The 144,179-nt window shown below is 39.8% G+C and overlaps 6 protein-coding genes and 1 non-coding gene across 7 annotated transcripts in view; 4 read left to right on the top strand and 3 right to left on the bottom strand.

The window, feature by feature from the left end:
- Positions 1-6,694: 6,694 nt before the first annotated feature.
- Positions 6,695-93,766, top strand: LOC144662456 (uncharacterized). Its single transcript, XM_078523264.1, is given in 85 exon segments — positions 6,695-7,084; positions 7,197-7,317; positions 7,620-7,707; positions 9,304-9,495; positions 12,138-12,298; positions 13,034-13,327; positions 16,552-16,845; positions 17,177-17,470; positions 18,340-18,633; positions 19,178-19,471; positions 20,256-20,552; positions 24,051-24,347; positions 25,284-25,580; positions 29,020-29,210; positions 29,989-30,077; positions 30,280-30,393; positions 31,002-31,088; positions 31,565-31,792; positions 32,299-32,583; positions 33,034-33,222; positions 33,762-34,012; positions 34,158-34,254; positions 34,494-34,617; positions 35,087-35,283; positions 35,663-35,788; positions 36,213-36,410; positions 38,530-38,960; positions 39,073-39,338; positions 40,911-41,282; positions 41,666-41,848; positions 42,599-42,771; positions 43,220-43,312; positions 43,945-44,142; positions 44,759-44,881; positions 45,588-45,770; positions 46,272-46,466; positions 46,695-46,846; positions 47,783-47,951; positions 48,238-48,372; positions 48,686-48,838; positions 49,219-49,565; positions 50,065-50,230; positions 50,816-51,149; positions 51,988-53,187; positions 53,759-54,144; positions 54,493-54,688; positions 54,989-55,613; positions 56,147-56,400; positions 56,836-57,414; positions 57,968-58,154; positions 58,716-58,930; positions 59,369-59,530; positions 59,622-62,585; positions 63,146-63,265; positions 64,146-64,634; positions 65,274-65,513; positions 66,060-66,236; positions 66,684-67,037; positions 67,701-68,306; positions 68,966-69,448; positions 70,076-70,323; positions 71,058-71,454; positions 72,083-72,550; positions 72,970-73,413; positions 74,155-74,303; positions 74,305-74,751; positions 75,506-76,351; positions 76,920-77,106; positions 77,753-78,048; positions 78,549-78,699; positions 79,330-79,604; positions 81,121-81,357; positions 81,956-82,153; positions 82,636-82,839; positions 82,999-83,175; positions 83,947-84,069; positions 84,269-84,448; positions 84,999-85,226; positions 86,297-86,500; positions 87,029-87,109; positions 87,584-87,937; positions 88,618-88,780; positions 89,385-90,062; positions 90,688-91,655; positions 92,800-93,766. Coding segments are annotated over 85 exon segments (26,217 nt in total). The 5' UTR covers positions 6,695-6,993; the 3' UTR covers positions 93,214-93,766.
- Positions 93,767-94,040: 274 nt separating this feature from the next.
- LOC144662980 (uncharacterized) lies at positions 94,041-98,231 on the bottom strand. Its single transcript, XM_078523906.1, has 3 exons — positions 97,851-98,231; positions 95,197-95,366; positions 94,041-94,607 (listed from the first exon to the last, which is right to left on the bottom strand). The coding sequence occupies exons 1-3, from the start codon at positions 98,083-98,085 to the stop codon at positions 94,296-94,298; spliced, it is 717 nt and encodes a 238-aa protein (XP_078380032.1). The 5' UTR covers positions 98,086-98,231; the 3' UTR covers positions 94,041-94,295.
- Positions 98,232-101,029: 2,798 nt separating this feature from the next.
- Trnak-cuu (transfer RNA lysine (anticodon CUU)) lies at positions 101,030-101,102 on the top strand. The gene has a single exon. It is a non-coding gene; the product is annotated as a tRNA-Lys (tRNA).
- A 21,800-nt stretch (positions 101,103-122,902) lies between these two features.
- On the top strand, positions 122,903-123,766 carry LOC144664294 (neuropeptides capa receptor-like). The gene has a single exon (XM_078525397.1). It carries the CDS (start codon positions 122,903-122,905, stop codon positions 123,764-123,766), a length of 864 nt encoding a protein of 287 aa, XP_078381523.1.
- Positions 123,767-124,356: 590 nt separating this feature from the next.
- Positions 124,357-133,918, bottom strand: LOC144662019 (intraflagellar transport protein 57 homolog). Its single transcript, XM_078522751.1, has 14 exons — positions 133,660-133,918; positions 132,568-132,676; positions 131,920-131,973; positions 131,718-131,771; positions 131,336-131,400; positions 131,126-131,216; positions 130,475-130,552; positions 129,114-129,236; positions 128,052-128,123; positions 127,499-127,579; positions 127,310-127,360; positions 126,412-126,474; positions 126,173-126,316; positions 124,357-125,421 (listed from the first exon to the last, which is right to left on the bottom strand). Exons 1-14 carry the CDS (start codon positions 133,818-133,820, stop codon positions 125,311-125,313), a joined length of 1,257 nt encoding a protein of 418 aa, XP_078378877.1. The 5' UTR covers positions 133,821-133,918; the 3' UTR covers positions 124,357-125,310.
- Positions 133,919-133,984: 66 nt separating this feature from the next.
- LOC144662486 (26S proteasome non-ATPase regulatory subunit 9-like) lies at positions 133,985-137,641 on the top strand. The gene is made up of 7 exons (XM_078523298.1): positions 133,985-134,094; positions 134,165-134,267; positions 134,410-134,532; positions 135,130-135,200; positions 136,002-136,103; positions 136,197-136,288; positions 136,773-137,641. The coding sequence occupies exons 1-7, from the start codon at positions 133,999-134,001 to the stop codon at positions 136,795-136,797; spliced, it is 612 nt and encodes a 203-aa protein (XP_078379424.1). The 5' UTR covers positions 133,985-133,998; the 3' UTR covers positions 136,798-137,641.
- Positions 137,642-137,730: 89 nt separating this feature from the next.
- The window catches only part of LOC144662266 (tetratricopeptide repeat protein 12-like), an 18,021-nt gene continuing 11,572 nt past the window's right edge, over positions 137,731-144,179 (bottom strand). Inside the window, exons 19-22 of the mRNA XM_078523039.1 lie at positions 141,000-141,138; positions 140,776-140,865; positions 139,526-139,664; positions 137,731-139,006 (exon numbers count right to left, since the gene is read on the bottom strand). Coding sequence (XP_078379165.1) covers positions 138,931-139,006; positions 139,526-139,664; positions 140,776-140,865; positions 141,000-141,138 — 444 coding nt within the window. The 3' untranslated portion in view covers positions 137,731-138,930. The remainder of the gene's footprint in view (positions 139,007-139,525; positions 139,665-140,775; positions 140,866-140,999; positions 141,139-144,179) is intronic.

Genomic DNA, 144,179 nt, shown 5'->3' on the forward strand with positions numbered 1-144,179 from the left:
TGTCAAGAAACGGAAAGAATTCTTAAATAAATTAAATAGATAACAAATAAACCAAGATCACAAAAAGGTCACGACAATAGAGTGAATAAAGCACGCCACCTTAGATAAATAATCTTCTTTTTTTCTTAAGTAAAGTTACTTCCTACAGCATTTAAAGTAACACTCGAATAAAAGACGGTGTCAGTCTAAAGCATTGAGCGCAAGTCTCTTGCTTTCTCGTTTAGTTTTAAAAGACTGAGACATTCAGTTCTTTCGACATTTCCTCGACTGTTTTTTTGTTTTGACGGTGTCGCTTTTTCTAAGATTTTCTGAATTTTTGGGCGAAACTTCCTCGAATCTCGAAATTATTTTCGTCCGCTAACGAGGAAATATATTTTCTGCGTCCACAAAAAATCCTAATACAGAAATCGTCACCATTTCTCCATATTTGTTAACTTAAGGATAATGGCTCAGATTCAGAACGGAGGGAACCAATCAGAAAGCTAGAAAATCGTTTTCCAGAGGTAAAAATTACTAAATTGAGTTATGGTGAACAATTGAAACAGCGAAGCTTATGAACCCGAACAAGAAAACACTTCCCGTTATAAATACGATTAAAAGTCAAAATCCTTTAAATGATTTTTTTGTATGTTTTCAACTTATAATGCTGCCGCTGTAGTTGTTTTACTAGCTTCTGTCACACTTTTACTTCCTAAAAAATATTTTCTTCCCCATGTCTGATCTTTTCCAGGCCCGATGTTTCGTTGCAAGAGAGGTCTTTTCATTCTCTTTTCGTTGCTAAAATTTTAGACATGTTAAAAAGAACGAAACTTTTTATCTTCACTTTCATTTATTTATTTATTCACTTAGAATTTTACATTATTTTACAATACCGGAACGCATGAACTGTTCTTTCATGCCAAAAAATGTCAGAGTTTTCAAAAGTTGTTTCTGGAGCAACGCCGCAATGTAATGTTGCGCAGAATCTTACAATAAAGACAATACTAACGTCGACGTGTTGAAATTAAGACAGAATCCGTCAGGAAATCGAGTAATACTTCTTAAATTGGACAAAAATCGAGTACCAGAATATTTTAAACCCCATTCCGTTTTTTTTTTTTACCCTTTTTAAAAGCTAAAGATGTAATAGTTATCCGTGATAACATCAACAATAATTTCTTATCAGAGCCTGAGAAAATGAAGTTCAATGAAGTTTACAAGAACCAAGGCATGTAAACTATAGGAAGTAAAATCGTCTTTTAAGCGATTAAGTGTAATTTAGTGGAACATCGATTTTTTTTCATTTTTGTGTTGTTAGAAATGATTTTTTTGATAAGATATTTGAAACAGTAACACAAGATAAATAATTTATTAAAAATAATAGTAAATAATATTAGTAAATAATTTTGTACATATTTTTTTCCGATTTATACTCGAAGTCCTGGCGGATTCCGGACTGAAGATTTTTCCCCAAGTAATTAAATTAGGAATTGCTTGCCTGAAAAACTCAATTCACTGCTTGCTATTCTTTTTTTTTTTTTCATTCTCTTTTTTCCTTTTGCCCTCAATGCGTTTTTAATCATGTTTTCAAATGAAATATTTTTATTTTAATGAGTTATATTTTATCAGCAAATATCCCCGCCATTACAGTCGGAAATTAACTCTCTTTTTTTCGAATCTCGGATTATTACCGCTACTCTTGCTGAAAGGTAATGTTGCGTGATTAAGTTCCCATTGTAACACCTGCCAATCTGCCATCAATTGTACTTCCTTTTAATTTCAGTGCTCCATTTAAACGCTATTTGAAGAACTGTACACGACCCCTCAAGGGAAGAAAAAATCTTGTAGCTGAAAAGAATAAAAGATCTTGGTACCAAACAGATTGAAATTTTCATTAAAGACATGTTCGGCAGTACACTCGACCCTACACGCATTTATTTTTGATTCGTTTAAATAAAGATAAAAAAATAATCAGCTACAAATAACCGTTAGATAAAAATTACAGTGACTAGAACGTTTATAAATCTTGGCTACTTCCACAAAAATACTACACTTTAATGTCAGCTTTTACATTTCATTTTTTAATGTTTACAGCTGCTAAATTTGCTGATAACAAATACATCCCTGATAAAAAAAAAGTTTCTTAATAATGTATAGGAAAAAGACATGACAGCATAAAAAAACCACTCATCTGAAGGTAAAGAAAATATTTTTTATTATTTTGTCAAGTAGGTAAAAACTTGCTCATATTATTCTTTACTCTTTGAGTTCAGGGTGGTCAAAAAAATTACGCAGACGCAATTAGCTTCTGAAGAATAAATGATCCTTTTAAGTTTTTTTTTTATTTGTGAGTGAGGTTCTTTTGCTTGCTTGCAATTGTTGATTCTCTGTTCTCAATGGCATTTTTTTTCTTTTCTAGAATATGGTTGTCTTTCAATCGTAAATAAGAACTCGCATCAATTCCAGACTTAACTGAACCTCATTGACAGCTCTCTAATTGACTCCGGATTCTTTCTGACAAAGCGGAATCTTACCGCAATTGTTTGTTCCTTGTTTCGCTAGATTTTATCTGATTTTTGTTGCTTTTGTTCGGTACAAGAAAGCCACTTTATATGTATACAGCGTTATATATAATGCATTCAGTCACCGCTTGAACCATTACATTTACATCTAAATGACCCTAAATGTTGTTCCCACAAAGTCATCACTTGCCATGACGTGAGAACTGGAAAAAATTTAAAAGTAAAAGAAATTAGCAAAACTATATTCAAAAATGCAGAATAAACACAAGACTGACTCTGTGGTTTGTTTAGGACTCGTTAAATGCGAGATTTTCTCCCGTCCTATTTACTCTGATCTCTCTTAGAGCGATTTCATTTTGTTCGCCGGTAGCCACGTCATTTGTTGTTAAACTACTGTTCCAACACGATTTGAAGATTTCTTTTAAACCACGACGATAGCTTTGAACAAATGTGATACAAATTATGGGATTTATTGCAGACGATAAGAAAAGCATCACGGAAGCAACATTCAGTAATACATTTGAAAACGAACAAGAAATTTTAACTCCATATTCCCAAAATATAGCGAATAAAAGCATTGGAAGGCCACAGATGTAGAATGCAGCCATAATACAGACGCTCATGTTAATCGCTCGACGTTTTCTTTGATTTTTCTGATGCACTGCTCTGCATTGAAGAGCTTTGTCTTGTCTTCGTAGAGTGATTGCAATGATAAGATATAAAATCGTCACGACCAATAATGGTGTTATCTGGAAAAGGGCGGTATACACTCTTGTATAGGTAACATTTGAAGTATTGTAGAAATTTTGCAAATTATTTCCCCATTTTCATCTGTCGACTCGAACGCATACAAAAAGAAATAATTTAATACTATCGCAACGACCCAAGTGGAAGCGATTGCAAAACGGCGAAATCTTGCCGAGATGAGATGAACTTTCATCGGTAACACCACCGCTACAAAGCGATCTAAAGCGATCCAAACCAGACTTTCTGTTGAAACAGTAATCGAAACAGCCTCCAGAAAGCTTTTCAGCCTGCAAAGGATTGATCCTGCCGTTCCAGGAAAAGGCCATTGATTTGCTTCCATAACTAGCATCACCAAACTAACGGGGATGACTGTTAATGGAAACACGAAATCGGAAATAGCCATATTCACGATAAAGTAGTTTATCGTCTTTCTCAGTTCCTCGCGCTTGTACACAATGATGATTATAAGAGCATTTCCAACCAAACTGCACAGCAAAATAATGGAATACACAAGAATTTTAGTGATTTTAACTGACAAGGAGTTATCGAAAACTTCACAAGTCTCCTTCTTCAAGCTGGATGATACATTGCTAAAATTTGTAGATATGTCGAAAGAACTCATGATTGTCGTAATTCACTCCGCGGTATGCCTTGGAAGTCTGTAAATACTGAAATTTGTTTGATCTGTCAGTCGAGTACGCGTATTATAATTATGGATAGCTTCTTCCGCTTTGATATCACCCTAAACGAATGAAAAAAATATTATCTAATTGAAACTGAAGGAAAGCATATCTTGAAAAAACACCAGATGTTTTACCAACAATTAAAGTGGAACTTTGTTGCCCCCCAAAACTACGAACCTTTTTGTTTTGTTTTTTGTTGTTGATGTTGGCGTTGCTGCACAGCTTAACTTTATTAAGTTCTTAGAATTAAAGTAACTTTAATTTTCTGTCCTCATTCTGTTGATCTTAACTAATTAAAATCAACAATTTTTTAATTTCTATTTAATTAAAATTCTATTTTATAACTGCAAATTTAAACTGCGACAATCTTGCTATAATTCAGTTTCTTTTTTTCTCTTACTGTGGCTAGAATTTTCGGACGTCTTCCTAGGTTGAAATTTTGTTACTTTCTACTAATATTTCATAATTATTACATTTTTCTTGCACGTCAAGGTGACTTAGAGTCTATTACAAACTGATAAAATAAAATATTCCCTGCTAAGAAATGCAAATTTAATATAATTTCTCTCTTTTACCCGAAACAGGTAGCGTAACCCCGAATCTTGATATAAATCAGTTGTGAAGAAGTTTTTATTTATTTATTGAAGAAGTCGATCTGTACCGCTAAAAGAACCCGAGTTTCTGACGAGTTATTAACAAAGACATCGTGAAAAGCCTACGGCCAATTGAGCCAGTATTTTAAATTTTAGTGCAGCTCTCAAGCTTGGGAAATACCATGAAGTGTTTAATAGCATTTAGACAAACATCAATTCCTTCACCTGTAACAGCAAGTGCCGAAATGTAGACTGTCCACAGCCCTCTATTTTTCCGTGTTTTTCGATCGATGAGCGCGCGGTGAGAAGGGCGAGAGAACTGGATGCCAGCGCAAAACGGAAGAAGCAAGAGGGTGGTGGGTGGGGAGCGAAAAAATAGATACTATGAACACCGTATTTGAAAAACAAGTTAGCAGTGTAAGCACATGATAAAATTGCCAAATATTGCGAAATAGATATCTATCAAAATAAAAGAAAAATAAACACCCTTCAACACAACTTTGTGAAAGATGTCCAGGCTTCACATGTTCTCACTCTTGATAATTCAGTTTATAAAAGCTAAAGTGCTTTTCGCACGCGCTGATTGGTTAACTCGGAAGTGATAGCAAAGTACTATTCACCTCCGAGCAGCTAAGGGACCGTTCATTTTTTATGGGGTAGGGGGGGGGGGCGGTGGGATTTGATAGATAGTCACTGTTATATATAATGGCCCCCCCTTCTTCATCGAAAATTTTTGCCTGGCCCCCCCTCGAAATCAAAATTTTTTTCGATGACCCCCCCCCCAAAAAAAAAAAAAAAAACAATAATCAAGTGAAATTAAAATATATCGAGCCTTGTGAATAAAGAATTTATCAGTGTACAAAAAAGACTTGTAACCAATAAGCTATTTGGTTGAGTTAATGGCATTTGGTACATAGCAAAGTAGGGGGGTTCGGGGGCATGCTCCCCTGGGAAAAATTAATTTTGAGAACCTCAGGAATGTTATTTTGGGCATTCTTTTACTCTTACAGAAGCCTCTTTACAACACTTAAAAGTACAATTATATTTAGTGACCCCCCCCCCCCTACAGACCATATTTTTTTGGCTGGCCCCCCTTTAAAGCCAAATTTTTTCGGATGGCCCACCCTCAAATCCCACCAGCCCCCCCTATCTCATAAAAAATGAGCCGTCCCTAAAGAGAAACAAACTGCCTTCGCGCGTCGCTTTGTTTACCGAAAGTAATGTTTCAATCTGCTAGTTATCCAACTTGCGTGGTATATACTAAAAACAATTATTCACCTCAGTGTCGGTGAATGTGGTGGATATCTACCTCGCCGCTTTACGGCTCGGTAAATATCCATCAATTTTCACTGCTGCGACTGGGTCTGAGCAAATAATGGCTGGGAAATTGGATTTAGGAAAATTTTGGCTGGAGAAAGTTCAGCCAGTTTTAATAACGACAAAACCGTTGGACATTTGCATTTTACGTCTCTCTTGCTTTATCTTGCCTTGTAAGTCTTTCTATCGCAGCCTTTATTGACCCAAATAACGGCTGGCAGAAAACTAGGCCTTTATAGATTTCTACACAGAAAAAGATCCATTTTGTAGCCATTTTTCATCCCAACTTTCAAATAAACCTGCTAAAGACCGGTTCTTAGCCAGACAAAACTAGTACAGCGCTAGATTTTACGTGGGAGGTCAGCTTTGCCGTAGTCATGCGACAGCGTAGTCCATTTGGTTTCGTTTTAATTTACGCTGATCAGGCTATTTTTCTTTCCTCGATCCAACGTGACAAGCTTGCTCGGTACAATGTGAACCGGGCTTTTCATCTGCTTTGAAACTTTTCACAGCCGTTTAAGTTTATTTCGAGTTGCCACTTTCGCGCTTCCCATCTTCCGGCAGTCGATGTATTAAGAAATTCCAAAATCTCCGAGAAACAGAAAAGATTGTTTCTTAATGATCACAAAGTTCTTTGACTTACTTTGTTCGACGGACAATGAAGTCAATTATTGGAACGACCTTTTAACGATGCCTTTTCTATTCTCCGCCAATCCAAAGTTTCCACTGCGAAACTTGCGGAAAGTTTGTCACAAACAAATCCCTTGCTGTCATGCCAACGGCTTAGACGTGACGTCACGGCGGTGAAATCAACGTGATCTCGCGCAAAGAACAAATTTTCATTACAAAACATCGTAGAACTTATTCTTCCAATTGTGGAATACTTTATCACATAATCAAGGAAGTCGCTTCATAAGTAATTGTTAAGTTTGATAAGGTGGATTGTGTGGAAATCTGTGACTTTTACTGGTGTGTTTTGAACGCCGACTACGTTGTTGGGAGCATTTCTTCGTTCAACATGACAATTTATTTACGTTCAGCTAAGTGCAGCTGGAATTTCTGCAGATAGCGATTGCAGCGATCGCCAACATTACTACGGTTTCTTTGAAGGCTTCGCCATCGCTCAAGGATCGAACGAAAAAAGCCTTAAATATGTGGATTTTAAAGATGTTTAACTGTAATAGCGGGAAACTGCGGGCCAGTTTTCTCGTAATGTTTGGTTTAGTTCTTCTGAGCTACGCCGGTAAGATGGAAACCACTCAATGTTATAAAGTTTCGCCCCGTCTTTTGTGCTCATTGTAATAAGGCGTTTTGTGACTCTCATGGATGACAATATTTTATCTTTTCTATCCTAGATTTAGCTGGAGCGGCTTGTGATTGCGAAGCGGAATGTTCTTGTAGTAAAAGCAATTGTACCGCGGGGAGATATTGGCTTTCTGAAGCTGCGGGATGTGTTCAATGTCCTGCCGGGCACTTGTAAGTATTAAACAATTCTTTCTACGAATATTCATATATTTAAGATTACAGTATAATCTCTAAGATCCAAATAATAAAATTAAAGAATGAAAAGTATTCGCGTCTGGAAATACGAACTTATGCGGTTCAATTGCATTCGATTTGAACAGGAATTCTTCGTTGTCAAAGCGCTAAATCGCGCACAAACTTGTATACCTTGATCTTATGTTGTATTATCAGCTAAAAGTGGTTGCATAATATATTGTTTTTATTTCAATTGGACTGGAGGTTTCACTAACTTTTGATATTATGTCTGTTGTTAGCTGCCTGGGAAACGACACAGCCCCAGAACCGTGTCCGGCGGGAACCGAGAACTCGAACACGGGTTCAGTAAATTCGTCAGCTTGCACGGTAAGACCATTTATTTATTCACACAAAATTGTTTTCATTAGAGCATCAGAGGCAAAATTATATCTTAACTCCTGCCTGGCAACGCCGGCTAGATGTTAATGTACCTCGATGTTCAGTGAATTCAATTTATGGACCTTTGCGAGCTTCACTGATGCACTTATTCAGAAGTCACAATAATTATAAACTCAATTTGTGATTTTTGAAATTCATGCAGGTCTTGTATGTTTCCCTGGAGAATAAACACCCTTCTCAGTCAGGGTACTGTGTCTAAAAGTATTGCCTGTGTTTGCAATTTTCAGAAGACATGTTACTTTATAACATGACTTGGGGCCCTGCCAGGGGGGATCCCCTGTCGCTTGTCTACATTTAAAAATTTCCTATGTCGCTTTTTTATCGCACTTCACGTCGCTGTCGGTAGTAAAATTAAAGGAAAAATGCTTGTCGTTGTTGGAATTTAAGTTTTCCCAAAAGGGTTGTCGTTTGTCGCAATTTTATTTTATCTGCTGTCGCTACTTTTTGGGCCATGTCGCTTGTCGGAATTTACCTTGTCAGGGCTTCTGACTTACTAAAGTGCAATCTTGATTTGTTGAACCTCCAAGGAAAATTAAAATTGGTTCAAAAAATCAGGGAGTTTGAGAAACTGGGGGTAAAATTGCAGTTCTCAACTATCCAAGGGAAAGGACTTTTGTTCAAGTTATCAGGAGGTTCGAGAAATGATAGAAGTCAACGGTTGATGCAATCAGCATTGACAACTGTGTAACTAAATTCATATTAAGCCAATCGTAAGCCTTGTCCAGATACTGACCTGATATTGCCACATTTCTGGTCGAGTTTGGGTTCGGTGTTATTACCCTTTGGGGGCATATATATCAGGATTGTTTGTCCTTGCCATGTGTATAATTCGAGCTCAACTGCATCTTGCCAAAGTATGAACCTAATGCATGACTTGACCAAACTAACCTAAATGTCGCTGAATCATACCAAAAGGTACCACTAGGCATACAGTCAACTCTCTCTTAATTAACGGACACCCCAACAAGACGGACACCTCTGTGATATGGACACCTGTTGTTGGTCCCATCACTTCCGTTTTTTAGTCATTTTACTGTAACTAAGCTCCCTATAAGATGGACATCTCTCTAAGATGGAACCGTTCCTGACGGTGTCCGTCATAGAGAGAGTTGACTGTAAATATTCTGACAGCAATTTACAGACAAGAGCTGACGTGACAAATTTGTAGCTCTGACTACAACTCCTGGGCAGTGGATAGAATGGACTAATTCAAAGTATAAAAGAAATAGACAGATTATATTTGATGAATGGTATTAGATTTAGTGAACAGAAATTTCTACTTCTTTTAATACAAAGTGCTGAAGTGAATATTACAAGACTGCTTGACCTTTTTCTATCACATATCATATATCAGATGTATCATTCAACACAGCTTAGAAGTGATTAGCTACTTTAATTTCTGTTAATTTTTCAATATAAATATTTTATATTTCTTTTTCCGTTAATTTTTTTCCTTGACCCCCTTGTGAAACGTCATCGCATCTGCATGCATTGTGTCATTTATTTGATCTGTTTGTGTCACAGGCTTGTGAGTCAGGATCTAACAGCACAGCAGGGTCAATATCATGCTCTAATTGCCCTGCTGGTTATGATTGTACCTCATCACCTGGAAATGTCACGCTGTGTCCAGCAGGAACTTATTCTAATTATGGAGAAGGAATATGTCACTCATGTCCCAGCGGCAAAGTGTGCTCAGATCCATCGCAGCAGCCTCAGGTATATTTCAGTCACTCTGATTGAGTTGGTTCAGGGCATCATAACGCCCGGTTACGTACATAGCAGCTTTCTATCGACATCCATCTTTGACCTGCTAAATAAACAAGACAGATCGAGATCCACCAATCACAGCCCACTAGATTGACCTTCTAAACTTGTGGGCTCATTTGCATGAAACCAACACCAGTATTACATCAGTTTTGATTGGCTCATTTCAAACAGCACATCGAAAGACAATGTCGAAAGATCAATGAAGAAAGATGGCTATGCACGTAACACTGAAAATGGGTGTAAGGGCTGTAACCTGTAACACCTGTTATGACTGATTTGACACTTGATGTTATGGGTGAAGATGTTGATTGGTGTTACATTACACTTGCAGACAGAGCAAAATGATAACTTCAGTGAAACGGCTGTTTAAAAAGTTAATAACAGTCCTGCCAGGTTTTATTTCTTTCCATCACCATCAATATCTGTTGGTCACTGTTAACAGTACATTAATTTCCATCACCACATCAAGTTATGTCCTATGTTGTTTGGTATTCAGTCAGTAAGAAAAGTATTCAATGTCCATCTGTCAACAAGTGCTTATTTGTTAGGCATATCTGAACTAAGGTAGTGTATAAGCAGGGTGCAAAGAAAATGGATTTTACAGCTTGCCCTGAAGTTCGAGCTAGTTGGAACCATTGTGTGCTAGCCCAAAGGCATTTTTCAGTGTCCTTACTTCATCAGCCAACTTGCCCATTAGGCAAGTGATGAATGAAATGGACTAGTCTGACAGAAAAATCCACTAGCCCCGGGCTATTGGACCGGTCTTTCTCTGCACCCTGTATAAGCTGAAATACCAAATTACCAGTTACCGTAAACACCCGCGCATAAGCCGCACCTGCAGATAAGCTGCACCCTGAGTTTAACAACTCAAATGTTGGAAAAAAAGTTTTTTGAAAGTAAATCAAAGAAAATCCAAAGTCAAGTCAAAAATCCAAAGTTGAGTCTTTAGGAAGTCTTCTTCATCGAATGTTAACTCAATGAACATTAAAACGAAAATAAACCAGTCTTACCCACAATTTGAGCTCTTTAATATTATAAGAATGAAAACCAACTTTGACATATTATGGGTGATCTTATTCTGGCATTTGTTAACAGGTATTTCTTCATTCAACGCAGTTTTTCCATAGATTTTTGTGTCACAACAACAAGAACTTGCATTTGCCGAACGTTCCTAGCTTAAGATTAAAAATTATTAGATAAAAGTTGACACTGGCTTAAAATATGTACAGGACGTTTCAGCTACTGCTGTAGCCTTCTTCAGCAATATGTAAATTTAAAACGGCGTCCCTGGTGTTATAGGAATAAAAACTAAAAAATGCAGAAAAAGGTGACAAGGAATGTACTGAATAAAATTGGGGGTGGAATTCTAAAAATGCGACTAAAAAGGATAGAATAGGGGGTGGTATGCAATTCAAAATTGTTAAGTTTCTTATAAATGTTTGGGAATGCTACGTGTTCATTAATAGCGTTTCCATCTCGGACTGAGTGCCACGCTTCGAGGAAAAGTCTTTGTCTCCAAACTGACGACCGGTCGATAATGTCAACATTTTCCAGATCAATTTCATGATCGTTGAGCAAATGGTGTTCGGCCAATAGGGAATTTCTGTCCATTGTTGTTATCGCTTTAGCATGTTCTTTGATGCGTGTTTTGAGTGCGCGCGAGGTCTGGCCAATGTAAACACACGCACAGTCTTTGCATTTGATTTGATATACAACACCTTTCGACGACTCTTCGCTGATTTTATCTTTGGGTTTTTTCAAAATATTGGCGATGGAACGGATGGGCTTGTGAGCCACTTTGACGTTAAAACCTTTGAGAACTCTTGAGATTCTTTCAGAAAAACCCTTGGCGTCTTAGTTTGGAGACAAAGACTTTTCCTCGAAGCGTGGCACTCAGTCCAAGATGGAAACGCTATTATTGAACACGTAGCATTCCCAAACATTTATAAGAAACTTAACAATTTTTAATTGCATACCACCCCCTATTCTATCCTTTTTTAGTCGCATTTTTAGAATTCCACCCCCAATTTTATTCAGTACATTCCTTGTCACCTTTTTCTGCATTTTTTAGTTTTTATTCCTATAACACCAGGGACGCCATTTTAAATTTACATATTGCTGAAGAAGGCTACAGCAGTAGCCGAAACGTCCTGTACATATTTTAAGCCAGTGTCAACTTTTATCAAATAATTTTTAATCTTATCATGCCTGGCTACAAACCAGATATTTTTGTTCCTAGCTTAGTAACCAGGCACTTGATCGGATGCAAAATATGGGACTGGGGCGAGAACGTAAAGCAAAACAAGATGGCGACGGAGGCGTTCGGGTTTTGTGGCTATCATGTCGACAAATTAAAGAGATTTGGGAGCCATCTATTGGAGATGAACTCGTTGCATGAAGAGAGTCTCATATTAATCAGTTCGACAAATTTTCCACCAAAGTGCAAAATGAGAAAAAAAAAATCACCATCTTACTTGTGAATATTTGTGGTATTTTCTCGCTCGTAAAGTATCAATAGTGCTGTAAGAAGCCCCTGCCAGTGTATTTAACTCTGTGGATCCTGACAGTGGTATATCAATACTTTTTTATAGTACTGTCCTGGAGGTTATGAACCAGATGTCTCACAGACAAAGTGTTCACCGTGTGAGGCAGGAACATTCTCATTTAATGGGACATCATGCCAAGCATGTGCTAATGGAAGCTACAGTCTTGAAGGGAAGGCAGAATGTACTGTCTGTCCACGTGGACATCAGTAAGTGTGCAATAATGTTCAATAATGCAGAAAGCTTTGGTTTCTCCAACAAATTGCCAGTACAGTTGGTGCTGTTCACATGGCCCCAGAGAAACTAGAACTCATATAATCTTTATGTTAATAATATGGTCACCTATGTAGTATGGATGCTCAGGTCTGTCCCATTGGTGTCCGAATTTATGAGGTTTGACGGGGGGGGGGGGGGGGGTGGGGGTGAATAGGTTCACAGATTGACAGATTTGGCTTTAAATTGTGTTTGGATTGTGGAGTTTTTGCGATGCATTGAGAAGATTTGCACCTTGTGGATAAGGTGAGAATTTTGGCGTGGATTCCGGACTCTTCATGTCAAAAAGCTGTGATCGTGGATGTTGGAAGAAATTGTCACAAAAATAAGCAATGCAATTAAAACTCTAAAAAAAGTTGGCATTGAAATGTCAGTAATGAGCATCTACTGTCTGTATCAGTGAAACTATCCACACAAAGTTTTCAAGTAATGCAGATTCGGATGTCATCAAGAGTATTTGCAGAGTAACAGATTTAACCAAAAAAATAGCATGGATCAGCAGATTTGTGTACCCCCCCCCCCCCCCCCTTTGACTATACCCATTTATTGACCTGATTAGAGCCAAATTATTTTAAGCTACCTGTATTGCATGTTAGGACAAGGGGTATTATCTTTTTTAGGTGCTGTGGATGATCAAATATACATTTTTTTCATTTTCATTTTGCCAACAGATGTTTAAACAAAACCATTGAGCCAGTGAGATGTAATCCTGGCGAGTATGCAGCTGCTGGACAAACTTCTTGTTTACAATGCGACAAAGGATTCTATTGTCCTGATGTACCATTAGCAAGTCCTTTGCCATGTTTTAATGGCACTTATACAAACACTGTGGGTCAAACAGAATGCCAGCTGTGTACTGCAGGAAATTACTGTCCGTTTGCTTCTCAAGGAGAACAGCCCTGTGAGAATGGGACATACAGTAAGAATGGGTCAACTGTTTGTACTGAGTGTCCGGGTGGACATAGGTGAGTTGTGGTCATGCAAGTACTTATTAATAAGTTACCAAATATATTCAACATCTCTTTAAAAATGCTAAGAACTAATATATAACAGTTAAAAGGGTTCAAAATGTTTTCAAACTCGGAGCGCAAATAAAATTTAAAAGCGTGAAATATTTCGTCTGATTTCATCCAGACTTCATCAGTCACTGAGGTGGTGTTTTTTAAGATGAATGTTAAGAAGACATTTCACTGCCTCGGGGGAGTTAAAATTCTGTCATAAATTGGAGCTAATTCAAAACCATTGTCTCTATTTAACAAAGGTTTTCTGAGTTTTATCTCAATGGCCTCTTTCACCCGGCGTTTAAAGGTGTTGATTTCGGTGGCTAACACTTTTGTCTTGCTTGTGTCTACCGAGTGGCCCTCCAGTCGACAATGTTCATGAATGGCTGACGAGTTCCTCGACTGATGTTCTTTCATTCTGGTTTCCAGTAAACGGGACGTTTCGCCAACGTACTCCTTGTTGCACTGTTCACATTGAACCTGGTACACAGTTCCGCATTTCTTTAGATTGGACGTTTTGTCCTTGACATGTACCAATTGCGACCTCAGGGAATTTACGGGTTTATGAATAAGTGTGACCTCGTGTGACTTAAACGCTCTTTGAAGGCGTTCAGAAATTCCTTTGATGTATGGCGCTGAAGCGTAGATTTTCTTCTCGTTTTCGGGCTCTTTCGTTCCAGACTTGGAATGCGGTATTGTTAGCATCCAATCTGGGTAGTTGTTTACTTTCAAAGCTTGTTTCACGTGTTGGGCTTCTCTTGTTTTGTCCTCGTCCTCGGTAACCAAGGTCTGGGCTCGCAGCATCAGGGTGTTAACTACAGCTCTTTTGTGTTGAAGATGATGATTTGAGTGGAAGTTCAGGTACTGATCCGTGTGCGTAGGTTTACGGTACACGGAGATCTTGGTAGAACCATCTTGGTTTACGTGTACACAGGTGTCAATGAACGGGATTTTACCCTCCTTTTCTTGTTCCGAAGTGAACTGGATGTGCTGATCAATCGAGTTCAAGTGATCAGAGAAAGAATCGACAGCATGTTCGTGAATCTTGGCCATCGTGTCGTCAACATATCGGTACCACATAGTTGGCGGGGTCGGGGCGGTGTCCAGTGCTCTACTCTCAAACTGTTCCATGTAGAGATTAGCCACTATGGGAGAAATTGGGGACCCCATCGCAGCTCCTTGTTTCTGTTTGTAGAATTCATGCTGGTATGTGAAGTAGGTACTCGAAAGGCACATCTCAAGTAATGTGGATAATTGTGTGATATCCAGAGGGCATCTATCCGGCAGGCTACTGTCACCTTCCAGTTTCGCTTTGGTAACTGAGATGGCTTCATTAATCGGGATGCTAGTAAACAGTGCAGAAACATCGTATGAAACGAGTTTCTGTCCAGGAGGTACCTCAAGCTCTGCAATCTTGTTGACAAAGTCTTCACTGTTGACGATGTGATGACCGTTGAGGCCAACAAGAGGTTTCATAATCTTAGCAAGGAACTTGGCAGTGTCGTACATCACGCTACCAATGCTGGAGACTATTGGTCGTAACGGGGCGTCCTTCTTGTGAATCTTGGGCAGGCCGTAGAACTTTGGAACATTTTCCGCTGTGGGGTAGAGCTGGTTATACAGATAGCCAGGGATTTTTTCTTCTTTGCGCCAATTTCTCAAGGTTTGAATGAGCTTGTTTTTGATGGAACCAGTTGGGTCGGATGTCAGTTTCTCATACGTGTTGGTGTCGTCTAGTAAAGCCTTCACCTTGGTGTGGTAATCTTGTTTGTTAAGAATGACCGTAGTGCGCCCTTTGTCTGCTGGCAGGATGACAATTGAATCGTCCTTCGTCAAATATTTGATAGCTTCCCTTTCGGCTTTGCTGATGTTCGATCTTGGAGGTTTACTCTTGCTTATAATTTTAACTACTTCATTTCTCAGGCTCTCGGCTTGGCTCTTATCCTTCAGTTGGGTGCAAGCCAGTTCTGTGGCTGCTACGATATCTTCAACTGGAATCTTTGACGGGGTGACGCTAAAGTTCAAACCTTTCATAAGAACCGATTGTTCACTGTCGGTGAGAGAGCGGTCTGAAAGATTTATTACCCACTTTCTCTGATCAATTTTAGTGTCTTCGGTGTTCAACGTCGGCAGTTCAGTTTTTTGTTTACTTTGAAGGCGATCGAACTTATGCCTTTGGCGGCTCTTTGCCTCCTCAAAGTGCGACGAGTGTGTGTTCGCGAAGAGAGTAAGAATTCGGTTGTTTATCTCTGTTGACACCTTGGATTGTAATTTTAACTCCCCCGAGGCAGTGAAATGTCTTCTTAACATTCATCTTAAAAAACACCACCTCAGTGACTGATGAAGTCTGGATGAAATCAGACGAAATATTTCACGCTTTTAAATTTTATTTGCGCTCCGAGTTTGAAAACATTTTGAACCCTTTTAACTATGTATCCGGAGCAGGAAACCAATATTTTCAATTGTAATATATAACAGTAATATACGTGAGGCCATATGTACACCCATGCACGGAGAGGAGTAAGTAATATACTTACAGGAAGTGGTGTTCAATTAAAAAGCAGGAGTGATTCATCAAGTCTAAAACATGAGGCGCAACCTTGAAAGCATGCAAGTTTATTGAGTGGCTTCAAAAACTTCTGATGTAGATTTTTTCATTCTTGTACTATAATAAAACATTATTTAGTTTTTTTTTTCTTAAATGAATGACATGACAACAACAGATTTGTGGGCTACGAAGTTCAATATAGTTTCCAAATGAGCCTGAAAAGTTTTCAGGTACTTTGAGTGATCAACAGTTTGTTTTACCTTTTAAAATGAACAGTCTGATTCTTTAGGTGCAAATAAATTTATTGAATTTTCAAGTTTGCCCAAAGGGCAAGCTGTAGCAAGGATGTACTAGCCCAATTTAAGTCATTTTTTCTAGCCCCCCCCCCCAAAAAAAAAAAAAAACCTCAGAACTACAGTGCTTATGATGCTTCACTCGCCCATTACACATGTGAAACACATGTGAATGAATTAGTCCACCAGCCTGACTGCAAAATCCGCTAGACCAGGAAGGAAGGTAAAGGGAAAAATATTACTCAGTACTAAGGGTAACTTGCTGGAATCAAACCCAAACTAAAAAACCTTATCTAAAATTGGAATTTAGTTTTTAACTCACCCATTAATAATTTGATGTTTTTCAGCTGTGCTGATCCAAGTGCAGATCCATCTCAATGTCCAAGTGGCAATTATGCGCCATCAGGAAGCCTGCAGTGTCTGTCTTGTCCAAAGGGATCTCACTGTCCATCTGCAGGGCTAGCAGAGTACATTCCTTGTGTTAACGGCACTTACACAGACAGTGTCAATCGAACTAGCTGTAAGATCTGTCCAGCTGGTCAAAAGTGTCCAAATCCAGCCCAGACACCAGTCAACTGTCCCAGTGGGACATACAGTAAGGGTGGGGCTGCGGAATGTATTGTGTGTCCTGAAGGCCATAGGTGAGTATAATTGATTATTGTAGCAGCATTGTGCTTACTGCATTCACTAGTGTATTGGCAAAAAAGGGTTGAACAGGGTCGTCACAAAGTGCAAGGCATGCTGTCCATTTCTGCTGGCCTAAATGGCACTCGGTATAGCCTAAATAGAGCCCTGGTTAGCCCACAGCTAGCTAAGGTAGCTTGCAGTTAGCCTTTTTATTAGGAGTAGGATTTTTGCCTTGCATGCCTCGCTGCCTTGCCTTGCACACCTTGCATGCCTCGCTGCCTGGTACATTGTAAGACTGTTAAACAGTGATGACATGACTAATACTGCTCTTGAATTTTTTCCCAGTTGCCCTGTGAACTCCCAAGACCCTGTTCCATGCGGCAATGGCAGCTTTGCTCCAGCAATGAGCACCTACTGCCATTCTTGTCCTATTGGTTCACAATGTCCATCTGAAAAGCTTTCTTACCACCTTCCATGTGCAAATGGTTCTTTTTCACTTGCTGAGAATGCCACCAGCTGTTCTGAGTGTCCTGCTGGGTCAAAGTGTCCCAATCCTGCTGTGAGACCAGTTGAGTGCGAGAATGGGACGTACAGTAAGGCTGGAGCCACCCACTGTATAGAATGTCCAAGTGGACACAGGTGAGATGCCATTTTAAATTTGTCACCAAGGAAAGTTTATTAATGAGCCATGGTTGGGTGACCCTATTCCGTGGAATGGCAGAAAATTATAATGCTAAATTGCTTGCGATAGTTTCACCCCAGTTGTTTTCAGTTAGCTTCACACCAGTTTGCTTGCGGTTAGCGTTTACTCTTGTTTGCAAGTGGTTAGCTTTCACTAGTGGTTTGCCTGCTGTTAGCTTTTATTTGTTCGTTAGGGCAATATTACATTTGAGCAGTACTGTACTATTGCCATTCTGCCATTCTGCCAAATAGGGTCACCCACCACAGTTAGCCTTGAGCACAATGCTAGCCTTGACTCAGATTCCATAGCAGTGTCTGGGATAGGACGTTTTATTGAACAGGTGTTGTTCAATTGGTTTCTCTGTTACATTTAGGTCATAAATTGAGATTATAGATGTCCAGAAAAAAGAAAATCTTTGGTCCCAATTGTCACAAATGTTTTACATACATGTACATGTACTTTAAAAAAATGTAATTTAATAATATTAATAATAATAATAATAATAATAGCTTTTATTTATACACGATAAATGTATAAATTTCAAGTTGATGATAATTCAGTAGTATTACGCAATTTAATAAACAGCTAGGACTTAAGTAGAGAAGACACTATGAGAGAATTTACGAGATAATTATTAAATGTGGCTTAGACCAAGCTTCATGTCTATAAACCAAAAATTAAAATAAGGATTTTGTATGTGACTTAAAGGCAATGATGCTGGAGTCATGAACTCAAGCATACATTAAATTCTTGCAAAAATGGTTTTCATCCTAGCAAGTAATATGTAAAAAGAGGACTAACTTGGTAAAATTTTGCCCTTCCTTAGATGCACAGACAAATCAGCTGATCCAGTTGCATGCTTGCAAGGAACCTTTGCACCATCAGGAAGCATGGAATGTCAAGAATGTCCTCTTGGCTCTCACTGCCCATCCAACAGCTCCGACAGACACGTACCATGTTCTCCTGGTTCTTATGCCAATGAGACATCCCTAACCAAGTGTTTGGAATGTCCAGCTGGTTACATTTGTCAAAATCCAGCAGAATCCCCAGTTCCTTGTGAAAATGGAACATACAGTAAAGGGAGTGCTACCAATTGCACAGTGTGCCCTCCAGGATTCAGGTATAAATGCTTGATAATTACATTCCTTGCAGTGGTTTCCTCCAAAAGTTCTTTTGACTCTATTGCTAACATTACCCTGGGTAATAGCCCTATAGTGGCAATTGCAGTAACCTAATGGTGCTCTCTTAGTTCCTTGCCCCCTGGTGGGGGATAGGGCGGAACATCAATGCTTGCCATCTGTCCCTATCCTTGGCCACAGCTGCTGCTGCAGCCCACGATGTTAGTCCCAGCTCAGCGCGTTCCTTCTCTACTGTCCTCTACCATGTTTCCCTTGGCCGTCCTCTACTTCTTTTCCTGCTTGGTGCCCAGGATAATGTGGGTAACCTAATGGTGCACTTACATGTAAAGCAAAACCCCACATAGACTTAGTTATCTAGGCTAAGTATGCCACCTGCAAGTCAAATATGTTTTAAACTGGTAGTCAATTGTTTCATCTTGATCAGAAGCATCAAGCTTTTCAAATATACAGGTACTGTTTATTGATGAAATCAAATTGGTTTGGAGTAAACCTCTCCTTGAAAGGTGCATCTCTGTTATACCACAGGTGTCCCAACAAGGATTCAGACCCTGTGCCATGCCAGGCTGGAACATATGGACCAGGAGGAAGTTTGGATTGCCGTCAATGTCCAGCTGGATCACACTGCCCCTCAGCTGAGCTCCCCACTCATGTTCCTTGTCTCAATGGAACATACACAGACTCAGAGGGACAAGACACTTGTACCCAGTGTCCAGAAGGATTCAAGTGCCCAAATCCTGCTGGCTCTCCAGAGACCTGTGAAAATGGGACCTTTAGCCTCCCTGGCTCCACACAGTGCACACTTTGCCCTGCGGGGTACAGGTAAGACTTCTGAATGCATGTTTCTTGAATTTTTTCAGAGCTGTTTAAAATCAAGGGTCTCTAGTAACAGTTCTCTACTGAGCACTCTAAAGAAATTATTCTTAATGCACCCTAGGCAACATGTGTGTTAAGCCCACCCTAGGCAACATGTGTGTTAAGCCCCATCTTAACACTCAAACATTTGGTACGACATTTATCATGTTTGTGACACACAAAATAGGGTGGTTAAGCGATCAAACATTTGCCCATGAAGCAAAATGCTGGATGAAAATGTTTGATCTAGATCAATCATAGGAAGCCATTTAAATGCAATGTTGCGAGAGGCGGCTAAACATTCAAAGATGCTCTCCCAATTCGATGTTGGACAAAATTGTTTGATGGTTTAGCCGGGGCTTTACATACTAGTAAACTTGTGTTAGTCAGTCTTAAATTGTAACATTAAAGATGTCTTATTGTAACTGAATTCAAAGAACTGTCTGTTATTCAGTTGTAAGCTAAATTGCACCATAAACGGTAACCTAACAATAAACAGAGAGTTTTCAAGCGTAATGCCCAAATTACAGTCTACTGGAAGAGAATGAAAGCACTTGCACAGAATAGACAGCCTCTGTAACTGCACGACAGCCTTGATGCCTTCACTGTGAAATGCTGATGTTGAAAACCTTGCACTTAAGCACTGTTAACTGAGTCTGCACCTGCACTGATCAAGCACCGTCTTTGTCGAAGACTTGGAGATTGGTATTGTATTGTGTTTGTTCTGAACATTCCTGCCTGGCAATTGCAGTTGTCCAAATAAAACACGACCTGTGGAATGCTTAGCTGGCTCGTATGCTGCAGCAGGGAGTATTGAATGTCAGATTTGTCCAAAAGGAGCTTTGTGTCCAACCAGCGGACTTCCAACATTCCAACTTTGTGCTAATGGAACCTATTCAGACGTGGAAGGCCTGAGTGATTGTAAACTCTGTGATCCAGGATTCCAATGTCCAAGTGTTGGAATGGAAGCACCAGAAGAGTGTCCTAATGGAAAATACAGCAACGCAACTGGTGCTCGATATTGTATTTTGTGTCCAGAAGGTCATAGGTGAGCTTTTGCACCCTATTAATCAGCACTCCTTGTTTCTCCAATGCACCAGTAATGGCAACCTGATAATGACAGCCAGTTCTCAAAGCAATTCCAAATAGTTACATTTCTTTATACATTGTTTTCCAAAACATCTTGAGCAAGTTAAGCACAGAGAGGTACTGTAGATAATATAATTGTTATTGATAACAGTTACAGAGCTGTGCTCTAGCAGAGCCCGGCTGCCACAGGCGACTTACTTTTGCCTTTGGGCAACTTGACTAAGTTTGCTATCCTGAAAGCTTTTAAGAGCTGGGTACCCAAGATTTCTTAGCCTTTGGGCACCCTGCAGTTATTCTAAAATTACAGCTTTGAGCTAAATTTACATTGATTTCATTCAAAACAATCTTTACCACATGTACATTGTACAGTGTAATTTTTTTAAATATATAAATACCCAAATACATGTAACAGTTTATTGTAAGTGAATGAAAGCACTCTGGCACAAAGTAGACAGCATTTGTACACAGTCATGTTACTGCACTACAGCCTTGACACCATCCGTCTGACCCTGTGACATGATGATGTTGAGGACCCCGCACTTCGCACTGTTGAGTCTGCAACTGCACCAATAAAGCACCATGTACATCTGTATGTCGAAGACAGGGAGATGACTGTAAGTGAATGAAAGCATCCTGGCACAAAGTAGACAGAATTTGCACACAGTCATGTTACTGTACTACAGCCTTGACACCATCCGTCTGACCCTGTGATATGATGATGTTGAGGACACTGCACTTCGCACTGTTGAGTCTACTACTGCACCAATAAAGCACTGTGTACATCTGTATGTCGAAGACGGGGAGATTACTGTAAGTGAATGAAAGCACTCTGGCGCAAAGTAGACAGCATTTGTACACAGTCATGTTACTGTACTACAGCCTTGACACCATCCGTCTGACCCTGTGATATGATAATGTTGAGGACACTGCACTACACACTGTTGAGTCTGCAACTGCACCAATAAAGCACCATGTACATCTGTATGTCGAAGACAGGGAGATTACTGTAAGTGAATAAAAGCATTCTGGCGCAAAGTAGACAGCATTTGCACACAGTCACATTACTGTACCACAGCCTTGACACCATCCGTCTGACCCTGTGATATGATGATGTTGAGGACACTGCACTTCGCACTGTTGAGTCTTCAACTGCACCAATAAAGCACCATGTACATCTGTATGTCGAAGACAGGGAGATTACTGTAAGTGAATGAAAGCATTCTGGCGCAAAGTAGACAGCATTTGCACACAGTCATGTTACTGCACTACAGCCTTGACACCATCCGTCTGACCCTGTGATATGCTAGTGTTGAGGACCCCGCACTTCGCACTGTTGAGTCTGCAACTGCACTGATCAAGCACTGTGTACATCTGTATGTCGAAGACAGGGAGATTACTGTTAGTGAATGAAAGCACTCTGGCGCAAAGTAGACAGCATTTGCACACAGTCACATTACTGTACCACAGCCTTGACACCATCCATCTGACCCTGTGATATGATGATGTTGAGGACCCTGCACTACGCACTGTTGAGTCTACAACTGCACCAATAAAGCACCATGTACATCTGTGTGTCGAAGACAGGGAGATTACTGTAAGTGAATGAAAGCATTCTGGCACAAAGTAGACAGCATTTGTACACAGTCATGTTACTGCACTACAGCCTTGACACCATCCGTCTGACCCTGTGACATGATGATGTTGAGGACACTACTCTATGCACTGTTGAGTCTGCAACTGCACCTATCAAGCACCGTGTACATCTGTATGTTGAAGACGGGGAGATTGCTATTGTATTGTATCTTTTCTGAACACTCCTGCCTGGCAATTTCAGTTGCCCAAACAAAACACAACCTGTGGAATGCTTAGCTGGCTCATATGCTGCAGCAGGGAGTACTCAATGTCAACCTTGTCCAGTCACAGTCAGTTACTAAATAGTTACTGACCTTGCTATTATCGCAAAGATTGATGTAGAAGGTTAATTTTAAATTATAAATAATGTAAAATGTTGTTGTCCACATTTCAAAAATATTTTAATGTGCATTTTGAGCTAGATCATTTACTGTGGTTTACTTTTTGTAATGTTTGTACACATGGCGTTTTTGTTATTCATATTCATGGACGACTGCCATTGATTTATGGACAGCCCAACTAAAATCAAAACGTTTTACACACTATGACTTTTGTGGCGTTCAGTCTGCAAATGCACCACTAAACCACTGCAAGTCAAGAATCATGATCAGGTTCACCACTCATCAGCAACGGCGTCACGACAGCTGTCTGTAGTCTTGGTGTCAACATCATCATCTTCATCTTATCTTGGAAAGTGGAGCCTGCATCGTATTCAGTTTGAAGAGTCTGCCAAGAAAAAATGAGTCTGTTCATATAAAGACAATTTGGCACGTAATAACACAAGTTATTGAAGTGGAGAGCATTTGTTTTACTTATCGCTTCACTCACTCAGTTTGCTGTTAGATAACCAATGTACAGTTTTAGGAAATATTCATAGAGGGGTATTTTGGGGTTTTCGGTTTCTCGGTTTTGGCCATTTTTTAGATTTTCGCAACAAAAAAACGCGGTTTTTCGGTTTTGGTGTCTTCTTCGGTTTTCGGGTTTTCCTTCTATTAGCATATGGTTTTCGGTTTCCGGCAAAAATACTAACGGTTTCAGTTCGGATTTGGTGTTTGCTCTGGTTTCCGGTTTTTCCAATTTGGTTTACATGCAGTTTCTCTGAGATCATGCTGGTAGAAAGAAAACCTGCTTTTATGTTTAAAATGTAAGTTAGAGCAGTGTAATTTAGCATGTTAATGAACAAAAATGTCAAGACTCTTTAAAAAATTCCTTTCTTCTTTCTTTCAAAATCTCGAGGTACCAATTAAGGTTAAAGCTTCGGAATTTGGAATCTTATGTTCGGTTTTGATCGAAATTCACTTCAGTTTTTCGGTTTTGCATGATTTTTTGTGCGGTTTTTTCGGTTTCTTACAAGCCCCAATGCCCCCCTCTTCATACCATCCCAAGGAGATTCACTGAACAACTTGTTATCATGAAGTTAGAGCAAATCACAATTACTATAGTAAATGTTATGCGAGAATGAAGGCTTGCAACAGTTAAATATTATCATCTTGTACTCTTTTTGTTACATAGTTAGAAGAAATCAGTCAATTTTATAAAGTCATATGATAACTCTTACTGTTGAAGCCTTGTGGTGCAAATAATTAAGTAAAATAAAGTGCATGACTGTGAACAGTATTTCACAAATGTTGGACTTCAGCTTTTGTATATGGTATTGATGTATTTAAAACAAAAATTTATTAATCTTCAGAGTAGCAGGGGTAGGCACAAGCATCATGCGATCTGTGCGCAAACATTCCAACTTGTAATTTTTGATTGTACATTATCATACCTTGACCAATCTTGTATTGTGTTTACTCTGAACATTCCTGCCTGGAATTTGCAGTTGTCCAAATAAAACACAACCTGTGGAATGCTTAGCTGGCTCGTATGCTGCAGCAGGGAGCATTGAATGTCAGATTTGTCCAAAAGGAGCTTTGTGCCCAACAAGAGGACTTCCAACATTCCAACTTTGTACTAATGGAACGTATTCAGACGTGGAAGGCCTGAGTGATTGTAAACTCTGTGATCCAGGATTCCAATGTCCAAGCGTTGGAATGGAAGCACCAGAAGAATGCCCTAATGGAACATATAGCAACACCAGTGGTTCTCGATATTGTACTTTGTGCCCAGAAGGTCAAAGGTGAGGTTATAACCTGGATATCCAGTGGATATCAGGTCATTTTGTTCAGACAGAGACACAGACAAGCGACTGATATCTCCTGGTTATCCAACAGTCCATCCATATTGTGCTTCATTCATTCATACATATTGGCTGGTTGTTACACATACAGGCTGCAGATATCACTTGCTTATCCAACAGTCCATTGATATCATGTTTCATTCGCTCATACATATTGGCTGGTTGTTACACAGACGGGCTGCAGGTATCACCTGGTTATCCAACGTCCATCCATATCGAACTGTATTTCATTCATTCATTCGTATTGGCTGGTTGTTACACAGACAGACTTCTGATATCATCTGATTATTCAACAGTCCATCCATATCGTGTTTCATTCATTCATACGTATTGGCTGGTTGTTACACAGACAGGCTGCAGATATCACCTGATTATCCCACGGTCCATCCATATCATTTATCAACCATTCAATACATACATATTGGTTTGTTACACAGACAGGCTGCAGATGTCATCTGGTTATCCAAACGTTCATCCATATCATGTTGTATTTATTCATACGTATTAGTGGGTTGTTACACAGACAGCCTGCATTCATCATCTGATTATCCAATTGTTGATCCATAATTATGGTGTTTCCTTCTTTTTGTACATATGGTCCATACATATCGTGCTTCATTCATTCATACGCATTGGCTTGTTACACAGACAGGCTGCAGATGTCATCAGGTTTATATCCAATGGTTCATCAATATCGTGTTTCATTTTTTCATACTTGTACATATTGTCTGGTTGTTACACAGACAGGCTGCAGATATCACTTGGTTATCCAATCGTTGATCCCTAATTATTGTGTTACCTTTTTTTATATATTGGCATGTTGTTACAATTCTTGTATTGTGTTTTTTTCTGAACATTCCTGCCTGGCATTTGCAGTTGTCCAAATAAAACACAACCTGTGGAATGCTTAGCTGGCTCGTATGCTGCAGCAGGGAGTATTGAATGTCAGCCATGTCCAAAAGGAGCTTTGTGCCCAACCAGAGGACTTTCAACATACCAACTTTGTGCTAATGGAACGTATTCAGACGTGGAAGGCCTGAGTAATTGTAAACTCTGTGATTCAGGCTTCAAGTGTCCAAGTGTTGGAATGGAAGCACCAGAAGAATGTCCTAATGGAACATATAGCAACACAAATGGTTCTCGGTTTTGTATTTTGTGTCCAGAAGGTCACAGGTGATTATCCAACAGTCCATCCATATCATGTATCATCCATCCATACGTATTGGCTCGTTACACAGACAGGCTGCAGATATTGTGTTTCATTCATTCATACGTATTGGCTGGTTGTTACACAGACAGACTACTGATATCACCTGCTTATCCAACAGTCCATTCATATCATGTTTCATTCATTCATACATATTGGCTGGTTATTACACAGACAGACTACTGATATCACCTGGTTATCCAATGGTCCATCCATATCGTGTTTCATTCACTCATACATATTGGCTTGTTGTTACCCAGAGAGGCTGCATATATCCACCGGTCCATCCATGTCATGTTTCATTCCTTCATACGTATTGGCTGATTATTACACAGACTGATATCTCCTGGTTATCCAACAGTTTATCCATATCGTGTTTCTTTCATCCATACGTATTGGCTGATTATTACACAGACAAGCTGAAGATATTACCTGGTTATCCAATAGTTCATCCATATTGTGTTTCATTCATTCATACGTATTGGCTGGTTGTTACACAGACAGACTACTGATATCTCCTTGTTATCCAACAGTCCATCCATATTGTGTTTCATTCATTCATACGTATTGGCTGGTTGTTACACAGACAGACTACTGATATCTCCTGGTTATCCAACAGTCCATCCATATTGTGTTTCATTCATTCATACGTATTGGCTGGTTGTTACACAGACAGACTACTGATATCTCCTGGCTATCCAACAGTCCATCCATATTGTGTTTCATTCATTCATACGTATTGGCTGGTTGTTACACAGACAGACTACTGATATCTCCTGGTTATCCAACAGTTCATCCATATTGTGTTTCATTCATTCATACGTATTGGCTGGTTGTTACATTGATAGGCTGCAGATATCATCTGCTTATCCAACAGTCCATCCATATCGTGTTTCATTCATTCATACGTATTGGCTGGTTGTTACATTGATAGGCTGCAGATATCATCTGCTTATCCAACAGTCCATCCTTATTGTGTTTCATTCATTCATACGTATTGGCTGGTTGTTACACAGACAGACTACTGATATCTCCTGGTTATCCAACAGTCCATCCATATTGTGTTTCATTCATTCATACGTATTGGCTGGTTGTTACACAGACAGACTACTGATATCTCCTGGCTATCCAACAGTCCATCCATATTGTGTTTCATTCATTCATACGTATTGGCTGGTTGTTACACAGACAGACTACTGATATCTCCTGGTTATCTAACAGTCCATCCATATTGTGTTTCATTCATTCATACGTATTGGCTGGTTGTTACATTGATAGGCTGCAGATATCATCTGCTTATCCAACAGTCCATCCATATTGTGTTTCATTCATTCATACGTATTGGCTGGTTGTTACACAGACAGACTACTGATATCTCCTGGTTATCCAACAGTCCATACATATCGTGTTTCATTCATTCATACGTATTGGCTGGTTGTTACATTGATAGGCTGCAGATATCATCTGCTTATCCAACAGTCCATCCTTATTGTGTTTCATTCATTCATACGTATTGGCTGGTTGTTACACAGACAGACTACTGATATCTCCTTGTTATCCAACAGTCCATCCATATTGTGTTTCATTCATTCATACGTATTGGCTGGTTGTTACACAGACAGACTACTGATATCTCCTGGTTATCCAACAGTCCATCCATATTGTGTTTCATTCATTCATACGTATTGGCTGGTTGTTACACAGACAGACTACTGATATCTCCTGGCTATCCAACAGTCCATCCATATTGTGTTTCATTCATTCATACGTATTGGCTGGTTGTTACACAGACAGACTACTGATATCTCCTGGTTATCCAACAGTCCATCCATATTGTGTTTCATTCATTCATACGTATTGGCTGGTTGTTACATTGATAGGCTGCAGATATCATCTGCTTATCCAACAGTCCATCCATATTGTGTTTCATTCATTCATACGTATTGGCTGGTTGTTACACAGACAGACTACTGATATCTCCTGGTTATCCAACAGTCCATACATATCGAGTTTCATTCATTCATACGTATTGGCTGGTTGTTACACAGACAGACTACTGATATCTCCTGGTTATCCAACAGTCCATCCATATTGTGTTTCATTCATTCATACGTATTGGCTGGTTGTTACACAGACAGACTACTGATATCTCCTGGCTATCCAACAGTCCATCCATATTGTGTTTCATTCATTCATACGTATTGGCTGGTTGTTACACAGACAGACTACTGATATCTCCTGGTTATCTAACAGTCCATCCATATTGTGTTTCATTCATTCATACGTATTGGCTGGTTGTTACATTGATAGGCTGCAGATATCATCTGCTTATCCAACAGTCCATCCATATTGTGTTTCATTCATTCATACGTATTGGCTGGTTGTTACACAGACAGACTACTGATATCTCCTGGTTATCCAACAGTCCATACATATCGTGTTTCATTCATTCATACGTATTGGCTGGATAACACCTGGTTGTCCAACAGTTCATCAGTATCATGTTTCATTCATACATGTACGTATTGGCTGGTTGTTACACATACAAGCTGAAGATATCTGATCCAACAGTCCATCCACATCATGTTTCATTCATTCATACTTTTGCGTTTTTGTTTATCCAACAGTCCATCCACATCATGTTTCATTCATTCATACTTATTGGCCAGTTGTTATACAGACAGGCTGCAGATATCATCTGCTTATCCAACAGTCCATACATATCGTGTTTCATTCATTCATACGTATTGGCTGGATAACACCTGGTTGTCCAACAGTTCATCAGTATCATGTTTCATTCATACATGTACGTATTGGCTGGTTGTTACACATACAAGCTGAAGATATCTGATTATCCAACAGTCCATCCACATCATGTTTCATTCATTCATACTTATTGGCCAGTTGTTATACAGACAGGCTGCAGATATCATCTGATTAACCTAACATTCATCCAAGTGTTTTTCATGCATATCACACAACAGTACTTTTGCACTGTTTTGCTCACTTCTGCTATTACCGGTAACAAATCACCTGATTTACAGTTTCCTTGGAAATTTCATTTGTTTGACTGAAATGTAGATGCATCTTGTATTATAAAAAAGAGAATAAAATACAACTATATTTCTATTAGACAGCAGATTGAACATCAATACAACAATATCTAAATTTCTTAATTGTTTTCAAATTTTTCTAGCATTGATAGTAGCATTTACAAATTGTGTGATGTTATCTAATAAGAAATTAGCTGTAACATGGACGGTAAAAACTGATTATCTTGTCAAGTCTTGCAGATGGCAGTGTGGGTAACAATAAATCTATCATTTCCATGCAAGGTTCCTTTATCTTGCATGGCAACATGCCATAGAAACTCATTTAATGTGATTCCCATCATGTCCTCTCTAGGTGTACTGTAAAGAGTGAGGCTCCAGTGCCATGTGGCAGAGGATTTTATTCCTCTGAAGGAAGCATGTCCTGTGATGACTGCCCTGTAGGGTATTACTGTCCACTACTCATCACTGCTAGTCCACAGCCTTGTCCTTCTGGGTTTTATGCAAATGAAACACAATCTGTTAGTTGTATTGAATGCGATAGAGGTAAGGTGTTGGTCTCACCCTTGGTTGTCAGTTGACTTTTTCTTACACTGTCTTTAAAGGATCCTAGTCAGCCTCCGCCATTTTCTCTGCCATCTAAATTTAAACATTTTGCATGTTTGAAAGAATTCCTTGTCCATCCTTGTGTGTTTGCTTTACTGAGGTCTTAAACTGCCACAAATGCTTTTTAAAATTATCGATTATTTGACTAGTTATTTTATCATTCTTTGTTTGGAGTGAAATTTATCAGTGGAACTTAAAGGATACTAGTCTGCCACTTTCGATGCCATCGCAATTACAAAAACTGTATGGCAAAGCAAAATCATATCACACTCTTAGCAGTCTCACAGTGATCTGTTTCCTTTAGGCACCCTCCACAAAAAATATAATACCAACATTCTCGTGTGTAAACAAAAATAAAAGCGTGGCTGATCAGGGTCCTTAAAGATATGTCATAACATTTTTGGCAGTTGTCTAATAATTGCCAGCAAAGGGCTTTTTTGTAAACATGACGCTAAAAATTAAGGTAATTTAGGATGCTGTTACTAACTTAGGGACCATGTTATGAAATCAACATTGCTTTCCATCATTTGTTGGCAGCAAAAGCAGCTGTAATGCTTTACTTTGCAGGGATTTCCAACGTTTCATTATATGTGGTATCAAGACGTTTCATTTTTAGTATTTAAGTTGGAAATCAACTCTGTCTGTGAGCTGAAATGCCAGATCTCTAGGCATGGTTTTGTTTTAGTTTTTTATTAAATGTTTTGTTACATGATAACAGGACACAGGTGTCCAGATCCCACACAACCTCCAGATGAATGCCCCGCGGGTTATTTCAGTTCAGTGAAGGGACAAACTGCCTGTACTCAGGTAAGTTATTTCTATAAATAGATAAGCATGCAGTTACATTTTATCGAGTTAATATAATTAAGAGTAGTGTTAAGTTGTAGCTTGGCTATTGCCTTCTTGTAAAATTGATCATCTCAGCCTTCATGACCCTTTCTTTTTTGGCCAACTGGTGTCTGAACCAGAGTTATTAATTGTGGTGATCATTGACACTTTTGTTTTTTAGTGTGCACCTGGATACTACTCTGAAACCACAGGGCGGTCATCCTGCCAGGCATGTCCTGCTGGAAGCCGGTGCCCTCTAAGAGACAGTGCACCTGCGCTGTGTGTCTTTGGTCAGGTAAAATCATAACATTTAACTTTCACATTAACAAGTCATCCATTGACATGTTGTGGTGGTCATCATGGTTATCATTAGCTCCTTGCCAATTTTCATTACCATTGTGTCACTGTGGTTTTCATAACTCATTAGTTGTTATTGTTGTAATCCTCTTTGTCATTATCGCACCATCTTGTCATAATTGTCATCATCATCATGATATTCATCCTAATCTTCATTGTCATCATCATTATTGTCGTTATCACCATCATCAGTAGTAGTAGCAGCTGCAGCAGCAGCAGCAGCAGCAGTAGTAGCAGATCATCCTAATCACTACAATGCAATAATACAATACAATACAATTTTATTGTCCATACGTGGGACGAGGTCTCCCTCAATGTCCGAGCCAGAGGCTCATGTATAAAACGTAGGACTAAAATTAAAATACACTTAAGTATATGCTATTAAAAATATAAAAAATTTATCCCACCCATTAAAAATAGAATGAAAAACAAGAACAAAACTAATACCACCCCGCTCTCCTTACCCCATACTGTACCATCAACATATGGTCATTTGGGAACACTTGACTAAACTTTCTCTAAAAAGATTGACTGTTCTTGTTACAGTTTTCACCAGAGGCTTCAACAGAGTGTTTTTCATGTCCAGCTGGAAAGATCTGTTCTGATCCTGCACTTCCACCTGTGACATGTGCTGTGAGTATATTTAACATTGTTTTAAAGCCTATAAAACTTTTTAGATTAAATTTTTCCTCAGAGTCATTGTTTTCCCAGCTGAGTTTTAACTAACAGGGTTAAGTGACTGACTTTTTTGTGACCAATGATCAGCTGTTTTGGTTTTGTTTTGTTGTAAATAGATTAGTGTTTTATGGGGAGCTCATGTGCTTTATATAATGTACTGAAGTAATCCCTTTGTCTGGTTCTTAATGTTGATTGTAAAAACATATCTTTTTAAATTAGCTTTTTTTAACTTTTAGATCTAGTCAACAATGTGTATAGAGTTAGTATATTTTAATATTTTTATGTTTTAATATTGTAATGTATATAGTTAGTATATTTTAATATTTTTAAGTTTTAATATTGTAATGCGCTTTTGCTCATTTATATGTTAAAAGCGCAATATAAATTAATAAATTATTATTATTATTATTAAATGGCATTTGTTTCCTCAGGTTGGAACATACAGCAATGGCTCTCAATGTATTCCATGCGACCTTGGTCACTACTGTCCTTCTCCTGCAAATGCGCCTCAGCCCTGCCCTGATGGATCTTATTCCAATGAAACTGGGGCAGTTACCTGCAAGGCCTGTGATGCAGGACATTCCTGTTTAAATCCATCCAGTACACCTGTTCCTTGTGCTGCAGGAGAATACAGTATATCAGGACAAACAAGATGTACTGTAAGTATACCAAACTGGTTTGTACCAGTATATCTGGTAAAACTTCGTAGAAGGGGAAACCTGCACATCATGCCTTTGTGTCTTGTAACTAGAGTATGACACAGCGATTCCTAATGTGAATTGAGTGTGTGCGACCAGGATTGTTCCCCAGGGTCTTTTTCTGGTAGTTTCCATAAAGCAGAAAGTTGACAGAAGGCAAACTGCTATCTTGTAAACATGGTAGCAAGAGACATGAGAAGTGTGCAAAGATAATCACCAATTTAGGCTGAAAGTACATCAAAGATGTAACAATTAAACTAATTTAACTACGTATGTCATGATTAGTTTTCTTTGTACAAGTTACAAAGTTTCTTTGTGAATTTACAAAAATCCACACAATAAACAGAACCATTTTTGATAATCTGAATCAAATGTCTGTTTCAGTCGGGACTCTGGTAAGTACCTGATGAAGTAATACCATTTAATTTGATTGAAATCACATTACGCATAATGCTTTCTGCCAACAGAAATGCCCAGATGGTAGATACAGCCTTGGTGGCGCATCAGCTTGTCAGGTCTGCCCTGCAGGGCGCTCGTGCATGAATGGTTCTGTACCGATATCACCAACAGAGTGTTCTCCAGGAGCATACAGTCCACCTGGAGTTGGCATTTGCCATGCATGTCCTTTGGGGACACATTCTAGTACGGGGGCATCATTTTGCTCACCTTGTCCAGCAGGGCACTCATGTGATGATCCTAGCCAGTCCCCACAACCATGTTCCTCTAGAGAATATTGGAATAATGGTGGAGAGGTATGATTATTAGCTTAATTATTACAGAAAGAAATTGAAGTCAACTCATTAGGTTAATGTCAAAACCTGATAACTGAAGAGTTTTTATTATACCCTCAAGAAAAGAAAGCAGAACCAAGAGAAATGGTATAAATTTCATGCAATACACATAAAATCAACCTTCAGAACCCAAAGTGTACTGGTTCCAGTCTACAGTTCTGTCACTAACAATTGGGGTTTCCCTGCATCAGGAGATACGTATCCATGTCTGCACATCTCTTCCCCCACCCCTGTAGAAAATACAACACCTTCTATCACAGGTTGTCATCAGCATTAAAGGAGTTGAGAGTGGTGTCCCAACAATTGTGCCACACCTTGCTAGCTGTTTGGCACCATGTAAACAGACATGCCATTTTTAATGTGCAAATGGAATACCCTATAGCCTTTATCATCCGTTTCTTTATTTAACAGATCCCACGATGTGCTCCCTGTCCTGCTGGCTACAGTTGTGCAAATGTCACCCAACCTCCTGTTCCTTGTTTAGCTGGGTATTTTTCACTTCAAGGAAATGCATCTTGTACAGAATGTGAAGCTGGACAAGCTTGTACTGATCCGGCTCAGGCACCAAAACACTGTGCTATTGGCACTTACAGTGAGAAGGTTTGTATGTTACATTCTATATATGGTGGCATACTCTAATCTAAAGATTCTGCCTTCTCGTCCCCATAGCCCTTTTGTTTCTCTTAGCCGGCTTTACACAAGAAAACAAAGGGCTCTGGGGACATAGGATTTTTGAATAAATTTGATTTTTTTTGACTGGCTGTTTGGAACAAAGAATTCCTAAACGGAAGTCGAAAACGTAACGACTCTGTTATACATTTTTTTAACGTCATGACTGCATACATAAAGACTGGAAGTCCTAGAATCTAGGACTGGAAATCCTGTGTCCCCAGAGCCCTTTGTTTTCTCGTGCCAAGGCCCAGCCGGCTAAGAAAGGGCTATGGGAATGAGAATGAGGATTCTGTTTAAACCACTCCAGCCAAAAGTGTGTTCCTAATTGCATTATATGTTCTGCAAACATTTGGCCACATTTCCCGCTCATTGATTGAACAAATGTTTGGAAAGCTGCAAAAGTTGAAAATTGGTATGCTTTTAAAGTTAAACTTGTGATAGTAAATAATGAGACAAATCTCCAACAGGGTGCAACATCTTGCAAAGATTGTCCTGCTGGCTACAGCTGCCCATCTCCTAGCTCCGTCATTACACCTTGTGCTGCAGGGAGTGTCTCCTTAAGAGGACAAGCAAACTGCACAGTCTGTCCAATTGGATACATGTGCCCATCACCCAAGCAAAGGGCTATACGCTGTTCACTTGGCAGCACGACATTTGGTGAGACAGGGAAAGAGAATTGTACTTCATGTCCTGCAGGCTTCAAGTGTCCCAATCCAGAGTAAGTGTTAGTTGTGATACTTGACGAACTTATTATTTCTGCTTAGGGAGTGAGAACTTTGTCAAGCAAACAGACAAGCGACTTATTTATAAATTTAATGATGTACAGCCACACTGTCAGAACTGATGTCCAATTCTTTTCTCAGGTCAAACCCAACAGCTTGTTCGAATGGAACTTATAGTGTTGGCAAATCAGTGCGATGCTTAGATTGTCCTGCTGGGCATAAGTGTCCAACCACTGATGTAAGTATTCATTAACTGAGGTCTCGGCATCTTGCAGTGATGAAACAACTAAATGCACCAACCAAGATATGTTATTTCCCCAAAGGTTTACCTTCCACTGATACTATATATATTAAGTATAATGAAAACAAGCAGCTATTCATGAGCTGTACATTATTCAATAGCATACTGATGTTCCCTTTAATACTTTATTTAATGTGAGGCAAAAAAAGGTGCTCAGTGTTCCATGCTTTCCACAGAAATACCCAGACCCATGTAACCCGGGTCAATACAGTGTTGCTCTCAGCCAGATCTGTATTGACTGTCCAGCAGGCATGGAGTGCCCATCAACTGCACTGGCACCCACAAGGCAGTGCCAGCCAGGTACCTTCACAACTTCTTTGTCATTTATTGCTTAAAATAAGAAAGCCTTTTTCAACACTTATGGCTTTTATAGTGGGTGGGGACAAGGGGGTCTGAGGCTTCCACCTCCATACCTTTTACTCCCACTTCTCCCACCTATAATTACTCATGCTTTCTGTCCCTTTTCTTAGTGGTTCCCTCCTCTTTGTCCCGTATCTATTGCAAAATATAATAAAATGTTGCAAAATTTTACTTGTTTTCTCCAGGTTCTTGCACCCGTAGAAATCCCGCTTCCTGTCCTCTCTTCTTCCACCTCTTGCACATTTTCTCCTGGTCTCCTGCCCCACTGTACTGGTGCTGCTTCTATCTAGTTTCTGTGACATGCAGCAACTTTAAATATTTGTACTATCCCTGGGAGAGATGCTCATCCATAACAGTGGGTAGATATCTTAGCTAAAATATTAGAATGTGTTTTTATCTTTCTCTTTAGGAACATATTCTGATGGCAATGACCAGTCTTGTACCGTCTGTCCAGAAGGAAAGTACTGTCCATCCACTAATGCCACGACAGAATTAGACTGTGAAGATGGAACTTATTCGTGGGGCGCCCAGGAGCGGTGTACTCCATGCCCAAGTGGATGGATGTGTCCATTCAAGGATGGAATTGACAATGTCAAATGCTTGCCTGTATGTGTGTCATTTTTTGTAATATTCAGGAAATGAAGGGAACAAAAAGTAGAGTAGATGTGTCTTGTAAAGCATCCCATGGATTACTCAGATCTGTAAGGGCTGGTTCCCACTAACGATGTAATCAGAAGCAGAGTTGGAGTTGGAACCGTAAGGGGCCTTACGTTCTAGTGGAAATTAAAGTTGCAATCGCAATCGGAAGCACAAGGGAATCAGAAAGTTTCCTGTTTCTTCTGATTCTGATTCTGCTTCCATTGCTAGATTTACACTACTTTGTAAGGTTCTTAAGCTTCCGATTCAGCTTACGTCACTAGTGGGAACCAGATCTGTCCTATCCTTGTTGACATTTGTCTCATTTTCTGTTTTTCTCTCTCTTTAGGGCACCTATTCAGTTGGAAGACAGATAGCCTGTACCCCTTGTCCAGCAGGCCATGCTTGTCCATACACAAACACTAATCAAACTGTGACTTGTCTACCAGGAACATACTCAGTTGGATCACAAACAGTATGTCATCACCTTACTACCCATGCAAACTATCGCAAAGTGACAATGGCTGTTTTAATACTAGAGACATATTACCCGTCTGGAAGAGCTACTTTTCAAAATGCATCTTTAGAGACGAATAACAAAAGGTTGCTAATTCAAGACGGGTTATCCGTCTTGTGCCCGTCGTTATACTAGAGATACCTTACCAGAGGAACAACAATCTGTTTGCTTAAGCTCGTCCAGACGTAACACGTCTCTAGTATAAAAACCACCAATGTTTAAAAACATTTGTGTTGTCTTAAGAACCAAAAACGATCACTTGATGTGTCACCTTAGCTCCTTGTAGGATCTTACAGTAGAATGGTATAAATTCAAAATGCATCTACTCTCAACGTTATTTTCTTAGAGTTACAGATTTACTGTAATTTTTATTACTTTGTAGTCCTGCACTTGGTGTCCACCAGGATATCATTGTCCTAGTACATCATCTAGTCAAGAAATTGAATGTCCAGATGGAACATACAGCAAAGGAGGACAGCAGAACTGTACTGATTGCCCAGCAGGATATGCATGTCCCTCCAAAACAGACGACTTCAAAGTACAATGCTCAGCCGGTTACTACACTCTTGGCCTTGCCCAGGTTTGTCTTGCTATTAGGTTGCTCTGAATCCTTCCGCCCCCCCCCCCCCCCCAAAAAAAAAAAAAAAAAAACATGAGATAGGACAGGGATAGCGCAGTGGTGAGGGCGCTCGCTTCCCACCAATGTGACTCTGGTTCGATTCCCGGACCCGGCGTCATATGTGGGTTGAGTTTGTTGTTGGTTCTCGTCCTTGCTCCGAGGGTTTTTCTCTGGGTTCTCTGGTTTTCCTCCCTCCACAAAAACCAACACTTCTAAATTCCAATTTGATCAGGAATCCGAGGGCCACAGGTTTGTCAGTCGAAAGACTGTTACATGCAACCCTCGTAAAACAAAGTTGATTTATTTATTTATTTTAAGTGTTTTCAGGTGTTAGCCTCAAATGTTACCAAGAGAAACCAGTATAAGAGAATGCTCAAAAAGAGCAGTCTAGCCCAATGGCCTTTAGTTAAGATGGAGAGATGTATGCCCCTGTTGAAGTTCAATTAAAAAGAGAATAATATGAACGCTGGATGATACATCACTATCTTGAAAACAAAGTTAAAGCAGAGTTATATTTATTACTTGCTTTATTTAAAATAAAAAAAATCTGGTTGCACCTTATAACACATGGTTAGGTGTCAAACTTAAAAGCGTTTTGGTGGATTAATTCTTTTTACCCCATATGGTCATTCTTTGATGTACCTGATGGGTAATTGATTTCTTAAAAAATGGTTTTGTTTAATAGTAAGCATTGTTTGCTTTATGTAAACTGCGTTATTCATAAGATTAAGTTGGAAATCGATTTGATGACCAATGTAATGAAATGCTATTTAACTAATTCGTGAGGTGTTGTTCATTTTATGTCTTTTGCAGCATATTTGGCATATTAAGAAATATTCTTTGCTAACCTATTTAAAAGTTAAAAAGCAATCAACTTAATGAATGAGATTCAAGTAAAACTAACGCTCTTTAAATATAACTTTATTTTTTGCTAGCAGGGAGGCAGGGGGATAAATGGTAGCTCATTTCCTCCTACCAAATCTGGCGTGAGTATAAACAGCAATAAAAGTAAATGTATGCAATTAAATTAAATAAACAAATGAGTAACAAACAATAAAACAACAATAAACAAGCTTTAAATATTATAACTAAGCATTGCTTTGGAGCTGTCTATAAACATTGAATTGCAATTTGAGTCAGACATGTCAGGTACATAATTTCAAAGTTCCCTTGAATAGAAAGTATACTTATTCTGATCTAGGACTCAGAAAGATCAGTTGTGTGGTCTTGAAAGACACACTACTGCAAATGCTTGTTATTAAAGCAAACAACAAAATCAAAGTTAATTTCAATAAGGGATTTAAAATACACACCATAGGATGTACAGTCAGACTGCATCTTGCTTTAGATTACCAGGCTAAACAGTGCAAACTTTGCACCAGTCAGTTCAAAGAGAAGGCTTATGCTGTAACTAAGTATTAAATACACTGAGCTTTTGTATTTGTATGTGATGTTTGAATTGTACTCTTGAAGATATTAGGTTTAAACCGTGATGACCTGTATCAGATAAATAGCTTGACAAAGCCCTTTAGTTTTTTAAAGGTTCTAAAATATGAAATATGAAGCATTAATCCAAAAACTATCATTTGTTTAAACAACACTGCCCTTCACTCATGCAATTGACAAGACTATAATATAAAAATAATTAGCAGCAGGTAAAGAAAATTGTTTCTTTCAATCTTCTAAATGGCTAAATTTCGATAACTGTTCCTAGTATACATTATTTTTAGCAAAAGATTTATCCAGAATAAAACTTTCTTAGGTCTTGATTTTGTTGCTTTTTTGGCAACTGATTTCTGACAGTTTTCACTTGTCTAAGTTGGTATAAGGGAAATGGGAGCTATTTGCCCATAATCAAACTGAGGTTGGATTGGGTCTTGACAAAGTGTGAGCCAGCAAATCGTGGGAGCCATTTTGGTTAGCCCTAATAACACATGCTTAATAGCACTCCGGTTAGCCTACAGTTAGTTCAGGTAGCTTGCAGTCAGCCTTTTATTGGGGTTTGGGATTTCCGGCTCGCATGGCTCACATGTCTCATGTTTACTGGCTCGCATGCTTATCATGCTTGTTGTCTTCTTAGGTTTGCACACCTTGTCCAGCTGGATCTTTCTGTCCAAATATTACAACCTCACCCATTGATTGCCCAGATGGGTCTTACAGCTTGGGTTATGCAACCAGTTGCATAGAATGCCCAGCCGGTCATTACTGTGAAATTAGCAGGAAAAACTCAGTTCCATTGCCGTGTGCCGCTGGTACTTACAGCAACAAATCAGCAATTGTCTGCACACCTTGCGATCCTGGCTATGCTTGTAAAGGATCAGATACATCTGCCCGCCCTCCATCTGGCTTATGCCCATTGGGTTATTACTGCCCTGATGGCTTGCGAGAGGTAGCTTGCCCAGCTGGTACATATGGTAACATCACTGGTGCTGCAAGTGAAGCCGAAGGATGTCCACCTTGCCCTCCAGGTTATTTCTGCCCCGCAGGGACCAGAGGCTATCCTGCCCACAGGTTTGTGTTATTGATGTATCAGTCAATTTCAAGCGAGACCATCCCCCCCTTGGAGGCCCTTAGCAGAATAATAATGATTATTGTAGTTGTAACATCAATTTTGTGTATGCAGGTTGAAATGCCCACCTGGTCATTGGTGTACTGAGGGCACAAGATCACAATTTGAGCATCCTTGTTTACTTGGCACATTCAACAAAGAGATTGGGCTTGAACGACAAGACCAGTGCCTTGACTGCTTACCTGGCTACTATTGTCCAGCTGGTGATGCATTTGGTGATAGGCTGTGTCCAGCTGGTCATTATTGTCCAGACAGAACAGGAGACCCTAATGCTCACCCCTGCTCACCTGGGACTTACACTGAAGAACAAGGAGCACAAGGTAGAAAATAATGCCTATAAGTATAAACTCAGCTGTGTTCTATTGGAAATCCATAAATCTGATTGGTTCTCAGATCGTTTTCTATTTAACAAATAGATTTCATTTTGCCGTGCGTCTGTTCAGTAATAGATCACAGATGACATCAAAATGTGGTATAAACAGAAAAATGGTCAATTGAAAGTCAATGAAAAAACTAACCTTTATTCCGATTTAGATTAGATCATAAGTAACAACCAATCACAATGCGCGTAGAATTCAGGTTATTATATAATCACTGATAGAGCATGATCATATGCATGCATGCATTGCTTTTTAAAAGGACAATTTTTTCTTAATTCTGTCTTTAAAGTACATAAAATTGTAGGTTTTGGACTGCAATCAGTTTAGAGTTTCTATAAACACAATTAGACAATTAGTCTCAGCTGCAGTTCGTCGACTATTCACTCATAGAAAACTCAGGCTTGTATTCTAATTGTTAAATGTGGTACATGTGTGTGGAGATTATATTCTTCTGTTGGTGATTTTTTTAATTGCTAAGCAGGCAGGTGATTTCTTAAAAGCAATAGACCTTACTTGTATTCTCAGTATTGGACTGGAACTAGCTTGCAATGGAGGCTGATTCGTTCCAGTCCAATACTGAGAATACGAATATGGTCTATTCCTGAGCTAGTGGATACTGTTTTCATGTACATGTACCAACAGATTCTTGGAATTGAAAGGTTAAGCAGTCGTTAAAGATGATTTTCAGTCCGTAATGCGCAGACTCGGGCTTTGTTTACGTTTTTGTTTTGAATTCGTTGCAACGTTACACTTCGGTGACAGCATACATGACGTTTTTTAGTCCGCCATTACTAAGTTCCGATGAGCTAAAACGTCGGTTTGAAATAGCGTCAAGGTTCTTCTACTCGTTATTATTTGTGAAGAAAAAGGTAAGTTTGTCGCGGAATTTTTAGTTTTGCTTGTAAACATTCCCTTCGTGTGGGCTCACATAAACATTGCAGGCGAGATTGCGCAGTACGGACTGGAATTCATCTTTAACTATAAAAGTAGCAAGACCCTTCAATCACTTTGACGTGTTTACTTGTTCACAGTTTACTTGTTGACGTGTTTACTTGTTTGACGTGTTTTCTTGTTCACAGTTTACTTGTTGACGTGTTTTCTTGTTCACAGTTTACTTGTTGACGTGTTTACTTGTTCACAGTTTACTTGTTTGACGTGTTTACTTGTTGACGTGTTTACTTGTTGACGTGTTTACTTGTTGACGTGTTTACTTGTTTGACGTGTTTACTTGTTGACGTGTTTACTTGTTTGAGGTGTTTACTTGTTTGACGTGTTTACTTGTTCACAGTTTACTTGTTGACGTGTTTACTTGTTCACAGTTTACTTGTTGACGTGTTTACTTGTTTGACGTGTTTACTTGTTGACGTGTTTACTTTTTGACGTGTTTACTTGTTTGACGTGTTTACTTGTTTGACGTGTTTACTTGTTCACAGTTTACTTGTTTGACGTGTTTACTTGTTTGACGTGTTTACTTGTTCACAGTTGTTGTTAACTTTTTCTTAATGTTTTAAGGTCAGCTGGACTGCAAGGATTGTCCTCCAGGCTACTACTGTCAAAGTGGTTCTAGGGAACCTGTGGCCTGCCCAAGGGGTACATTTAACTCACTATCTCGCAGGGGGTTATTATCAGAGTGCCGATCATGTATCTCAGGCATGGCCTGCCCTCAGCCTGGTCTGACGTGGCCACCAGTGAAGTGCGACGCAGGTTATTACTGTCCTGCTGGCTCATCGCTACCCAATGAGACCATTCACGCATGCCCGGCAGGGACATACACCGACTACCATAACTTGACTCATGCTAGGGAATGTACTGACTGTCCAGCAAGACAGTCATGTGAGGCAGGGACTGGAGGAATACAAAAGCCACCTCAGGAATGTTCAACAGGTAATTAAAATATGCTCACTGTTTTGGGTGAAGATTTTTTTGTAAACAGGAATATATTGTGTAGCCATATTACAGTGCTACACACCATTACGCTACCACTTGAAAAAGTTTTTGATTAATTTTTGACAACTTTAGCTAACTTTCTGATGACTTCTGTTTTATGCAAAGAGTGAGAAACACAGAGGTGACAAATGTGGAAGAGCTAACATGGAATTTGACATCTCTGCCGCTCACAGCTATCACAAAAGTGTCAGAAAGATGTCAAAAAGTTGTCAAAAAATAACAAAAAAAACTTGATGAAGTTTACAGCACTGTGAAACAAAATTTTGTTTGTAGATAATTGTTAAGATGCAAAATGGTCATGGTATGTTTTTATATTGTAGGACATTACTGCCCCAGGGGTACCATGAGTCCTACACAGTTCCCATGTGTAGAAGGAACGTGGACAAACCTCACCAACTTGATCTCACAGGAAGAGTGTTACATATGTCCAAAGGGTTATTTCTGTCTTCGAGGTGTTTCCAAGCCATCAGGGTTATGTTTTACCGGACACTACTGCCCACGAGGTATGTTCAATGCATCTGCCAATCTGCATATTAAAGCAGTTTGCAAATGGCTGCCATGAAACGAAATTAGCTTTCATAGAATCATGACAATGCAGATCAGCATCTCTACTATTAAATGAACTTGTAATTTTTAATTAAGGTCTTTTTTTCAATTAGTTTTAATGTCGTTTTAAATATTATCCTTACTGTAATGTAATAATGTAGTTTTTTATTCTTATAGGGCCTCTATTGATAGCAGTAATTTTGTAATTTATAATTACTGAAAGAGCAACCTTGTTTAAGTAAAAGGCACTCTTCTTCTTCTCTTCTACTATCTTAATAGCCCTAGGCGAGTTACTAATTATAAATGGCATTAGGTGTCTGTCTTTCAGACATGTCTGTGTTATAGAGGTGTCCGTTAGAGAGAGTTGACTGTATATAAAACACAAATCAAGCTCTGGATTTGTCAAATAACAACAAGTCTCAGACTCTCGAACATACTTGTTATGTTTTGAATTGTAAAACAAGCTCTTCATTAGGGGCAAGAAGTGGGGAGAAGTGGCTATTCTAGTATGGTAGTCTGATGACTTTAAGAAAAATTATGTGTGCACCATAATAATAATTTATAAAAAAAAAATTAAGTCAATCAGTATGCCTGTGTGGCAACTTTTTCCTTGTATATTTTTTAAGTTACTAGCTTGTCGTCTATTGAAACATATGAAAAGATGTCTATCTTTTGTTCTTATGATGTTTGTTTTGCTTGTGTCAAAGGTACCAAACGAGGCACTGAATTTCCTTGCCCTGCTGGGACATACAACAACCGAACAGGTCTGGAGCGAAAGGAAGACTGTGTCCCTTGTACAACTGGTCATTATTGTCCGCAGGGCACAACAAATCCAAGGGAATGCCCGCGAGGCACTTTTAATGATGTGCTATCAGCCAAGGTACACAACACAAATTCAACACACCCTGTTAACAAATGCTTACTTTATTGGCTTGCATTTGTTATTTTGGTCTCACAAACTAGTCGCAATCTTTTTTTCCTTTTTTAGTACGGATACTTAGTATTGGTTGCCTTTCTCCATGTACAAATGCGTTAAACCTGATAATGGCACAACATTGCAGCTGATAATGATAATTATAAATAACTGCTGGAGGGAAACGGCAAATTTATATTATAATTTTGAGAAGAGTCTTTTATAATCTGGTGCTTGTGAATATGTCAAGAAAAGAAATGCCATCAATAAGATGATATTGTCTATATGTGCCACCAATGTACCAGAAATAACATAAAGGTCCATGAGAAAAAAATTGCCGTTTTAAGCATAGGACAATTATAACATGTTGTTTGGATGTTTGTTTATTTTTATTTCTTTTTTTTTTTTCCTGCAGAATCTTGACGGCTGTAAACAGTGTGTTGCAGGATACTACTGCCCAAATTTGGCAAACTACGAACTTACTGCTTGTGAAGTGGCAAATTACTCGGTAATATCATTAGTCATCTGTATGAAAACTTCAGCTTAAAGGGACACTGTCACGGGGATTTTAATGCTTTTCCGTAAAAAAGTACTTAAATTGACAAATACGACTTCTGGTACATGAAATGCACCTAGTACATCAAGATGGAGATATAAAGTAAATTCTTGTTGAAGGAAGAATAGCCTCCCACGCTGTCGTTCTTAGGGGCATGGGGAGGAGTGAAACACGATCGCCCATAAGAACAACTGCGTGGGAGGCTAAAGGAAGAAGGGAGCCATAATCATTTTTAGTCGTTTTTCCAGTCCACAAGGACAAAACTTGAAAAAATCAGTCTGATTTTTTTCAAGTTGAGATCTAACGTTCCTGATGGCATCACAATAATATGACTTGTTTATCGCTTCAGTACACTTGCATGGTGATTTTTAACACCACTATTTAGAGTTTCTATATGTCTTTAGACTCTTGAGTTTTTAAAGTGAAACTGGTGACAGTGTCCCTTTAACCAACATCTTATTTGATTGACAAAATGCAGCTGGTTTTCGCACCGCATGTGGTTTCCTAACTTGCAACTTATCATTCAAAAAAAACTTGAAGAGAGAGAAAGGATTGATTTGATTACTCTTCACTTTCTTTCACAGGGTCCTGGTGCCTCTGTATGCACAACATGTGAGGCAGGCCATTACTGCGACAGTAGAACCACAAGCAAGGCAGAGATGATAGGCACCAAAATTTGTCCAGCTGGAACACACTGTCCTCCTGGCACTTTAGAAAAACCAGACTTTCATGAAAGTACTTATTCCTGTTGGAAAGGACATTACTGCCTCAGGGGTGATGAGGTACAGCTTATTGACTGTTGCATTTCTCTTACTAATCTTAATCAAACATCCAGGTTTATCACACAGTCTGAACAAAATAGGGAATCTTATGGTCAATTTCGTACACATAGATGTAGTAAAAATTTGGATAAAAAGATTCATCTAGAAAAGGTTTGCTTGTTGTCAAGCCCACAACTCATGGGAATTTAAAGGAAATTTACAATGGCATCTTCCACATAGTGGCTCTTCCGATCCCCTACTTCCAGATCGAATTGGAATTTAGTAGTGCTCGTTTTTGTGGAGGGAAAAAAAAAACAGAGAACCCGGAGAAAAACCCTTGGAGTAAGGATGAGAACCAACAACAAACTCAATCCACTTATGATGTCATGTCCTGGAATCAAACCCGGGTCACATTGGTGGGAGGAGCTCTCACCACTGTGCTCCTTGCTCCCCTAGCTGCGACTTCCCACCTAACTAGTAGTGTCCATAGCATAGGCATTAGGGTTATCCCTGCATCATGCATGGTATGCCCTCCAAACGACTGCCATATCTCTTTGTGGATGTTTTTTTGCTTGTTGAAAGCTTTTGCCTATTTTGGCCAATTGTTATTAATTCTGGTCAATTTTCTCTCCAACAGAATGCTTATCCCATCAAATGCCCTAATGGAACCTTTAACCCTCATGAAGGTCGGAAACATGTCAGTGAATGTGTTAAATGCACAGAAGGATACTATTGTGAGCCGGAAGGCTTGGAAAAAGAGGTGAATTACTTTGTTTGTTGTGATTGAAGATTTTCACTTCTTTCTAAGAACTGAAGGAGGACCTGTAGGTGACATCACGTACTTTAACAGACTATCAAATAGCCGTAAAGTGCATTACATATTTTAATGGTTTGTCTTAGTTCCATGTTAACTGGAAAAAAAAATGCAGCACATTTAATGTGTCAAGTTCAAGAGGACAGCAATACCGTTCTGGTTTATTTGATTAAAATTGTCAGCCATAATTTGCTTTGGTATATTGAATATAATGATCCAGCCTTTTAGGCATTACGAAACACCTCTAACATGGAGGCTGTCCCAGGGGTTTTCGGGAACAAGCGAACATAGCCATTAACGCTTTAGAAAACACAGGAACAAGAGCATTTTTTAGGGAACAGAGAACACCAAAATCGAAGGTATACTTTTAGGGAATACAAGGGAAATTCTGTTGGGAACAAGGGAAGATGCCCCCCCCCCCTCCCCCCTGGGAGGTCCTCAACATGATACCAGATTTTAACCAAAAGCAACACAGGTTAACTCACCATGAAAGTACCACAATAATTGCAACTGTGAACATGTCAAACCAAACACTGTATTTGGTACCAAAACATACATCTGTAGCCCCAAAGGGTATAAGGAGCAACCCTATAAAATAAGAATATGATAAAAGCTGAAATTGTCATTTATTGAAACTTAATTTTTTTTCCAGGCTGCTGTTTGTCCTCCTGGGTACTATTGTCCAGAGGGAACAGGGTACAGATTTTCTCATCCTTGTCCAGTGGGATTTTACAGAAAACTTTCTGCCGCAGTTTCTGTACAAGATTGCAGTGTTTGCTTCTCTGGTCACTACTGCGATGAATTAGGCCTGGCAAATCCTAAAATATGTCCAGGAGTAAGTCCAGAGTACTTGTATGAACTATTGCTACGTTTTGCATGACCTTGATTTGTACGCTGTAGCTATGCTGCCAACAATGTTTCCATTAAACATGACAAAAAACATGACAAACATGCTAAGCAAAAGTGTTGACATTATCTTGTCATTTTGTAATGGAAAAAAGGTGTCATTGGCACAGGAAGAAACTGTTGTAATTTTCTTCGTCACAGGTAATTTGTACCAACATTAACTTCAAGAATGAATGCTGTCATAGTTAACATTAACGATTTTGAGATTTTATCTTGCGTGCACTTCTAAATACCTGGCTATTTTACAGCATTCATTATAAAATGAGTAACTTGGGAAACGTTTATACACAGCAAAAAGTGTGCAAAATGAATTTGTTAGGTTTTTCAATTTCGAACTTTAGTACTTACCGGTAGTATGAAAGTATCGAAAATTACTTGTTATTTGTATGTGTGTAATAAGTAATGAGTAATTCCTTTTTCGCAATCCTAGGGCTTCTTTTGTCCCACTGGTACTACCATTCCTCAGCCATGCCCTTGTGGTTACTATGGTAACTCAACTGGAGTGAAGAGAAGTGAGGAGTGTGCACCATGCCCCGCGGGTCAGTACTGTGCTGGTTATGGTCTGAAAGAACCTACTGGACCCTGTGATGCTGGCTTTTACTGCAGTGGAAGAGCTTGCACTTCTGTAAGTATTAAGACCAGATAAGCCTGTTTTACATTCACTCATATCCTGGTATTCAAACAATAGCTTTAAACATGTGTGGCATTCAATAAAGAAAGAAAAAAAAAGCACAGAGTCCAGTTTATTTTGTATTTAAATATTGTAAACTCCCTGTCTCAAAGGCCTGATGGAGCAAAATCAATTTACCGTATAACTGACAGTTGTTTTTAATATTATTTATGTATCTCTCAGGCACCACCCGAAGGAAGCCCAACAGGAGGACTGTGTCCCAGAGGGGGTTATTGTCCACAGGGTGCAAAGACTCCTGAGCCCTGCCCTGTGGGGAAATACAGTGGAACCAAAGGGAACAAGGAACCGGATGACTGTGTCACATGTGACCCTGGGTATGACATTGAGCTAAAACAGTGAACTACTTAAGAATTATAGATACTACAATAAAATTAGATAGAGCTTTATAGACACCATTCATGCTAGAAAAGCATAAATGTGGCCCCAGAGGAAAGGTGATGTGTTACTGCCAACATGCTTGGCAGATTTCACTAACAGTTTTGCAGTATGCTCTTGTACACGATTCTCTGTTTTAAACTGGACATCATTTCTGATACTTTTATAACTCAATGTTGCTTCAGTGTTTTTCTTGTGTTGTTCGTTTTGTATCTTTTATGCAAACTATATGGTAAACATATATTTGATTAGGTATATAAAAAAATTTGCCCTGTTCACATGTTCAAGTAGTTTTATGTAGCACCCTTAGCATTACTTTGTGCATAATGCTGAAAAACCTCATGCTCTAGACCTGTTTACCGACACAGCAGCTGTATTGATTTCTATTGTTTTGAGGCAAATTAGCTTGGGCAGCCCAAGATAGCTCCTTGAAACAATAGAATTCAAGATGGCCACCGTAATAGTGAACTATTGCACCACTGCACTTATGTTTTTGGCATCGTTTTGTTGAATTTCTCAGTTATCAGCCAATCTAATAGACAACAACTGCATGTATAACTTTTAATGTATGGCTTACATGAGTTCTTTGACCAACCAAGTGCTGGCGAAAACATCATAGAGATGTAAAACAGTTTAGTTAAATGTTTGTACAACAGGTTCTCCAGAACAGCTGAACAATAAGTCATTTTTTATGATTACTTTCAAATTGAAGGAAACATCAAAATAATAGTTTAATAACATAGAAAAACAACAAAGGAGCACTAAATACGCGAAAAATAAACATGGATGGTTTCAACTGACGAACATTAAGACGGATTACGAACGACAAACTTTTAAGATGCGTATATAAGCTTACACACATTCTTGTTATTCAGCTACTACTGTGCCGGAGATACCAATCCTGAACCAACAGGTCCATGTTCACCGGGCCATTACTGCACTGGAGGGGCTTCTATACCAACCCAGCATGTCACGCCCAAAGGCCACTTCTCAAAGGAGGCTGATGTTTTTCCACGAAAGTGTCCAGTTGGAACTTATCAGGAGGTACTTAACACTACCTCAAATAGAGTACTACATTGAAACTTGTTGGTACTAATATTCTCAAGACCTCTGCCCTCAGTCAGTAGATAGTGCAAGTGGTTTGTCTTTGATGAAAGCATTTTACCCACAAAACCTGATGGAAACCCATTTTCGTTGGGTGTTGTTTCAATTAGCATCATTCTGCAATGGTTATGCAAACCAGTGTATCTGTTTATCTTGCATGGCTTTGAACAATAAAGACACATCCACACGACCTTGTTACTCAAACACTGTTTTTGTTTCTTTTTAGACTGATCGAGCAGAACGTTGTACAAATTGTACAGAGAAAAACTTCTGTGATGAAATGGGGCTGGAATTTCCAAAGCCATGTATAACAGGGAGCTATTGTCCTCCAAACAGCATCAAACCAACTGCTTGTCCACCAGTGAGTATAATAAATGTGTGATTCCTTTTCTAGCTGATGTACCACGATTGATGGTTGCATTTGTCTCTTACACCCGCTCGTAGGAAACGTCATGGAACCAAAACACTTATGTTTAAAATTGTCTATTTTTTAGTTCCTTGTATAAATAGGAGTATAAACATGGACTAAAAATACCAGCCAGCAGACTCTTTTAACCATCAGTTCAATCACTTAAAATGTGAATCAGACAATAAAAACAGTTTCCATGTCATCCGTAGTATACAGTTGTTTTTAGAAGATAGATCAAGAAAACTAAAAAAGTAATTTTTTACAGGGAACCTACAACCCAAACAGTGCAAGAGCCACAATTAAGTCTTGCCAGCCCTGTGATGCTGGATCTTATTGTAGACAAGCTGGATTGAATGATACTGAAGGACTATGCTTTGCAGGATATTATTGTCAAGATGGTTCACCAAGCCCAACTCCAGTAAGTTATAAGAGACTCTAAGTTGTCACATTTCTAATGTGTAGAAAGGGGAGCTCTAAGATAAGGGGACATTAAGCCATGGTCACACTGTAGCTTTAACTTAGCAACACACTACATTTGTACCTTCAGTATTGGTACAGCTTCCAAGCGGACACATTTCCATTACAAAGGTAAACCAAAGGTATCATATATAGCTTTTTCCTTATGGAAAGCGTTCAATTGCTGAAGAATACAAGTGGAAGGTTCATGTGTGGTTGGTGGCTGGTAAACATTCATGCAAACAACTCCACATTTTTGTTATAGGCGTAATTTGCAATTTGTTGATTGGACATAATCCATGTTGTAATTACCTTTTTAAGATAATTCAAATTTATTTTCAGAATAATGGCTCCCTTTCAAACATTACATATGGAGGTATTTGCCCTCCCGGCTTCTATTGTCCGATTGGCACCACAAGACCATATGAATATCCCTGTCCAAATGGAACCTACAGTGACACACCAGGTCTTGAGAGAGAGGAGCAGTGCATTGATTGCGATCCTGGAAGGTCATGCACAGGAGAAGGATTGACAGCACCTAATGGAGTTTGCCGTCCTGGCTATTACTGTAAACTCAGGGCTACTACACCTATGCCTCTGGATGGTGTCACCGGTAACATATGTCCAGCTGGTAATGAATGTCCTAATGGTTCAGCAATCTACAAAGACTGTGTACCTGGAACCTACAGGTATATGCACATTGGCATGTTTGTGTGCGTGTTGCTTCTAGGGTCATTGTGTATTGTTATCTACATTATGTAGAACTTCTCTATGGAACTACAAGGATATTGCTACACGGGACAGGGTTTACCAGCCATGGAAACTTCATAGAAAACCATAGAAACTACAATTTGCATTCCAGGCCTGGTATTAAGTAGTGAATGTTACAAAAACTGCAATTCTGACGTATCAAGCTGTTTGCCTGGTAGGGAGTTTTTCTGGATACATTTCAGCATAAAAGAACCCCTTACACCTCTGCTGCAAAACCACAGTTCCAATGCAAACCTATTTCCACTTCACATCAAATCTGTACTAGTAGCTCAAATCATCACTTCCACCTCTAAATTAAACTGCAGCTCAATCTAAAATTCCTTTTGTTGCTTCAAAACTCCACAGTAATTGGTGATTGGTTTGCTTGGAATTTAGTTTAGCCATGTCAATTGTTCTTCTTATGTTTTTCTTCTTCAGCAATGTCACTGGCCTTGCTGCATGTTTAACATGTCCAGAACGCTTTTTCTGTGAGGGTGCAGAAGGAGACCCCAAGAAACCTATTCCTTGTCCTAAAGGCCATTATTGCCCATCCGGCACTGGAAAATCGCCAGAAAAATGCCCACAAGGAACATACAATCCTCAGGTCAGTATTGTGAACTCCTTACTGGCTTTTAGCCAAGTGGGAGTCCAGGAGTCTGTGGACGGCCACATCAAGAATTAATATGAATTACTGTATACTGAGGCCAGCATGGAAGAGACACTGCACCATAACTGCAGAAAAACACCGCATGCTCCCAGGCCCTCCATGGGGACAAAAGTCAGGCTACAAATTTGGACTCCCACTAATCCAGCAAAGCCTGACCAGGTTGTAAACTTAAATAAAATCATTCATTAAAGATGAGATTTGACGGGATATGGATGTGTATTTAGATGAAATTGGACAAGAAGAAGAAGCAGGAAAAAAATAGTCTAATAAGTCTAATTAAATAGTTTGTTGTATACATGTACATCTGTACTAGATTGACAAGTTTGTCTTGGAACTAGTGTAATATACTTAACCATTATATGCTCTGATGATGGTATCGTTTGTTCATAAAAGTGAAATGTCTATTGTAACAGACCTGGAACCTTATTTCACAAAAAGTTTTTTAAGGAGATGTTTGACACTATGAGTCCACCTAATGCTGCTACTGATTCCCTGCAATTACTACCTTTGTCATTCTTTTAGCTGGGTCTTGCTCGTGAAAGTGAGTGTGAACACTGTCCACCTGGCAAGTACTGCAGCGGAGCAGGAGTTGATTCATTTCCAAGTAGCACATCTGGAAACTGTGACCCTGGATTCTTCTGTGTACAGGGTGTGAACACACCACGTCCCAGTCAGAATTTCACAGGAATAGGTGGTGTTTGTCCTCCTGGTGCTTACTGTCCCGAGGAAACCTCTGATCCCATTGGCTGTCCTAGTGGCAGATTTTCAAGTGTGTCACAGTTGGAGAAACCTGAAGATTGTACGCTTTGTTCTGATGGTCATTTCTGTGAGCAGACCAACCTCACTGAGCCAACAGGTAAGATAGTAAGCGTTTTCTGTTCAACCAGAAATTCAGGATATTCTGGGTTGGGAAGTGGATGGAACTGAAATTTCCCGGAATAAAATTCCGGAATATTGAAACAACCGAAAAATACCATTCCTTTCGACCAGTCTGCCTGGACCTACTTTTTTCAACCAGAATCAAACGTGTCAACATAGTCAAGGGCGCTTTCCATTTGACCAAAACTTGGAACGTGAGCACCAGTGTACCAAAAATGTTTAGTGTGCTCTTCTGGAGCTATTTTGTAAAATATTGAACTTTTGTTGTTACTGATAAGTCAACAACGTGAGCAGGTCATATTCAGAGTCAAGTGACGCTGATCATTACTTGGTTCTGTTACAGTGCGACTACTTCCAGTTAGGTTGTTGCACTGTGATTATCTGTTAAGTAAAGTAAGTACATTGGCTAGTTCCAATTCCTGGGTAAAGCCTGCACATGAAAACCAGTTAGGGCTGAGGTGGCTTCAACTCTAAATATTGTAATTTATCTTATCTGTTTTTGACTCAAGTTGATTAGTTTTTATCAGTTTCGATCTGGCTATTGCTAGACAAACCTTTACTGGACTGCAGAAAGAAGGCCATTTTATCAGTTTTGTCAACGTTGTGAATAGGTGTCTTTTAAGAACTGTATTAAATGTGTTTTTGACTAAGCTACAGCTATGAAAAATGTGTCTGCTTGCATAAAAAAAGAATTGAAATGTAAAGTTAACAGCACAAGTAAAGCAAGATAAGTTAGGTATGTGTATTAAGGTTATTCAACACATTAATCGTTTGCATAAATCTCAAATCACATTGTTTTTGTTGTTGTTACACAGGCAAATGTGCACCTGGCTTTTATTGTAGAAGAGGCTCAGATACAGCAACACCCACCAATGTATCCGCCATAGGAGGACCTTGTCCAAAGGGACACTTTTGTGAACTTGGCACCGCGTTCCCACTGGGTTGCAGAAGAGGAACATACAATCCTAATGAAGGAGAAGCTGCTTGCTTTACGTGCCCTTCAGGGTATTTCTGCCCGGAGAACTCTACTGATTTCACCCCTTACCCCTGTCCCAAGGGTCATTTCTGCCCAAATGGGACAGAGTATGCCACACAATACCCATGTCCCAAAGGCTACTTTAATGGTGCTACAAAGGGTGTCAGTATAGCAGACTGTACTGCCTGCCCGGGTGGAAAGTACTGTAATGAATCAGGGCTGTCGGAACCTACTGGACCATGTGCAGCAGGATACTTCTGTGTCAATGCTGCCTGGACAGACAGACCTCTTGATTATGACAACTTTACATCTGGTGACTGTCTATGCCCTGCAAACTCTACTGGTGGAGAGTGTCAGGAGGGATTCTTCTGTCCTGAAGGATCCCACGAGCCCACTCCCTGTACTGGGGGTAATTACTGTGAAGGAAAAGGAAAAGATGATGTCACTGCAGAGTGTGACCCTGGTTGGTTTTGTACCAGTGGTGCTAAGATCCCACAGCCGTCTGATGGGATCACTGGAGACATCTGTCCAGCGGGAAAATATTGCCCTAGGGGCACTGAAGTCCCAGAGCTCTGCCCTCAGGGAACGTTTTCAAATAACACTGGGAACAGCCATGAAAACAATTGTTCCGCCTGCACTGAAGGATCGTACTGTGAAACTGAAGGTTTAAAAGAACCAACTGCACTTTGCTCCGCAAAGTATTACTGCCCTCCTGGGGAACGTATAGATAAGGATAAGTCATGTACCAAAGGACATTTCTGTCTAGAAGGGAGTCCAGCTCCTGTCAAGTGCCCTTCTGGAACATACCAGGATGAAATTCAACAAGACTCTTGTAAAACCTGCCCAGCTGGTTATTACTGTGACAATAAGGATGATCTTAGCGATTTCACCAGCTACATTTGTCCAAATGGGTTTTATTGCCCCAATGGAACAAGGTTTGCCATTGAGTTTGGCTGCCCAAATGGAACACACGGTAATGGTACCCAGCTCTTCCATCCTGATCAGTGTGTCAAGTGCCCTCCTGGAAAGTTCTGTTATGGTAAGGATGGATAACAATCTCTGTAAATAACGTACTAGGTAGCTAATGTGTTAGTGTCATACTAAAACTAATCTTACATAGGTCCCCCAAATTTCTGTTAATTTGGCCTTTTTCTGGGTGGCTCTGTGGCTGACTCTTTGTGGTTGACTTAATCACTAGAAAATAATGTATTATATCGTATTGATTGCGCACATCATTTAATATGTTGCACATCCATTAGGGATTGTGATAGTGTCCACATTTAGCAGAAATGCCATGTACCCTAACACTTAAGTGGTATTCATCCATCTATCCACCCAACAAACCTTTTTTCTGCCTGTTCGTCTGCCTGCCTGCCTTCTTTGCCTTCTTGCTTCCTTTACTCTGTTATGGTAGTACGATTATCATATTCGACCAGCTTGCCATTGCAATAAGACGGTACTTAGCAATAAACACAAGACTGCTTTTTACATGAGCTCATGCTTCGGGTGACTCATTTAAGGAAGAAACATTATGTTCTTTTAATGGTCAAACGCTTTTCTCTTCATAAAAGAAACAAAGTATCAACCTAATTTTTTTCCTTTCTCTGCAGGTTCATCTCCCACTTTCACAGGCGACTGCCAGGAAGGATACTATTGCAGACTTGGTTCATTCACTCCCACGCCAATGGATGGATTCACTGGAGAAGAGTGCCCTGAGGGTCACTATTGTGTCGGGGGTACTACTGCACCAGAAAGTTGTCCTCCTGGAACATTTTCCAATGCATTAGGCCTGAGGAATATTTATGAATGTTCAAACTGTACACCAGGGTTGTTCTGTAATGGAACTGCTCTCACAGCACCTAGTGGAGAGTGTTGGCCGCGGTATTATTGTAATGGAAGGGCAGAGCACCCCGCACCACAAGATGGTGTCACTGGAGGGAACTGCACACCAGGGCATTATTGTCCTGGCAAGACACCAAATCCTATTCCGTGCTTGGTAAGTAAAGTAGATAAATTTAATTTAATTCCTTTTAAAGGGGCAGTTTCACCAAGATTTTGTGCTACTTAAAAATCCAGTGAAGGTGGTATGAATAAGAAGGGTTACCTCCCAGCAGTAAATTTTCTGGTACCCATTTATACATCTGGGTGAAAAAAGGCACTATGAAAGTAAAGTGTCTTGCCTAAGAACACAACACAATGACCCAGGCCAGGACTCGAAACCAGACTCCTTGATCCGGAGTCAAGCATGCTAACTGTTAGGCCACCACGCCTTCCATGTTGTATTGACTAACTAGTTTTTCAGTTGGCAATTCACGGGTTAAACATGTATTTTTGGTCTCACTAGGATGGAACGTTTATGAAGGATCCTCTTGCCGATGCATGCTTGGACTGTCCAGCTGGATTTTTCTGTGTGAATGACAAGAGTCAAGACCCAGAGCCTTGTCCCCTAGGCTTTTACTGCCCAAAAAATACAGGTTTTAACTGGCAACCCTGTCCAAAGGGAACATATGGTGACTCGCCTGGTCTGGCTAACATAAGTAGTAAGTGTCCTTTCATTCCTTTACTTTAATATTGTAATGCTGTTTCCTCAATGCAATTACACTTGGCACATAAACATCGTTGCTGTTCTTTGTTCTTTTCACTGTTGTGTTTGTCACTTGTTAATTACCTTGTAACAGGAAATTTAGGCTTGTTATAATTAACGTTTTTTAAGTCAACACAGCCTAATTTAATTCCAATAGATGGGCATACTATGACAATTTCAAGTGTTTAATTGACGCTAGGCACAAAAGCTGATCTGAATTTATCAATGATTCACTTTTGGTGATTTTTTTATACAGGTTGCCGGCCCTGTGACTCTGGCAAATTCTGTGCCCATGAAAATGCAACAAGTGTAAGTGGGGAGTGTGAGGCTGGCTACTTCTGTCGTCGTAATGCCGAATCTGCAACACCAAGTGCAAGCCAGGATTCAGGACCATGTCCAGAAGGTCATTACTGTCCTGCGGACACAGGAGAACCAGAAAAATGTCCTAGAGGCACTTTCTCTAATGTAAAATTCCTGAAAAGTGAAAATGAGTGTCAGAATTGCACAGAAGGTAATTATTGCGGAGAGCTTGGGCGCAAGAATGAATCTGGGCCATGTGATCCTGGGTTCTACTGCCTAAAGGGATCCAAGATTCCTAACCCACCAAATGTAACAGAGTCTGGTGGACCATGCCCTATTGGCCATTATTGTCCGGAAGGAACATCTTATCCACTGGGCTGTGAAGCTGGAACTTATAATGACCGCACAGGCCAGTTTGAATGTAAGCCATGTTGCGCTGGTTTCTATTGTCCGTCCAACTCAACATCGTGCGCCCTGGAGTGTCCCAAAGGATATTATTGCCCGGCAGGAACTGAAGCGCCGTTTGATAACCCATGCCCCAAGGGATACTTTAACAATGAAACAAGACAACAGAGCAAGAGGTAAGCCTTTGTCACGGATGTTGTCTCTAGATATGATTAAGCACTAAGTGCTCAATTATATGACAGTTATTGAGCAGCGCTCTTGGGTGGCGCATTGTTTTAGTATTTTGTAAGATTTTGTTTTCAATACTGTTGGGAAGGGTTAAAGCAGAGGCATCACAAGATGCCCACACACAACGGCATGTTGCTTATTATTATTTGTTAGCTGAATGTGACAGGGAGTTGAAACCGTTTGCAATTAGCTAGTCATAGTCAGGTTCTTAGAAATATTAATAGTAAATAGTTATAGTTATATCAGTAGCAATAGCAATAGTTATAGTAATAGTGACAGTCATAGTATTTATTGAAAGGAACAACATACCTGTGCCTTTACATATACCATATGACCTATTATAATTGGAAAGCACACAATTTTTCTTGTCAATCAATGAAAACCGGAAAATGGCTTTGTAAGGAGTTCATGAATCAGATCCCAGGATTACATCCTTATGACCAGTTCAAAAGGAAACATTTCAAATACTGTTCCTTTACAGTGGCTGCACCCCATGTCTGCCTGGCAAGTTTTGTGGCAAAGCAGGCCTTGAACAACCAAGTGGCGACTGTGCAGGTGGTTGGTACTGCATACGAGGGGCTTGGTCTGATAAGCCAATTGATGTTGGTGTCCTGGGATACTGCAATTCCACCAACACAAGTGGATGTTTCTGCCCAAATACAACAACAGGAGGTGTTTGTCAGCCAGGGTTTTTCTGCCCCAATGGGTCACGAGAGCCAATACCATGCTCACGAGGTATGAAAAAGTTATGCAAATTTAGTCCATTGTTTTGGTTCACTGACTCAAACTGAGAAGTTGTAATTAATGACACGATACAGACACGAACTTTTTAATACATGGGTTATCAAGCATGGCAATACGACTTTTTATATGAGACAATGAACAAAAAAGGCTTTGTAAATCAGGAAAAATCGTTTGTTTGATTTACAGTTTAATAGCATCTTGACACTTGCCAACTTGGTAATATTCAGATATTTTTCCAGTTAACTGAGATTAGAAGTACTGCACCTCGATGTACTCAACAGGTTGCTAACTTGAGAATAGTCAGATGTTTTTTCTTTGGTGGTTAGTGCTTATTAATTACAAGTGCCTCTGATATGTGCTACATATCTGTTCTCTGTGATTGAAATTTAAAACAGTGTCATCAACATATACCATTCATGTCTGCAGGACATTACTGTGATGTGGCTGAACTGTCTAAAGTCGCTGGACCGTGTGATGCTGGCTATTTCTGTACTGAGGGGGCCAAATTTCCTGATCCAACTGACAATGTCACTGGTGGGATTTGTCCAAAGGGCCACTTCTGCCGTGTTGGAACATATGATCCAGAAAAATGTCCTGAAGGAACGTATTCAAATTCTAGCTTCAACCAAAATATAACTGGCTGCCAGCCATGCCGGCCTGGGCATTATTGTGATGCTAAAGGTCTTGAGGAGCCATCTGGTGAGTGTGATCCTGGATTCTTCTGTCCAGGAGGACAGAAAACAAAAAGTCCAGCAGAATATGTGTGCACACCTGGGCATCACTGTCCTGCTGGAAGTGTCAACCAACTGGCCTGTGACTCTGGTACCTACCAGGATGAGCACCAGCAGGCGACATGTAAAATCTGCCCTGAAGGTTACTACTGTGATGGAACCATTCTCAATGAGACTCACTGTACACATGGTGCCCAGTTCCCGAAGCCTTGTATCACAGGACACTTCTGTCCAAATGGAACCAAATTCGCCCAGGAGCATAAGTGTCCACCAGGTAAGAAGCAAGCATTATATTTGTCTACACATCATAACTCAATATCACTAAGCTTGGACCATATTCCGACCGCATAAGATTGGCCTCAACTTAGCTTGAAGCGGGAGGCATGGTGGCCTAATGGTTGGCACGCTGGACTCTGGATCGAGCAATTCAGGTCTAACCCCTGGCTGGGGCACTGCATTGTGTTCTTGAGTGCCTTTCTCCACCCAGGTGTATAAATGGGTACTGGCGAATTAAATGCTCGGGGTAACCCTGCGATGGACTAGCTTCCCATTCAGGGGGGAGTACAAATACTCCTAGTCACTTTATGCTACTGAAACCGGGATAAGCTCCACCCTGATGGGCCACTAGACTCAAACACAGACTTTTGCTAGCTAAGCTTGAAACGCATTCCCAAGATGACATATTAGATATGTGTATAGTTTTATGAACAATAGCTAACCATCTATTTACTATACGGTACTTATACAGACATATAAATTTACAATATGAGTATCAAATAGAGGATGGTTTATTTTGTTGTTACTGATACAAAATGACATTGTTGTAGGAACCTTCAATGACAAGACGCAAAGACAAAATGTTGATGAGTGTACTGATTGCCCCGTCGGCAAGTACTGTGAAGGTGAAGGAAATGACTACTGGACCGCTGAGTGTTCAGCTGGGTTTTACTGCATTGGCCGAGCTGATAACATCTCTCCTAATGACGGAGTCACTGGAATAATTTGTCCCAAAGGGTGAGGCTTTTGTATATAACTAATCTGTAAATCTGTCTCCAAACCTTTCAGGTTTTAGCTAGTCTAATGCACTAACCATTAGGCCACCATGCATCTGAGGAAATATATATATATATATATTTTTTTTCAATCACAGCTTACATTTACATAACGTTACAATGCTAACAGGCAAATTTCACCAAAAAGATCCGGTAGCAAAAATGTTTGTTTTTGGTAGTACTTTATGAAAGTTGGCTCAAAATCAAATTATGTTCAGGAAATGATCTAGGAAAATTAATAAAGTGGAATCCTGATTTATCAAACCTCCTGATAACATGAACCAAAAGTCTTTTCTCTTCGAATTGCTTCATTCGAACACTGCAATGAACGCCTGAACGCCCAATTTCTTAAACCACTTTTCATTTTTTTCTTGGAGGTGCGATAAATCACACGAGATTTAACTAGGAAATGGAAATGATTGCTCGGATAGTTTTAAATTGGCAATTAAGTACTGCAGAAGGGTTTTCTTCTAGTTAAACCATTGGTCTTGACATATTTTATTTTGTCTTGTATCTCCTGCAGTTATTACTGTCCACAAGGCACAAACGTAACTGTCCCTTGTAAAAAGGGTACATATGGCCCCACTGAGCAGCTGGGCTCTCAAGCAGAGTGCAAAGGCTGTGAACCAGGGGAATACTGTGCAAAGGATGGCCTAAACCAAACATCTGGCAACTGTTCAGCAGGCTTCTTTTGCCGACAGAATGCTTCTGTTAATGAACCTACCGACGGTGTTACTGGTTAGTATTATGGGCTATTAAGTCATCTTTTTTGCATTGAAAAGAGGCTCTATTGTGAACGCTGGGGTTTTTTTTTAAAATTTGCCTTGTTAGTTAAAAAACAAGAATTTGTTAGGATCGATAATGCTTAAAAAATATATATAAAAAACATACTTTTGTGCTAACAAAAGCTCAAGTCAAATTGCAACATTAAGTTGCATATGTCATGAGAATGGAAACGTCTGTTCTACAGCCTAGGTGATGCACAGGGTTTCAGTACTACTTCTCAGTTTGCACATCTCATCTCTTTTTTTCACCCCCACCCATTGCTCATTTTATGCCTCATTTTTGGTTATCTGTGTATTGCATCACCATATCTACCTTAGTTGTGTAAGGCGTTTGAAAGTAAGTGAAGTCGTCATGGCCTACAACAGTCTGATGTAAATGTTTGTTTCTCAGGTGACATTTGTTGGAGAGGACATTATTGCCCCTCTGGCACAGCCATCCCACTTCCTTGTTCGCCAGGAACATATATGAACCACACACAAGCCGCTGAGTGTTACACCTGCCCCGAGGGGCATTACTGTGTTAACAGGGTGACTCCAGAACCCTGCCCTGCTGGTAAGGACAATGTACTTGCCATTATAGTAATTATTACAATACATAAATGCTTTATTTTTCGCACGTAAATGTTTTCTCTTTGTGTTCTTAGGTTGGTACTGCCCTGAAGGCACTGGGCATGACTGGCAGCCTTGTCCAAGAGGAACATATAGTCCAGTTGAATTTCTATCCAGAGAGGAGCAGTGCAAACCATGTGAACCAGGCCAGTTCTGTGCTCACCTCAATGCTACGTCAACTACAGGACAATGTGATGCAGGGTTTTTCTGCCATAATGGTTCTGACCAACAACAGCCTTCTGGAGGCAACCGAGGCTATGCAGGTATCTGTCCTACTGGTTACTATTGTCCACAAGGGAATCCTCTGGCACCAGTAGCTTGCCCTGCTGGCCACTACAACAACAGAACCCACGCTGACGCTCTTGAAGATTGCAGGAAGTGTCCTGGAGGACAGTATTGTGAAGAAGCTGGTCTTACTTGGCCCAGTGGCCCATGTGATGCTGGATACTTTTGCATAGAGGGAGCGGTGTATCGAAATCCAGACAACAACTCAGACACTGGAGGTCCTTGTCCTCCTGGCCACTTTTGTCCAGTTGGATCACCATCCCCATTCACATGCCCTGGTGGCACGTACACCTCACAGTGGAAACAGAGTCAGTGCCGTGTTTGTCCTCCTGGTTATTTCTGTCCAAATGCTTCAACCAACTTCACTGACTGTCCTGAAGGTTACTATTGCCCTAATGGCTCGGCCTCAGCAGAGCCATGTCCAAAAGGAAGCTACAAGAACTATACTTTGGGCGATAAGCTTGACGACTGCAAGATGTGCCCAGTTGGAATGTTCTGTGAGTTCAATGGCATGCCAAAGCCTTCAGGTCTCTGTGCGGGTGGCTGGTTTTGCACTGGCGGGTCGTGGGAAAAGATGCCACTTAATGGAAGCGATATTTTTGATGGTAATGCTATCTGTCCCCTGATTGGTGAAATTGGTGGGTTCTGTAAGAAAGGCAGCTTTTGTCCAGCCGGATCCCACGAACCATTGCCATGTACACCAGGTTACTACTGTGAAGAAGACAAACTGGATAAGGAATCTGGACCTTGCACAGCTGGTTACTATTGCAACGGAAGCACAATCTATAGCCACCCTGTCAATCAAACTAATGGCGACAGGTGTCCAAAGGGATATTATTGTCCAACTAAAAGTTCTTATCCAACTCCGTGCCCTCCAGGTACTTATGCTGACACTGAATACAACCAGTTCAGGAACAACTGCAAACCTTGCATTCCTGGTATGTTCTGCCCAACTTACGGACTTGACTATCCAGCTGGAAATTGCTCCGAAGGATTTTACTGTCCTCAAGGAGAAACACAGCAAAGCCCTCCAGACAAGGAATGCCAACCTGGTCACTTCTGTCCCGAGGGTAGTGGACTTCACAATCCATGCCCTGCAGGAAAGTACCAGCCATATGCTAGGCAAGGTTTTTGTTATACCTGTCCTGCTGGAAGCTACTGCGATCCTAATGAAGCAAGACAGAACATGTCATGTGAAGGAAATGTGTCTTGTGGAGTTATAGCACCATCCAATTGTCCCGCTGGATATTTCTGTCCCAATGGAACCAAATGGGCCAAGCAGTTCCCATGCCCTGTGGGAACGTTTGGAAATGTTACCAAGCTAATGGAAGAGGACCAGTGTACACAGTGCACAAAAGGTTACTATTGCCATAAGTCGGGTATCACACAGCCAACTGAGGAGTGTCATGCAGGGTATTACTGCATTGAAGGTGCAAGTGTACCAACTCCCAATGATACTGTGACAGGAGCCCCTTGTCCATCAGGTTCGTTCTGCATCAGAGGGTCTCATAAACCGGAACCTTGTCCTGTTGGCACATTTGGACCAAGTCAGAGACTGCAAAGCCGTTCAGGCTGTGTTGATTGTGAGGGAGGGAAGTACTGTAATTATGAGGGATTAGCTGCTCCAAATGGTACCTGTGATCCTGGGTATTTCTGCACAATCCGAGCTGTCAGACCCAACCCTGTCAACGTATCTCAAGGTGGAGGAGTCTGTCCAACGGGACACTACTGCCCTAGGGAAACAACCACTCCATTCAAGTGTCCGCCTGGCACATTTAACAACAAGACGCTTGCAACAGAGCCTTCAGACTGCACTCCATGTACACCAGGGCAGTACTGTGAGGGCTATGCTAACACTTACCCTGATGGACCATGTGACGAAGGCTGGTTCTGTGAAAAAGCAGCATACTCAAAGAGGCCTGTTCCAACAGTGAACACAACCTTCAACAACTCTCTTGACTTCACATGTCCCCTGTACTCAGTGAACTTTACTGGAGGTATTTGCCCTCTTGGTCACTTTTGCCCAGAAGGCTCTTCTGCACCGAAACAATGTCTCAAAGGCAGGTATTGTGGTCAGGTGGGGCTTGCCAGTCCAGAAGGAAACTGTACTGCTGGCTACTATTGCAGTGGCGGTAACATTATTTCAAATCCTAAAAACTGTACTGCAGGGTATTATTGTCCACAAGGAACAGAAATCGAAGTTCCCTGTCCTGTGGGAACATACTCCCCATATGCAGGAAAATCAAAAGAACAAGACTGTTTGGACTGTAAAGCCGGGTTCTACTGTCCACTGCCTGGTGCAACAGAGGTGTTGTTTGAATGCTTGCAAGGCTATTACTGTCCGAGTGGATCCGAGCACAATGCCACTGTGATTTGTCCACGAGGAAGTAGTTGTCCAACTGGAAGTGGCCAGCCTGAGAACTGTGTCCCTGGGAAATATCAAGACCAAGAAGGACAATTCCAGTGTAATATTTGTCCAGCGGGGTCTTACTGTGATCCCTCCACAAATCTTACTGGTGTTATCCATCCAACTAAGTGCACAGCTGGAAATTACTGTCCCAGTGGAACAAAGACTGAAAAGCAATTTCCCTGTCCTGCTGGTACATACAGCAATGATACAGGCCTAGAAAGATCTTCAGATTGCAAGCTTTGTCCGCCTAAGTTGTTCTGTGGCTCCCCTGGCTTGATCAAACCTTCTGGACCTTGTGCAGCAGGTTTGTGATAACTTTGTTTTATTGAGAGGAAAGTATTTGCCTATGGGTCATAACCCATGTTCTATCACATTTCACTTCAGAGTCACCATGTGGTAGTTTACACTAGAATGCATTTAAAACAAGCTTGTACCCTATGGAGAATTTAAATCATGCTTTGTTGTTGGATATATACCTGATTGAAGAAACGTTGACCCATGAAAAGCTCAAACCAGAACGATAAGACGATGAGATATGGGAGACAGCATTGTTAAGCTTAGTAATATCCCATTTATTTATAATCAAGGCAATGTCTTTGAGAGTTTAGGAGCATGATTTATGCAACCTGTGTATGTAATTTCATTCTGTCATAGATGACGATTACTTTTCCGATTTCCCACATTTGGGTCGCATCCTTTATCGTTTAGGCTCACGGTCACGTCTTCAATCAGGTATATGTAAAAATGATTTACAATAAGACGTAACAGCAAATGTTTGAAGTGGAAAGGGAAATTTATTAAATTTGCATTGCATTATACTCTACCTTTGCGTAGATTATAATTAGTTGTGTTAATTTTTTATAGGTCACTACTGCGTGCTGAATGCTTCCACGTCAACACCAACTGATGGAGTGACAGGCAATGCATGCGAATTGGGCGAATATTGCCCAGAGGGGTCATCAGAAGGAATTGGATGTCCAGCTGGTAAGAATATCATTATCATCCTCATTATCATTATTATAATCATTTTATACTAGTAATACGTGACTCGCAGGGCCTCGCGAAGCTCTGGGTTGTGGAGGGGGGGGGGGGTGTTATAAATAAGGAGTGGATTATTTGAAGTTGAACATTAATTGAATTGTGATAACCGGTTTTAACCGGTGATTTGTTATTGTTGCCTAGTAACGGGCATGGCCGCAACACCCTCGTTCCCAGGGTCTACTCCGCTTTGAAGATGGCGGCTCTTTCTGGTTCGTAAAGAGGTATAAAGCGTTGGGAAGCTCAGGCTATTTTCAAAATCATCCATAAATTATTGGATAGCCGCATTTTGGACTTTTATTTGAGGGCATTAAAAAAAAACCTAGCCGGATTCAAACCCCCGCCCTCAGTCCCGAAAATCTGATTTCAAGTTCGACGCCTCACACCATTAGGCCACCAGCGCGCAGCCGTGTGACGTCATTTCCGCCACACACCAAGCTCACAGATATATATGACCGTAAACTCCACACAAGATTTCATCCCGCCTGAGCCCTTTGAGGGACAAAATTATACACCCTGCTACGCTCGGCCTTCGGCCTTGCTTCGCGAGGAATAATGGAATAATGTTTTGATTTTGTGTAAAGCATTAAATACGGTTAACTCTCTGAGTGCCTCTCTCCACACTAGTAGCATCCAGGGGGAGTAGAAATAGTCCTAGCCACTTGATGCTACAAAAGCCAGGATAAGCTTCGGCCTGAAGGGCCACTAGGCCCAAATGCAGACTTTACCAATTAAATTGTTGAAAACATTAACGTGGATAAGCAGGACATTTTAAGGAAACGTTTACAGTGCTTAAACAATTGGCATTTCGATCTTTCTTCCACAGGGACGTTTTACAACCGAACTGGGCTACAGAATGAGACAGGATGCTTGCCCTGTTCAGCAGGCTACTACTGTGATGGAACAGGAAACATAGTTCCCAGCAAGAAGTGCCATGAGGGATTCTGGTGCAGGGGTGGCTCTTCAGAAGAACAGCCGCTGAATCAACCATATGGCACAGAGTGCCCAAATGGTAGTTACTGCCCCAGAGGCACCCCATCCCCAGTGCTGTGCCCTAAGGGAACATATCAGCCAAGACAGCGCAACACTAGAGTCGAAGACTGCGTAGATTGTGATCCTGGAAAGTTCTGTAGTGAAACAGGCCTTAGTGCTGTGAGCGGTGATTGCAAGGCAGGATACTTCTGCAAGAATAAGGCAGACAAGAGCAATCCAGAGGATGGGGTAACAGGCGATATTTGTCCTGTAGGCAGCTTCTGTGTTGAAGGCTCTATACAGCCGCATACATGCTACAATGGAACGTACATGAATCATACAGGTAACTCTTGCTGTTTGATGTGGCTCACAACAGTCTTAAACGTGAAACTCCTTGTTGAGCTAGCATTACAAGTCTTCTTGCTGATTGTCCGTTTTGTTTTTGTTTTATATATTAGGCCTGGTTCACACTAGCGACATATCGACATAACGGCAAGGCCTCACAAATGCTAAAAACACCTCACGTTGATGTTTTATGTCACCAGTGTGAACAACATGACATAACGTCATAGTTGGAACATAATGACATAAGCATAACGAAATAAGGAAAGAACTGAACTTTTCTTTATGTCATTATGTCCATGTCGTTATGTTGTTAGTGTGAACCAGGCCTTATTCAAATTGTCAAATTTAATTTTAATTTCATGGATTTGATGACAAGTTTAAACAGTGCTTTCTTGTTACAAATGCCCGTTATACACACCTTCCTTTTTGCCAGCATATATTGATGTAATGAAAAATTCAGGTACAAGATCATTCTGGGATATTTCAATTTACTAGAACCTTTTCCTTCCTTAAGGGTGTATTGATTTGCCTCGTTTAAATTATTAAGTGTGACCATTCCAAAGGAAGCTATTAAGCAGTATATTGTGTTTCTGTTGCTCTATGTTCACTCCTAATCAAGTTTTACTTTGTGTTCTAGGTGCTTCTTCCTGCTACGTCTGTCCTGCGGGATACCAGTGTATCAGAGCTGTCTTACCTGACCCATGCCCTGCAGGATTCTACTGTCCTGAAGGAACTGGATACGATACACAACCCTGTCCTGTTGGTACTATTGGTAACAGAACAGGTTTGGCCAATGAGAGTGAGTGTACGCAGTGTCCTGGTGGTTCATTCTGCGAGACGGCTGGTCGTAACACTGTCACTGGGCAATGTCAAGGAGGTAGGTCGAGATTATTGCCCAATAATTTTGAGCAGCGTTAGTAAGATGACTTGCACCATAGTTAATAGAGAGAAATTGTTATGAAGCCCGGCAAAGTTCTTTGTTGACCTATTTTGGGAGCTGACGGTCCCAAAACCTGACAAAATGCAATAGGTGGTTTGGTTTCTTCATACAACTAACCAGTAAATAGTGTAAGGGTTTAAAACAAAAGATCTGCCCGGTCATGGACCTTCCAACTTAAATCTTGACGTCTTTTTTTGCTCCTTTGATGTTTGCCGGGCTTCCTAACTATTTCCTCTATTAACTATGCTTGGTAGGTAGGTAGGCAGGTAGGCAATCTTTATTTCCACACGATTTAAACATCAGCTTTTTTAAAAATACTATATACAATCCTAAATCTCTGCCCTAAAGACAAGCACTGATGTGATAAAATAGAAGGGAGTTGTCAATTTACTTTTTGTAAGAATTGCATCGCTTTATTTGTACTGATAAATAGGATGATGTGAAAAGTTTAACTTATGCTTGTAAATGCTATTATCTTTTAAGGTTTCTACTGTACATCAGGTGTGAACGTCAGTGCTCCTGATCAGCATTTCACTGGCGCTGGAGGAAAGTGCCCTGTAGGTCATGAGTGCCCAGAAGGTAGCAGTACGTTCCATCCATGTGACCCTGGATATTATGCAGCTGTGGAAGGAATGTCAGCTTGTGATGTGTGTCCTGCAGGTCTGTAAACTACCATCTTACTTACGTAATCCTCTTTGTTTCTAGTGGAACATAGGTCCTCAACTAGTGCTGCCACCTGACCCTGTTTAATGCAGTACATTTTGCCTCATTCCATGTAAGGTGTTTCTCGTCCAGCTCTGCCATTCTCATTCATCACGAGTTGTGCTGAGGTCTCCATCTCTTTTGCTTCCCCTGTTTTTTCCACTCTAGTACCCTCTTGGCTACATGTCCAACTGGTCCCCTCAGCACGTGGCCAATCCAACCCCAAGTTCTTTGCCTCATCTCTTCCGCTATCGGTTGCTACCATGAACTATCATTATTATCATCATTGTACCAGTCATCGTTTACATTTTATATTTCAAATTTCAGATTTATCTCATTTCTAGTTATGCTGATTTTTGTGATTCATGATAGCTTACCATAACCCGATCCAACTTTGATTTTTAGGCAAATACTGCAATGGTACCACAGTCACCCCAGCATCCTGCCCCAAAGGACATTTCTGTCCAAATGGCACAGAATTTGCCACTCAGCATCCATGCAGACCAGGGACTTACAACAATGTCACAGACCAAACTTCAGAGTTTGCATGCAAGCTATGTGATCCAGGGAAGTACTGTGAGGGCTATGCACGTGTGTGGCCTAATGACTACTGTGATGAAGGTTTCTTCTGCTCCGGTGGATCGTGGTCCAAGCGTCCAGGAGACATTGGTGTCGCCAATTATGATAATGCAACAAGCCCTGCTGACAGCTGTTACACAGTGTTCGAGTGTGTGTGCCCAGCATGGAACAAAACTACAGGTAGAAACTACAGGTTGAAAGCTAAAGACATAAGACTTTGTCAGCTTGTGATGTGTTTCCTGCAGGTCTTAATACTTAACACGCGACCCCACAAGCTATGTAGTTTTTTATCCCATCGTGTATAAATAAAGGTTTTGTTGTTGTTGTTGTTGTTGTAGAACAAAAACTTACACTGGTTGTAGAGATGGCAACTGTAGAAGCATATTAAGACGGAATCCATTGAGAAATCGAGTTATTTAAATTGTAGCTGGACAAAAAGCGAGTACCAGAATAATTTAAATCCTATTGCGTTATTTTCTAACATTTTTGAAAGCTAAAGACATAAGTAATTATCCGTGGTAACACCAACAACAATTTTTATATCACAGCCTGAAAAAAGTTAATTTCAAAGTTCTTAAAAACCATGTAAACTAAAAGTAAAATCTTACGAATAGCTGCTTTGTAAAATCACCTATTAAGCGACTAAGTGAAATTCAGTGGAACTCCAAAATTTGTTTTCCATGTTTGGTGTTGTTAGAAACGATTTCTTTTGACAAGATATTTGAAACAGTAACACAGAAGTTTTCAATAAGATGTATATAATTTCCGTATATAATTCTGTCCAATTAATACTCAACGTCCTGGTAAAATCCGTCTTAAACACTTATATCATTTTTGTTGCAGGTGACATTTGTCCAGCTGGCTACTATTGTCCCAGGGGTTCGTCTCGTCCAAGGCCTTGTAAACTTGGTCAGTACTGTCCTCGTGCGGCATTAGCTGAACCTGTTGGAAATTGTACTGCTGGATATTACTGTAATGACAGTTCAACTGTGCCTGATCAGTTTGATTGTCCAATTGGCCATTATTGCCCAACAGGAACGGGAATTCCGGTCGCTTGCCCTGAAGGGAAATTCTCTAACACGCCAAGGAACACAGAACATGCAAACTGTGGAGACTGTACAGCTGGCTGGTACTGCGCTGGTACAGGAAATTTTGCACCAACAGACAAATGTGCTGCTAATTTTTACTGCCCCGGTGGCCAAAGCACTGCAACACCAGGAGAATACCTGTGTACTCCAGGTCACTTCTGCAAAGTTGGAACAGCACAACCAGTCAGATGTGAAAATGGTACCTTCCAAAATGAGCCTGGCAAAAGTTCTTGCAAGACATGTCCAGATGGTTATTACTGTGACGCTACCAATGCAGCTGTTGTTAATGCAACGTTGTGTCCTCGTGGTTATTATTGCCCAGCAGGCACTGGAAACTATCGTGACTTCCCTTGCCCAGAACGTAAGTACTTTCTTATTCTTACATGAAGAGAGGACATCGTGGAAGGTCTATGATCCATTTCAGCTTAACAGTGATCAATCAGCATGTCTCATCTCATCAAAATGTTTCATAGCGTTCGTGTGAATACAAAACTGAAGGGGAGCGTACCTTTAAGCGATACTTCAAATTTCTTCCACCTAGTATGATACGAAATGCAGACATCAGGCTGTAGATATTGTTGTTTAAAATGGAAAGCTACGCTTATTCAGGCTTCTAATCAGTTTGGGTATGCTCTGTGCTCGAAAGCTGTCATCTAACCCCTGCTTTCATAACCAGTATTTATTTTTTTAGATCTCTTATCAAAATGGGACACAGCAGATGAGAAAAGTTAATACTAGTAGTAAATAAAAAATTAATTTATAGAGCATCCTACGTGTAACCTTAAAAGGGGTTGACCAGGTGATTTTTTGCATTGGCATGTCCGAGAATTGAGACTGTCATCCTTGAACTCCAGCTGGTGGTCAGAGTGAAGTAGATGTCAAGTCATATACCCTGACGACACTGTCTCTACACATTCACATTTCATCTATTTATTAACTGGGTTTTTATTCAACCCTTGACAACCAATTAGCAGTTAAATATAAGGTGCGACCCTTCAGCTACTTTCTCTTAAATTCCAGGTACTTACAATGACAGATTAGGTTTGATGGCCATTGGAAACTGCACAGATTGTCCACGAGGAAAGTTCTGTGGAAGGGAGGGCTTGACTCAGCCATCTGGCGACTGTTACGGTGGCCATTACTGCACAGAGCGATCAAAGTCTCAAGCGCCAGTGAATGACCTTCTAGCCACCAACTACCCAGACCATGTGGACTTTCCATTCCCTTTCTTGAATGATGACTGCCCTCCTGGACATTTCTGCCCTAATGGGTCTGATCCTGAACCGTGTCCAGCTGGGACCTTCCATAACGATGGTGGCATTTCCAACAAGACGCAGTGTAACCCATGTCCTGTAGGAAGGTACTGCAATGGATCTGGTATATTAAGCGGCCCAGCTCCACCATGTGATGCTGGATATGTGTGCACTGGAGGGTCGAGTGAGCCAAAGCCTACTCATCCATCCATGGGGTACATCTGTCCTCGTGGCTTCCACTGCCCTGCTGGTAAGATGATAATAATATGTTTAAAAGATTTAGCCGAGCCTAAAAGCAAAGCTTCCCAGTTATTTACGTCGCCTTTATTTAAATCTGAATCTATTGACCATAGAGAGAAAAAATGTGACTTGGGCCCGCGATTCAATGAAAAATCATTACCTTGTCAGCGGTCAACTTCAGAAAACATGTGACCTCGATGAGCTTTGCAAACCATGCTGCTAGCCATGATGTCCATGAAAAAAACAAATGCAGGATTCTCCTAGTTCTATGGCTATGGGGCTCTGCTCTGCAACCCTTCGGGCCGCTTGGGAGCTCTGCTACAACAGTAAAGACTTTATTTGTGGAGTTAAGGGCGTTTTTTGTAAAATGATACTGTTAGATCTTAAAACTGTCAGTATGTGCCCTGTGTATTGTAGTGTTGGCAATTTAGCCACCACCATCTATCAGGTTATTGGCCACAAATCTACGACTATGTTTCCTTTGAAAGGCCCTGTTTTGTTTTCAAAATTGCTGTTTAGTGAATAAGGAGAAAACATATTAAGTGCCTGTTTGACTGTATTATTTTTGGCATCCTGATCAACATAACAACAGTGTACATAGTGAAAAATTACTAAATCCTTATCTTTATGTAATTAGGTACCAATATAGAACTAAGCTGCCTGCCTGGCACTTATCAGCCTAATCTGGGACAAGGAGAGTGTATCCCGTGTGGTGCTGGGAACATGTGTCCATACCAGAACATGTCATCAGTCGAACCGTGTCAAGCTGGCTACTATTGTCCAAATGGAACACTGGTGCCGTGTCCTGCAGGAACGTATGGCAATCGTAGTGGACTGTCCTCTCTTGACATGTGCACTGACTGTCCTTCAGGAGTGTTCTGTCAGGTAATGATGAAATTGTACAACGTTGATAGGCTGAGTCCTAGAGCACTTACCATTAGTCAGAACTGACCAGCCAGACTGGTATATTCAAGACCAGAATTCCATTCCTAGTCAAAAATTTGTCCAGTCTGAATCAGACAATGCATAAATATTATACAATGTTGTGGTGGGTTTGTAGGAAAATCTCGTGGATAAGGCTCATTTCACATTCAAAACGACAGGACCAGCAAACCAGTTTGGACTAATGGAAAGTGCCCCAAGTTAAATAAGTACAATCATTTGCAAAAAGAGTGGAGACACTCTTGCTTAAGAATGTCATTTAAGACATTTCTACAATGATACGTTGTGGCTCGCCTATCCACTTTATTAATGTTGTCTGCATTAAAGGATTACCGGTACATTCAAACGTACAAGAAACAACTTTGAATGGGGGACGAGGGGTCAACTGAAATTAATTGTTAATGCAGGCAAGTAGTTGAAGCTCCCTCTAGCCTCCACATAGCACAGTAGTAGGGCATTAGATGTTCTAAAGGCAATAAACAAGAATGAGTCCTTTTGAGAGATGGGATTTTTCTGAGGACAGAATGCTGGTGTTACTAATTGAGAAATGTATTTCTCAAGAACACGAGGCTTTCTAGAAACCTACAGTCACCTTGAAAGAACTCACAAATTTGTAACTGGCAAATAAATAACGAGTGTCATATACTCACTGTTTAAATTGATTCTTTCAATCACAGGACTATGCACAAACGGTTCCTAAAGGCCCATGTACAGCAGGATGGTTCTGTCAGGGAAAAGCCAGCACCTCTACACCCTCATCAATACCAGAGTACCCTAGAAACGGTCCCTGTCCAACCGGTCACTACTGTATCCGGGGCACTCAAGCACCTGCTGCATGTCCCCCAGGCACATTCCGTAATAGTACTGGTGCACGATCTGTAGATGAGTGCCTTGATTGCACTCCTGGGTTCTACTGTAAGGGGTATAACAACTCTTTCCCAACTGGGCCCTGTGCACCTGGCTATTATTGTCCACAAGGTTCTAGAGCTAACGTGTCTAAGCCCCATGGATATTTGTGCCCTACCGGCCATTTCTGTCCTGGACAAACTGCAGACCCAGAGGAGTGTGGCGCAGGTTTGTGAATGATGTCTTTAACAAATGAATACAAGAAGGTTTTTAAATAGACTATTGTCCAATATTTTCTTCACTGCTATTACGTCCCGAGGAACCTTTTTTGTTTCAAAATGCTTTCTTTTTTAACTAACATCCTAGAATTATGATTTATGGTGCAAAACGACATTGTATGATGTAATTGAGTATGTTTTACCTATCCTTATAACAGGAAATTTTCGTGACATCTAAATTCCACGATATTGAACTGACCCTGTTTCATGATACTAAGATTTTACGGTTTTGCATACTCAATTCTAAAGGATGAAATGTTGAATAAAGGAAACCAAACAAGTTGTTTTTTAAGTTAAGCTTAAGAGTTCTTCAGCTGCGTCTAAAAAACCAACTCAGTGTTTGAAATTAAAAGGTATTATTAAAGTTTACTTAAATCTATTGGCTTTAATTTTTGCACCGTTTTTTTTCCTTAATCGAATTCACGCAATTTAAAAAATACCACAAAACCGTGCCGAAAATGAAATGTCAGGAGAGTCGCTTAACTCACATTGTGCTGCACAGAACAAAACTTACGTAAATTGCCTTCATGTTGTAAATCCCCTGGGATGAGGTGATGATCTATGATTTGCTTTGACAGGTTCTAACCAGGAAAATACAGGCCAGGCTGAATGCGATCTTTGCCCTGCTGGCTACTATTGCCCGATCAAGACTACCATTGTCAATAAATGTCCTCCACGGCATTACTGTCCTGCCGGTACGGTCGTGCCTCTCACTTGTCTGAATGGAACTTTCACCCATGACAACATGACTGGTTTAGCAAATGCATCTCAGTGTCTGCCCTGTATCACCGGGTTTTACTGCCGCATTGGTCAGGTCGTTGCACCTTGTGACGGTGGGTATTATTGCAAGGCTGGCAGTCCTGATCCAAACCCGTCTGGCTACTGGTATCCTGTCGAGGCTGGTCCATGTGCCAAAGGATATTACTGCCCCAATGGTACACTGCTACCTATCCCATGTCCTGGTAACACAATGAAGAACTACACTGGTGGCTATGGGACACTCAGCGACTGTACTCCTTGCCTAGCTGGAAGGTTCTGCTTAAATGGTAAGGATGATAATGGTTAATGGTTCTTTGTTGATTTTACCTACCGTAGAAAGTTCTATTAAGCCTGACACTTTTTAAGTCCTTTTGAGGGGTAAGAGGCTTATTTCGAGTTAGGTTTTCTATAAAAGAAGTAAAGCGGACCTTTTTATTGATTTATTGTTGTTTAATAAAATCTTATAAATTAGCAACACTAATAAGTAAATGTGGTAGATAAGGGTTAACCGTGGAAGTCCACAGTTGCCTTGTTACCTCGTTAATTAATTGTCATGACTTTCCATGTAGGCAAGGGGCAAACGTTAAGCTATTACTCTGGAATGGAACTAAAAAAATGTATTTTTTGGTTAAAATCCTCATAAATTGGAATAAAAGAAGCACATCAAAGACGTTATAATTAACTTGATTTTGCTTGTTTTCATTAGGAACAGCAACTGGTGTGCTATGTCCTCGTGGAAAGTATTGTCCTCGCGGAGAGGCTCCAATAGACTGTCCCACACACAGATACCGTGACATCGTTGGCGGCAAAGACTTAGATGACTGTTTCCCCTGTCCTGCTGGCTACTGGTGTAATCTTACAGGCATGGTCAATTACAACAACAGCTTCTGCCCTATTGGGAAATTTTGTCCGAGTCAACTTGGGCCCACTCTCTGTGGGGCAGGACGTCGCCGTGAAACCCCTGGGGCTGGGAGTAGAGAGGAATGTGGTCTATGTCCTGGCGGTTTCTATTGTCCTAATGATACCATCAATGTCCAGGGAATACCATGTGATGCCAGGTATTATTGTCCAGTGGGTTCGTCAGTGCAGAAGCTTTGCCCAGGAGGAGCATATTGCCCTGGTACAACAGCCACACCCATACCCTGCCCAGGTATGTGCTTATTGCTTTGTCGCAATTCGTATATTGGCCATTTCTCAGTGAGTTGTTCAAGGAACTGGGCGTTCTTTAAATATTTAACCAATCAATAAACTGACACTACTACATGGAAGAGGAAGATCATGGTGAAACTGGCCATTTGACCAAGATTGATCAATGCTTTTCGATTGAACAGAGACCAAATTATGGGATATCTTTTGAGCCGAAACGTTTGTCAAATTATGGACCTTGCAACATGGTTCAAAATCCAGACAAGTGTCTCTTATTTTGAGATTTTGATTTCTGTGATACTCTTAAAAAATGAGCAAACATAGTGTTTTTTTATCTCAGCTTCTTCCAGATGGTAGGTCCATGCAGGATTTTATAGTTATCACAAAACTGGTAAAAAAGCATTTAAGGGTTGATATGGTTTTGGGGGACACTGTCTCAAAAATAGATACATTTGTATGGATTTTGCACTAAATTTCAAGGTGCATAACTTGGTCTGTGTTCAACATAAAATCATCAAACTTGGTCAAATGACCAATCTCGACGTGATCTTTCGATTAGTTAAAGTTTGAAACTCGCCCCAGTTCCCTTTGCAACTCCAAAATGGCCAATCAAGATGCTGTCCACCTTTTTGAACAAATTTACGCAGGGCCCCTGTTGATACCAGCCAAGTGCTGATTGGGCCACCCTGCCTTGCCTTGACTTGTGTACATAACAGTTTACAGTTCCTATTGTATTTGTTTTCAGGTGGTTCCTACTGTCCAAATGGATCATTGACGCACATTCCATGTCAGTACCCAAATTACTGTCCACCAAACAGCACTCAAGAACTAAAATGCAATCTCGGCTACCAGGCTTTAAATAGATCAGGAAAGCGAGACTATCACGAGAATGCAGTGTCAGATTTGTCCTGGAGGGACATATGGTAATGACCCTGGGCGTCTGGTATGTAAAACCTGTCCAGCAGGTTTCTTCTGCCCCAAAGGTACTAAAGGACCCTTTGACAATCTGTGCCCAGAAGGCGCCTATTGTCCTGAGGGGTCTGCAGTAGTACAACCCTGTGCTCCTGGTTCCTATGGTAACCGTTCCCAAGCAACAGCACCTTCCGATTGTTACCCGTGCCCGCCAAAATCCTTCAACAATTTAGAGTATCAAACAGCTTGTCGTCCATGTGGAAGCAGCTCATTTTCAGAAGAAGGCCAAGCAGTGTGCACATGTTTTGGCAAGAACCGGTATTTCCAGGTGTCAGATGGTTCATGTGATTGCCTATCTGGATATGTGTTTTATGGGACAGCAGATAAAAAGCAGGAAGATGGCAATAGTGACTTGGATTGCCAGCCTGAGGTTTGAAAACGTTTATATTGCATATATATGCTTTGTCATTGTTATGCTCCAACGAGATCACTCTGCTAGTTTTTCACATAGTTAATAGAAAGAAATGGTTAGGAAACCAAGCAAACATGAAAGGAGCAAACAAAGAGGCGGGATTTATGTTGGAAGGTCCACGACCCTGCAGATCTTTTGTTGTGGGCTCAAACGCTATGTACGAGTTACGTAATCGCAATGTTTATATTGGTTAGTGCATGAACAGACGTAACCAACTATTGATTTTTGTTAGCTTTTTTGCAGGGTTGACCCCCAAAATAGCAAACAAAATTTTAGAACATAACAAAGAACGTTGCCAGGCTTCCTAACCATTTCCCTCTAATGGTTTACTAAAAACTTCAAATTATAGAGCAACAATGCTGTCCACATTTTGATGTTCCAAAAATCATTGGCAAAGCAAAAACGACAGTAGACATTGTTCTTTTGTGGTCATGTGAACAGTTTCGTGCAGATAGAATCAGTTCAGTTTCCTTCACTGTGCTTGTGTTGTGTTCTCTCTTTCCCAGCACTTCTCTTGACTTAAAGTGCTAGTAATTTTTTTTTTTTTTGCTGTTTGAGAAACCTAGCAAAGGTGCTGTGATTCACGTCCATTGTTCAGTTGAAGTAGCATTAATGCAAATGGAAGCAGTCAAGCTCTTAGGTTTTTTTGCTCTCAATAAGGCTTGCATCAAACCTTGTCACTTACTAGTTAATAAACATTGTTCATCCTTAGGAGGACCCAAGATGCAGCAATAACCAAGTTCGTAGGGCCTCAGATCGACAGTGTGTTGACCCGGGTGAAGAGAACCAGAAATGTATTGAACGGTGTGGCAGCGACAGTGCCCAATTTGCTAACGATACAGGCGTTTGCTATTGCCCTTACACCGTGGACTGTAACTCGACCTGTGAGAGTAACAGACCCAAGTGTTTAGTTCAAAGGCTCTTGGAAGGTACTCTTACAATAACATACACTGATGGCAATGGAGAATCACAGACCTTTAATATCACACAGGAGCTAGGAGTAAATGACCATGACAATGGCAACCATGCTTGCGAATTTCTCTTTTTTGATGCTGAGCGACCAGTTTATGGGTTTGTGCCAAAGTCTCTTGATGAAGTGTCCAGTGCATTCCAACAGTCTCCTCAGCAATCGGCACGTAGACGGCGGAGGGCAGTTGATAACTCGACCAGTGCGCCACCTACTAACAACGCAATCGCTAACCCGACATTGTGCCTGAACTACGGGCAAGCATTAACCTTTAAAATTGACATCAACCCGTTGAACCGCACCCAAAGTCATTATCCACGATACCGCAAGAATCATTTATTGAACAGAAATGATGCGTTCGACTATGGTAACTTTAGACAACTTCATTCTCTTGTGCGGGACTCAAACAAGACTCTGGACTTCTTTGTGCATGTGTTCACGCAGAATGGAACCTTCGTGTTTTATGACAATGCAGATCCTTTCCGTGAGACTATAGTAACTGTTGTCGAGCGAGGAACCAGTTGTCCAGTCGGCACCATTTCACCCACAACACAAAACATTTTGGTGACACTTGGAGTGAGTCGTCTTGAAGTAAGTATTTGTTGCTAGCAGGTAATAGGCTACTTTCGACATATTAAAATTCAGCTTGATAACGAGGCCTAGAGGACACAAACAAAAGAAATGAATAAACATGCTTGTAAAATTCCTTTTGTTTGTGTCCTCTAGGCCTCGTTATTAAGCTGAATTTAAATACGTCTAAAGAATCCTTTTGGTTAACAAAAGGGAGGTTTTTTTAATGTCTTGAAAACATGGCTTAATGAGATTGAAGTCATAAAAGGCTTATTGTGCACTATTAGCAGAGGTTTCACCTGCTGTTAGATCCTTTTAAACACGTTATTAAAGATTGTTCGTTCCTTCGTTCGTTCATTTATTTATTCATTCAACAACGATGGTTTGGCGATTTTAGAAAATGGCGTTACAGCAGAAAAGAATCGTTTGATTTCAGATTTTATTTCCCGTACTATTTTGACCTCGTTATTCAAGTACCTATTTCTGGGCTTCTCTAAGGGCTAGACATAACTCACGTGTTAAACATGTTACAAAGTAGTAAATTGGCAAGGAACATGCAGCTAATGTTATTTTCTTTTTGTTCTTCCAGCCGACTAACCTGTCCCCTGACTGGGCAGTAATCTGGGGCATGACCGTTTTCATGCTGGTCTGTATTATTATGCTGGTGATTGCTGTCATCATATGGCGCCCAAGGAGCATTGGCAGATACCCTATCCGAACACTCAGGCCCAAATACAAAGCACTTGGGGCACCCATCCCTGTTGTCCCTATCCCAGGTATGTATCTTTTAACCTGCAGTGTGTAACACAAGTTATTCCTGTTGTGGTGCATGAAATACGTAGGATATTACACGTTGGCTCAAGGATATGAATTTTATGTTTGAGTAGCAAAAACAGTATCTCACCAGTGAGCGCAGCGAGCAAGAGAGATATTGTTTTTGCCACGAGAAATAAAATTCATATCTTTTAGCCAACGTGTAATGTTGTTTTATTATATAGACAGAAAATACCGAAGTGTCGAAAGCACAAACCTTTAATATGTGAACTCCTGTACTTCTCCGTCTGGACTTTCTTAAATATCTCTTCTTTGGCCTCATTTGCAAGAAACTCCTTGAACTGTTTTGAAACATGTGAAGTTTTTCTTCTTTATGTCTGTATTTTCCTGCTTCTTGGTGAACAATTTTTAGTCGGCTTTAGTGAACATAACAGCGTTTGGCAAAGTTTGGCAGCCGTGCAATGGCGCGAAATGACGTCATCGATATCCTCACCAGTAGGGATATGGAAAATACGCCACTACGGTCACGGATGTAATTTTATATGATTTTTATCAGTGGCCTATATTCCAGTAAAACACTCATTTATAAAATAAAGACGGTTAAAGCCAATATGTTTGATTGATCATTTATTATTATTTGTATATTAGGGATTGATGATCACGTGTACGACCTTGGCCCTCGTGGTTCACCAGAAGGGTCCTCGTTTGAGTCCCCCAGTGTAAGATTTGAGCTGGAAAACTTCAACGTTCGTACATTTTATGACAAATTAGAAGATCAAACGTTGCACGTATCATCGCAGCTGGCTCGTCACCAAGCAGACCTGAGAGCGTTCTACGACAGAATTAGCCAACAAGCGGAGAAGCTAAAAGGAATGTTAGACAGCATGGACGTATCGGCTCTTATCAAAGCCACGAAAGAGGCAGGAAGAGCCAGGGATGGCGAGGTGTGTAGTGAACCGTTGTCACTTAAAGGGGCTTTGTCACGGATTTTACCAGATTTTTGAACAGCCAAAATATGTATTTGTGTCGTAGGAAACCTTAAAATAATAGCCCATTTTTATTAAAAATTGCTATATTAGAGCACTGAAACTGTTAACTAGCGTCTTTGGCTCTGTTTTCTGTGGATGGCTAGGATAGAAATGGATTACAACTTGAAAATTTGAGGCTAAACTTTTCAAGTTGTTTCTGCCCATCTTCAAAAAATCAATATTTATGGCCGTAGTTTGATTTCTCCTCGCAAGTAAAGGTAATATCTTCCTTTAGATGTTCAAAAAATGTTTTCCATGGGTTAAGTTGCCTACTTCTAATTTCAGAAAAGTTTAGACCAATAATCCGCGAAATTCCCGTGACATAGCTTCTTTAATATTAATTTTAAGGCAAGCTTGTCTATACACGCGTGATCTTCGCATCTGTTAAAACTTATAATGTCCGTTTAAAATTGCAGGATGCCACTGAAGTGCTCCAGACAAGTGGTGTTGGTGAACCTAGCAAGCGATATGGGCTGACTGCAGGAGGCCAGGTTAGAGAGGAGGAGTTAATGGCGGCTCTTCAGATGCTGTTGGCAAAAGTTGAACAAGGACAGTTTGCTATGCCAGGTTAGATAACTCATAATTAAGTGAATAAAGTTCGTATTGTTTTGGCACTTCTTTAGAATCTTAAAATTCTTCTCGATAAACCAATAAAACCAACAATGCGGTGTTTATCATTTTAACTGTGATCTGTGTGAGGCAGATTACCTTATTAAAGGAAATTAACGCTTGTATAAATAAAGGTATTTGAAATTAACGTGACTTAAATTTTCGCGAATTGAAGGAAAATTTACTTCCCAATAAAGAAAATTTACGCGGAAGAACGGCGCGGAAATTAACGTTATCAAACATAAACGCGACGTAAATTAACGCGAATTTTTTAAATTCACGTTAATTTCATGAAGCGTTAATTTCCTGTAATAAGGTATATCGGGTATTCGTGTCGACACTTGCACCAGCGCATCGAAGAACATAGAGGATCGGCTATTGGACGTCACATAAAAGAACAACATGGAAAGGAGCCAGATAACATCGAGAAGAATTCTAAGATTCCAAAGAAGTGCCAAAACAAGCTTGAATGTTTGATTTTTCAAGTTCAAGTTCAGTTTAATTTTGTCTACATACCCATCTTACGCTGTGGGTCCAATTTGAACCAATTTAATCATCATCATTATTTTATTTCTTTTTGTTTTGTAGGCGTTGTATCAGGCACAAGTATTACTGTTCCAAGTTCTGGAATGGTTGTGATGGGAGGGGACGGTACTACAGCCACTACAACTTTCACTCAACAACCAGCTGGGTATCCTGTGGTCGAGGTACACGCAGGCGAGGCTGCTGGGGTACAGTGGCAGATCAAAGGAACAAGTGACGTCAGCGAGTTCTTGCGTAAAATGAACGCAGAGCGCATGCACCTTGAACAACAGATTGGAAGGGAAGAGGAGACCACTGTACACAAGCTGCTTAAAGAACAGGTGATGGTTATAACCACTTAGCGGTCAAACGTTGCGCGCGTGCGCAGTTCCCGCCAAAATATCCACATACAAACTCCGCTTTTGAGTTAAAGTTAAGACAGTCACTAAAACGTTAAGCTTGGTACGCTGCTTATGCATAAGAAATTTTATAACTGTTATCCACCGTGTTTCCCCGCGAGTTATCTTGTTTCCTGGTGCTATTCCCGGGGGGACTCCCATATCAAAGAGACGGGGATGCTTGTCGTCTCGCTTAGGGGTGAAAATTTGGGATTTTGGTCTCTCTTAGGGTGTTCCGGGTAAAACACCAGTATTTTTAGCCGTCAAGGTCTCGTTTGGGGTTCCTCACAAAAAATATAGAAATATATCAGTTTTAAAATGTTCTAAAATGGTATCTTTTAGGGGTCAAAAAAGCGTGCGTAACGCATAGATTGGTCTCCTTTAGGGGTTTAATTCAAAATTCTCGATAAGCATCCCTATCTGTTTGATATGGGAGTCCCCCCGGGGGGTGCTATTTCATACCGTACGGTATTTTTTACCGTTTTTCTACAACAGTCTTGCACACTTTCGCATCAAATTCTTAGAAAAGGTCGGGGGGGGGGGGGGGTGGCGAAAACCGGAAGTGGCATTGGTTTTGTGCGTTTGACCGCTGTAAAATAACAAGCAAGCTGTCATTTTTACTACAAAATGTGAATTCTGCTTGAATGTCGTGCAATCTCTTAAGCTTTCACACAAGCCTAGTAGCTTTCATTTCTTAACCTTCACACGAATCTGATGGCTTGCATTTTGTTTTACATGTAACTGAAAATTACTGTAGACTTATATTTATTTTCTGTTGATTTAGCTTAACACTGTACGAACGATATTGATATTTGGCACAAGTTGGAGACGAACATAACACAAACGAAATTATATTCTCGTTTATAAATCCATGAGAATCACCTTACTTGTGAATGTAGCACACATTTTCACTTAGAAAAATTAATCACTATTTTAGCAATATTAATCAATCAATCAATCAATCAAACTTTATTTATAGAGTTACACGTGATAGTTTTACAACTAATAAATTTGTGGCCCTCTCTAATCTAATTTAAAATTTAGTTAAAAGCTAATTTAAAATCGAAATGTAAGTTAAAAATTTAAAAACTAATCTACAATATTGATCCAAAGGTAATTATTACTAATATCACAATCTAAAAGTTATTATCGAAAAAAGGAGACTATTAAGACTATTAAATGTGAACCTTTTATCAGGCAATGAACTTTCTAAAATGATACCTTTGTGGCTTGTAGTACAACAGTAAAATCCTTGTAATGTTATTACATATGTATAACTTTTTAACTTGAAGATGAAGTATTTAACATGACACGAGCATGGGACAAAGAAAAATTCTGAGTCCCCGACGGGGACCCATGCCCGTGTCATGTTGAATACTTCATCTTCATTATTTCTTACCGAGCTTAAAATTTACCACCTTTATTATTTACAACTTTTTAACTTTATTTAAATCAACAGGAAGAAAAGCGTTCAGAAGAGATGAAGAGATTAGCGGAGAACTTAGCGGACAAACTGTCAGGCGATCTGAGTGAAGATGAGATGAGAGCAGTCATGGAAGATCATGAAAGACAAGTTGCTCAGTTAGAGGGAGTGCTAGCATCCGAGAAAGAAAAGCAAATGGCAGCGCTGAGAGAAAAGCTGAGGCGAAGGAGAGAAGAAAAAGAAGCCGCCTTGTTAAAGAAACAGAAAGAAGAGGTACAATAATAATGGTGAAACTGACCAACTGACAAAACCTAAACAACGAATTTCTTATTACAAAATCCACTCATTTTTCAACAGACACCTTATGAGAATAAAGAAAATCATCAACTAGAATTATTATCTTAATGTTAATTACAAATTGACGTCAGTTTTTCTGTCCTCTTATTGATAAAAAAATGCGTCATAACTTTGTCAAAAGGCAAAAAGGTCAAATGCAAGGTTAAATGAAGAGAAAACACAAGTAAACTTGACAATTTCTAATTTTTTTTCAAACTGACCAATCAGGGCGCAACTATTGTCAATAACATTTCTCGCCTTCTCATTGGCTCCTGACAACACTAAAAAAAATATTTCATTGGCTAAAATACTGACAGTTTGACAGCACGCGTCAATCACGCCAATGTCTTGCATAAATTATATGTGCCTGTACTCTTATTGATGATAAACATTAATCAATCAGCGTGTAAGAATTCGCTCAATTGTAAAAAACTAATTCTCTGAACAAACATAAAAAGAAATTTATAAATTTCGGTAAAGAGAATTCTTATTTTAAACTGCTGATTTTGCTTAATTCTCCTTTAATTTTCAACAGGCCGGGAAGTCCAATATTCGTCTGGACGATGTTCAACCGCTGGCCAGTATAGAGACCGTGCTGAAGACTCAAGAAAGTGTCCAAGACGTCATTGTTCAGGAAGAATCTATTGGGCATGCGCGTGCAGAGGAGCAGCAGTCCAATGAACAGGCGAACGTGTATCGTCGGCAGCTTGGTGACAAGTTCTGTGCTATGGTGGTAAGAATCATTACAAAACTCTAGTGCACATTAAATCAAAAACAGAAGGATGGGTGCCTGGGATATCCAGGGGGCTTCCACTGTGCCCCCCCCCCCCCCCGCCACACCCCCCGATGGAATACAGCTGGCTGGCAATCCCTGCAAAACAGCCATGAGCCCCCACCTCCAGCACCCGTCACACTGCACTGACAAGATCAGTGGAAAGGAGTCTCTGCAAAGCAGCCATTGGCCCCCACGGCAAGCCAAAGGGACCTCTGTGTTGACCACTAGGTCAGAACAGAGTTAGGTGCTCTAAAAAGAAACGTCCAAAAAGTCATTTAGCGCCTCAACGGAGGTAGACGAGTCTTACATTTTTTTTAATGCAACGGCAGTAACAAAATATTACTGTTTAAAAAGTTTAAAGAGCGGATACAGGCATCCATGATGAAGAATAAGTAGGTTTTGCAGGAAAAAATTCCTGATTTTGTTGAGTTTTTTTCTAGGATGATCTTGTGGCATCCGGGTCTCTGTATGCTGATCAAGCGGAACAAATCAAACGAGAGCAAATGGAATTAGAGGAAAAGATGTCACGTGAGTTGGCTCAACAGCGTGCGCAACAGACAGCACTTATCAAGGAAAAGCTAGCTCAGAGAAAGAAAGAACGAATGAAGAAACTGAGAGAACAACAGGAGATTGAAAAAGCCAAGGTAAACTTGTTAATCTGATGCCCACACAACTGGCTTGTGTTACTTTTGTTGTCGCGCAACCCTTCTTACCATGTTACGTAACTCTTCTTACCTTGTCACGCAACTCTTCTCGCCATGTCACGCAATCCTTCTCACCTTTTCACGTAACTCTCGTTTCAGGTCATAAGTGAGGGCGGTGACGTGACAGCATTGCTGAAGCAGCACGAACAGGAAGTAGCAGCCCTGGAAGCAAGTTTTGAGGCGGAGGAGGCGCGTCACACTGCAGAGATTAACAAGAAGCTTAATGAGACACACATGGAGAACGTACAACAAGCTCACAGAGCACTGCTAGACAAGGTTAGCATGAAATCCTTTGACTCCCAAATTTTTGTTTCTGATAGTCTTGAGGGGCTTTGTTATTCTGAAAAGCTAAAATTTATATTTGTGTTGTAGGAAACCTAAAAATAATGGTTCATTTTTCATAAAAATTGCTACATTAAAGCACTGGAACTGTTGTTGTTGGTACTGTTGTTGTTGTTCTTGTACTGTTGTTGTTGGTACTGTTGTTGTTGTTCTTGTACTGTTGTTGTTGGTACTGTTGTTGCTGTTGTTGTTGTTGTTGGAACTGTTGCTGGAACTGTTGTTGTTGTTGTTGTTGCTGGAACTGTTGTTGTTGTTGTTGTTGCTGCTGGAACTGTTGTTGTTCTTGTACTGTTGTTGTTGGTACTGTTTTGTTGTTCTTGTACTGTTGTTGTTGGAACTGTGCTGGACTGTTGTTGTTGTTGTTGTTGTTGTTGTTGGAACTGTGCTGGAACTGTTGTTGTTGTTGTTGTTGTTGTTGCTGGAACTGTTGTTGTTCTTGTACTGTTGTTGTTGTAACGTTGTTGTTGGTACTTTTGTTGTTGTTGTATTTGTTGTTGGTTTTTTTGGTTTTTTTTTTTTTTTTTTTTTTTTTTTTTTTTTTTTTTTTTTTTTTTTTTTTTTTTTTTTTTTTTTGTTGTTGCTGGAACTGTTATTGTTGTTGTTGGAACTGTTGTTGTTGTTTGTTACATCAACGTCTGCTTTAAATTTACGCTTTTTGCCGCCGTCATGAGTGACGTGAATTTCCTCTTGTGTTTTCTGCTGAAGGTTACAAAAGACAACTTAGACGCGGTTCTTCAACAGCAGATTATGGATCAGTTCAGGAAAGATAACGAGGCGCTGCTTGGACACCTTGAGCAACGAAAACAAAAATCTCTGGAGGACACAAAGGTAACAAAAAATCATTTTTTTCAACAGTGCTGACAAATCGGTGAAAACTAAAATGGAGTCTTCTTTTGTACACAAGTTCTTGTATACACGCACTTAAAGGTGAAGTAAACTTTGCCAAATTTAAAGGAGAGGGGGGGGGTTTTTTTTTTGTTTTTTTGGGGTTTTTGAAAAAAAAAATGTTTTTTTTTTCTTCGTACAGGCGAAGCTTGCAGCCCGTCGTGCTCGTCGTCAAGAGGAGGCGCGCCGTCAGGCAGAGGAGGCTGCTGCTCAGCGGATCCTTGAAGAGCAGAGCCAGGCCATCGCGGCCAACAAACCAGTCGACGCAGATCACGTGGTTGTACCTGAAGTCATTTTACCACGTGAAACGTCAGAAGAACAGGTTCGAAAAAAATAGTAGTTCACGTTTGATAACTATTCAGACTACTTGGTTTTCTAAAAGCTGTGATAAAACTTAGTTTATAAAACCTGTAGCAGTCTTCATGAAGTTGTCATTTTGCAAAATGCTTTTGAAGAATTTGCTACATTACAATTACTGGCATTCTCGTCACCATAGCCCTTTTCGTTTCTCTTAGCCGGCGGGGCCTGTGCACCAGTAAGGGCTTGAATTAATTCGATAACAAAACTTGAACGAAAGTCAAATATGTCACGATTCTCCCACACACTATATTGAAACAACACGATTGCAGACTTGAAGACCGGAAGTCCAAGAATTTGGGACCTGAATCATTTGTCTCCAGAACCCTTCGTTTCTTATACCAAGGCCCTGCCGACTTATAGAAGCAAAGAGGGATATGGGGACGAGAATGAATCACTGGAAGTTAAGTTAAAGTTCGATCACGTGGGCAGATCAGGGTAGCAAACTGAAGCATCATTTAATTTCCAAACCATTGCTGCTTTCAGTATATTAAGATATTTTTTTCTACCTACAGGCTTTACGAAACGAACAGGAACGAACATTAGCCGACATGCGCGAGAGGCACGAGCAAGATGCTCACAAAATAAACGAGAAACTCGAGCGAGAAGTGGCGACAGAGGAGGCTCAGGCGGTGGAACTGCTTGAAGCTGAGAAAGAACGAAGACTAAGAGAGCTGAAGGACAGACAAGCCGCGGAATTAGCCGCTCGATCGAAAGACATGTCGCCTGAAGAAGTGCAACAGGTATTGAGAGAAGAGGGGCCTGAAAGAGTGAAATGCGAACTGGGATTTGGGCAAATGTTCACTGGGAAAATGAGATTTGGGTCACTGGGACTGGGAATCACAAACAAAAAACAATGCAACTGGGAATGGGATTTAGGCAAAATTTGGGGTGGGAAATGGGATTTATACCCCCCCCCCCCCCCCCCCCCCTTCAGAACCTCGAAGAACACTGCCTTTTTCAATGAGCAACAAAGTCTTGGAATTAAATAGGGACCTTTTTGGACTTTTCCCTTTACGTAGTGTTGTGGAAGACAATACCTAGACAACTTCTAGTCTGTATAAATATTTCCTCACGAATTCGCTTAGAGTTTATCGAGCCTACAAAGTCGATTTCCACGTAAGCGTGCAATGACATAGAATAGAGGATTAAAGGGACTATTTCACGGACTTAGCCAGATTTTTGAACAGCCAAAATTTATATTTGTGTCGCAGGAAACCTACAAATATTATTACTATATTAGTAGAAACTCGGCGTGCATTGGAAATCCGCGAATCTGATTCTCTCCCACTGATTTCTATTCGCCGATAGAAAACAGTCGCGCGCCGCGAGCTCAAGCGGTAATCTTGATTTGTCCAAAGTGCACAACATTGTAGGTTTTGGACTAAATCCTTAGAGTTTCACAAACAATTAGACTACTCGCTATTTGCTCATAGAAAACTCGGGCTTGTAGTCTAATTGTTAATTAGAGCACGGAAACTGTCAACGAGCATCCTTGGCCGCGGATGGCTCGGATAGAAATGGATTGGAACTTTTTCTAGTTGTTTCTGTGCATCATCATAAAATCAATATTTATAGCCGTAGGTTGATTTCTATCCGCAAATTGAGGTTATATTTTCCTTCAGATGTTCAAAGAAAATGTTTTTTATGGATTAAGTTGCCTACCACTAATTTCAGAACAGTTTAGACCAAAAATCCGCGAAATCCCCGTGTTGTAGCTCCTTTAAAGGCTTGCAGTTGTGCTATGCGTATTCAGTCAGCATCTTGGGGAAATATTATTGACAGCGTTTGTCCCGTTTTATTTTGTCTTCAGCTTTTGGCAGCCCATCAACAAGAACTTGAGGAAATCATGGAAAAGATGGATGTAGAGAAGCAACGTCAGCAAGCCAGTTTACACCAGAAGTTACTAGAAAGAAAGAAACGAAGGCAAGAGGCGCAACAACGTAAACAAGAACGAGAGATGGCGAAAGAACTATTAGAACAGAAGAAAGAACTTGCTGAAGTGCGCACACAACACGTGAGTAACATAACGATTGTTAATGAACGCGTGAAAACATTTCTCTACAATTTCTAAACTGATCATAATTTGAAGTTTTTCCTCATCTCTCATGGTAGGTATGGTATTGTAGCAGTTGAAAGGCTTTCTCACGGATTTTACCAGATTTGTGAACAACCCTTACTTATGTTTGTGTCGAAGGAAACCTTAAAATAATGGTCCATTTTTATTAAAAATTGCTATATTAGACCTCTGAAACTATTAACGAGCGTCTTAGGCTGCGGATGGAACGGATGGAAATGGATTGCAACTTGATAATGGGTTAAGTTGCCTACCACTTCTTTCAAAACAGTTTAGACCAAAAATCTGCGAAATCCCCATGACGTAGCTACTTCAATTTACTTAGGACCCTCTAGGGTAGCGTGCCTTGACTGACCGGGAAACGCAATGTTTGAGTTACACTTCAAGTACAAACTTTCATCCTTTACGAAAGAATTGAAGTCAAACGAGTAGAAAGTATATATCTATATATTGTTATTTTGTTGACAGGTAAAGGAAGCCGAGAAGCAAGCAATGATTGAAGGTATTCGGGAAAATGGATCTGAAGCGGCAGAGTTTGTTATTCGAAAGGTAATAAATACACTCTATTCTTTCATTTGCGTTTTAGTGATACCCACAAATTAACTTTCGTTTCGTCTTCTAGAGTAAGGTTAGGGAAACACAGCGTGTCATTAGTATTTCTCCGTTTTATACAGTGGAAGCCCGCTCTACGGACACCTGCATGCTTAATACGGACAGTTTCGTTGGTCCCAACGAAAAGCTCATATATAACCCACTTATTACGGACACCCGTTAATACAGACAACAGACACTTAGTTTCATCGTCAACCCCGCTTTACGGACAATTTTCATTGTCAAAGTAAAGTTACGAACGTTGTCGAGTTTTAAGAACAGTAAGGTAATTTTAGAAAGTAATATAACTATTACTGGCAAGGCCATCCTGATACATTTGAGTTATTGCTTTGCACATTAAATTGACAGTTAATTCTGCGTTATTTGATAGGATCAGTGACCACAATAAAATGTTTTATTTTTTGGCCTCAGGTTCTCGAAAAACGACACAGCCAAGAGCTGAAAGACTTAGAGCGCATGTTCCAAGAAGAACGTAAAGTGGCAGTCGACGAAGCACTGGCTAAGATGGAGGAGCGACACGCTCAGGAAAGCGATGAATTGCGTGCTCAGAATGAAAAAGAGTTAAAAGAACTTGAGAAGCAACAGCTGAGTCCTGAAGAGCTACAGCAGAGACGAGCACAGTTATTAAATCAACAACAATTACGGCAGAGCGCGCTTGACAAAAAACACGCTGATCAGCGGAAACAGATCCAACATGGCGTGCAGTCTGACTGGGAAGTACGCTTTGCACGCGCCAAGTTGGAACTCAAGGAGAAACATTATCAGGTTTGTTGCGGTTCTTTGATTATTAGAATTTCTTTTTCTCCATTCTTAGGTGTTAGTTCAGTAGCCTGCGTAGTTGGCGGTATGTTGGGGTAAACGCACGCGCGAGCAAGTGGCGAGGCCGCGAGAGACCTAGGAAGGTGGAAGCAAAAAGCCTTTCGCTTTTTCCCCCCTAGGCCCCTCGCAGCTTCGCCGCTTGTTCGTGTGTGTGTGCGTTAACCCCAACAAAACCGCCAGCTATGTGGGCTATTAGTTCAGGTACAGCCGTAGTGAAGTAATTTTAGGTTGAAGGTTAAATTTGACAATAAAAGTTGACAGTTACTTGTGACAAATTACATAGTTCGGGCCTGTCTGCCGCAGCATTTCGTCCCTGCCAAGGGACTCTCTAGAGACCTGTCTGTTTAGCAAACTCGTCGAGCATCGCGCTCAAAGTCCCGTTCGCAAGCAAAATAATGACAGCAATCTCGCCTTATATCGCACAAGAATTCCCGACAGCACAAAATCCCGAGTTAAAATTGACAATAGAAGTTGACAGTTACTTGTAACAAAATACATAATTCGTGGCTAGTCTTTTTGGCAGTTACTGAATGGGGTGTTTCAAGTTTAGCTGTAGTCTTGAAACAATTTTTACACACGTCCACATTTAACTCCTTCATTCTCCTCCTCCCCTTACCCTCCCCCAGGAATATGCAGATGCCTTGAATGAGCTGACCCCAGAGCAGGCAGAGGAACACAGGAAATCAGTCGAAAAGGCAATGGCAGCTGCGAGGGAACTGGAAATAGTCAAGCAGAAGTTAGATGAACAGCGGGCGGAGAACGAACAGAAGCTCAAACAAGAAAATGAAGGTTTGTTGGTTTCACCAATTCCCCCGCAACCACTGCACATAGCCAAAGCATAAACGACGACAATATTTATTTAACGTGAGGGTAAAAAGAACCTGAAACGGTGCAACAAGAACGAACCACAATACATCTAATTTAAAGGGGATTTGTCGCCGATTTTAAGAGATATTGGAAAAGCCAAAATTTACATTTGTAGAAAACCTAAAAATAACGGCCCATTTTTATTAGCAATTGCTTTATAAGAGCACTGAAACTGTTAACAAGCGTCTTTGGATGCAGGTGGCTCGGATGGAAATGGATTGAAACTTGAGAATGGCGTCACTTTTCAAGTTTTTTCCGCGCGTCTTCAAAAAATCAATATTTACAGCCGAAGTTTGATTTCTATCCACAAATTGAGGTTATATCTTCCTTTAGACGTTCAAAGATAATGTTTTTACATGGGTTAAGTTGCCTACTACTTTTTCAGAGGCCGGCGACGTGACGAGCTCCAAGATCACGTATAAAGTCTTAAAATTTTAGAAGTGTCTTATAACACAGACAGTAGCAATGTTACTTAAAATAGGTAGCTTTAAAACTGTTCTTACGCATGTGTTCTTTTTCTCTGCAGCATTTGAAGCTGAACAACAACAAAAGTTGGAAGAGGAACTAAAGGCGTTTGACAAACAACTGGAACTAGAGGCAGAGGAAGAACAGAAAAAGAACGAGAAAGCAATCTTGGCTTTGAACGCTCGCAAAGAAACTCTGCTAAAAGAAAAGAAAGCTAAAGTCAAACAGGAAATGGACAAAATGAGCAAACAAGGGGCTTCTAAAGAAGATCAAGAAGCCATCTTAAAAGAGCACAGCAAAGACTTGGCTAAACTCATGAACAAGATGGATGCTGACAGAATGAGAATGCAGAGTTCACTAGAAGAGCGTTTGAAGAAGAGACGCGAGGCAAAACGGCAGGCCAAAGTGGAAGAGCTGACAAATCAAAATGAAGAAGAGAAAAGAGAGTTTGAAGAAAAGGTTCAATCGGAGCGCGACCGAGTTCAAGCCGAAGAGGTAATTGCTTTGAAAGAGAGCATCCACGTGGATAACCTCGTGTCGGCGACGATCGAATCCGAAGCTGCCCCTCCACCTGTACCCCAAGCCCGACTGATGCCGGACAGTTATCGATTAGCAGCGCCATTAAGCGAGGGTGAATTGGCGTCGTTGCTACTATCGTCACCGCTGTACCAGAAGATCGAAGGCATCAAATCTTTGTTGAGTGGTGGCGCTGGCAAGGGAGGACAGTTCAGTGCCCCAGGTAAGGGTTGTGATTGGTGCTGGCTGTAGAACCCGTATGAAAATGTGGATCGCATAAATTAATAGGGATACGTGTGTGACGACAAATAAACCATTTGTATAACCATGCCATGCAAATGAAACAGCCCTACATGGCTGCCACTTTACGGGTAATAGGCTGTGCGCATGTGTACAGGTGTTAGTCAAACCGCGGAGATGTATTCTGTGACGATTGCTGTTAAATGGTTTAATTACTAAATCCGTTCATACACCTTATTTGAAAATGGCGGAAACTACATTCTTTTGTTTTCATGTTAATTATCCTCCGTTGCCTCGATCGCATCTGCAGAATTCAAAAGAATCTTTGGCTTAAAACGAGGCAACGAAGGTCAATTAACATGTAGACAAAAGTAAAATGTATTCTCCGTCTCTTTGAAATAAGGTGTATGGGGGATGGTAGATTAGGAGATTTGAAGTAGTTGTTAAAACATCAACGTGGATACTTTTAGTAAGTCAAGATTTCGTATGAGCAATTTTACACACAATGAAGAGCTGTTTACCGCTTTTTTATTATAAAATGTAAATTTGAGCAAGTGTCTTATTTAGTCATTTGAGGTGTCTAATAATTCATCCTTCTTTTGTCCCAGCACCTGGTGAAGGTTATATTGACATCAAGGATGACACGCTGTGGGGAGGGGACGATGAACTCGTCCCAGTTGACCTCAACACGCTGCCTGCGCGAGCGTTCGTCACATACAAGTTTGGTTCCTTCATTGTCGACTTACTATCCGTCCATTGTCATCATCTTCCAGTCACGCTGTTACTCGCCGATAAACTGCCACCTAACGCACACCTACAGAGGAACGCTTATCGCAACTCCTTCTTCTACGACGCTAGCAACCGCATTTTGTACATACGCGCCGAGCGAATGGACAACGTTGGCGAGTTTGTTTTGGTTCTCGTTCACTGCCTGTCACACATCGCTTGTGGAGACTTGCGTGACGACTCACATCCGGGCTTCATGAAAGAGTTCCATCACGCCCTGGCTGTGATGTGTGACGACTTGTTCTTCGCGCGTTACAGGCGTTCTTCTGCGCTTGCGCGTACGCTGTCGTCACTTCCGGCTAATGATGATTTAGAGAGCGCCAGTCGAGTTTTATTGGAGTCTGTGTTTGGTGATGCTCACACAGAGGCGGACAAGTCAAACGTAGTTGAAGGACTCTTAGACGCCAAGCTTTTACGCGGCGCCAACAAAGATGGCGTGCATTTTACACACGAAGGCATCGTGGAGCGCTTGTCCAAGTACAGCAACTTTGCCGTGGAGTCGAAGCTTCGATCTTTCTTGGGTGACGTGGACGAAAAGGCTTCCCATGCTCGACTTCAAGGCACGGAAGAGTTTATTGATCAACGACTTGTTGAACTGCAAGGACCACAGGCTAAGGACAGACCAGTGTCACGCTACGCTCAGTCACGCGGTAATATGATGTCGCGTGGTGTGTCACGGCAGATATCCCGTGCCCAGGCTTTGTCACGCACTGCCACTAGTTTGCCTATCTCTGGAAAAGCCACTGGCAAACCTAAGGAAGACGAAGACCTTTACAAGACGTTCTTGCAGGTATGTTCATGTGATTTGGTTGAGTGTGTTATTGACAAAGGTAAACTAGCCCTCTAGAGTTGGCGATTCTGCAGTGGAATTGCCCCATTACGTATGCTAACTGTAAGACTTTATCAACAGAAGAGAGCGTTTGTTGCTTTTTTAATTGGAAAATAACTAACCATCAAAAAAGCATTCAACAAAAGGATTTGTTTCCTTCACGACGTTGTTCTTACTGGTGTTAAATGATATTGGGTTACTCGACCAATCAAAAAGATAACAACTGTATTTGCAATGGTAGAAAACAAGAAATATGTGTAAATATTAAAGGGACCGTGTCACGGATTTTAGCCAAAATTAAGGCATAGGAAATGACCATCAAATTTGTTTAAATGTATAAAATAACCTCTTAAAACAGTGAAGGAATATTTAAATAACACACCAAATGCAAAAGAAGGTACGGATGGTCAAAAGTGTCGAAGATTGAAACGGATTGCAATGTGGGCTTTTGAAATATGGTCCGGCAGAACAGTTTTCAAAGATAATATTGTCTGCTTGTAACTTTAATTTATGATGCCCGGGAGTCACATTTAGCTGCAAGGAAGCTATGCTTTTGTCATTTAGTATCAAAGAATTAATTTCTTTGCAAACATTTAGTTTCATAGCGAATATTTGGCAAAATTTAATAACATAAGATTAACTTAGCCGTGACATAGTCCCTTTAATAATTAATACGGAATCCGTCAGAACATCTAGTATTAATTGGACAAAATTATGTGTTACTGTTTCAAATATCTTATCAAAAGAAATCATTTCTTACAACACCAAAAATCGAAAACAAATTTCGAAGTTCCGCTGTTAAAATACGATTTTAGTTTACATGGTTCTTGTGAACTTTGAAATTCATTTTCTCTGGCTCTGATAAGAAATTGTTGTTGGTATTAACACGGATAATTACTTACATCTTTAGCTTTTAAAAATGGTTGCAATTAACGCGATACGATTTAAATTATACTGGTTCTCATTTTTTTTTTTTTTTTCAACTAAAATATTACTCGTTTTCCTGATGGATTCCGTCTCAAAACTTTCATCGAGAGGCAAAGTTACAGGTCTTCAGTGGTATAATGCATAAATGTAATAATTGGTTTAACGATTTCTGTTTTAGGTTCAAGTGGACGACATGCAAGATACTGTTGACAGTTTGAATCAAGAATTCGCTCAGCTTTCCAGACAATCTTTGGACGTCACAACAAACCTACGAGAACTAGAACAAGAACTGCTGGCTCAAACGGACCTCTTCAGGGAGTCAGCGGAGGGCAGCACGGAACATGCGCAGCACAAGAATGCCGTCCGACAAACCACCACCAAAATTACGACCGCAAAGGCTTCGCTGGAATCCATAAACTTACAGAAGAGCAACTGTTTAGAACGACTGAACTTGTTCAAGAAAAGGCTTGAAGAAAAACAAGCACAACTAGAACAGCATGTCAGCAAGCCGGAAGGCGAAAGGAAACAACAAGCAGAGAGAAAACTTCAATCTGCCATGGGAAAAACACAGAAGAAGAAACCAAAGAAGTGAACATAGCGTAACACTTTCTACTTTTTGTACTTTCGTATTTTTTAACGTGTTATTTATTTGCATTGATTGCAAAAAAATATATTTAATTGTGTAGGCTGAATACGGAGAGATGACACATCACGCAATGTTAACTTGACGTCGAAGAGAACTATTTTTCTAATATTTTTGTACGCCATTAATCCGTAGATGTAGTTAGTTTATAATTGTAGGTCAGATACATTTTTTGTGGCAATAATAGATTGCTCTTATTCAAAATGGTCATGTTTCGGACATCGAGAAACATGGAGATATTTAATTCACCTAAAAACGTGGTACGTTTTTTCTTATTTAACACTTTGCCAACGAACTGTGTTCAACTTACAAATTAAGTTTTATTAAGTTGATTTATTTTTACCAATTGTATTATAGCCTACAGAAGAGTTAGCCTTTTCAACGTAGTATTTTGTATTGATTTTAGAAAAAGATCGGTTTTGTTTTTGAACTAAAGAAACTCAGTGTAATATAAATTATTAATTGCAAAGAGCTTGAATTAAAAGTAGTTTTGTAAAAAAAATTACCAATTTGCCTATTTCTATCGGACTGAATAACACAACTGCTAAGTTTTTTAAAATAATTTTTATTTTAGTCCACATACGCGCGCAAACTTACTTGCCATTCGATTAGACTATTGTACATCTCTTAAAATAAAGGGAGGGCAGGTTTCTGTACAGGAAAAGAACTTGATCATTTGACCTTTGAAGTATAGTATTGATCTTTGAGCAATGATCTTGATTTTAACAAAATCGAAAACTGAAGGAGGTGGTTTTTTTTTTAAAATGGGGCAGAAAAAAACTGTGCTTGCTGGCCTCTTGTAGAAACACTGATCTTATTTCAGTCCCGATGGCCGTTGAGAGCAAAATTCGTTGTTATGGGGATTCGCATATGAAGGCCTAAAAGGTGGGTCCTAGTCCCCCGACGGCGCGCAAAGCAAACACAGTATGAATTTCGAGTCAGGAAATGGCTGGAAGTAGGTAATTTGGTGGAAAAGTACAACACCACTGACCCAAATGAATACGGTCTCATTGTACTATTCATGGTAGGATTCAGTTTTGACCTCCCCAGCTGTGATAGCGCGCTTTGCGTCTCAAGTCTTCAATGCTTGTTTGTTGGTGAAACTGTCGAGTGTAGTCAGCCTGGCCGACATTGCCCATAAAACTGGCGTGGTTACACATGCACAGGTGCTCAACGCATCCAGCCCCGTATGAACCATGGGTAAACGGCGCTAATGACGTTTCTTGTCGTAGCTGAGTCACGTGACTTGGAGGTTTGTAAGTTTGTGTTGGCGGAACAACAAAACCTCTCTGACTTGAGCCTTCTTGTCGACGGCACTTTGCGCGTCTGTTTTGAAACCAGATCTGCGAAGAAATTAACGATATTTTGAGTGGAAATTGACAGTGACATGCGCTTTACTGCAAAGATGGAAAAAATTCAGTCAAAAACTAAACTCACTTGAAATTTTGAACCAACACTTGCCTTACCGGAAAGAACAAAGTTAATATTAAATGCCAGAAAATGGATCTGACATCCATTCTGTAAAGAATTTTTCAAGTCGACTCCTTCGAGGTAGGAGTGGGGGTGTTACTTAAAATAACGCGTATTAAATTTGACCAAGACAAATTTTAGCCAGCACTAAGTAAAGCGATCTTCGCCCAACTCGCTAAAATCGCTCAAGTAAGTAGCCGCTAATAAGAGTAACCTAAAGGTAACTCTTGGATCGTTTTATGCAAGATGAAGCGTTCCATCAAAATAATATCAATCTGAAACCAGTGAATAATTGTTTCCACAAGAGAGGGCCCTCTTGATTTCCAGTTGTACTAACGAATTTTTCGAAATAAACCTGATCTACAATATTTTCTTATTCTACAACAAAACAGTTTGTTGGCGCCATTTTGAAGCATCCATTTTTACTAAACAAACCCAGAAGTCCTTGCGCAAGCGTCTTACCTGAACCCTTGCTTCTGATAGGCCCATTCTCTTGGCCAGTGTCTCGCGCGTCAAGGCATCTGGGTAATGCGTTTGATCAAAAAGTTTCTCCAACTCCCGTAATTGTTCTCTTGTGAAATTTTTCCTGTTTCTTGGAGGTTTGCATCGCTGTGAACGTTTAGGTAAATCATCTGAAAAATTAAACCGAGTATACACGGGTAATTATTACGTGACAATTTTTATATGACAAATATATTTGATCGTGTAGATGACAAAACAATTATTTGTCAGCAGTCCAAAGTTCAGTGCGCCAGTAATGAACTTTGGACAGCAGAGATACGCACAGAGATACGTGCGCACAGTGCCCAGTGGGAGTTTGGGAGATTGGGGACCACATATGCTGACGCAATATTTGCCACATTTTATGTGACGAGTCGATCTTCACGAGCAATATTTGTATGTGACAACTTTTATTTATCACATAAGAGCTAACACGCCAGCTTGTCAGCAAATATATTTGTCACATAAAGATTGGTCAATTTTTCTCAACTACACCTCGAGCAAATAAAAATTGTCACACAAAAATTGCTCGTGTAAACTAGATTTTAAGGAAACGAGCAAACAGAAATAAAATGTTTGAGAAGTCTAGCGAACATAACAATCTCTCAATTGAAATTCGACCTGTCAAGACAATCAGAGTTGCCCCTCTATTTTGCCAAGATTAGAATTCGGTCCACATTACATAAGTTTGTACGAAAAACGGAAAAGTTCGTCGTACACGGTCACCGCAGAGCAACGCGCAAAATAAACATCATACAGTGGTGGCGCATGCGAAATCTATTCAATTTTTCACAGCATACGATAAACCGGACTGATCTTGTTACGGCATAATCTTCGCGAAACTTCCGTTGTCGACTGTTATTAAACTCCGTTTTAAAATAACTCAACGAAAGAAACCTTTTCCCTAAAAAAATATACGCCGTTTTAAATTTGGCGAAACGAGCGAAATTTGTCATAATTGAATACAGCAAAAAGAATCGGTGAAAATTTAGCGGGAAACAAAGACTTTATAAAGTGTTTCCTGAATTAAAAAAGAAATGATCCCACTGAAAACTTCCATTTCCGTTAATTGCCCGTAATGTTGGTGTTGTATTGTACATGTAGTATTAACGAGCTTTCATCCCCCATGCTAAGTCTTTGAGACTAAGCGCCTTTTAACGTATTTTATAAAAAAGAAAATTGGCCTTTAACTGATCTTGGATGTGATTCATGTAAATGCAACCCATCATATCCCATATATCTTCGTATCAGTCACATCAGCATTTTACCATAAAGTAAATTACAATTATCTGGTCTTTGTTGCAAATCAACCAAAATATAACAGTATTAAAGGATCAATTAGCCCTTTTAGCTGCATATGGAAATACGAATTCTCCTTTCACATTTGTCATACATTTCTGTCCATGTTAATTCTAAAGGCCTGGCAAAACAAGGAAACATGTTTCCAGAAACACTCGTAGCGCGCGCATGTTTCCCCAATGTTTCTCAGTTTTGCCATCCGGGAAGCATTGTTTTAAGGCGTCAATTTTTGTCTCCAAGAAGCAAAATTTGCTTTGCTACACCGAAAAAACATTCCGTACTTCTGCGCAGCATGGAACCATGGCAAAACGGGGAAACAATTATGGAAACATGTTTTCTCGTTTTGGCAGGCCTTGAGATTTTTTGTTAAATTCAGTTGACATTTTCCCTATGGTCACATATCTGTTTGGCAATGTGTGGGAAATTTTAAATGCTGAACACTTGATCTTGTTAAATTGTGAAGAAAACAACCCCGACAGTATCTTTTATTTATGTTTTTTCATTTGTTACCCGAAAACGAGCAGCTTTGTCAGTTTTAACTTTATCTGTTTTCGACACCAGTAGAAAATCATCTGCCAAGAAATCAAGGCCAGTTTTATTACTAAAGAAACTTCTGTTTTCCTGATTGTGGTCAATTGTTGAAATCTTTGATAAACTTCTATGAAATCTTTGATTATTTCTATGACTGTTTTTACTGACAGCGATATCTTGGATCTCTTGATAAAGGAAAATTCATTAATAATTCGAGGCTTCAAACGTTTAAATTTTATGAAAATCGGATTGGTACATTTAAGGCATGCTTTGTGTCACTGCCACACTGATCAAATTTGAATGAACAGAAAACAGTAAAAGGTCCTGTTTTAAATTAAAGAGTTTTTACAAAGAAGAAGAAAATTAAGAAAAAAATTTAAGAAAGAAAATTAGTGAATAGAAACAAAACGATTAAGCTGCATATTACGTCTATTAACCTAATCAGGCATTTCATTTTATAAGTACCACGGAAGCGTGTCGAAAATAAATCCATTTTAAGGTGAAGCCTTTCTTTAAAGAGAAAAACGAAACTGCATGTAACCGAATTAATTATGGCATGAAAAAGACTGAACCTTCAGTTAAAAGGCAATGTATTTCAATTCTGTTTTCCTTTAGTCAGTTTGTTATATACAAACACAGTACAGTTTACCAACAATTTGTAATCTTAATAACTAGCTTGACCTTGAATGGCTTAACGAAGAGAGATAACGAACATTAAACCTTAAGGTGGCATACAATTCTAAAGGATCAATGAAGAGCTTTAGTGTTTCTTTAAACCTCCTTACCTTGAACTGTATAACTGGTCATTTCATTCCGCGTGTCTTCTTTTTCATTGCTTCGTGAGCCATTTCGTTTGTCGCTTAAAATCTCTGCAATGCTGAATGGCAGAGACACTAAATTCGAAGAAGCTGAAGGCCTATTGTCTTGGTTTCTCGGCTCAGGTTTAGAGTCAATCGGTGTTCTTCTGTTTTCTGGCTTTCCTTTGTCAAACCTCGAAACGAACGCTGTCAGACCCTCCATTTAATATCAGATGTTCACTTACGCAATTAACTGTCGCATTCTGGCCTTAAATGGTTCCGATTACAGTACAGTTTAGCAGCGGCTTTTGGCGAACATTTCGCTGTATCAACACAGTGGTCCGACATGCACTGATATTCACCCCAGCGGATTTTGACACGGTTAATAAAACACACAAGCAAAACAATGATATTAGTTCTTAAGGATTGTTAATTAAAAGCTCATCACTGATTAATCAACTTTATTATTTGCCTTATTAGTGACAGTTTATTAAGCTAAACTTTCGCCCCCTACTATTTATTGCTTTGTGTTCTTATGGAGCCACACAGCGCGCAACAAAGAACGTCGGAAAATAATTTCAAACATTATTAAACTTAAATTTCAAGCTGCGATTTTGCATAGTCAAGATGGAAATACCGTGTGCTTCCATTTTACTACAGGAAAAATCACTGTGACACTTTCCCGCTGCGAAATTATTTCCTTATTAATTAAGTTCTTTACAGAGCTGTCAATGACTTTGATAAATGTCTCACGCCTTTGATGATAAAGATAGAAAAAACAACCGCTGGAATATTTTCTAATCCTGTTCAATCATGAAAGTAATTTATTTCAGTTAATTGGAGTCACTTTTTTCACGGTGTGAATTCGAGCGGTTTGGGTACAAAAACGCGTTTTCATAATTCTCGGAGCGGCATCTCGCGTTCCCGCAGAGCGTCTCCCGCTAAATTTCACCGGCTTGCTTCGTAACCAACTGTTTTATTGTCCAGCAAATTTTCTAAATTGTAAAGCCACTTAGGAGCTCCTGTAAACAGAATTTGTCTTAGAATAATAATAGTTTGAGTTCTTTCTTTATGCTGAAATCTGAAATGATGTTGAAATATGCCAGGGTAGATATTTATCTAGTTTTTGCCCCACCTTGTTTTTATGGTGGTGAAATAAGGCTTAAAATTAATCTCCACAACATTCAAACCACAAGCAATTAAAAAGCCGTTTGCTTGACAGACATTCCAAAATCTATTTTGAACAAAATTTCAAACTGTGTGGCTTGAAATTCAACGAACTTTGAATAGCCAGGAATCAACAAAATTTTGATTTCAAAACGGAGAATTTGCTAACTGTACTTAAGCTTTTCTAATCTTTGGCTAATACAAATATGATCGTTTCAACGTTGTTTTTCAAACTATAATAAGGTAATGATACCCCCTGTTAGGTGACTTATTTGTGTCTCGTGCGGATTTTGTTTAATATATACGTTCTTTACAACGGAGACCTTTTTGAACTCTTAAATTGCCGCTATAAATCACCACTGCGCAGTTTTTTTCTCTTTCAATACCGGCGACTTTTGGTGGAACCACACGAATCCAATCATGGCCTCTGTTTTGTTTGCATTATATTTCACCGGATCAAAATCTGTTTCGTTGATTTTTTATGACAAAATGCTTTAAGAACACCTTGTATATCCCTTAGAAAAAAATTCTCGTAATTAAGTTTTTGAGGTCGTCACAAAGATAACTTATCGAATAACTATTAGCCTTTTTAATCAGATAATTGAGATATTTTTCATGCCGTCAAAGTATAAGAAGCTATGTGTGACAGATGTTGTCAACGGAACTTTATTAATACTCGCCAACAAAAGCAACGAAATGGCAAAATGTGTTTTTAAAATGAAAAGAAGAACCTATAAGGCTTTTAACATGGCCAAGCTTTTTTTTTAATCAACGTGCACGTAATTTCCACAAGAAAATATCAACTGATCAACTGAGCTGTAAGGGCGGTAAAGTTCTCGAGAGAAAACAAGGCAAAACAGCCTTCGATTTTGTTCACACGGAAATTAAGTAGCATCCGACCTCACAGGAAGCAAGATTGTCAAGACTGCTAGCAAGATACCATTCCATAATCTTGATAAGTTTTTAATAGTTTTGCACGGGGATTATTTCGATCAGGGCACGATCAAACTTCAATAAAAAATCAAGAGCAAACACAAAACCGACGTAGCCACTTTTTTCACCGCATTATAATTTTCCAGTTATCAGATCTAGCTTTACTCTGCGAGACAGTGATTCCCTGCCGCCGTGTGAGAGAAGGGGAAAAGTTTATCTGCTATTCGATCTATTACAACTATCAGAAAGACGATTTCTTTCTGTGTTTATGATCGGATAACATTTAAGAAAAAGAAGGCTAGCTCGCGCGTGTTAAACTTTTTAAATATGAGAGAAAGGTTGGAAGAATTCAAATGTTTATCTAAATCAAAGTCAAGGATTAACAAAAGTATTTTCAATTTTTTTCCAAACATTTTGTGTTTTTTAACAAGCTACGCAAACAGAAAGCAGCAGTTTTCCATTTCTTTTCTGAAATAAAACAACAAAATGTAGTGGTGGTTCATATTAAGCTTCTTACTCATAAAAACTGTTAAAACAAGGCTGTCATGAACCAGCAATCGACGTAATACACATGTGAGACAAATTCTACGCCGAAGGGACATATTTAACCCTTAAGAGGAATACGATGGCGAAGAGTTTCGAATTCTTTTTCGATTTCGGGAGGACTCATTGACCGAAGGACAGACAGAGAAGAGGACACGCGACACGATGAGAGAGTGAGGAATGACAGAGATGAGCGGAATCGGTGAAGAAAGGAAAGTCACGGCCCGCTCAATGTGGAACTCTGATATGTCCCGCAAATGACTTCCTGTTCGGGCCATTATCAAACTCTTGCTATAGCGTATTAACAGGCGCTGGTTTGACGTCTGCGACTGTTTTACACACATGACCCGGTGATGTAGGCGCCTTTCCGCCGCCTGTTTTTCTTGATTCATGGCGTTGCAAATCGTGTTAATTCTTACTTTGGAGTTTCATTCGCCTCCAGCATCCTTGGAGCTGACATGTCCCGATGATTCCGTTTAATTTTTTTTCAAAATTTGAAAATTTCGCCATATAATACCAACGGCGCCCGGCTAGCTCAGTCGGTAGAGCATGAGACTCTTAATCTCAGGGTCGTGGGTTCGAGCCCCACGTTGGGCGACAATTATTTTTATTCTTTTTCTTTTCCTTCTTCTTTCTCCTTTTCATTACTCTTTTCGTTTTTAAGAAGCCCAAAACTACTTTGCTTTTATTTTTCATACGACATTGGTATCAAGGACGGGCACTTCCCAGCAACTGATAGTCTATGAAACTGTAAGTACTCGGAGACAAATTTCAAAAACAGAAAGTGATCCACGGGGGGTACTCCCTTATTAGGTCTTAACGGAGACGTGCGGCCCGATAGGGTATGGTTTTCACGCTTTTTTGTCTTGAACGGGGTATATATATCACCCCTTCTTGTCTTAAACGGGGTATCTTTACATGGACCACTTAATGTCAAACAAGATAGGCTTATATGCCTGCAGAAGTATAAATTTATGCAAACTTAACCACAAGCCGAATTTTCACAAATTCTTCAGTATTGCTGACATACGTTGATTTCGGCATTGATAGCTTAATTCACGATTATATTAACAAAGCCATTGACGTACATGTTTATGTCTTAGACAAGGTATCAAAAATTGGCATTCTTAGGTTCGTGTCTTAAACAGGATCAGGATTTAGGTATAAACAAAAAAACTAAAAAAATGTTGTCAACAGTGTCATTTTGTGTAGTTAACACAAACGTTTCGGGCATAGCCCTTCATCAGTGTGAAAACCGTTTTCCAATTTGAAAGTGTCACGCATCTACTGGGAATTTTTAATCCGCATTTGTCAAGATTTAGGTAGCCTGTGTACAGCCGTCCCGCTCTCCTCAACAAAAAATCCCTCCCCGATTTTTTTTGAGGGGAGCGGGACGGCTGTACACAGGCTAGATTTAGGAGGCCGGGGCACACCTCCCTTTCACGAGATTATTTTTGATTACCTCCCCCTCCCCCCCCGGGAAAGTGACTCAAAAAGTGGTTTAGTCTGCCATGGAGTAACAATACTGTGTGCGATTCTCTTCTATCTTTATAACTCTGATATCCTGAGGTCTTCGTTCCTCTTGTTCACCAGTTTCCATATTGTGTGTTGTTAAGCGTTTGCTCCAACACCAATTTATAATTTCCTTCAATCCGAGACGATAGCTTTGAACAAATGTGATACAGATGATGGGATTGATTGCAGCGGACAAGTAAAGAGTACAATACGCCACAAACCACAACACTGCAGAAAACAAACAAGGTAATGCAAATTTATATTCCAAATGCAGAAGCGCAAATAGCATTGGAAGAAAACAGATGTAAAATGAAGCCATTATACAGATGGTCATCTTGATCGCTCGTCGTTTTCTTTGATCTTTCTTATGCACTGCTCTGCATTGAAGAGCTTTGTCTCGTCTTCGTAGAGTTACGACTATGACGGAATATAAAATCGTCATGACAACCAATGGTAAAATCTGAAAAAGAGCGGTAAACACCCTTAAATAATGTAATGGGACACTTTGTGCATGATACATAGTGTAAGGATCGGACTAAAAGCACGTGGTAGAGAGAACGATTTGACTTCGGTGTATGTTGTCGTTTGTTACTCGGCTACGCGATTAAAACAGTGAAAACGGCTTCAGGAACTGTCTATATCTTCCTGTGTGACGTTTATTACATTGGTGGCAGCGGTCTGGGATTCGAAGTGACCAGAAATGAGTGACGGAGAAGAGGAAATTCCCAAAGGCGCCGAAGGCGGTCTTCCAACAGAAACCGGCGCGCCAAAACAAGAAGCGAAGCCACTACCAAAAGCTTCAAAAAGTGCATCGCAGGAGGAGAGTTCTGAAATTCAGCAGCTTGTGAATACCTTATCCCAGGCCCTGAAGCAGAGCATGGTGGTTTCTAGCGAAACGGAATCCAGGAGGAACGTACGAGCTCCGCGTGTTTATTCAGTGGGTCAAAATTTCAAAACATGGCTTTCGCAGTTTCTTCAGTATGCAAATCTCGTACATATCAAGCCTTCAGATCGTCGAGCTTATTTGCTCACCCTACTGGATCAACCGGCCTACAAAGCGGTTGAGCTGCTCAAGCTTTCGGGATCGTTAACTTTCGAGGAATTCACGGCACAACTGATCCAAAGGTTTGATTCGGGCAAGACGAAAGAAGATTATAAATTGCAGTTACGGGCTAGGTGTCAAAGGCCAAATGAGGACTTCGAAGCATTCGCCGATCATTTAATGGAGCTAGTTGAAAATGCCTACCCAGAGGCAGCTTATTCCTTCAAGGTGGAACTGGCAAGAGATCAGTTTATTCAAGGAGTGGCAATCAGTGATGATTTACGAGAAAAAGTTTTCATGAGTCAACCGGCGTCGCTTTTGGAGGCTGTTCGTGTTGTTCGTCGGTTGGAAAGCGCGCGTAAAGCTTGCCAGGCCGTGCCATCTGTGGAAAAGAAAAAGTCGGTGAATGTGGTGAGTGCTTCAGCGGATGGTGACAAAATTTCGACTGAGATTCGTGAGCTTAAGGAGATAGTCCTTGGTATGAATGTGAAAATTCAAGAGCTGGAAAGGAAAGCTGAATCGACGTCGACTGCACGGCGCCGCAATGATGGGGTGTGTTTTGCGCGAACCTGGCCATTTTGCTCGGAGTTGTCCATACAAAGAAGGGGGAAACAGAGCTCGGGGCCTGCCGAGGGCCAGGCAGTCCCCGTGAGGCCCACAGTGGTGGCCCAAGCACCAGAAGTCGCCAATGAGGTAAACAACCCTGCTTTTATAAGTAACAATGTACTTTCTGCCATATCAGACTCTGGAATCTATATTTCAGGACTTGTCAACCATAGTGTAACTTGTATATTGCTAGACACTGGTGCAACTGTTAGTGTTTTGAATGAGGAAACATGGAGAAAAAGTGGACATGTCTCAAAAGTCAACCCAGTGACTGGGACCCTGACCACTGCAAATGGAAATGAATTAATGGTTCTGGGAGAAACAAAAGTTAGATTTCGAGTAGGAAACATTGATTGTTTCTGGTCAGTCATGATTGCACGGGGCCTATCCCATGATTGCATACTTGGCTCAGACTTTTTCCAGCATTTTGGCTGTCAAATTCACTATGACACTGGAACCTTTGTAGTTGGCCATACCGAAATTCCAATCAGGTACAGCAAGGTTACACCAAGTGTTTGTAGAATTTTTCTGAGTGATGACATACAAGTAGAACCCGGAACTGAGCAAGTATTTGAAGCCAAATTAGAGAATGGATATGATCGTAACACTGGCAGTCCTAGGATTTTAGAGGAGTCAAAGGAACTGAGGGGCAAATCAGAAATTAATATAGCTCGTTCGTTAGTGATCCCCAGGGATGGACTGACCATAGTTCGAGTTGCTAACTTCTCGGATAGGCCCATCAGACTGCGGTCAGATTTTCCTGTTGCTGAATACCACCCTATTAGTAGTGTAGATGGCCATGTTGTTCCCATGGAAATGGATCCAGATGTTACAAGTGCCTCTCATCCATCTTGTTCGGTTATTGACAGACCAGTAGTGAAAGATGAGGAGCCAATGAAGGAAGAAAAGTGGAAATCAAGTTTACAAGGTAACCTGGAAGGGCTGTCAGAAGACCAGCGAGGACAATTTCTGTCTCTAGTAACAGAATACGAGGACATCTTTGCGAAGGACAGCTCTGATTTAGGAAAGTCGGGCCTCTTAGAACATTCCATCGACACCGGTGATTGCAAACCAGTGAAACAGCCTCCCCTTCGGGTACCACCCTACCAGCGAGAAGTTATTGATCAGCAAATAGATGAGCTGCTAGCTACAGGCAGGGTTGAACCGTCTCAAAGTCCATGGAGCAGTCCAGTGGTGCTTGCAAGGAAACATGACGGAACATATCGTATGTGCATTGACTTCCGTAAACTTAATCAGTCTACAAAGAAGGATGCCATACCCCTGCCTCGGACAGATGATTTGTTGGAGGCCTTGGGTGGAGCTCAGTGGTTTTCTAGTCTGGATTTGGCTTCGGGGTACTGGCAGATGCAGGTGAAAGAAGAGGATAGGCCTAAAACAGCTTTCTCAACTCATCGTGGACAGTTTCAGTGGACAGTTATGCCATTCGGATTGACAAACGGACCAGCTAGCTTTACCAGATTAATGAATCTAGCACTCAATGGTCTCACCTGGACCCACTGTTTAGTGTATTTGGATGATATCATCATCTGGGCTCCTACCTTTGAAGAACACATTCGCCGTCTGCGGTTGGTGTTCGATCGTATAAGGGCTGCTGGTTTGAAACTTAAGCCAACTAAGTGTCGATTTCTCAGAAAGGAAGTTGCCTTTCTGGGACATGTGGTGTCTTCCGATGGGATAAAGACTGACCCTGAGAAAGTTAAAGCCGTCAAAACATGGCCAGTGCCAGTGAATGTGAAAGAGCTTCAAAGCTTCCTTGGTCTTGCTAGCTATTATAGGAAATTCATCCTTGGATTTTCCATCATCGCTGAGCCTCTTTATCAACTCTGTAGGAAGAATGTGGCGTTCACTTGGCAACAGGAACAACAGTCAGCATTCGAGGAACTGAAAGACCGCCTGGTAAGCGCGCCAGTGCTAGCATATCCCGATTTCAGTCCTGAGGCAGGATCTTTCATACTTGACACTGATGCAAGCCAATACCATGGAATTGGAGCAGTTCTATCTCAGCAGCAGGAGGATGGGACTGAGCGGGTGATTGCTTATGGTAGTCGCTCCTTGAATGAACATGAGAAGAATTATTGTGCCACTCGGTTGGAAATGCTTGCTTTAGTGACCTATGTTGACTACTTCCGATACTATTTGTTAGGGCGAAGGTTCCGTATACGAACTGACCATTCCTCATTGAAATGGTTGACGTCCTTTAAAGAGCCTCAAGGGCAGGTGGCTCGCTGGCTTGAACGCCTCCAAGAGTACGACTATGAGGTACAACACCGGCCAGGAAAGCAACACAGTAATGCAGACAGCTTGTCTCGACGGCCTAGGCGAAATCATGGAGAATGTCCCTCATGTGTTCCACCGACAAAGTCAGAGGTAGCAACAGTCACCAGCAGGCTGCCTTGTGATCACGAGGACAATGAAAAGGATCTGTGGTCATCCAAGAATGTGGCGCGAGCTCAAAGTGAGGACCCTGATATTGGCCCAGTTGTAGATCGATTATTGCAGGAATGGAAGAAACCAACCGATGAGGAACTCCGACCCTTGAGTCGAGCAACAAGAGAAATCTGGGCGCAATGGGAACTATTGGAGCTACGAGAAGGAGTACTTTATCTGCGGTCACCCGAAAGAACTCCGTCAGCCAAAAGCAGGATGGTCTTACCTCACGAACTTGTTAAAGAATCGCTCAGGGAAGTTCATGATGGTCTAGCAGGTGCCCACTTAGGAAGAATGAAGACCCTGAAGAAGATGAAAACCAGGTTTTGGAGACCAGGTTTGACCAAAGAAGTCCATCGGTATTGTAGCAGTTGCCTTACATGTGCCAAGTGTAAGTCCAGGCCTAACCCAAAGGCACCCCTGCATTCGATACCATCTGGAAACCCTATGCAGAGAATCCATATTGACATAGTTGGCCCCTTACCAAGGTCTCGAAGGGGAAATCGCTACATTCTGACTGTGCAGTGTAGTTTTACAAAGTGGGCTGAAGCGTATGCCATTTCTAATCAACGCGCCACAACTTGTGCAAGGGTGCTGGTAAAGAACTGGATTTGTCGGTATGGTGTGCCAGACAGCATACACAGCGATCAGGGAAGAAACTTTGAGTCCCAGGTGTTTGAAGAAATGTGCCATTTGCTGAACATCAACAAGACTCGGACAACTGCGTATCATCCAGAGGGCAATGGACAAGTTGAGAATATGCATAAGACACTTAAAAGCATGCTGAAAGCCAGAGTTGAAGGTGATCCGCAGGGCTGGGATGAACAGCTAGATTACTGCATGATGGCCTTCCGAAGTAGTGTCCACTCCTCCACGGAACATACACCTTTTGAGCTAATGTTTGGGAGGGAGATGAGGATACCTCTGGATGTAATGATGGGCAGTGGGCCCATGGGTAATGAAAGCAGTTACTCTGAATTTGTTGCGGACCTTCAAGGAAGCCTAGAAACTGCATACCGAGATGTGAGGCAAAATCTCAAAGTAGCTCAACGTCGTCAGAAGGATGCGTACGACAAGGGAGTGAGACACATGGTGTTTCAAGCTGGTGATTTGGTGTTGCGCTACGACCCACAGCTAAAGCAGGGTGAAACTAGCAAGTTCCATCGACTGTGGGAGGGACCATATGAGATAGTGGAACGGGTCACTGATGTAACGTACCGTGTGAAGAAGGTCAGGGGACATTCCAGGAAGTCTCAAGTAGTCCATTTCAACAACTTGCGGTTGTATCAGAGAAGGCAGGAAGGAAGTGGGGAGGAAACGGGTGCCAGGGAAGCAGTGGATGCACAACAAGGAGGCAGCGGAGCTGGTGAACAGGTACAGACAACATTGGAGGGAGTGGTATCAATGGAACCTGATACCGTAACCAGTGGAACTGAGGAAGAGGTTGTTTGGGCCGCGGCTAGAAGTGAAGGGTACAACCAGGTTGTTGATATGCCAGACGAGAGCGCAAGTGGGAACCCGTCCTACATTGCTGATTCTGCTTCAGACAGAGAAATTGGACAGGGTGCTGGAAGTGACCGCGAGAGCACTAGCGGGGACCCGTCCTTCCTTGCTGATTCTGCTTCAGGCAGGGAAATTGAACAGGGTGCTAGAAGTGACCATGTAGTAGATATACCAGCGGCTGAGGGAGGTGAACAGTCAGAGAATGCTCAAGGTTGTTACAGGAATGGGGGAGAGAGCAGAGAAGATGAAGACGAGGTCGAAGAAGAACAGTTAATTGGCCAGAGCCAAAGACCAGCACGCATAAGAAGACCCCCAGACCGTTATGGAGAATGGATTCTGAATAGTTTACAGCAGATTACGGACCGCTTGAAGATGTTGGAAGACAAGCAGAGGCAGGACAAGGAGCGGATAAAGAAACTGAAACCAAAATTGCTGAAGAAAGCTAGAACATTGCGAGAACATTGAGAGTACTCAAACTGTTTCAGAACTTTCTTAAGAGATTAAGTTAACGGATTGACTTTATTTTGTTTTAGTACACGTTTTAGTACACGGAATGATCGTGAATCTGGAGATTCCTTCTTTTTAGTAGAGGGGATAGTGTAATGGGACACTTTGTGCATGATACATAGTGTAAGGATCGGACTAAAAGCACGTGGTAGAGAGAACGATTTGACTTCGGTGTATGTTGTTGTTTGTTACTCGGCTACGCGATTAAAACAGTGAAAACGACTTCAGGAACTGTCTATATCTTCCTGTGTGACGTTTATTACAATAAGTTATATATGAAAAGGGAGTGCTGTAGAAAGGCACGCAGAAAGTTTTCCCTTCCTTGTCCACCGACTGGGATGCATACAGAAATATTGAATTTCCCGTAATAGCCACGACCCAGGTGGAAGCGATAGCAAAGGCGCGAAATCTTGACGAGATAAGATGAACTTTCATAGGTAATACCACTGCAACAAACCGATCTAAAGCGATCCAAACGAGGCTTTGAATGGACACATAAATCGACGCATTCTGCAGAAACCATTTTAGCTTGCAAAAAATTAGTCCGGTAGTTCCAACAATAGGCCATTCTTGAGAAATGGTCGCTGTTTGTAGCAGTTCTACTGGGATAACTGTTAACGGGTAGACAAAGTCGAACACCGCCATGTTGACAATAAAATAATTTATCATATTTCTCAACTCTACACGTTTATGCACAATACTGATTATGAGAGCGTTCCCAACAAGGCTGGAAAACAAAATAATGGCGTACAGAATAATTTTAGTGATTTTAACAGGAAAAGAGTGATTCAAGTAAACATCACAAGTCACATTCTGATGATTGATGATTCGTTGCTTAAAGTTGCAGCCATGTTGATAGAAAATATCCTTCTTGTTCGTCCCGTTACTTGAGAATTTGTTGATAATACTTGTCCAGGGGAAAAGTTGTTTAAATACTCTTCAAGTTTCGTCTGAACACGTGTATGTCTTTTAAATATTAGTGAGATCTTGTTCAAATACTCCAAAGATTCCGAAAATACCGTCGACTGAACATATGTCTTACTGTATCTTGCACAGATGGAAAATGCTCTCAGTCGATGGAGCTTGAGTAGTTTTAAAGCAATTAAAAGGCATCTCTTGTAAAACTCAATTGCAATGTTAAGTTTGTTTAGCTATTGCAACCAGGGCATTTTTAATTTCCGATAGAATTCAAGTGGTAATTGAACACTTTAATACCAGCTAAAGAAGAATTGCCATATTTCAAACTGCGTTGACTTAATGGACGGCGAAAGCAATATATTTTAATAGGGTGTCAAATGTTATTTTAAAAAGTTTCATTTTGAAAAGCCCGATTGTTTTATACAGGCGACTGAAGGGTATGAAATTATATCTAACCTGTCTAACCAAAAACTTCTCAGGCAAGTACAAATGAATACAGTTGGCATCGAGGCAACGAAGGATGTAACACATTTCCACTTCTTTTCTAGAATGTAGTTTTTAATTTGTCATGAACTTGATTTGTGTTCCAAAGCAATAAGATAGCTTTGAAAGTAACTTCTTGTCTACAGCTTCATCTCAATTCTTTTTTCGAAAATGTTAAATTCAAGGCATTCGAAGCAAAATCGTGCTTTACCGCAATTGATTGCTTCAATTGGAAAACGAGTTTGGAGAACAATTCTGTAAACCGGTCTTAAGATTAACAGCTGCGCTTCTCATATATTCAGGACCCGTGAGGGGGATGCGGCCAGACCCGATCTAGCTTCAAGTAGGTCAGAAATGCTATTTTTGGTAACACTTTTAATTTACTGTCAACATTGTATGTAAATAACAGTTATTTTACAGCTATTGCAAATGAACCATTTCTTGCGTGTGTGCTGCATACAAACGGAAAAGTAAAGACAGCTTTTTGTTGGTAAATTAGCCATCTTAGACAGAATTATAGTATGGTAAAAAGCAATATACAGTTTTGCTTTCAAAAGTCCATCAGTTTTACTGCTGGAAAGAGATTGGACAGCCGCTGAGTGTGAAATTCCTTTTTTGATCCTTTTTACTAGCAAGGAATCAAGAAAACCATTTTGAAACTATTGTCTGTCAGATAAAAAACACTACAAAAATCATACAGTCAATGTTTCAAACTCGTCCCCAGGGACATCTCCGCTTTCAAGAAGTCAAGCGGGAGCGGGGAAGATCGTTGACTTATGTTTTCTCTTCCTTTTTTTCGAAGTATTTAAATATTTGATGACTTTTGTTGTATTTGGTTCTATAGTTAGCTCGTAGAGAATCAGAATTAAAAATCTTTCAACTTTCTTTGAATGATTGGATTTTGAAGTGAAGTTTCCCTTTAGATTAAATTTTAAATCATTCTATATATGCACGATTTTCTCCAATCCATGGAATTACTCTGATATCTTGGAGTGTTATTCCGTCTTGTTCGCTCGTTACCATGTTACTCGTTGTTGATCTTTTGCTCCAACATGAACGGAAAATTTCCTTTAAACCAAGACGATAGTTCTGAGTAAATGCCACACAAATTAGTGGGTTTACTACGGAAGATAAGAGCAGTGTAAGATTCGCAAGAAACCACAGAGCTTTCCAAAACGAACAAGATAATGTAACATCATATTCCCTGAAGAGGAACACCAGCAGCATTGGAAAAGCACAGATGTAAAATGCAGTCATAATACAGACGCTCATCTTAATCGCTCGCCGTTTTCTTTGATCTTTCTGATGCACTGCTCTACATTGAAGAGCTTTGTCTTGTCTTCGTAAAGTCACTGCTATGACGCAATATAAAATCGTCATGGCAATCACAGGTAAAATCTGAAAAAGGACACTATACAACTTTAAATAGGTTATAAATGAAACGGGAATATTGTCCATAGGGACGCAGAAAATGTCCCCATTTTTTCCCACCAAATTGTACACATACGCAAAAAAAGAATTCCCTATGATGGCCACTACCCAGGTTGAAGCGATAGCGAAGACGCGACATCTTGACGAGATAAGATGGACTTTCATCGGTAACACCACCGCTACAAACCGATCTAAAGCGATCCAAACGAGGCTTTGTACTGAAACAGTCAAACGAAACACCTTGCAGGAACCATTTCAGCTTGCAAAATATTAGTCCCGTAGTTCCACCAATAGGCCATTCTTGAGAACCGCTCGCTATCTGTGTCAACTCTAATGGAATTGTTGTTAATGGAAATATTAAGTCGGACACCGCCATGTTGACGATAAAATAATTAATCGTTTTTCTCAACTCTTCACGTTTATGCACAATAGTGATTATAAGAGCGTTTCCAATCAAGCCGGACAACAAAATAATGGAGTAGAGGATCATTTTAGTGATTGTAGCTGGGAATGAGTTATGTAAGTCAAGGTCGCAAGGCACAACTTTAAGGCCAGATGAGTCGTTGCTAAAATTGTTTGAAGTGTTGACAGAAGGCGTCATTTTCAGTATTCCCTTTGCTTGAAATTTTCACGGGTGATAATGTACTTCTAGAGAGACAGCTTAAAGGTATTGTAGTGAAGAATAAAGTCTTATAATAGCCAGAATCTGTCAAGTAAAGAGTTCCATTTTCTCTACCATCGAGCGACTAAGTGTTTGACTTGAGCAACAGAAAATAAACGGGGAGTACAACTGTCGACAGGTGCTACAATGCTGTTTGAGGCCTTACATCGGCACAACTTTGTTTTAATTATCATCTTTATTATTACCATAATTAATACTGTTTGTGGATTTATACAAAAAACGACAAAAGAGATTGACTGATAATTTACAAATATAGTGTGACTGATCAAACGTATTTTATATTAAAAAAATAATAAAAGATTATATTTGGAAATTAAAACTCCTCAAAGTAATGTAAAACGTCTAGTTCTTCCGGATTAGAAAAAATCTTTGAACAGAAGTAAATTGTGTCGTTGCTAACATCTTTGGGGAAAGCCTAGGTGGCTTATCAGGCCATTGCTTTAACTCTGGTTTCCATGGCGACTAGGATTATCGTTACTTCCAAATGGCAACCCCCAGCACTTTTGTTACGCATCCCTGGAAAATTCCCCGGTACCTATTTTTAAGATTTTAACTGGAAACGTCAAAAGTCACATTCTGTAAGCTCAATGATTCGTTGCAGAAATTCGAAGACATGTTGATAAAATCATTCTTGTTTGTACCCTTGCTCAAGAATTTTTTGTCACATTTGACGATGTATTTACTAGTTAGCGGATATTACATGTACAGTAAAAGCTGGTCGTCTCCAAGTTGTTACCAACGCTGCAATGAACTTCTGCTCAAAGACCGCGAAAATTCTAAAGAACTGCCTGAACGATTCTAATACAAAAATGGAAAATAATTTAATTCAGTGGAAAGCAATTCTTTTCCAAGCAATTGAAATTGAGAAGTCATCGCTCAAGAAACTAAATGGTTTGTTTTGTCTGAAAGCGTTTTTAATTTCAGATGGAATCTTTTGTACTTTTAATGTCAAATAATGAAGTCATGAATTTTTAATCGCAAATTGCTTGTTAATATTTATATTACCCGTAACATCATATTACATCATATAATATACATCAGATAAGGAAATTGAACTTGGTGCTCCTTTGGTGAAAGCTAAACATTACCACAAGGCCCTATTCTCCCAGAGGAGATTTAAGGATTCAGATGAAACATTACCACAGAACCTGAAAAAAGTAATAAGAAAAGGTACAAAAGATTGCATCTGAAATTGAAAACCCCTTCAGACGAAAAAAAAAAACAAATTATCATTGAGTTTCTTGGGCGATGACTTCTTAATTTTAATTGCTTAGAAAATATTTTAGTTCCACTGAATGAAATTATTTTCCATTTGTGCATGAAAAGCGTTCAGACAGTTCTTCAGTTTTTCAGATAAAATATTCTATTATTTTTTTAATATAAAAAACGACTGATCAGTCACATTGTAATTGTAAATTATCAGTTAATTTCTTTGGTTGTTTTTTTATATAAACCCACAAACAATATTCAGTTTATGGTTATAATAAATATGATAATAAAAACACTTCATCCTGTGCGATATAAAGCCTCAAACAGCATTGTAGCACCTGTCGACAGTTGTACTTCCTTTGATTTCTCTTGCTCAAGTAAAAAACTTACCCGCTTGATGGCAGAACAAATGGAACTATATGCAGAGTTTCGTGTTACTTAACACATTTACGCTATTGTAAGACTTTATTCTTCATTGAAAGACCTTAAAGTTGTCTTTCTTGAAGTACATTATCACTTGTGAAAATTTCATGCAAAGGAAGACTGAGGATGACGCCTTCTGTCAACACTTCAAACAATTTTAGCAACGACTCATCTGGCCTAAAGATGTACCTTGCGACCTTGACTTACATAACTCATTCCTAGCTACAATCACTAAAATGATCCTTTACTCCATTATTTTGTTGTCTGGCTTGTTTGGAAACGCTCTTATAATCACTATTGTACATAAACGTGAAGAGTTAAGAAAAACGATAAATTATTTTATCGTCAACATGGCGGTGTCCGACTTTATATTTCCATTAACAACTATTCGATTAGAGTTGACACAGATAGCGAGCGGTTCTCAAGAATGGCCTATTGGTGGAACTAAAGGACTAATTTTCTGCAAGCTGAAGTGGTTTCTGCATTTTGTTTCGATTACTGTTTCAGTACAAAGCCTTGTTTGGATCGCTTTAGATCGGTTTGTAGCGGTGGTGTTACCGATGAAAGTTCATCTTATCTCGTCAAGATTTCGCGTCTTTGCTATTGCTTCCACTTGGGTCGTGGCTATTTCAGCAAATTATTTTCTATTGTATGCGTTTCGTTTGGTGAACAAAGATGGGGATATTTTCTGTCACCCTGAGCTAAATAATCTCTTTATAACTTATTTAAGGGTGCATAGTGCCCTTTTTCAGATTTTACCACTTCTTGCCATGACGATTTTATATTGCGTCATAGCGGTGACACTTCGAAGACAAGACAAAGCTCTTCAATGCAGAGCAGTGCATCACAAAGATCAAAGAAAACGGCGAGCGATTAAGATGAGCGTCTGTATTATGACTGCATTTTACATCTGTGCTCTACCAATACTGCTCGTATTCCTCTTCACGGAATATGATGTTACATTATCTTGTTCGTTTTGGAAAGCTCTGTGGTTTCTTGCGAATCTTACACTGTTCATATCTTCAGTAGTCAACCCAATAATTTGTATGACGTTTACTCAAAAACTATCGTCTTGGTTTGAAAGAAATTTTCCGTTCATGTTGGAGCAAAAGATCAACAACGAGTAACATGGTAACGAGCGAACAGGAGGGAATAACTCTCCAAGATATTAGAGTTATTCCATGGATTGGAGAGAATCGTGCATATATAGAATGATTGTTGTCAAGAGAATAAAACCTCTTCATATTTCCATTTTCCACATTACATTGACAGAATACAATTTGGATCCAAACATTATTATGAACTTATTAGAACAAAATACAATAAAAATCATAAAATATTAAAACACTTAGCAAAAAGAAAGGAAAACAATTAATGTGCACACTATTTTATTTTAGTAATAATGAACGTTTTGTAGATTATGTAATATTGACGACTTGAGGGGAAAACAAAAGTAAAATTAATTAAACTCAGATCAGTGCTTTATTTATTCATACTGTCATAAATTTTGCAAATATAATTCATTTCGTATTTCCGTGATCTGTTTGTAATAAAGAAAATGCAAAACAAAAGACTTTTGGTTTTCAAATTGTAACAAAACATAAAATAAAAGTTGATATTAGAATACCATTTTTGAACGTGGCCAAGATATAAGCATGTTTTAAGATGCATTGTCACATTATGTTAATATATTTTATTATTATATGATGTTAATTTCACGATCATTTTCCCCCCTGGGTCTTATAAGTCTTGTAGTACATATAGTGCGTGCTGCCAAACTTGGCTTTAAATTGAATTTTAAATATTAGAACAGACGAAACGCCATTGTACTTAGAGCCCCACAAGTTCGATTGTCGCGTAGGTACGTTATGTACAGTTCTTGGTATGAGCGACTAAAATAAAGGAAATACAATTGATCATACCGGCAGGTGATACAATGAAAGTTTTTTTAATACCTTTTTTCGGGATCCGTGGTAATAATGTTTAGCTTAAAACAAAGGAGCACCAAGTTCAGTTTCCTTATCCTGGCGGGTAATATAAATATTAACAAGCAATTTGTCATTAAAAATTCATGAGTTTATTATTTGACATCAAAAGTACAGAAGACTCCATCTGAAATTAAAACGGCCTTTACACGAAATCAAAACATTAAGTTTCTTGAGCGATGACTTCTCAATTTCAATTGCTTAAAAAATATTTGAGTTCCACTGAATGAAATTGCTTTCCATTTTTGCATGAGAAACGCTTAAACAGTTCTTCAGGATTTTGGACATCTTTGAGCAGAAGTACATTGCAGGACTTGCAGCGTTGGTAACAACTTGGAGAACACCTGCTTTCACATGTTATATCCACTAACTAGTAAATACATCGTCAAATATAACAAAAAAATTTTCAAGCAAGGGTACAAACAATAATGATTCTGCCAACATGTCTACAAATTTTTGCAACGAATCATTGAGTCTGCAGAATGTGACTTGTGACGTTTCCTAAAATAAGTCCTTTCCAGTTAAATCTTAAAATTGGGTACCGGAAATTTTTCAGGGATGGTTCATAAAAGTGCTGGGGGTTCCCATTCAAGGAAGTCATAATACCCCTAGTCACCATTGCAACAGGAGTTAGGCATTGGCCTAAAAAGCCACCAAGGCTTGCCCCAAAGATGTTGGCAAGGACACAATTTACTTTTGTTTGAAGATTTTTATTTATTTGGAAGAACTAGACGTTTTACATTATTTTGAGGAGTTTTAATTTTCAGATATAATCTTTTAGTAGTTTTTAATATATAATACGTCTGATCAGTAACTGTTAACTGTTAATTTACATTTCATCCCTTTGTCTCTTTAATAAATAAATCCACAAACAATGTTTTGTATGGTTATAATAAATATGATGATAAAAACAATTCATCCTGTGCCAATGTAAGGCCTCAAACAGCATTGTAGCACCTGTCGACAGTTGTACTTCCTTTATTTTCTGTTGCTCAAGTCAAAAACTTAGCCGCTTGATAGCAGAGCAAATGGAACGCTTAGCACAGTTTTGGTGTTACTTGACGGAAACTGGCTACTGAAAGAGTTTATTCTTCACTAAAATACCTTTAAACTGTTTCTCTTAAAGTACATTATCACTTGTGAAAATTTCAAGCAAGGCGAAAACTGAGAATGGTGCCTCCTGACAACACTTCAAACAATTTTATCAACAACTCATTTGGCCTTAAAGATGTGCCTTGCGACCTTGACTTACATAACTCATTTCCAGCTACAATCACAAAAATGATTCTCTACTCCATTATTTTGTTGACTAGCTTGATTGGAAACGCTCTTATAATCACTATTGTGCATAAACGTGAAGAGCTGAAAAAAACGATAAATTATTTTATCGTCGACATGGCGGTGTCCGACTTTATATTTTCATTAACAACTATTCCGATAGAGTTGACACAGACAGCGGGCGAATCTCAAGAATGGCCTATTGGTGGAACTACTGGACTAGTATTTTGCAAGCTGAAATGGTTCCTGCATGGTGTTTCAATTACTGTTTCTATACAAAGCCTCGTTTGGATCGCTTTAGATCGGTTTGTTGCAGTGTTGTGACCAATGAAAGTTCATCTTATCTCGTCAAGATTTCGCGCCTTCGCTATCGCTTCCACTTGGGTCGTGGCAACCATAGTATGTTCTATAAATCTGTATACGTTCGGTTTGGTGGGAAAAAATGGAGAAACATTCTGCGCGGTTTTGTACAATCCTTTCTTTTCATATATTACTTTTTTAAGGGTGTATACTGCCCTTTTTCAGATTTTACCGTTGGTTGCCATGACGATTTTATATTGTGTCATAGCAGCGACTTTACGAAGACAAGACAAAGCTCTTCAATGGAGAGCAGTGCATCAGAAAGATCAAAGAAAACGGCGAGCGATTAAGATGAGCGTCTGTATTATGACTGCATTTTACATCTGTGCTTTTCCAATGCTGCTGAAATTCCTCTTCTTGGAATATGATGTTACATTATCTTGTTCGTTTTCTAAAGCTCTGGAGTTTCTTGCAAATCTTACACTGTTCTTATCTTCCGTAGTCAACCCAATAATTTGTGTGGCATTTACTAGGAACTATCGTCTTGGTTTGAAAGAAATTTTCCATTCATGTTGGAGCAAAAGATCAACAACTAGTAACATGGTAACGAGCGAACCGGAAGGAATAACTCTCCAAGATATCAGAGTTATTCCATGGATGGGAGAGAATCGCGCATATATCGAATGATTTAAAACTTAATCTTAAGGGAAACTGCACTTCAAAATCCAATCTTTCAAAGAAAATTGACAAATATACGATTCGGATTCCCAAAGAACTAATAAGAACCCAATACAACAAAAATAATAGCCTGGGAATATTAAAATACATCGAAAAAAGGGAAGGAAAAACATTAGCCAACCATCTTCTCGTAGGTAGATCTAATCCGGAGGTCGTGGGTTCAATTCTCACCGTGGTCAAAATTTTCTGATTCCGTGGGAACCCTCCCAAAACTCCTTTTAAAGAGTGTAAACACAGGGGGCTTTGGCGTATCGGTAGTATTGCCTACTACTGGCACACCATAATCGACCATAATACTTAACAATTATTCGCCGAAGGCGAAGTGATTTTTCAACAATAACCACTGAGCCTGAGGCGAATAATTGTTTTAGTATAATTTTCAGAGGTGAATATCAAAAACTGCAAAATAACAATAGGAAACACGAAACAATGCTCGCTTGCATACGTGTAAACTAGTTTAATTCATCGATTGAAATCGTAATTTACACTCAAGTTTTAGCAATAAAACGGAACAAAAAACTGAACACTACGAAAAAGATAGATATCTGGTACCTTTGTTTAATCGTTGGTGACTTCTGAGCAATTGTGTGAATCCTCTCAAAATTACTAGCTCCAGTCATTGAGAAGAGAACTAAATAATGTTTTCACAGTCGATCTGAATGAGTGCATGGCCGTGTGCGATCTCCAAAACCCCCATGTTTACGATCAATTCTAATGCCTTGAAAACCATCTCTTGAAAATATTTTCGGTCCAAAAGCCTTGGTAGTTAATTTGCAAAATTCCCAATGTTTTAAATATCCAGGACTTGGAGTGGTTTCTTTTAAATGAGAGAGATTTTCATTCAGCAAATGCTGCCATGTTCACTGGCCTGGATGGCAAATGTGGCATGGCTTGGTGGCCACGCCTTGAAATGCTATATTCACCGCCTAGCGCGGTGAATATTGCGCCATAGTCCGAGCTTCTCGACCAACCAGAATTGAATTCACCTCTGGAAATTATACAAATTATAATTACAATGTTCACTTGAGTCAGTTATACTTACAAATAACACATTCACTTCTTACATTTACTTGTGGTACTTACATTACTTTTTTCAGAACCACGTTCTACATAACCACACAAGTTTACAATACACACTTACACCAGTCTTTTTTCCATGTATCGAATGCAGTTCTAATTGTAGGCATATAGTGCGAGAAAACGGGAAGGTAGAAAAATTACACACTTACTAAGAGAAGAGTTAACAAAATGAGTACTTATGTAAATTAATATTAAATAGATTTAGCCAAGCCTAAAAGCGGAGCTCCCCCGGTTAATTACTTCGCCCTTTTCGTAAATCTGAGTTTACTGACAGAAAAAAAATATAGCACTTGAGCCGGCGATCCAATATAAAAACCATTACTTGGTCAGCGGTAAAGTAAAGAAAAACTTTCGACCTCGATGAGTTCTATATGTAAGCCCGCGATATGGTCATGTGATACTGGTCAGCGGATACCCTGTTTTGACAGCTGTCAATTGACCATGACATGGATGTCCAAATATCAAAGATGTAAGCTGACGTTAACCATAACCTTAAACCATTTCTGGAGTATGGCCGCCACGTTGGAGCGACGTCGGAGGGCGCATGCGTCCGCAAACCATGCCGCTAGCCATGATGACCATGAAAAACCAAAAGCGTGGTTATGTTAATTTTCTATGGGTATGGGGCTCTGCTCTGCGGTCCTTCGGGCCGCTGGGAGCTCCGCTATTAGGCTTAACAACTACAGTTCTAAGCATCTAAAACCTCACGGATGTTCAAACGCTGGATGATTCCCGTAGACAATTGAAACATTGACTGCATGATTTTTGTGGTCTGGCAAACAGACAATGTTTTGAAAATTTTTTCCTCGTTTCCTTGATAAGAAATAGGAAATATTTTCCATACTTATGTAAATTGATTTTTCTTTTTAATATTTTAGTTGTTGTAAATAGGCAAGAAGTCAATTTCAGTTATTTTATCCATCCGCACGTCCGTTCGTCCGTCTGTCTGTCTATGTGTCGGTTTGTCTGACTGTCCCTCTGTCTGTCTGTCTGTCTGTCTGTCTAGTTTTCTGTCAAAAAGTGTATATAAAGTGTATATATTCATCATGCCATCGACTATGTCAAAGATGGCTTAATTACTAACAAAAAGCTGTCTTTTAAGGTTCATTCAAAATAACTATTATTTACATAAAATGAAGGCGTGAGCGCAAGAAACGCACTTTGAGTTTTGGCCAAATTGAAAATTGTCACAAACAACTCCAAATTTCGCACGCAAGTTCGTTTACGTGTGCTTAACACTGATCTGTATTCAAATTCGCTGGGTCTAGCTTCGTTTTTTAGAAATTATGTATGCAAAAAAAGGCATTTTGCAAGCTTACGTAATCCCAGTCAGCTAGCAGTCTGAGTTTTCCAACGCATCGCGTGTACATCTTTCCCTGTAGGGTTTTCTAAGCGTCTACGGAAGGCGAGAATCCATTTTACAAACATGTCTTCGATTCGCTGCGCATGTTTTTCTTGTTGAGTTGAGTAGAGTAGGACTGGATACTGCATTGTGACGTAAGGTCACATGTTAGAGGCGGAAGAGTTTGAATTAAGCGAAATGGCGCCTGTGAAAGTAAAACGGAAAAGTTTATAGTTTTAGCTCGATTGCGGCTGCCAGGTGGTTGAAGGACATCATTAAGTCTGAATACCCGTAAGTTTGCAGCATCGCTCGAAGAACTGAGTGATGTTTCTGCCTTTGTTTTGTACAACAGCGCTGTTTAGCGCTTCGGAAAAAACGTTGCACAAACCGAGGTAGTTTTGAGCCTGGCCGCATAGAGAGCCTAAAACAAGAGGTTTCTTGCCGGGAACTTCGTCAACGCGAGTTTTGCAGGATCTGCTTGGGTGCTGCCGCGACAAAGTTGCCGAGAAGTGACCTGGTTTTAGACTTTAAAAAATTCTTCATATGTTCCCCAGGGCACCTTCCCTTCGCCAAATTTTTTCTGTGTCTCATTAAATATTCATCAATCAATCTATCGATTCGTGCGAACGAAAACCTCATAAGTTTATCTTGTTTTCGCGGGATTTTGTAGATGTGTGATGATGTAAGGAGTGGAGATAGAAGTGAGAGCAAGCCGGCGGCACTTAACTGAAAGCAAAACTAGTATAATGTGACAACACGAGCAAACGTATTCAATCAACAAACAGTCTTTATTTCACTTTCACCTCGGCAAATTACAACAGCTAACGGTAACAGAGTAAAATAGTCTTGCCCGAAACAACAGAAACTAGCTAACCGCAAGCAGACTGCAGAAAAAGCTAGCTGCAAGCAAACTGGCGTGAAAGCTTACTGCATTAAAAGCGCGATCTAAAGGTTGAGGCTGACTCTGATCCTAAACTTAACTTGAAACGGCTTAACCCTAATCCCTTGGGGTTAGTGTTAAGTTTTTTTTTGTTTTTTTTTTGTTTTGTTTTGTTTTGTTGCGTTAGGGCTAGGCTTTTGCGTTAGGGCTAAGTCTGTAACCCTAATCTGAAACTCTAACCCCGACCCTACGGCCTTGGGGTTACCTTTGGCGTTAGGGCTAGGACTGTAACCCTAAAAATTTAGCTGACTTCATCGTCTTGAGAAACAAAACGTTTCCTTTGTTTGTCGTTTGTAAAAGAAAAGTCAAAAGACACCGCGCCAGCAAAAACCTTGTCTTTTTGCATGTGTTATTTTTCGAAAACGAAGGAAAGACCAGCAAAATTAAATACAGGGCAGTGTTGAGCACACGTGAACGAACTTGCGTGCGAAATTTGGAGTTGTTTGTGACAATTTTCAATTTGGCCAAAACTCAAAGTGCGTTTCTTGCGCTCACGCCTTCAAATATTCTTTTAAAGAGTCATGCTGACAATAAAAGTGTTGGCAAAAACAGCATTACTTACCTACTTGAAGTTTGATGTGAATAAATGAAAAAAGCAGCTGTTAATCTAAATATCAGTTGTCAGCATTTTTCCCAAAAATATTTTTCTCTTTTAAGCCATCAATCCCGTCATAGCATGATTTTGCTTTCGAACTCATCGAATTTAATATTTTCAAAAAAAACTTAGGCGAGACTGTAGAAAAGAAGTTACTCTGAAAAGCTATCTAATTGTTGTTGAAACAATCAATTCATAACAAATTGAAAACTATATTCTAGAAAGGTAGCGGAAATATTTTAAATCTATTGATGCCTCAACATAAAACTGTACTCTTTGTACTTAGAAGAGACGTTTTTGAGATAAATACAATTCCAAATCCATCAGTTGCATGTATGAAACATGCGGGCTTTTTAAGAATGAAGTAAACAATGTCATTTTTAAATGACATTTGACACCGCTTTAAAATATATTGCTCTCACCGTCCATTGTGTTAAGTAAACGCTGTTAATACACAGTTTGAAACATTGAAAATATGGCCCTACTTCTTTAAATGGAAATATAAAAGCGTTTAATTGCCACTTGAATTCTATCGGAAATTAGTAGAAACTCAGAAGTGTTTTATTGGAAATCCGCGAATCTGATTGGTTCTCCCATTCTTTTCTTTTCGCGGATAGAAAACAATCGTGTGCGTGTTGCTTTTTAAAGGGTCAATTTTCTTGATTTTTAGCTTAAAGGTACATTAAATTGTAGTTTTTGGGCTGCAAATCTATCACCCTCGTTATCTATGAGCGATAGTCAACGAGGCCGTGCCACGTTGACTATACGCTCATAGAAAACTCAGGTTCATAGTTTCATTGTTAATTTAAAATGTCTTGAAAGGAATAGCTAAACAAATTTTATATTGTAATTTATTTCACCAAGGGATGGCTTTTTAACTCGCATTCTTAATTGCTTTGAGACAAAGCACTCAAGCTCTATCGAATGAGAGCATTTTCCAACTGTGCAAGCCTGATACATTAAGACATAGGTTCAGACGGTTTTTCGGAATTGTAGGAGTATTTGAACACGATTTCACTTTCATTAACAAGACGTCATACACGTTTTCAGACGGTTTTTTCGGAATCTTGGGAGTATTCAAACAAAATTTCTCCGTGGACAAGTATTATCAACAAATTTTCAAGTAACGGAACGAACAAGAAGGATGTCTTCTATCAACATGGCTGCAAATTTTAGCAACGAATCATCGATTACCAACTTTCAGAATGGGACTTGTATTGTTCACTTCTTTCACTCTTTCACTTTTAAAATTGTTAAAATTATTCTGTACTCCATTATTTTGTCTTCCAGCTTGATTGGAAACGCTCTTCTGATCAAAATCGTGCATAAACGTAAAGAGCTGAGAAATACGATAAATTATTTTATCGTCAATATGGCGGTGTCCGACTTTGTTTACCCGTTAACTGACATCCCAGTAGAACTAATACAAACAGCCACCAGTTCTCAAGAATGGCTTATTGGAGGAACCATTGGACTAATATTTTGCAAGCTGAAATGGTTTCTGCAGAATGCTTCGAGTAATGTGTCAATTCAAAGCCTTCTTTGGATCGCTTTAGATCGGTTTGTAGCGGTGGTGTTACCGATGAAAGTTCATCTTATATCGTCAAGATTTCGCGTCTTTGCAATCACTTCTACCTGGGTGATAGCCACCATAGGAAGTACTATATATCTGTATGCATCCCATTTGGTGGACAGAAATGGGAAAACTTTCTGCGTGCCTTTATACAACACTTTCTTTTCATATATGACTTATTTAAGGGTGCATACTGCCCTTTTTCAAATTTTACCATTGGTTGTCATAACGATTTTATATTGCGTCATAGCAGTGACTCTACGAAGACGAGACAAAATTCTTCAATGCAGAGCAGTGCATCAGAAAGATCAAAAGAAAAGGCGAGCGATTAAAATGACCTTCTGTATAATGGCCTCATTTTACATCTGTTTTCTTCCAATACTATTTAGACTTCTCGTTTTGGAATATAACATTGAATTGCCTTGTCTGTTTCCTGCAGTGTTATGGCATGTGGGTTTTTGTGGTGTTTACTTGTCGGCTGCAATCAATCCCATCATCTGCATCTCATTTGTTCAAAGCTATCGTCTCGGATTGAAGGAAATGCTAAATTGGTGTTGGAGAAAACGCCTAACAATCCACAACATGGAAACGACTGAAGATGAGGAAATAACACTTCAGAGTATCAGGGCTATTAACGTTGAAGAGAATCGCACACAGTGTTGAGTTACCTATTTTATGGCAGACTAAACCGTTTTTGAGTCTCGTTCCGTTTTTCAACTGAATTTGTCTTCAAGTACTCACAGCTTCACTATCAATTGCAGGGATCTCATCAGAGCATGGCTGTTCTTAATTAACAGCTTTTCCAGTGACAAACAAAATAGTCTAAATTATATATCTTAAGGACAGTTTATCTTTAGTGCAGAGGCAGTTAGAATTTTTTTCAAGGCATCAGATAAGGACTGCATGAAGAAATCTCTCCTTGGGATTTAGAAGCCCAGTGTGGTGACATTAGTTTTTTTTAAGGGTTGCTTTTTGACTCCCTTTCTTCTCCCCGAGAGTCTGTAAGCGCAGGCGTACGCTCACTCGATAACCAAACCTTTTCGGTTTGGGTTTACCAAATTTCCTTACCCATGGTGCTCCGCTGGCGCGCTACGCACGCTGGAGCTCCGCTATGAATCTGCATACTAGAAAATATCTCTCTTGCTGAGAACGGAATTGCAGAGGATGTAATGATAACAGAAATGATAGCTTTATTTTAACACTTTTTAGCCAAAAAGTGCATTATTTAGGACTTTTACCACAAAGACGATAAATTATTTGAAGCAGTAACAGTTGTTCCTTGCATTTTATTGTCACTTTGAGAGATAACAATGACGAACATGTAACATCTTAAAACACAATATACAAAGTTACGCAAGCGGGAAACTGTTTTAATATTAAAATTTACATCACTAATACTATAAGAAAGATACCAAAACTTGTGAGACGAATTTGTTTGCTGACTTATGTACACTAGTTGTCAACATCACTAGAAGAGCTGAAAATAACTTAGGATTTTAAGTAGGTTTTTCGGCTGGAGCCTTCTACTCCCTCTGAAAATTGACCAAGCACGTCATTTTCAGGCGAGATGTTGCTAAGTGACATGACGTGTCCATGGCAACAAGGTCATGTGACTACACTCCTACTGCTCCGGCTTTTTCTGATTGAAAATAAGGATAGACACTTCTTCCCTTTTAACACGAGAATTTGCCAAAAACCAGCTCCTGTATCCTCTTTGGAACAATCTTTTATGTTTACACATGAAATTTAGAAAATGTACCTGGTAATTATTACGTCAATAAATTACGTTGTTATACGGACGAACAGCATGGCTGCATTTTTCACTTAAATAGTATTTGTCTGGCAACGCGGATTATTGATTTTTCGCGTGAATATAAATGCCTGACTATGGGTCGCAAACTCATTACAGAGCGCGCGCTTTAAGTGTACGTCTAAGATGTTAACATTCGTTGTTTATTACGCTGATAATTCTACATCTCATATTATAAATACTTTTTGAGACGATTTTCTAGTTAACATGGCAGCTTACTTTTACTCTTCAGTTGTAAGTTCTCGTCTAAATGCTAACGAAATACGAACTGACTTGATAAAAAAAACCGCCACATGAAAAAGAAAATCGTGCAATAGACCGGTGTGATTACATCATCCTTGTTTGACAGTTCTTATCTTTCTGTTTACGAATAACAACTATTTACATGTAGTCAAGTTTAAAATGGTTTAAAATCTCCAAACGTGGACGCGTCGGTGACTGGGGCCTGCATGTCCTCTCTTATGGCGCTCCGATTTTGAAGTTTTGCACCAAGAAGAGAGTGTTCCACCTAGAACAAACAAACAAACAAATAACAATTAACACATGTTTACTGTTGACTGCAAGAGGTAACCATGGCAACTTCCTCTTCTTGAGGCAGCAATATGCATCCTTTACTTTTTTCTAGTCTTCTCGGATAAGGACGATAAACCGTAGGTCCCGTCTCCTGCATCTTCATTGTTATGGTTTAGTAGGGGGATTTAAAGAACCCACGCACTCATCGTAAATAGTCGGGCAAGAAGTTTTCGGTGTTGTGTGCTGGTCTTTGCCCGTTGTACTGTTGAAATGCTAGGAGATATTAGCTATGTTATAAGCTACTCCGGCCCTATACCCACCTAGGGTTATGGCCATGAGTAAATAAGTATAAGTTACTCTACAATCCGAGGGTAAATAAAGTATTCACTTCACCTCACTTTACAAAATTATTTGTTGCGTTTGTTTTCAAAGAATGTTGTAAAAAAAGTCCCAATTTCAAATGGTTGAACTGCCGAGGGATGCAGTTGCATCTCGAAATGTTTTCTCACTTATAGCAGCTTTCGATTAACGGTAAAAAGTTATAACGCTTTGCATTGGTTTGCGTTTGTCTACATGTAGCTCTACAAATTCCTTTACAGCTCTTTAACCAATCAAACCAGATAAGAAGCAAAAAAGCCTTTAAATTAAAAGTTTTAGTTTGCCTTCTCCCTCGCCCCAAACTTAACCCACGCCACTACCAATTCCAGTTGTTTATATTTATGTCGTGTAAACATCACCAAACATACCACTCCTATACGGACTTCCATTTGCTGAACTTCCTGTTTAAGTCTTGTCAAAGCTTGTTTTATTCTGACTAAAGGACCTGCATCAGTCATGTTTGTGCCTCGCTCATCCATCTGCGCTTTGACAGATTCAAGTTCTTCTGTAATCTACAAATGCAATCATATTGATTTATATCAGTTCTTTAGAGTTCTTGCTATTAAGCACAGAGTAAATGCCTGTTGGTTAGCTCCACTAAACAAACCTGAGATAATGACTTTGTGAGCTCAGTAACTCCTCCTGATCCTTGTTTGTAACGTTCTTTTGTCTGTTGAGAAAATCAAATAAAATGTTGCAAAAGATTAATGTTGCAATCACATAAGGGGTAGGGATATCAAATAAGAAACTAGACTTGCACCAAGTCGCCCTCATTGGAGGGCCACGGTAGGAGCGAGCGGGAGGGAAGCGACGACCGCGAGGAGAAGTCGCGAGAGGGCGACTGTCCAGAGAGTTTCCCGCCAGAGAGGACATCAGGGGGGGGGAGTACCGCAAGAGCAATGAGGGGGGAGGTCCGACCCGACACGCGATATCCCGCCGAAAAGGGGGAGCGAACGAACAGAAAGAGGGGGCAGGCGACCGCCCCGACGCAACAACGAAGAGACGGAAGAAAAGAATAAGTGAGGCCACCGCCAAACCACGAAATGTTGCAGTGCTCCAAATGACCCACATCCTCCCCGCGAGAGGCCCCCGAGAGAGCGAAGGGGCGCGGTCGCCCCGAAGTCGTGGGTGCCCGCGCGACCGAGAGCCTGAGCCCCGGCGGGCGTTGACGAGACGACCTGAGCCGCGCACGACCGGGCGTAGGGGTGGAAAGCCCGCTGACAACCTAAACCGCGCGTAGAAGGACTTTGAGAAAGTCTAATAAGAAACAGTATGAGGGAAATGCTAAAAAATAACAGGATTTGATTTTTTTTTTTAAAAAAATCAGTAAATAGTGGACTCTTCTTTTGGGCATGTTGATTGGAGTGGAGTGGGGTGGGGGCAAAGATGAAATAACAGCAAGTGTATTCTATCATTCCACTTATACTTGCAACATTTTCAAAGCATAAACGAACTGTACCATTGTGATGAATCATAAGTGAAATAAAGAAGATAAAGCACCATACCTCAGCAAGAGTGTCCTGTAAACTTCGAAACTCTTGCAGCAAATGTTCAAGCTGTTGCATAAAGAGAAAGCAAAAAGCATTAAATCATATGCTTCACCGTATCACAGACTCAGAGAATGAGTGATACAGGTGTGTATCTCTATCATGTTTCATGGTTGATAATTACACGTAACTAACTGCAAGTAATACCTGGTTATTAACATATTTTTCTCGACTGGATATTTTCTCAAGTGTTCTACTGATCTCATGGTGGAGCTTGTCAAGATGACCCTGAAAATAGAACAAACACATTTAAGAAAAATTCCATTGCATCACTGGCCTTATGTGACACTTAGGTCAGGAAAGAGATAGACATGCCACTGTATGTTCCTACACGTACACTGTGAGTTTTTATATTAGATTGTATATATTAATGACATTGTAAGTAATTACAGAACATGCTTAACACTCATTGTTAGGAAAATCAAGAGGCAAAAGTGAGTGAGTGCTGAATGTCACCAGGTTACATAGCCTGCAAACACAGATGTATTTCCAGCTGTCGTTTCTCTTTTCCGGGGGAGAGAAACAACAGCCGGAAATACCTCTGCATTTGCAGGCTACAGGTTACACTGACTCATCATGACAGCAGTTAGATGAAACAGACATGATGCGTGGATGATCCGCTGGCAGCATAGCACAAAACCAGCATAATCATGTGCATGTAGGACAGTGGTTTTTTTTACACTTCTTGTTTGTTCCATACCTTAGTTTCTGTTAAAGAAGACTTGATTTCTTTACTATGCTGCTGCATCTGCTCATAATGTGTTCTCCAATCCTAACAAGTGTAAAGTGTTAGTCAATCAATTACTTTTCCTACAGTGGGCAGCTTCCAGAGGGCGGGGAGGTGGCAGGGGGGCTTCTCCCATATAACAGTGTATGAGCTACATGTATACGGGTACAGTGTATGTCCCGCTGTGAAGGGTATGGTTTTCAAGCAGTTTAGTCTGGGATAGGGTATAGAAATTATAGAGTTTCGGTCAAGAATAGGGTATCATTTGCCGGGAAACGGATCAGTGGTATTAATAGTTAAATCCAAAATAGGAATAGAAACTTGGAGGAGAAAGAGGCTTTTCTAGACGTAAATAAAATCATCGCAACAACGTTGTTGACAGATGGTTTTCCATTATAAACACTAAGTGTTACAGTTCTAAAAAAAGCAAGTCTGGGATAGGGTAGGGATTTTTGGTGTCTAGTCTAGTATAGGATTACAAAATCAGCTGAACACGTTCTGGTATAGGGTGAGGGTTTACGAGTCCCAGTGGCACACCCCCACATAAAATATACAGAGTAGCACCCCCATCCCAACAAGGGGGGGGTATACTTATAGTGTATTTACAGTAGTAATGAGTTCTGAGGACAAAAGAAAACTGTCCCATGGACAAATAAAAACTCTAAATTAAACAGGTTTCAGCAACAGGCTCTAAGCTGGTCACCCTGACGATTTCCAAATGGATAGGGGACAAAAACTTTCCCTTACACTTTGGATTTTTTGAAAGATGTGAAAAAGCTTGAAGGTATTCTAAGGCCAATGATGTGTAACAGATGTGTTAGCCTTTTTGAACCCTGAAGGCAGAAATGTCAAAACATCTGTGTTTCACCTGACAATATACAGTACATGTACATGTAGCATTATTGTAAGAAACAATTTCTTTATATTATGCCTAGCATAAAATGAAAACCCTGACTGTGGTGTACTAAAAAAATACCAAAGTATAGAAATTCTGGCAGGTCCATGGTTATTCTAAAGGTATTTGAAGAAGTTTACCTTGTTATCTGTTCTTATGTGGACCTTCAACAATGGCAGAACTCTTTCAACTTCAAGTTTCCACTCAGCTGCATCAGTAGTTGATTCCATTACAGAATCAGGCTTGGATGAGTCAGCAATTTCCTGAAGGTAGAACAAAGGTGATAATTGAATTAACATGTAAATCTTTGCCATATTAAAACTTGACAGCAAAATCGTCATTTGATTTTGCAGTGAATGAGCCTGTATGAGTGGGATGAAAAACTGGGTTGCTAACAAAATTGCTATGTCTTGAAAGACACTTGCAGGTCCTGACATTCAGAATGCATCTGTATTTTGCTGTGTTTGTTTTGTTTTGGTTGTTGGTTTTAAAAAAATCCACTGTTTTCTGGCATATCTATTCTTGAAATACCCAAACCAAACCAATGGTCTGCCAAAGAAGTCTGTGATTCATTATTTAAAGGGACTGTGTCACGGCTAAGTTAATATTATGATATTTAATTTTGTCAAATTTTCGCTATGAAACTAGATGTTTGCAAATAAATTAATTCTATGATTGTAAATAACAAAACCATAGCTTCATTGCAGCCAAATGTGTCTCCCGGGCGATATTTAAAGTACAAGCAGACATGATTAACTTTGAAAACTGATCCGCCGGACCATATTTCAAAACCCATATCGAAATCCGTTTCAATCTTCGAATTTGGCCATCGGTACCCCTTTTGCATTTGGTGTGTTATTTAAATATTCCTTCACTGTTTTTAGAGGCTATTTCCCTGTATACTTAAACAAATTTAAAGGTCATTTCCGATGCCTAAGTTTGGCTAAAATCCGTGATCACTGTCCCTTTAATTCCTTATATTGGGAGGAGCGGTAGCCTAATGGTTAGCATACTGGATTCTGGATCGAGCAGTTGGGGTTCAAGCCCTGGCCAGGGTCAATGTGTTGTGTTCTTTAGCAAGACAATTGACTCTCATAGTGTGTGTGTCTCCAGCCAGGTGTATAAATCAAAATTGGGTCCCAGCAAATTTAATGCTGGGGGGTAACCTTGCTACAGGCTAGCATCCCATCCAGAGGGGAGAAGAAATATTCCTAGAAGCTTAATGTTACGGAAACAGGGATAAGCTCCAGCCTGATGGGCCACTAGGCTTGTATGCAGACTTTTCTCATTATGTTGGTGTCTATCAGCCAATTGACTCAAGAATTTGTCCTTAACCAACTATCAAGCCAAAGCAACCTTGAGCTTGCAGAGCAATGTTGCAAATGGAGGATAAGATTTGTTACATTCATCTAAGACTGCCCTTTGTACAACTATCCTTTACTAACTATCTGCCAAAAGAGCCCTTGAGCTTGCAGAGTAAGGGAAAAATAAGATTCATTACATTCATCTGGGACTGTTGCTTCATTCCTGCCAGATCCAGATAACTGTCCTCTTCTTCAATTTCTTCCTCTACTTCATCCTAAGGAAAATAAAAAAGTGACTGATCAGTACATAACATCTCCTTACAATACCAAGACACATCATATCACTTTTATTTACCCTCAGATTATAGAGTAGCTAACGAGCATTTCATTAGTACAACAGTACAACAGAAAGGACCAGACCAGAACACCGGGCACTCCATGCCCTACTCTATACGATAAGTGTGTGGGTTTCTTTTACGTCCCCTGTTGACCATAACACTGAAGATGCAGGAAACAGGCCTACTGTTTGTCATCCTTATTCAAGAAGACTAGAATGTCAAACCATTTGCAGATGTCATTGCAAAGGCAGCATATTCTCCTCAGTTTTTTTTTAAGACCCTGAGTGTTGGTCTGGTCTGGGACTCGAACCCGAAACCTTCCGCACCATAGTCTGGCGCTCTACCAACTGAGCTAACCTGTCGGGAGTTAAGACATTTTTAAGCAGACAGGTAATGAAAATGTAATTTATATCCTCCATAGGGAGATCTTGCCTTGATGTACCACCAAATCGTCAGAACTATTGGAGATTTTAGAATTCCCCAGGGAATTTTGAGATAGGTAGTACTGACCATCATTTCTTCCTCTACTTTGTTCAATGTTAGTTCAGCTTCATCATCCTCCATAGTTTCTTCTTCAAAGTCTTCTTGTTCGTGTTGTGCCCTTGGGAAGAAACAGACATATATTATTTTTCAATACCTACATGTATTTAATAAGTAACAACACATTAACTGACACAATTACACAATTTTGTGATACAATCCAATACTGTCAACACTTACTTTTTCCAGACAAATTTTTTGGCCTTCAAAGCCTCATCAGCAAGTTTATCGATCACATAACAAACCTAAAGAGATTTACAAAAATAAATTATTTATTACAATTAATATTGTAGAAGGCTTGCCAATAAGAATTATGGTGGAAAGTGTCTGGTAAATGTTCAGGGTGATATACACTGTGTCTACAACTTTAGACTTACAACTTCATTACCTTTAAACGTGCATACTGAATAGTCAGTATGTGATACAGTTATGGAGATAGCGTTAGTCAGATTAAAATCAATCTAGGACTGTACTACCTACATTCAGTAAATGTACAAACTAAAGACAATTTAGTGAGATGTTTTGTAATCCCAAATCATGTGAATCAGATTTTGTAATTAACCTGTTCTCCTGATCCTGTTTTCAACTTTGCCGGAGGAAAATCTGCTGGTACTCCCTGAAATAGGAGCAAGGCATAACAAATAAACAAAATTGTAATAAAATATGAATGTCTCTGTATTCAATGAAAATCAGCTACTTGTATACATAGAACATTTGTAACTAGTTATGAAATAAATTGTAAGTTATCAGCATGCTGTCCTCACCAGTTTTTTCATCTCATCCAAAATGTTTGACACAGTAGCATTGGGGTCATCATACTACAAAAAGAGCAAATGAACTAAAGTTAACTTCACAAATTGTAAGGCTCCAGAAAATATTCATACCTACCCCACAGAAGGTCATTGAAAGTTTCAAGGGGGTGGGGGGTCTCAAAAGCCAAAATCATAAAGGAAAGTATAAAGCTTAACTTGAATTCCAGAGGGGTGGTGGGGTTCAAACCAAAAAGCCTTCCATGGGGGAGGTATGGATATGTTGTTTGGTTGCTTTATATCAAGTGTTTTATTCTCAGAATTGACATACTTACATGCAGTGCTGTCGTTTAAGGCCATAACCCATAACACCTGAGATTTACAACTGAGTTCACGTGATGTTATGGGTGAAAACATTGATTGGTGTTATGTTTCACTTGCATACAGAGCATAATGCTATGGGTGACAACTTCAATGTGATAAGTAGTTAAAAACCTAATGACAGCCCTGACATGTAATGGTTAATTACAGGTGAGATAAATTGGTACAAATGGTCTCTTCTAGCAAACAGTTCATTCCAAAAAATTTGGACCAGAATTTCAATATTATAAATATTACAATTATTAAAAGCTATCATTTATACAGCAAGAAATCAACTGTTACCTCTTGTGGTTGTTCAAAGTTCCTTCCACAACACGTGAGCAGCCAAGCAGCTAAAGATGTAAAAGTGAAAAACTGCTCTCCAGGATTGGTTGCCAAAGCAAAGTAGTGTCTGGTAACAAGTTAAAAAAAAGATATCAGGTTGAATACTCTTACGAAATGTCAAAGAGAAGTGGTAAGGTAAAGGTAAAGTCTGCGTTTGAGCCTAGTGGCCCATCAGGCTGCAGCTTATCCCGAGTTCCATAGCACAAAATGACTAAGAGTATTTCTACTTCCCCCTGGATGGGATGCTAGTCCATCGCAGGGTTACCCCCCAGCAGTAAATTTGCCAGTACCCATATATATGTTGTGGTTTAAATTTATCTTTGGTTTAATATTTTTCAAACCAGTTTGATTTTTATTTCCCTTTGTTTTAGATTATGATAATGAATATGAGACAATGAAAAACAAAAATCAAACTGGTTTGAAAAATTTTAAACCAAAGACAAATTTAAACCACAACGTATACACCTGAGTGGAGAGAGGGTCTATAAGAGTAAAGTGTCTTGTCCAAGAACAGGGGATGTCACAATGAAATCCAAATATTCTCATATTTTTATGCTATGGGAGGAGGCATGGTGGGCTAATTCTTAGCCTGTTGGATTTTGATTGAGCAGTCTGGGACGGAGCACTGGCCAGGGTCATTGCATTTTGTTCTTAGGCAAGACCCTCAACTCTCGCAGTGCCTCCCTTCACACAGGAGTATAAAGCGGTAGCAGCGATCTCTTTGAGCAACCTGACAGAATTCTAGGGGGAAGGGGATAACCTGTGATTCCCATCCAGGGGGAAATAGCACTACTACTCAGTTGCTTCATACTATGGAAACTGTGACAAGCTCTCGCAGTCCATAAATAATTATTATTATTTTGATCTAAAAAACACATTTGCAACAAGAGATTTCTTTTTTTAGCTACAGATTTGCGCTTTGCAGCTAGCAATCCCTTGCTACTTTTCTGGTAGCCTGCAGACAGCCAAGTACTTAAACCTTTCGTTTTGTTAACTCATGTTAAATCTTAGACAAGCTGTCTAAATGGAAAAGATAAAACAAATTCGTACCTTGATAGGGGTCTAAACCCCATCTGCTTACAGAAGTCAGTCTCGTAGTCAAGCAATTTTAGTTTCTCGAGAACTTCTTCCATAGTTCCCACAGTTAACATGTAACCCATAGAAGCATTATCAGCCGCGGCATCACCACCACGGCGAGCTTCACCTTCCATTCTTTAAAATTAAGCGTCTATTATCCAAAAATATGACTAAAACGAGAATGTTTTACGAAGGAAAATACATCATGGACGCCAGTTGCCATGTTATTTTTCGTCTCGAAGAAATTAGCCTCGCTTTCATGAACGTATATTTCTGAGCCTGCACGTACACTAACTGACCGTTATTTTCAAGATGGCGGACGTTTCGATGCAAAAAGTGAAAGATTTGATGGCAAAAAAAGATGCAATTGAAAAGGAAATCAAGGAGTTCCAAGACGTTTTAGAATCTGTAAGGTTTTTATGAATTTAACTAGGTGTTAAACTGACTCTAAAAGTAACCAGAAACTTTTATTTTTCAGCAAAAAGGAGTCGGGATGCATGGAAAGTTGATCGACGAAGACAATTATCCTCGCTCAGATATTGATGTTTACGCCGTTCGTGTTGCAAGAAATCGAATCATATGTAAGAAAGAAACTGTTTTGTATCCAATTTCCAGGAATTGTGTTTCTGAAAGTAATATATAATAATATATTCGTCACATTATATGGGGACTTAAATTTGCTGACTCATTCTTTTCTAAATCCTTTTAATTGATAAATGCCAGGTCTTCAAAATGACCACAAGGCGCTAATGAAGGAAATCGAGGAAGGTATTCATGAAGTACATGCGAAAGCACGAGAACAGAAAAATAATGAAAAAGAAACCCAGGAAGATAAAGAAATGGAAGGTGAGCATAAGCTAAGCAGGGAACAAGCAAAATTTGTTTAATTGTTCAAAGGGTAACATGCAAAACTAATAGCTCGATACTTAATTATTTGAACATGTTGCAAAGGTTATGAATTTATGTTTCAAATAATCCAGTAAACTTAGTTTAAAAAATAATGATGATGATTGATTAGTGATTATGACTCTGACATCTTATTCAGAATCAGTGATTCCTATACTTTGCAGAACACAATTTTGTGATGTAGCTTGGTGGGCTGTCGTCTGCTAACCAGCTATGGTGTAAACTTTAAGTAGTTAATGATTTGATATAACATCAATCGGCTGAAGAGATGCAAGAAGGGGAAACACCCAAACTGTTCGTGTTTACCTCCACAGATCGCAGATTCTATTTTGATTGGTTGAAAAAGAGTACTTATAGGTATATAAATGGATATAGAGTCAAAGTGTTTTGACATATTTTGTTAAATTTAAATGATGAAAGCAAGTAGATGATCGATGACTTATGGCCAAAGCCCTAGGTGGGCATAGGACCGGAAATCAATAGACCATTGTTAATACATTACTTTTGACCCTGTATGTATTATGATCTGGATTTCAGATATTTCAAAAAGACTGAAAGCTTTTCTTCGAGTAGATTCAGTAGCTGAAGGTTCACCTTCATCACAAGCAGTAAGAACCAACTTTTACTTATTTTCAATTGTGTACAGCAAAGCAGACAAACCCCTTCATAATTAAGTCCCCAGTATAAAAAACAACTTTCCTCAGTTTATGTTATGAATCCCCAGTGTGACAAACATTTTTTCCCAGTCCCTTGGCACTTTATTATATTGGGTTTTCACTGTGTAAATATATGCCCTGGCTCAATTTTACCCTTGGTACAATGTGTGGTTCCAGAAAATATCCATTCCCAATACAATACAATAGAAGGTCATTGGAAGTTCCAAGGGCACCACAGAAGTTCCCACCCCACAGAAGGTCATTGGAAGTTCCAAGGGGGTGGGGGTTCTCAAATGCTAGGGTAAAGCTAAACTGGAATATTTTCCAGAGGAGTAGGAGGGCTCAAAACCAAAAAACCTTCTGTGGGGGAGGTATGGGTATTTTCTGGAACAACACAATCTGGTATTTTCCTTTGTTTGATATTCATTATCATAAATTACCATACACCTGAACAAAGGAAGATACCAGATTGTATTAACGGTAAAATTGAACCATACATACTCAGGGAATAATAAAAATTATAATAAATTAATGCTTATTTGGCGCAAATTAACATATGGATATGATCGAATGCACCTTACATCAAATTAATTAAAAACCTAAAAATTTGCAATAGAAATATAAAAATAATCAGTGCATAAAGCATACTTTCCATGAAAGTACGGACAGATAGTCTTCAAATAACATGTATAAAAGGATCAGAGTTAGATCAGGTGTAACCATTTTACCATGTCATGCTTCTTCGTCTTGTAGGGTTTAAAAGTCGGGGATCATATCATAAAATTTGGCTCCATCAGTAGTGAAAACTTCAACAGCCTTCAAGATATTGCTTCTGTGGTACAGCACAGCAAAGGGGTAATGATAAATACTGAATACAGTGTGTTAATACCAATTTTTAATATTGAGCTCTTATTTAATCTTTAATTCACTCAATAATCTCCTTTACAGACCCCAGTGAGTGTTATGGTTGAAAGAGAGGAGAAGAGAACAAAAACATTATCGCTCACTCCAAACACCTGGGATGGAAGAGGGCTTCTTGGGTAAGACCTTGTATTTAAGAAATAGAAAACATGTTCTGTGTTTCTATCAAGTTATAGAAACACGAGTGGAAGTTTGGGGGAATGAGAAATGCTGCGGGAACACAAGCCGATAGGCGAGTGTTTCAGCAGCTTTTTAGAGTTCTCGCAAACTTGCAATTGTGTTTCTAAAACTCAATAGAAACAATAAAACATGTTTTCTATTTCCTTTAGAAAACACCCCAAGGAAAAAAAAATAAGTCACTCGTTTATGTTGATCATAAAAATGTAAAATTCTCTTTGCTCACGCCATCATTACGTCAACATTGCATGCTAGTTCTGTGTTTCTATCGAGTGATAGAAGAGCGGCTATGAGTGCATGCTTTCTTACAAGCTGTTTTCTAACAAACAATCCTACATCAGTCTTCTATGATAACCTCTGATCTGAGTTGCGATCATTACTGAATGGTAGAACACGTTTAATTTTTTTTTTTATTTTTGTTTTCAGCTGTCATATTGTTCCTGTGAAATAGATATTTCAAGTAATTGAGCATCCATTCCTTGGTTTGTTGTAAAAGCAGCATCAACACAGAAACCTTTTCTATGCTGTCTACAGGGGAATTCACTGAGTCAGACATTTTAAATCAAGCTGTCTAAACATGTTAGCAAGATTAACATTTTGTATATTCCTCTTTGGAAGTATATTGAAATGGTTTCCATCAATGTTCAGGGGTGTATGATGTGCCCTGATGTAAATAGCTTCCTTCACCCTCCCTCTTGGTGTGCCTAGCCAGTAAGGAATGTGTACAGCTCTTAACAAGAGTCTGTTTCAGTAGGCCTTGTGCATGATAACGTCATATGCTTAAAATTGACCACCAAGCCTCATTTACGCGAGTTATTCTCAACCCTCTGCTACCTTCGTGCAGTTTTCACGTGGGTATTCTTTTCATCTTTGCTGCTTTGGGTATGATAACATTTATTACTTCACACTTTCAAAACCGAGGCATGGATGTAGACATGCATAAGGGCTATTTATCACATGACCTAGGTTCTCACAGTTATTAGACTCATCACTTTGCACTATTAACATTGATTAAGTTGGAGCTGTAAGTTTAGTGACTTTATTTTCTTGCCTGGAGCACTCATCAATAATTTACAATTTACTGTTAAGAAATGTTTATATACAGCAGAATTACCTTAAACAGTGTAATCTGGTCCCTGTGACAGTTCATCTAAACAAGGCCACAGTGAAATGTCACAGTGTTACTTACAAGCCATATGTACAGAATACTACCTAAATACTATTAAAATACTGGTGATTTTTTCCCACACAGTAATGACTCATACATGACGCTTTCAAACTCTTTTTAAACCCTTTGAAAACACTTAAAGGGAATGGTAGGTTATTTTTGAAAATTTTGTTTTTGTTTTTTTTTTTTTTTTTTTTTTTTTTTTTTTTTTTTAACAAACGCTTCGCAAACCCCGTTTGCGGGGAAATTTGAAACCCTGTTTGGCCCAAATTGAAATGCTGAACCTCTTGTGTACTATTTTATGATGGTTTGAATGTTCAGGTTCAGAGTTGACAGCTACTTTGCATCTCAAACATTATTTAATAATAAAATTAATCTGCCTCAATTTTCCATCATCCTATTTTCCTTTTTGTTAAATTATTTACTCTAGTTTTAGACTGTTCACAGCCCTTTAATTTTCTCGCTTTTTTGCGTTGAAAAATAGAGAAGCTATGGACAGTCTAATCTAGTGTTTTTCTACTAAACTAGTTAACATTTTGAGGATCAATTAAGTCTGTACATGTAGTACGAAAGGCCTGTTTACTCTTAGAAACCCTGTTGTAATAAGACTAAGCAGTACCATTTACATGCATGACTAACGAAAGGAACAGTAAACAATCCAAAAAAGCACATGTATCTCTTATAACAGTTATTAACAATGCCTAAATAAAATACCTGCAACAACATATTGCTTTGTGTCAATTTTGGTCTTGTTACTAAAATTTTAGGTAAATAGGTTGATAACAGGCTAAAATCAAGTATTACATTCTACCTACATGCACTTCAGTCGTATTCTAGCTTAAATTAAATATCTACCAATTGAAGTACAGAATACCTTAAAAAATAAATAAATAACTTTGAAGTGAAATAACTGGCATAAAGCACTGGGCGTGAGGAGCCAACAAGCTTGGAACAGAATAGGCGTTGATTCAATACACTTTGTTTTAAACACTTTGCAAAAAGGTTCCCTCTGTTGTCTCTTTAATGTCACACACAATAGAAAAGACACTGTTTATGTGGGAGAAGGGCGGGGGGATAAGTGTTGTCCTGAACCCAAGAGCTGACTACCACGCGCGAGGCCAGTTTCAGAGCTAGCATCAGCAAGTGGCATATAAGGCTGTGAGATGGTTGTCATGGGCACAGAGACAGGGTAACGTGTACCTATGCCAAGCTCCTGGAGGGATCCAACAGTTTTGCTTCAAGCCTTTGGAGTGCATCAACAAGCTGATAAAGCAGTTGTTTTATCTTTCAATATGAAGGATTGTCCTTTACTGTCCCTATAAGCACGTAGACTTGAAGAGGCTTCCGTCAACAACACTTGCACAAAAATTCTTTAAAATTCTGTTAAATCGAAACTGTCAGGGTGCCACCAGTCTGTCAGCTAAGGTTTGTGTTCTGTATCACAGAGTGAAGAATTTCAAGTCCATGCATCTCCCTCAGTTTTTCAAGATGCCTGAAAAATAATAAAAATAAAAATACATGCATAAGACATCAACAACAGCAAAATCAAAGATAGCCCAAGTTGGCCAATTTACTCTACACTCCCATAAAGGATCGCAAATTGTATAAAATGGATATTTACTTCAATAAACCTTGTATTGTAGCATCAGTACGCCAGTACCAATTCTAACCAATGTGTTTCAAAATTCCAGGCAGCGCAGTGTAAATGCGCCCCATTTCTCTTTTACTCAACTATGGCCTTGACCGTTAGCAGTTGGGCTTTAGTAGGTACCAGTGAAAGTCTGTAGAAAATTTCTCCTAGCCTGGGTGGAGAGAGGCACTGTGACATGAGAGTAAAGTGTGTTTCCCAAGAACACAACTGAACATAAGGGCTCAAACCTGGACCACTTGATCCAGAGTAGCCGACGCGAAAAAAAAAAAAAAAAAAAACCAGCGCACTAACCATTAGGCCACCGCCCCTCCCACTAGCAAAAACCAGATGCCTACTATTATCCTATTGGTATTACAATACCTTTTGTCTGCTGTGGCAAGTTTAGCCAAACAAATGGCAGAATTCTGTTTGACGTCATTGCTCAACTCATCATTTGTCGCATGTTTCAGGAGAATTTCCACAACACCACTAACGCCAGCTAGATGCTGACTCACTTCCTCTGTAACAATAGAAGTCAGAATGATTGTTTACTAAGGTGACAAGATGTCACAGCAAAAAAAATATATATTTGCAACATATGGAAGCAACTCTTATAATTATCTAGAACACTACATTGTGTAGTTCCATAATATATCCATTAACCTCCCCCACGGAAGGGATTTTTTTATAAGAACCCCCCACCCCGGGGGAGGGGGGGGGGGCACTCGAAAAAGTTTTATACGGGGAGGCTCCGCCCCCGAGGTCCAACCCCTTACCCTTTTATATACCATTTTGACAGAAAAAGTACCCCTTTCGTATACCTTTTATTGAAAAAAGGTACCCCTTTTATATACATCACGACACGACATATACTTAAAACAGGACGTTTTCTCGACATTTTCAGGGCTGTCGCAAAGGGCTGTCTTTCGGGCGTAGCCTCCCCGTATAGGCCATTATAGGGAGTACCCCCCCCCCCCAATTCCAATTAAACTTCATACATTCCTTTAAATTTGTTGGTCTTCGAAAACCTCCCACCCCATAGGAATTTCTTATCCCTTTTGTGGGGGGGGGGGGGGGGGGGAAGTATGGACATTTTCTGGAACTACACATTGTACCTTGACACTAACTGATGACATAACACTACCCAGATCCAGGAAGTATCTGTTGTGGTTTAAAGTTTTTTCAACCCAGTTTAATTTTTATTGTTCGTTGTTTCATATTCCTTATCATAATCTGAAACAAAGGGAAATAAAAATCAAACTGCTTTGAAAATTTAAACCATAGATAAATTTAAACGAGAACATATCCCTGATTCGTCCAGTTGATGTAACCAGTCAGAGATGCTACTCAGCTCTGCGTACTGGAACATAATGTCAGTATGATTCTCAGACCAGACTCTCCTGCAGGTATTGTAAGTATCACACATTCATTGAGTCCTGTGCCTTCTCTGGGTAACTGATGGCAGTTCCAACTTAATTCTGAATCTACCCTTTCTGTCCATGTCAAAACCAATTTTGTATCTGAATCTGAGTATAACGTCAAATAAAAAATCTGATTCAACACTTTTGCAGACTACAAGTAAACAGAATTTCAAAGCAGCTAAAATCTCCACAGTGAAAAGTAAAACTTACCCATATCAGCACAGTGACTAAGGCACAGAGCTGTATTTCCTACGATGATTTCATCTGTTGAGTGCAGCAACTGTACTAAGAAGTCCAAAGCTAAAAACAGGACAAATAATACTCTGTCAGGTCTTAATTAACTTGGCAATTCACACAATACATGTACACTGACATAATTTAGATATCTGTGCGCAATACAAGGCAATCAAACGAAACAATGTGTATGTGTGTACCTTTCTCACTTAACACAGCATCTCTTGCGTCTTTTCTTTCCATTGTGCACAGCGCCAGTGACTTGATGGCATATCTTTTTACAGTTTCTCTTGTGCTTGCTCCCCATCCCACTTGAAAATGGCTGCTAAGAATCACCAGCTGCAGATAAAAATAAATGAAAAATGAGTTAACAAGCACACATTGCCCAGATTTCTAGGAGATAAGCAACTCATGCCTAGTTTTGTCATATATTTCTACATATGACACCTTTTATGGTGTCATATGTAGAAGGCATACCATATTTTATGGTGTCATATGTAGAAGACCCTGGGAGGAGAACTCCACTATACTATAAGCTCAATATGCTTCTTCAAGATCTCCTCGCTATTATTTATATTAACTTATATTTAGTCCACAAATGCTAGTACATTAATATGTTTTCCTTTGAAATCCACACAATGAGGTTAATTATGTTAAATCTGTAATCGCTCATTCACATCACGCAGTTACTTTAATTTTATGTATGTTTACCAGGTGTTGTAAATTCGTATGCTCATGTAATTACTTAGTTTGTTATTTCTATTAGTCTTAAGAATTTAAGCATTTTTTGTAACTTTTATATTTATTTTTTAATAGTGTTTTGAATATTTTTTTCGTTACTTCTGTAAAGCGCTTTTGAACTTTTAGGATATTGGCGCTATACAAATCTCTTATTATTATTATTGTTATGTTCCTTACGTAATGTTTGCTTAAAGTCCTTAGCGCCGAGACCAAACCATGGTCCTGGGGCACTAAAGGGTAGCCAGTTTTTAGCTTGACAACACCCTCCTTAAAATATGCGCTGTACCCAGCAAGGTTATCTTCTGTAGTTCACTGATGCTTATTTGGCCGGGGATTCTTCCAATATAACTCTCTAGTCCCTTTTTGATAGCTCCAAGTGCTCCAATGATAACTGGTATCGTTTCCGTTCTCATGCCCCACATTCGGCTTGTTTCGATTTCCAAGTCCTTATATTTAGATAGTTTTTCAGTGATTTTCACGGATGTGTTTCTGTCTGATGGTACTGCCATGTCAATAAATTTACAGGTTTTCGTTTTGTGATCTTTAATCACTATATCTGGTCTGTTGGCTGTTATTTTCCTGTCTGTGTGTATGGGCATGTCCCATAATATTATGACATCCTCATTTTCTGTAACTGTTCCCGGTTCATGGTCATACCACTTTTCTGATGTCTCTATATTATAGTTGTGACAGACTTTCCAGTGTATATGTTGCAGTTAATTTTTGATCTTAGTTAATTTTTTATTTTAACTAGTTAGTTTTTTTCTAACTAGTTTTTTTTTATTCTTGGTTAATAAGTAGAAAAAGTAGAACACCTCCCCCCCCCCTTTATATCTCATACCCTCCCCCCCATGCTTACTAACCCTCCCCTACTATCTGCTACTATCCCTCTCCCCTAAGTACTATCATTTATTTATTTTTCTTTTTTACTAACCTGCACTGGATTTGAACTCTCAACCTCTGGATTTGCTGTCCAACCCCTTATCCACTATGCCACGTAGGAAACGTTGGGTGAACCACTATTTTTTTAAAATATATGATACCCTAACCCTAACCCCATTATTTAACTAGTTAAAAAAAATCAACTAGTTAGAAAAAACTAACTAGTTAAAATAAAAATTAACTGAGATCAAAAATTAACTGCAACATATATACGCGGCTGCTTTATTGTGTCGGTGGATATATTCTGTTTGCGCAAGTTCAGGGCACCCAGACACGATATGGTCGATTGTTTCGTCGTATTTGTTACACATCCTACATAGGGGGCTAGTACCGTCTTTGATAATTCTGGCGTGGTATGATCTGGTAGCTAGGCTTTGGTCTTGGGCTGCGATTATGAATCCTTCTGTTTCTGCCTTCAGTCCACTGCTTTTCAGCCACTGGTTGGTTTTGGGGTGGTCGACATCTGCTTCCTTTATTCTCTTTGGGTATCTCCCATGGAGAGCTTTGTCCTCCCACTGCTTTGTTAATTTTTCTTGGGTCTTATTTCGTGCCATTTGTTTGGTTCTCTTTGCATATTTGGTGGTTGTTTCATCTGCTTGTTTGTCTGGGATTTGTAGGTCTAGTTCTTGTTTGAATTGCTCTGCTTGCTTTTGTATAGAGTACAATTTCTTTCTGCCATAATGTTCTTGCACTAGTTTGATTAGGGCATCATCTGTGTTCTTTAGGTATGTATCGAGCCCTATCGTGGTTGTTTTGTAAGAGGCTTCTAATTGGATAAGACCCCTACCACCAGCATTTCTTGGGAGGTAGAGCCTGTCTACATCTGCTTTGGTGTGATGCATCTTTGATAGGGTGAGTAGTTTTCTTGTTTTTGTGTTTAACCTTTTGATTTCACTCATCTTCCAGTCGATTATGTTAAAACTGTAAGTCACCACTGGGATGGCTAAGGTGTTGATTGCTTTAAATCTATTGGCAGCATTGAGCTCCGTTTTTAGGACCATCCTTACTCTGCGGTAGTACTCCTTCCTCACTTTTTCTTTCATCTTGGCATGCTGTATACCATCACTTTCATCCACACCAAGGTATTTGTATGTGTTCTCTTGGTCTAGTTCCTTGATACAGGTGTCAGTGTCAAGTTGCAGGTCGAAAGTTTCTGTCAGCTCTCCTCCTTTGAATGCAGCTTTAGCACATTTGTCCAGCCCGAATTCCATCTTGATGTCATCGCTGAATGTCTTTACAATATTGAGTAGGCCGGTTTGCTGGCTGTCACTTTTTGCATAGGTTTTTAGGTCGTCCATGTAGAAAAGGTGACTGATTGTTTTACCTTGGACTTCATAACCATAAGTGGATGCCTTTAGTAATGAACTCAGTAGAGCGAGGGCAAGACAGAATAGGAGTGGAGAGAGAGAGTCTCCTTGAAAGATTCCACTTTTGATATTGATAGGCCTTGATGTTATTGACCCTTTAGCGTGGTTGAGGTGTAAAGTTGTCTTCCAACATTTCATGCTTTCTGTGATAAAGTTGACAGTCACAGGGCAGATCTTATAGATTTCCATGCACTTTATTATCCACGTGTGAGGCACACTATCAAAAGCTTTCTTATAGTCTATCCAGGCTGTGGATAGGTTCTTTTTCTTGGTCTTACAGTCCTCCAGAATCATCTTGTTTATCAGGAGTTGGTCTTTGCATCCGTAGCT

The sequence above is a fragment of the Oculina patagonica genome, chromosome 8, assembly GCF_052425735.1.
Source record: "Oculina patagonica isolate OP01 chromosome 8, crgOcupat, whole genome shotgun sequence".
Lineage (NCBI taxonomy): Eukaryota > Metazoa > Cnidaria > Anthozoa > Scleractinia > Oculinidae > Oculina > Oculina patagonica.

What these genes read in the sequence shown, in the direction of transcription:
- LOC144664294 (XM_078525397.1), top strand. Translation starts at nt 122,903, where the DNA reads ATGGCGGTGTCCGACTTTGTTTACCCGTTAACTGACATCCCAGTAGAA.
- LOC144662980 (XM_078523906.1), bottom strand. Translation starts at nt 98,085, where the DNA reads ATGGAGGGTCTGACAGCGTTCGTTTCGAGGTTTGACAAAGGAAAGCCA. An exon ending in GACCAGTTATACAGTTCAAG is followed by an intron (nt 95,367 to 97,850) that starts GTAAGGAGGTTT and finishes TTAATTTTTCAG; the next exon opens with ATGATTTACCTAAACGTTCA. An exon ending in TATCAGAAGCAAGGGTTCAG is followed by an intron (nt 94,608 to 95,196) that starts GTAAGACGCTTG and finishes ATTTCTTCGCAG; the next exon opens with ATCTGGTTTCAAAACAGACG.
- LOC144662486 (XM_078523298.1), top strand. Translation starts at nt 133,999, where the DNA reads ATGGCGGACGTTTCGATGCAAAAAGTGAAAGATTTGATGGCAAAAAAA. An exon ending in TGGTACAGCACAGCAAAGGG is followed by an intron (nt 136,104 to 136,196) that starts GTAATGATAAAT and finishes TCTCCTTTACAG; the next exon opens with ACCCCAGTGAGTGTTATGGT. An exon ending in GATGGAAGAGGGCTTCTTGG is followed by an intron (nt 136,289 to 136,772) that starts GTAAGACCTTGT and finishes TTTTGTTTTCAG; the next exon opens with CTGTCATATTGTTCCTGTGA.
- LOC144662019 (XM_078522751.1), bottom strand. Translation starts at nt 133,820, where the DNA reads ATGGAAGGTGAAGCTCGCCGTGGTGGTGATGCCGCGGCTGATAATGCT. An exon ending in ACTTTGAACAACCACAAGAG is followed by an intron (nt 131,974 to 132,567) that starts GTAACAGTTGAT and finishes CTCTTTTTGTAG; the next exon opens with TATGATGACCCCAATGCTAC. An exon ending in CTTCTTTAACAGAAACTAAG is followed by an intron (nt 127,580 to 128,051) that starts GTATGGAACAAA and finishes TTCTATTTTCAG; the next exon opens with GGTCATCTTGACAAGCTCCA.